At 45.5% G+C, this 119,272-nt stretch overlaps 4 protein-coding genes across 7 annotated transcripts; 3 read left to right on the forward strand and 1 right to left on the reverse strand.

Moving 5' to 3' along the window:
* Positions 1-9,352: 9,352 nt before the first annotated feature.
* On the reverse strand, positions 9,353-30,699 carry NELFB (negative elongation factor complex member B). 2 transcript variants are annotated; one of them, XM_075015558.1, is made up of 14 exons: positions 30,586-30,693; positions 29,721-29,846; positions 28,027-28,190; positions 27,729-27,828; positions 26,741-26,971; positions 24,643-24,828; positions 21,302-21,414; positions 20,629-20,731; positions 19,253-19,348; positions 16,816-16,958; positions 14,727-14,833; positions 13,423-13,564; positions 12,771-12,879; positions 9,353-12,511 (listed from the first exon to the last, which is right to left on the reverse strand). In XM_075015558.1, the coding sequence occupies exons 1-14, from the start codon at positions 30,685-30,687 to the stop codon at positions 12,374-12,376; spliced, it is 1,860 nt and encodes a 619-aa protein (XP_074871659.1). In that variant the 5' UTR covers positions 30,688-30,693; the 3' UTR covers positions 9,353-12,373. The 2 variants fall into 2 exon arrangements, with proteins under 2 accessions (XP_074871659.1, XP_074871660.1); XM_075015559.1 differs by lacking the exon at positions 29,721-29,846 and having other exon boundaries at positions 9,356-12,511; positions 30,586-30,699.
* A 981-nt stretch (positions 30,700-31,680) lies between these two features.
* On the forward strand, positions 31,681-58,804 carry LOC142023927 (ectonucleoside triphosphate diphosphohydrolase 2-like). Of its 2 annotated transcripts, none has more exons than XM_075015376.1 (11): positions 31,681-31,763; positions 32,366-32,568; positions 32,832-32,964; positions 34,590-34,707; positions 43,906-44,056; positions 45,127-45,286; positions 48,196-48,417; positions 51,683-51,955; positions 54,650-54,745; positions 55,425-55,559; positions 57,318-58,804. In XM_075015376.1, exons 3-11 carry the CDS (start codon positions 32,854-32,856, stop codon positions 57,534-57,536), a joined length of 1,485 nt encoding a protein of 494 aa, XP_074871477.1. In that variant the 5' UTR covers positions 31,681-31,763; positions 32,366-32,568; positions 32,832-32,853; the 3' UTR covers positions 57,537-58,804. The 2 variants fall into 2 exon arrangements, with proteins under 2 accessions (XP_074871477.1, XP_074871480.1); XM_075015379.1 differs by having other exon boundaries at positions 32,835-32,964.
* Positions 58,805-61,953: 3,149 nt separating this feature from the next.
* Positions 61,954-76,745, forward strand: LOC142023860 (ficolin-2-like). Of its 2 annotated transcripts, XM_075015256.1 has the most exons (10): positions 61,956-62,205; positions 65,822-65,935; positions 66,214-66,267; positions 66,893-66,928; positions 67,408-67,443; positions 68,086-68,121; positions 68,634-68,761; positions 70,092-70,221; positions 74,609-74,743; positions 76,162-76,745. In XM_075015256.1, the coding sequence occupies exons 1-10, from the start codon at positions 62,124-62,126 to the stop codon at positions 76,407-76,409; spliced, it is 999 nt and encodes a 332-aa protein (XP_074871357.1). In that variant the 5' UTR covers positions 61,956-62,123; the 3' UTR covers positions 76,410-76,745. The 2 variants fall into 2 exon arrangements, with proteins under 2 accessions (XP_074871358.1, XP_074871357.1); XM_075015257.1 differs by lacking the exon at positions 67,408-67,443 and having other exon boundaries at positions 61,954-62,205.
* Positions 76,746-102,144: 25,399 nt separating this feature from the next.
* Positions 102,145-117,172, forward strand: LOC142024129 (ficolin-2-like). The gene is made up of 11 exons (XM_075015863.1): positions 102,145-102,283; positions 102,608-102,664; positions 105,620-105,646; positions 106,307-106,342; positions 109,380-109,424; positions 110,754-110,789; positions 112,783-112,818; positions 113,376-113,503; positions 114,728-114,857; positions 115,759-115,893; positions 116,824-117,172. The coding sequence occupies exons 1-11, from the start codon at positions 102,199-102,201 to the stop codon at positions 117,072-117,074; spliced, it is 966 nt and encodes a 321-aa protein (XP_074871964.1). The 5' UTR covers positions 102,145-102,198; the 3' UTR covers positions 117,075-117,172.
* Positions 117,173-119,272: the final 2,100 nt, after the last annotated feature.

A 119,272-nucleotide genomic window follows, 5' to 3' on the forward strand; every position in this document is an offset into this window, starting at 1 on the left:
CATTTTTCAATCTCTGGCCCATTCTTTTGAAAGACCAGGGGCTGTGTGGACACTCTCTTTTGAAAGAACAGATCACTCTTTTGATCTGGTGTTTTGTGTGTGGACGCACTTTTGCAAAAGAAGTCCTTTCAGAAGAGATCTTCTGGAAGGGCTTCTTTCGAAAGATCTCTGTAGTGTAGACATAGCCATGCTCTCTGGCTATGTCTACACTTGCATTCCTCTTTCAAAAGAGGAATGCAAATGAGGGAAATTGAAAATGTAAATGAGGCACCAATTTACATATCTTGTGCTTCATTTGTGTAATTTCTTTTTGGAAGAGATTCTTCCGAAAGAAAGAAAGCAACATAGACAGGGCTTTTTTGAAAATAAACCCCATCTTTGAAAGAATCCTTCTTCCTGAAACAAAATATGAAGAAGGGTTCTTTCGAAGATGGGATTTATATTCAGAAGAGCCCCATGTACACTGCTTTCTTTCTTTTGAAAGAATCTCTTCCAAAAAGAGATTTTGCAAATGAAGTGCAAGATTTGTAAATCAGTGCCTAATTTACATTTTTGATTCCCTCATTTGCATTCCTCTTTTGAAAGCAGAATGCAAGTGTAGAGGTAGCATCTATGACCTGATTAGCACAAGAAGTGTAGCATGGGTAAAAGGAGTTCATAGGCAGGTCTGCTTAGCTGCTTTTCTCACCCCTGGACATGAGAATAGGTGAACACTGATACTTTCCCTGTCTTGTTTGCTGGGTAAAGGCTGACCCCTGAAGAGCTGGAGAAGAAGCGATATGAAACCATTGCAGAATACCAGTTTATGACTCCAGGTAAGATGCCTATATCCAATGTCTTACAACAAAAGGAAGCTGAGTCTTATGCACTATGTAATTTTCTCTTTCCACATCAGACAAGCTGCTCTCAGCAGCACAGCAGGCTGTAGTCAGTCTTAAAAATGCTGCACCTAAATGACATTTCAACAATATTCTCTTTGTTTCCTATATGGAACATCATTGTATTATCATGGTGAGTAAAGCTGGAAAGTTTAACTGAGACACTGCAGGAGCACTGTGTTATGATACCTGATTGCATTAATTTAGAAGGAAGCACGCACTTTAGAAATCAGTGTCCTGTCTCCAGGTATCCCAAAAAGGGGATCAATTGTGAAGGCGGGGATTTCCTGCTATGGCCATCATCAGTCTATCACCCTGCTGATTTTCCATAGACACCAAGCAGGTGATAAGAATTCATGACAATAGAAATCCAAGAGCCTGAGCCACTTTCAGTAGAATTTATTGGATACTCTAGCATATAAGTTTTCATTAGAACATGTATGTACAGCATCCTTGTCTAGACTCCTTCATCTTCTGTGGAGTTACGTCACAAAGGCTGGGTCTACACGTGCCCCCAACTTCGAAGTTTGACACTTGGAAGTTGCCATGTGGGAGAATTAGCTTAATGAAGTGCTGCATAATCACTGCAGCACTTCATTAGTAATCTCTCGTTGCCCTGATTTAACATGCCCAAAATGGAGCTGAGGCGCCTTTCAAGATGGCCTCTGGAATATGAATCACTGCACCACACATGTGACTCGGCTGACACATTGAAACAATAGCATGAAGGTCCTGTCTCCACACAGGGAAATGGTGCTAGCCTGGTTTCTAGACATGGTTTCTTTTAAGAAAGGAGCAAACATATTAGCACTGGTTTCTCCAGCCTGTGTTATCTGTGTTTAAGAGTTGCTTTACAAACCTAGCCTCGGAAGTAAGATGCACAGATGAGTTTGTAGCACAGAGGTACTAAGCTAGGAATGTACGTAGCTGTTGACAACAGGTGTCTACAAAATTCTTTAAGCTCTTCCCAATCTCAGTCTGACATGGTTTGCTCACTACTGTAGATGGACTTACTATGCTCTTTGGCCATGGCAGGCAGGCTAACTCAGCATAACAGAGCTAGGAGCTGGCCACACTGCATAATGAGTGCTGGTCAGGCTTTGGCGCACCTTACGTCACATTAGCACCCAGATCGTACCCAGCTGTATGCCAGAAAGGAACAGAATAAAAGTTTGGTGATCACTCTGCCCATGATGGCTGTGTCTACATGGGCACAAATCTTCGAAATAGCTGTATTTCAAAGATTACTAATGAGGTGCTGAACTGAATATTCAGCGCCTCATTAGCATTAGGACGCTTCCGGCTGCGGCACTTCAAAAGTGCCACTTTTGAAAGCGCACGGCTCTGTGTGGCTACACAGGGTCCTTTTCGAAAGGATGCCGCACCTTTCGAAATCGCCTTATCCCAATCACTGATCGGAATTAGGGGATTTCGAAAGGTGCAGGGTCTTTTCAAAAAGGAGCCCGTGTAGCCGCGCTGAGCTGCATGCTTTCGAAAGCAGTGCTTTCAAAGTGCCATGGCTGGAAGCGTCCTAATGCTAATGAGGCGCGGAATTGAATATTCAGCGCCTCATTAGTAATCTTCGAAATACAGCTATTTCGAAGATTTGTGCCAGTGTAGACACAGCCGATATCTCCTTACTCTGGTACAGACACCAGCACAGGCTTGGGCTGTCTGGGGAAGCAGAGCTGAAAGTGTACTGGTACCTTTGGGGGGGAAGAGTCATATGTAACATCTCTAGCCAACATAGTGTCTCCGTGTTATAGAGAGTGTGGGAGAGCAATATAAATCTCCCATGCTTGTGATATCGACTCTAGAGGCTAACGAGTCTCTTTCAGGGGTCGGCAACCAAAATAGCAAGAAGACCCTTTTTCCCAATTCAGTAAAAAAATCAATAGTTCAAGAGCAGCAATGCATGTGAATACAAGATGGTCCTTAATAAATAATGTCCAGCTATACTTTTTTGTAACACCTATTTTAAGAATGGTGCACACACAAAGGTTTGTAATGTGATACATGTTTATTGCAGGACAGTCACAAACTTTTTACATATTCTATTTCTTCACACTTCCTGACTTTCACTCCTGAATCTTCTCTCTTTCTGGACGACACTAGGGGGCGTTATCCAACATGAGATCACATGTTGTTTACTATTTAGATATGAGTTGTTCAGATTTGGGCTTTTAGACAGTCACTATTTGTTGAAAATAATGAGGAAGGGTTTTTTTTTGTTTTTTTTTTTACTTTGCAATTATAGAGCCAGGAGCCATAAAAGTGTCCTTAAAGAGCCATGTGTGGCTCTGGGGCTGCCAGTTGCAGACCCCTGGTCCTAATGTTCCTGTTATCAGATATGATTGGATTCCACAACTGTGTGGAGAGGCTGGCTGAATCCTCTTTGCTCTGCTCATCCATTCATTGCGAAGTGTTCTTCGTTTAGCCAATATAAATAAGGCTGTGAGACTGGAATACATGCACATTCTATCAGATGCTCTTACATGACTCATATTAAGGATACAAGTTTAGGGGCTATGGGCATTCACACGGTCACCCCCTTTATATGTTGTATGCCAGCGTGCAGTTCGCAGGACTCAGGAAATGGTTTTGATGCACCTTGGTTCTGTGGTTGAAACATGGGGGACTCCCACATTCCTGTAAGTACTGCATGACACATTTGGGCTCTTAGTGATATCTGGTGCTAGAACCCCAGCACAGGAGGAAGTGAAATGGGAAATAAGGCAGAGAACTCTGCAGCTATGAATGTGATCTTGAAAGTACAATGCAACAAATTGCAAGCATTTGCTTGCTTGCTTAAGATGGCTTTATCGAAGGCTCTCTGGCAGTGATGCTCATATTGATTATTGTATTTTTATTCCAGGGAAGACTTTTTACTATTGTACACGGGAGAATGTGAAACAGCATTTGCGCTCCATTTACCTAGCTCGTCAGCCAGGTCAGAAGCCACCTAAATCAGTCTGCCAAACAAACTGGCCCCCTGTTTTCTCCCAGGACAGACAAAGGCGTCTCAGGTATGAGCTGTCACAGAGCCTTTTCTCTGCGTTTTAGAACAGTGCTGTAAACACAGATCCAGCCACAAGGGTTTCCACACATCGGGTCCAGTCACATCTTGTACACAGAAACTAGGACCCAATAAGCCCCCACCAAGTGCAGGCTGTAGAGCAAACAGGACTCAGATGTTTTTACCAGCAGGGTATTTCTATCCCAGGCATTTTTAAAAACCATCCTCCTAGGAGGTGATAAAACTGCCTGACCTTGTCAACACAACAGTTCCAGAGTCAGTATCACAGGTGTGGATTTTCAGATCCTAATTTTCTGTGTGTCGATAAGACCCCAGCACAGACAGGTCTTAATTATGGTACGAAACAACTTTCGCTGGAATCCTGTTTAAAGCAGAACCAAATTGTATGCCCCTCTTACACTGCAACAACTTGAGTTAAATAACAAGCTACAAGACAAGCAAGTTCACCAGCGCCTCACACCTCTACATTATCAGAACTAGATCCAATGCCACCAAAGCTAAAGGCAGTCTACTGATAGGGAGGTGTCTTTTGTACAAGGGAGAGTACGTATTAACTCTCCTGGTACGTATTGCACACTGGAAATGATTGTTAGTTGACTGAAAAGCAATTGTTTCAGCAAATTGCCCTAGTGCAATGGTCCAGGTGATAATCCAGTGTTTCCTTCCCCACAGCTCTGATGCACAACTCCTCCCTCTTTCTGGCAACTGGCTTTACACATAAGTGTATAATTTGCCTCCAGCCATCTGCATACAATACAGCAGATCTGCCCACAACAGCTATACTTTTCAGAAGGGTGGTTTGTCCACCTGAGCAAGGGTGAATGCAGTGTTTGTCCAACAATCAAATGTTTTCTAAGGATCACACTTGCAGAGCTGCATCCTAATACCCTCAAACTGCTGGTCCTCTTCCTCTGTCCATCCTTTGCAGCACAGCCTGCAGCAATTGTTAATTTGTAGTAGTCCCAGGGGTTATTTTGAGGGATAACACAATGAGTTTTGGTCTCAGTCTGAGAGCTGTAGGTGCTTGCTGTCTCTCAGAATCAAGTCCCTTATTGTAAATAGTAACAGAGAGAAAGCCGTGCTAGTCTATATACTATCAAAACAAAAAAGCAGTGAAGTAGCACTTTAAAGACTAACAAAATAATTTATTAGGTGAGCTTTCGTGGGACGGACCCAGGTCTGAAGAAGTGGGTCTGTCCCACGAAAGCTCACCTAATAAATTATTTTGGTAGTCTTTAAAGTGCTACTTTACTGCTTTTTTGTTTTTATTGTAAATAGTTCATCTGGTGGAGGCATTGACACACCTGGCAGCATTTCTCACTGTACTGTCAATGACCCTCACTCTGAGCAGTGGAATTACAAATTAAGGCCAGGAGTGCCAGAAAGGCTCAGCGCTCAGCCAGGGGCCCAGAGTAGGTGCTGAAAACTTTGAAAACTGGGCACTCATTCCATCATGTGATCCTCATTGCCCAAAGGGGAGCAGAGGCTGTTGAAAATCTGGCCTCAGTTGTGGGTGCAGAGCCCTTGAGCTCAACTCTGCTCAGGCTGGGTTTTTTTATACAGGTTTCATTGAATATATTTTTAAAGCCTTTTGTTCATGCTTAAAAATGTCAGGAGCATTAAGTCCAAGGGTGAAAGAAAGCTGAAGGAGAGGATCTGTAACACAGTTCAGCGTACCAGCTGGCTTCTCATTGCCCGAGGGACTACATTTCCTCGTGACAGCATTCTCCAACTCTTTGCTAAATGAAAAGTGGTACGGCATATTCTGACACATTATGTCATAGCGTGGTAAACTTGGTATCACCTGTCATTATGCAGTACGGCTGCTAACATGTCAGGAAACAGTGGAAACATAAAAGTAATATATAAATATAAAAACCATAACCACTGTCAAACCAAAACTTGAGTTTTGAAATTAAATTCCTAAGTTTTTCTGTAATAGAATGTTAGAAAGTCCCTTTACCAAGAAACAAAAACTGGTTTTCATTCCATTTCAGACTAAAAGCTGATTTTGAAATATTGACAAATTGAAATATTCCTGCAAAATGGAAATGCCAAGATTCCTTCTGACAAAGCTCCCCCTCGACTTGCAGATTGGGTCCCAGCTGGGAAAGGTTCTTACAATGAAATCAGTCTGATTGGCTATTACAAATTCAGTGTGCTTGCAGGAAAGAATCCACTCACAGGTTCCCATCTGAACCTCAAGTGGCCACATGTTTCCCAGGGAAGTTGTGCTAACTGCTGTCCCACTGTGTTTTCCTTTACAACTAGGAAAAATCCATTTGCTGGTGCCCCTTGTCTGGCTCCTGGGAAGTTTCTGGGAAATGGCTCCAGCTTGTGCACACCCTCCATGCCACATGGCATGATGGAGCTAGCGCACAAGATCAGTAAGCTAGCACTTGTCAGTGAGAGAAGGCCTGTTCCTCAGGGGAACTCCCCCAAGAGGACAGCAGTGAATGGAAGCCACATGCAGCAACAGCAGCAGCTGCCACCAACCACTGAAAAGCTCATCCCCGCAGCCAATGAGCTCCAAGTAAGCAGTGCAATGGAAGGAAAGGAAGGCCAGACATTGGAGCAGGGATTCAGTGTGAAAACGGTGCCACGAGGTTCTGGTATAAAGACGCTCCAGGCTTTAGAAGCTGTTCAAGGGATAATCAACAATGGAAGAGGGGCATCACATACCATTTGCACTCTGAAAAAGAAACCGGGCGCTGGAAGTGGCCAGGCTCTAATGAACACTGCAAGGCTCAATTTCAGTAAGGACTCAGCCGACAGAAAAGATGTAGCTCTAGACTTACAGAACCTCCCACAAAGCAGGAACTCTCAAGACAGCAAGGACAGTGCCATTATCATCCCCATGCTTGATCGTCTGCTCACTCCTGAGGAGAGCACAGACATGGAATTACTTCCTAATGTGCATTCAAGCAGTGCTGAGCTTGCTGTATCTCCAGCAGTGGGGAAGGATCAGGCATTTCACCCCTCAGCAGTAAGACCCAGTGACCTGTCTTTTGCCTCACAATGGGAAAAAACTTCCAGTGTTCCCAAGCACTGCATCTCCATGGAGAAAGGCCACAAGAGCTTCATCTGCTCCTCAGAAACCCTGCAAGGGCTCTGGGACCCAGAGAATGAAAAGGAGGTCGGGGGTTGTATAGACAATCTTTCTGTCCCCTTCCAAAGGAAGGGCCTGGGAACAGAAGTCCTTTTTTCATTGTCTGATGAGGATGATGACTAACTAGAAGAAGAAAGATGGGTCCCAGTGACAAATACTTCATCTGGGCCCCATGAGCTGCTGATAATGACGGAGGGGGATGTGCAAAGATTGCTGTGAACACAATGCAAGTCTTAGAAGTTAACTATCTTTGAGAATAGAAACATCATCACTTATTAACTTCTTACCAAGGCTTGTGCTAATGTATTTCTAAACTTGTTCCCTGGGGTTTGACTCTTACAGAATTTCAGATGAGCCATGTTTGGGAAGTCCAGTAGGAGAGGCAGACCCCACAGAGTATGGGTAGATGATTTAGTAGGTTGGTGCGGAGCTGGTCTGCAGAAAGTCTGCCACTCCACACTGGACAGGGAAAGATGGGAGGAAATAGTGAGGAAGGCATCGGACACCCATGGGCATTAAGCTTATGGTTGTTGATGATGATGATGATTGAGAAGGAGCAGAAAGCATCTGGTTTCAGAACCCAACCATCTGAAGTCCCTGTCACTTGCTTTTATAGTTGTATGTGTGACAAAAATAAAGGGTATGGTTCTCAGTGACAGCACTTAAGGCAGAGAAGGTGGGAAGAGGTGGCTTTAAAGTATCTTACATTTCTAATATTCACCCTTTGGTGCAAAGTACTGCACCCTCAGAGCCAGAGGTGACATGTGAGGATGAATGAGGAGTCTTGTGGATCTCAAATGGGTCAAGTGCCCCCCTAGAGTTTAATTGCTGAAGCTGGATCCCCCTCACTCCCTGCCACTGATACAGATTGCCTGTGCTCAGAGCAGCTCTAACACAAGCTCTGTTCCCCCCACCACCATATGATCTCAGAAGGATGGCTGTAGTGCAGTGTGCTTTGGCGTGTCACTTGTATCATGGTGCGATTTTGGTTTGCTTGTTCTTGGTCCTCCACGGTTACCAGTGTGGACTCTTGTGCATTGCAGGGGAGCTTAATAAATTAGGGGCATCCCAGTCACAGAGACATGAGCAGGATTAGTGGAGAGTTCATATAGAGGGTCTGCAACAGATTGGTATTCTCTGATAAGGGGTAGTCTCAGAGGGTCATTCTGCCCATGTTAAGTCTTCTTTATTCTGCCAGAGAAACACAGGAGGACTGTAGTGCAACTGAGAATTGAGTCCAGAATTCTTCAACCAACATTCGTCTCAGTTACTCCAAGGGTCAATTTGTGCAATGCCATTGTGCATGCATGAAACATGCCTCCAAAGGCCTCATTGGCCATGTCTAAACTAGAGGGTTTTAATCAGCAAAACAGCCATTTTGCCAACAAAACCTATACAGCATCCAAATTTCCAAGGCGTTGTCAACAGAATGCAGCACTTTTGTCAACCACTGTACCCTGCTCCCCATGAGGAATAATGCCTCTGTTGACTGATGTGTCAACAGAAAGTTGGTCTGGACATTCCGGTGGGAGGGCCCTCTGTGGATAGACAGGGCTTCCGGGACAATAGGCAACCCTGTCTGCTGTGATCAGGTCTCTGTTGACAGAGTGACTTGCTCTTGAGATCCACTGGGTAGTTTGGCCGGGATCTGTTGACAAGTTTTGTCAGCAGTTACTTTCCAACAAACTTCTGTCAACAAATCCCTGTAATCTACCCCTAGCCCGTCGCATATAGTAGGCATTTTTGCCAGACAGAATTGACAAGTGCTTTAAGACAACATGATTAAGTAGGGAATTGTTTTCTCTCCTCTGTGCATGTTAATTAGTGTTTAAAAACCCAAACTCGGGGAGTTGCGTTGCTTGAGCAGCAGTTTTCATTATTATTTTTGACACAAAAAATTTCTTGTCTCCCGCTCCTTATCATCCAGACTGGATTTCAGTCTGACTGGATGGCAACTGCTTATACAGCAAACCTCAACAGGGCCCCATCTCACCGGCTCAAATCCAAAACCAAGCAGTACCCACAGAAAGGTTGATGGCTATCTGAAAGGAGGTAGAATTTGCTCTGATAAGGTAAAGCCAGAATCCTGACAGCTGCACCATCATGTATCAGTAAAGCAGCACCACTCTACTGGAAGGTTCCTAGATTCCAAGGTCAGAAGGGGACCATTGTGAGCAAGTCAGATTTCCTGCATAAGACAGGTCAGAAAACTGCCCCAACGTAGTTCCGGTTTGAACTAAGCTGCTCTTTTAGAAAAACAGACACTTTTGATTTAAGGCTGGACTGTGCTGGAGCATTCTCCCCCATCCCCAGACTTGGTACTTTGTTTCAATGATTAATGACGCTTAAAAAATGTCCTATTTCCCCTCTGAAATTTCTAACGTCCAGATCTTGGAAGTTATTTCTTTGCTGCTAGATTGCAGTGCCCATTGCTTAAACCGTTCCCCACATATGTACTTACAGACTGGTCATCACCTCTTGAACTTCTCTTTGCTAATGCTTTTGTTTTAATCCAAATGTGATCAAATGTAACACTTGGAAAAGTTTCCTGTTTGCTGCTGACAGGGACAAAGTTAGGCAGCACCCTATAACCAAAGAGCTCCCAGCAGATCAGAAGTGCCCCTAGGATGATGTGTCTGGTAATTCTGATTCCATATCTTCTTGTGTCCTGTCAGAGCAGCTCCATTTGCCTTCTTTGCCCCACAGGGAGCTGCGTGCATGAACCAGTTTGAATTTTGGCTGTATTGTGGAATGGAACTGAACATGTGAGTCAGACAGACATGAACTGTAAATCCAGTGCCTCTTTCACAATCTCATACAGCAATAATATTTTACTGGGCTCTAAATTTTACATGTTTTGGACCCAATACTGAGGTAGTTTAAATTACAACATTATTCTGATTGACACTGCTTGAGACTCTGGCTTTATTATAGAAGCAGAGATACTCATACTGCCCATAGTTAAGGTGGTCTAAAACTTTGTTGTACAACCCTCTTTTTTAGTATCTTTAATCCCTTTGCCAAACTCTAACCCATTCAGGCTGACATTTTTTGGTCTCTGGTGGGTGCCTCAGGCTCAAGAGTTTTTAGAAAGTTTCAGCTAGAATGGCTCATGAATAAGATTAGGGTAAAGTGTTTTTGCAAGTATTAAAAAAAAAAAAAAGTAGTTGTTTCATTGGGAAGTTTTGGCATCTCTGTGTTTTGAACAAGGACTTGAAATTTGGCAGGGGGTTACTGCCATGCTGTCAAGGATACAACTTTTGCTTTCCCCTTTGAAAACCTGTCCATATTTGGCCAATCTGTAAGCTTCAAAAGAAAAAAAAATTGTAATTCACACATGCTCAGTAAACACTTGTCAGTTTGGCAGTTAAATTTTCTGAGGATTCTGTCTGCACTGGAGAGAGAGAGAGAATATGAATAGAAGGCACTGGACTGGAACCCAGGAGAGCTGGGTCCTAGGCACAGGTCTATCACGGACCTCCTAGGCGACCTTAGCTAAATCACTTCAATGCTCTGCTCCTCAGATTTCCCCCATCTGTGAAATGGGGATGCTGCCAGTGACCTCCTTTAAAACCTATTGATGAAAAATGCTTGAGAACAACTAAGTGTTTTTATTATAGAGATGTTTTTATTATTGAGCCTGGGGCGCCAGGAAAACCCATTCTGACGTACTCACATTTCTCTTATGCCACCCCTCAAACATCTACAAGCTCACCTCACTGTCCTCCTTCAGCCTCTTCTTCTGCCATGATGTCTACAAAAAGACCTGACAGTGATTAGGAAGCTGCCATGCTATAGCTGCTACTCCCCATGCTAACCCGTTTCCTCATGCATCCATGTCTGTCTGGTATATCCCTCCATTGTCTCATGTCTTAGGTTGCAAGCTGCTCAGGGCAAGGACAGTCTCATCATGAGCCAAAGGTTTACCTGGTGACATACTGGCTCTGGCAAACCATCTCCAAGTAACTAACTACTACATGAAAGAGTGAGTTGACTTGGGTGGCCCATTGCTTCTCTACTGCTCTACTTCTGTGGTGGGCAGCCAGAGCCTCACAACCAATGGTGCAAGATGTGGCAACTGGCAGGCAGGCCAGTAAAGATCCTTAAGGGGCCCACAGTTGTCCATGGTCTGGATTGGACTAGAAGACATTTTGATGTCCCTTTCAGTCCTGTGATTGGTCCAGAGGGGGTATCAGGTGCTGACTGCTTTACAACAGGGAGCTGAATTATTGGTTGACAGCAATTCAGTGAAAACAGAGCAAGCCTGTTGAATGTCCTCAGTTTCCAGGTCCCAGTGATGGCCCTGGTAGATTCTGCCATGGCATCAGGGCAACATCATGTGGGGACAAAGAGGTGTGTGTGACTGTGCACAGGCTCTTCAGTGCAAAGAGAATCAACAAGCCTGAGCTACACAGATAGGTATAAATACTGGGGGGACATCTGAGGGGGACTGGCAATATAGCCTGTCTGTGACGGATTTCTGCGAAGCCCGCCTGGGACCAGACTATGTCGTCAGAAATCCTGAGGCTCCACAACAAGCATGCCTTTAAATATAAACTACTAAGCTTTTTGGCCTCTCTCTTCTCCTTCCTACCTGGGCTGCTGCCCAAGGTTTGGGATGGCTGCTTGAACTGGTTGTCATGAGACAAGCTAGGGCTCTAGTTGGTGAACAGCCAACTCTTGACATTAGAAGTAGGTGCCTAATGTGCCAGGTGCAATGCACGTTTGTCAGCCCCTATGTCTGAGAGTGGAGCCAAACCCAGAGAGGGAGCTGGAACTAGGCCCTTCTCTGGCGGCCCTGCTCCGTGGAGAGTGGCTGACAGGTGTGCACAGCACTGCTCATATAAGATTGCAAGGAAGCACCAATTCTGAGCAATGGATAAAATCTGAATCCTTGTTCCCTTTTGTTGAGGCTCATCTCTCAGCTTTAAAAACCCAAACAAGCAAGTGGAGGCAGAGAGAGAAACTGCTCAGAGTTCAAGGGTGCACTCCCTCTGCCCAATCGCACAGTCAGAGTTGTACTACTGTAAAAAAAAGTGTATGTCAAAAAATAAAAGCAGATACAAAGTTTAAAAAGCCACACAAGCTGAGTAGATCCACAAGAAGCCACCTAGCTATCCTCAAGCAATGTAGACCTATGCAATACCCTGCATACTGAGCCTTCTTGCCAACAAGAGACAGTACCCAAGGACAAACTGCAGTGTCTGACAGGGTCCTGCTTCCATAAAAGGTTCAGTGGCATAAGGTACGTTGCCACCACGGGAACCAGTGACACTTCACAATCCACTGAAAGTCTTTCACTCTCCAGGGAATGAAGGTTAGTTTTTCTCAGAGCCTTGCTCATGTGGGTCAGAGTGGGGTTGGGGTGGGCACAGTGGGCAGAGTCAGTTCCATTGATGGAGTCTCAGCCACCTGTGCTGGACTGGGTTTGCGAAGCTCCAGTTTCTCGCTGAGCTGGTTATAAAGCTCCTTCACAGCTTCACTGGTCTGTGGAATGAACATTGGAAAAAACAGAGTCACACTTCATTGTAGCTGTGACTAAATGAAACACTTAGTATTAGGATGACTCAGGAGTTTTCAACACAGAGGAGAGTGAAAAGAGGAGGTTACAGCGTAATTAAATCAAGATTTCTTATGCTTTTTGAAAGCTGCCGCCATCTAAACAGAACACAGACGCAGGTAAGCAACTTCAGGGAATGCAGTTGCCTTCATCAGCAATTACTTTTCCTTTTCTGAAACTTCTTACCTGCTTGGTAGGTTCCAAAGCCTTCTGGAGTGACTCTAATTTTGTAGGTGCCACTTTGTGATGAAGGTGAAGTAGCAATCTCAGTACGTGTCTATGCACATTCTCTTTTCTGTATAAAAGCAATTGTAAAGTGGTGGAATCAATATACATTTACAACGCAACCACACTTCAGAGAGAAAGTTACGTCAGAGCAGCATCTGGGCATCCCAACAGCAGGAGCTTGGTTTTCAATCATCAAAAATACTGAAACTGTAAGGGAATTCCTTCATGCCACTGGATTGGATACTTCCAGGAAATTAACACAATCATTTAGAAATAGTAACAGGTTCTCTAGGTGCATTTACAAATTAGGGAGCTGATGGTAAAGCTAACTTTTAAAACATACTTGTTGTGTTGTAAGGAGGACAGTGGCCCACTGCACCTCTGAATAATAATGTAGGGTTTCTGTAATCATCAACATAATGTGTTTTCTGTAATTTTATTGAAAAAATCTAAACATTGGGAAACAAAAAGCACCACAACACCTAATGTCGCTTTTCCAGCGTGAGCTAAGTGAAGAGTCTGCCGACAGGCAAAACAATAGCTCAGAGAGGCATGAACTGTCCCATTCATGTTGTAAATGTTGTGCTTTCTGAAGAAGGCTGTCAGTTACCTTGAGCAGGCTGTGAGGAAGAAGCCATCAAACAGACTGGTACAAAAGTCCTCCAGCGCAAATTCATCAGCCAGCAATGTAAGGTTACCGGTGAGCAGGTGCAAGAAAATGTCACTGAAGGCGAGGTCGCTGAAGGTCTCAACTGTACAACACGAAGAACATGACTAGCAGGCTGGCAAGCATATGCCTGAAAGCTTTACCATATTAGTAGATGAGCCTGCTGAAAACGTTATGTGAGCTTTGCTGACTGACCACTGCAGGCAGCTCACTACCTAAATTCCCTCTAACCTGTAGGGCTATATACACAGCAGCCTATTAAGTGCCATGCATGCGTCAGGGAACCCAGGCCTGGCAGACTTGCCATGTCCAGGGGAAAGGAAGTTAGCCTGGTTCCTGACCTGCTGCTGCCAGGGGACAGGTGCTTCTTCTCTTCCCCGCCCAACACCCCAATCTATTCCAGTCCCCAACCAGCCATGCCCAGGGAACAGGTGCCTCTCCCAACTCCTGCAGCTCTTCTCCCAGCTCAGGTGCTGCTGCAGGCAGAGAGTTCCATCTTCCCATTGTAGCCTGCGCCCCAAACACCTCATCCCCAGCCCCACCCCAGAGTCTGCACACCCAGTCAGAACCCTCATGTACCCCAACCCTCTACCCCAGCCCCGCTCCCTCTCCCATAATCCTAAACCTTTGGCCCCACCTCACGAATTTGTTATGTACATCAGTATGGAAATGGTGTGCCACACATCACCTTAAATAGTGGTAAACATAAAATTAATTCTGTACACATGTGGGGAAAAATGAGTGGGAACACTGCTCACTACTCCACCCAGATATAAAGGGAGGTGGGGAAAAAACCCAAGATGTTGGGCTGAGCAGTCAGTGAGGGAGAACTCTGGGAGCAGCTAAGCCTCGGCTGGCTTCTGGGTCATTTCCTTGCGAGCTCCTTTTGTATATAAGATGCAAAGTTCTGATCCACTGCAACTTCTGGGGGTTGTTTAGAGCAGGATGATACCTGCTCAGAAAAACACTTATCTTCCACACAGTTCCGACCACTCCCAGCTACTCGCATTGCTGGTACAGTGTCTTTCATCTGAGAAATTACAAACACCCAAGGAACCTCACTAAACTTCTGGCCAGCAGGAAAACGTCACCATTGAACAGGTAGGTAAACTTACTGGACTTACACAGGCTCACACAGTGAATGACTAGCAGAACAGAAACTAGAAACCAAGAGTTGTCAACACAAACCACACAACGCCATGCACGTGACAAGTGGGTACAAAACAGAAGAGGAAAACAAGACTCACCTAGTGCTGGAAGGAGCCTGAGAAAGGCATTCTTGTTCCTCTGTTTAGTGATGTGAAGTATGTAGTATAGGCCAACCTCACAGGCTATTCTGTGCTCCTGGAGGAATCTGTTAGGGCACAAACAAAGCTTCTGAATAGAACAAGAACCCAGTTATTGAAGAGGACTTAGAAAAGACCAGACCACAACCTGGAACTCATGTAGCGTAGGAGGCAGGGAAATGTCTCAATATCTAATCCCATCGCATGTGAAGTGGAAGCTAAGAGCAAGTGTTCAGATCTTGGAGAGCTGTCTGCTGCCATCATCCAAGGAAATAATTATTCACCAGATACTTTTTCTGTCCAGTAATCATCTCTAACTGAGCAGTCAAGAAGGAAAAAAAGGAACGTTCAGGACCAAGCTAAACACAACAGAAAATTCTGATTCTGCTCCAATAAGCGTACGGTCTGAGCACATGCTCTGAAAAGAGATTCCCAAGAGAAGGTTCTTTTTCAACCTCCAAGCCTTTAGGATTTTAAAGCAGAACTGAAGTCCTCACATCACACAAGATCTCTTACGTCTACAGGTTAAGCCATAGACCTTGCATGACTGGAGAGTTCCCTGGCTGGCAGGAGGGGCTAGACACACCAGCAGCAGAAGCCTAACACAGGGCAGCCACAGCTGGTTTGGCAGCAAAGGCAGGAGGCCAGCAGCAGCCATGGAGTCCAGGCCAGGAGAAGCAGCAGGGAGCAGTGGCCTGGGTTGGTAAGCTGGCAGCCCAGGCTCATGGCAGCTCATCACAGGGGCCTGGCAGGAAGCTGTTTCCTGTGGAAGCCTCCACCAGGGCTGCATGCAAGGTCTCTGCTTTGGAGAGGTGGCTTACAGCAGCTCATTCCTAGGGCCAGGCAGGAAACCGCCCAGGAACAGGGGCTGAGGCTAAGGCAGAATTGACCACCCTGGTCCAGCAAAATCCATCATCCAGGACCACTTAGGTCTCGGGGGTGTCGGACAAGGGAGTTGTACTTCCAGATGCATGTCTGAAGGTACTCATTCTCTTGCTAATGATTACTGTTTGCTTTACCGCAGCATGAATTGAAATGTCAGATCAAGAAACATTAACGTGAGGGTTCACCTCCATGGGCCTGGCCTATATAAAAATCAACAGTCAGAAATATTGTGCCACACACATTGCGTCAGTGTTTTCAAACAGAGGAGACGGTGAGAAGCGGAGGAGAGAATGAAACGGGCTCTGCCTCCTTGAAAATGGGGCCAAAGCAATTGGATGTGGCTAGCTTAAGAAGTTTTGATGACCAGTCACTCACATTCCCTAAGTACGCTACTGCTGAGCAGCAGCCCTGTTTGTCAGTTAAAGAACCATTTTCTTTCCAACTCCCATTCCACAGGCCATCCCCAGCTGGAGTGGTTGCGCAATCCAGACCAGGACTCCAGGCAGGCGAGGGCGGGAGGCCTGTGTGCTACTGGCCTGCAAGCCCCATCCCTTCTTGGGCAATTGCTTTTACCCCGAATCTGGAGAAAAATGCCACAGTATTTGAGCTCTCCAGCTGGAACCTTCTGAACTGGACAGCACCCTCCCTGGCTGCAAAGCAGCGCTGCCTCTCTCCTACTTCCGCCAGAGACCCCTTTGGTTCTCTCCAGTGACCTATTCAAGACCTGTAGTTTTACTTCTGTCATTTTATGCACCCGTTCCATTGAGAGAGCTAGGTGAATGGAATTGAAGCCTTGAATTAGTGTTAATTTTTTTCTCTTAATCGTGCCAGTATGCACATAATGGACTTCCTCTATGCTATAGCTTAGCTAAGACTACAGCTGCACTAGAAATTATCTTCCTATACCTTACATCATTCATGGGTATGAATAACCCACATGTCTGAGTACCTAAGTTACACCAACCTATGGGCTATGCTGGCAAGACAACTTCCCCCACTGACACAGAGGTCGGAGTTACTGAGTTGATAGGAGAGTCCTCTCCCATTGGCTAAGAAGTATTTTACCAGAAGTACTGCAGCTACTTCACTGCAAATCATGTAGTGCAGACCCAGCCTAATGTTCTGCTTTGTAACAGGATCTAATGCATGTAGGTTGATGTCATACTTGGTGAAAGCTTCAGGAATGGTGCTGGGGTAGGGAATCGGTCCTTTCTCTTCTGATGGCAGTTTCTGATCTACGTTGAAAGTGTAGTCATCCACCACAAAAGACATCAGCATTGGCAAGAACTTGGTGATCAACTCATGTTCCTTGGGGGGGAGAAAACATTGCAATAGGAAACAAACATTCAGTATTTATGTAATTCTTCATCCAAGAAACTCAAAGGCTGTTTCTATACATGCCACTTTCCTCTGAAAGTGGCATGCTAATGAACAGCCCAAAATATGCTAATGAGGTGCAGATGCAAATTCCCAATGCCTCATTAGCATAAGGTCATGTGATTTGGAGTCCGGAAGACATCCCCTCCGGAGGGGAGGGGGAGGGAGAGTGGTGGTCTTCCAGAAGGAAGTCCTCCTTCTGGAGGCCCCTTCTTCCCAAAAATTTTTGGAAGACCCCCCCCCTCCCCCCGGGGCCACGCTTCCACACGGTGTCTTCTGGAATGTCTTCTGGACTCCAAATCACATGACCTTATGCTAAAGAGGTGCAGGGAATTTGCATCTGCACCTCTTTAGCATATTTCAGGCTGTTCATTAGCATGCCACTTTCGGAGGAAAATGGCACGTGTAAAAATAGCCAACGTGTTTAAGTAACCAGGCAATATTCCCATCACACAGCTAGAAAACCCCATTTTCCTATGGCCACACAGCAAACCAATGGTATACAGGAACATAAAACATGGTATGCAGACAAGTTCCTTCTCTAACCACTGACTGCTATTTTCAACTATGTCTATAAAGGTGAGATTTTTTTTTTAAATACTTTGCACAATTTGCCCTGCGCAAATTGCATGAATCATTTCAAAATACCTTATTTCAAACAGTACCGAATTTCAGAATAAGGGGCTATTCTGAAAGTTTCATTTATCCTCACATGACAAGGGTACTGGAACCAGCAATAGCATGCCCAAAATAGCAGCACTATTTTGGGTGCTGTGAAGAGCCGAGGCGTTGCTATTTTTGTATCCTGAAACTGCACCTGCCATGTAGACGTAGCCTTCATCTCCTCCAGTAGAATATAAGCACTTAATTAAAAAACTATCTTTCAATTTGTAAACAAAAATAGTATTGCATAAACTTTTTGATCTAGATGATCAGGTAATTTTATTTGCAGATCCTGTATAGACACCTTATTGTATATTGCTTCAAGTGCTGCAAACAGAAGGTCTTGGTTAGGACAGAGGAGTATGCAAATGAGTACAAATCATTTTGTCAAATCCCTGAACCACTGTGAACTTTTGCACTCTGAGTAATGCACCCATGTGGAGTGCCAGGGGAAGTTCACAGTCATTTCCTCTCCTCCCACAGCAGTGGAAAATTATTTATTCTGTATCAAATTGAAACAATGGGAAGCAGCAGTGCTGGAACCACAAAGTTAATTAAAAATGAAGCAGATTGTAGAGCTTTCTCCCTACAGAACCAGTAAGTGAAGAAAGAACCTTTCAACAAAGGTAAGCCACTGCTCTGTTGAGGGCAATCACTCAGCACCTGACTATTAATGCAAAAGTACTTTGGGTGCTGGAACAATTTGGATAACGGGAGGTGCTGAGAGCCACTGAACCAGGCTATAACCCCTGTATATGATGTAAACCATTTCAAGACAGGTGGTGCAGGAGCACCCTTAATTTCAGCACCTATGCAAACACCTATAGAAACTGTACACTTGCAGTCGGCTAGCAGTTTATATATGCAGCGCCTTAATCAACCACCTGGGGAAGTACTGTACCACTGTGCAGCACAGAAGAGAAACAGATGGAATTTCTGAGATTCTGCTTACACTCCCTCATACCACCCTAGTATTGCGGTTCCCCTCTCTTCTACAGATAGTGGAATACAACTTCTTCCAAAGCTACCACACCCATACAGAGTGTAGGTCAGAGGGAATGTGATAGGAGGATAATTTGAGGAATCCAAAATACACTTTCCAGAATGTGATATCCCTGCAGCAATCCTATCACAACATTATGGAAGCAGATGTCATAGTCCGTGAATGACAATGCAATGAGCTATTAGAGTTCAGGGCTAGCCCCTTCAATATTATTTTCACATTCATTCTGATCCAGTCTCACCATTTGGGTGGAGATCCCATGGGTAACGAGCCATTGGTGCTGAATTTGATAGGGGAAGATTTCAGATTTGAAGAAGTTACAGCCTAGATATTCAAGACTACAAAAAGAAAGTGGGCAGGCACAGTTTACCAGAGCACCCACTTGTGTACACTCTCACCCTACTGGTGCATGCAAGTGCAAGATCCCATCTGTACAAACAGGATGTTTAGCCATTTTCCACGGGCTTATTGGAGGCATTTGAAAAAGCTGCCACCAAGGATTTTTTAGAAGAGAGAAAGATGAGGAAATCAAGGAGGAAATACTCTTCAAGAAGCTTACCATTTTAGGCTCTCTGAAGACTTGGCTGTCAATCATGTCCCAGGCTCCCTGTCCTAGCGACAGCATCCTAAGCAGCAGCAAGAGGTCTGGGCTCTCCTGGAAATTCAAATTAAAGTTATGTTCTTCCTCAATTCCCTACATGTTGGAGATTGATTTGGAGGTAGTTTATATTCAATGGATTCTTGGATTCAGAAGCATTATCGAGAGACATTAGCTCATAGAAGAGGGCTAGGGGCTATCAATTTCTATGATTTAAATAATGAATACCTCAGAGGAACCTCAAACAGCTGTAAATGGTACAGACCATACCTCAGTGTAACCTTTTATAGTGTGTTTCGAGACATTCGGGCAATCTGCTCATGTGATTGGCTAGACACCTTTTAAAACAATTCAACATAATAAAGTACAATATTTGTAAGTAAATATCCAGCATCAAGTATGAAAATGATAATGGCCCTACAGCTATATAGTACCACGCAGCTTAAAATGATAAAGAAAATATTTGACAAAGAAACAAAGCAGCTCAAGGGATGAAACACAGGAAGTGTTTCTATAGGTCCTTTTATTGTTCCCTATCACAGTGTCTGGAGTCCTGAGCCACTGGGGTCAAAATGTCACATTCTTGTTGCCAAGACTTTGAGTACCCAGTTCATACCAGAGAAACTGAGGATCCAACCAGCAGATTGAATTCTATGTCCTTTCGAAGGCTGAACCTTGGTCACATGCCAACCAATGTTCCTGATGTAATTCTGCCCCTCCACCCTCTAAGGACAGTTGGCAGCCAAATGCAGCATTAGAGAGAGCAGTGCCTCCTAAAATTTTATTAGGTGCACAATCATCTTCTTGGTGTGGCTGATGTACATGTAGAGAAACAACTAATTTTACATTTGGATAGTTAATAAAGTGCACAATAAACATAACGGTCTTCCCAGTTACACCATTTAACAGGAATTTTCTTTATTATATCCCCCTAAACTCACTTCACTGTAAAGCCAGACACTAAAATAAATTTACCATAGGCAACAGAGGAAGTAACTGTAGCAGGAATTTAAGTAAGCAGAAAGCAGTTTCCTGCAATTATGTGTAAGTAGAAGAGTGTGTATCTAATAAAGAGACAAGTTAAGAGGGTACTGTTCTTAAGAAAATCATATTTGTCTGAAAATTTACCTACCATAACTACAGGTAATACCTAAAATTACTACAACTGAAAGAAATTAGACAAAATGTATGTTTTTTCTCTTTTTCAGTTTACTTGTGCATTTGATAGTACACAGTCTCATTGTTTCTCCTGTAAAGTTTCTTCTGTGCTGAAAAAAGGAGTTTCATTATAACCAGGTCAGGGTTCATTTGTAATCTGTACAGGTTTCTCGACTCACCCTGGGTAAGGTGTCTTGCCCAATCAGCTCTTGCAAATGACGTATGGTACTCAGAGCTAAGGTGTTAATGGCAAAGGGATCACACAAGATCATTGATAAATCCCTAAAGGGAAACAGAACCAGAAATGCATTTTATACATATACTAAACAAACCCCACACTCCAACATCACACCCAGCCATATCTGCTTCTCAAGTAAGTATTTGCACTGGAACAAAAACTCTGATCCTGACCATGTTTCGTTGCTCAACCTGTCAAATCTGAGGTACTATATATAGCCTCAATATTCACTTAAAGAACAGTGCCAAGTTAAAAACTTATCAGGGAAGGAAGGCAGGCAGCAAAAATTTGATAAAATCTTATTATATCAACTTGAATATAATTCTGTCTTAGATCAGTAATTAAATGCTTAAAATGTGCCCTGAGTCCTGCCTGGTTAAAAACAAATCTCTTTGACTTTTATTATACAGGATACTGACTGGAGTTACTGTTTGGATAGAATACTGAGAATGATCTGTAATCTTGCTGAAAGGGCTAACAAGGATAGTGTCCGTATTGACTGTGTTTGTTACTAGACACTTGTGGGGAATTAACAACTGAAGTAACTCTCGTCCATTTTGGATAATGGGAACATTCCTATCAATGCTGCAGTTTCATGAGCCTGAACAACTCACCCCAATACTTGTTCTTGTCCTTTCTTCACTCCATCCAGAAATCCTTGTAGTTCCCGTGCCCTTTTGTTATCCACAAACTTCTCCCGAATGCAGGCATCTAGGCACCAAGTGAACTGCAAAGAAAGGAAACTTTAACACATCCACGGCAACTCCTTTTAACAAGCATTACAATATCTGACTCACCTCAAGGTTTCAGTGTAAAATTGTTTGCTTGATATTTAATACACTTGCATAAGCCTTTCCTCCATCACCAAAAGTTGCACAGGAGGACATTAGATACAATATACATAAGCTTTAAGACTACTGCTGACTTTTCAAGGCTTCAGAAGACCTAGTGACAAAACAGGTCATCAGTTGGTGAGTCTTTTGCATATAGCTCTTAGTATTATATTTGAAGCTCTCCATCACTGAAACCCAACATGGGTCCATGTAGCAGCATATGAAGAGGGAAGACAAAATTTCCAATCCATACAAACAGTATTAACCTCTGACCAGCAGTATCTGCTGCTTGCACAGTCCTGACAGGAAGTTCCAGAGGGAGTCTGACACGAGGAGCAGAGGAAGGGAATCTTGAGAGTTGATCAAGTCCACTCCCCCGCCCGCATGGTAGGACCAAGCACCATCTAGAGTCTCTAGATCATCCCTAACGGAGGTCTATCTGACCTGCTCTTAAATATCTCCAGTGATGGAGATTCTACAATCTCCCTAGGCAATCTATTCCAGTGTTTAACTTCCCTGGCAGTTTTCCCTAACCTCCCCTGCTTCTTGTCCTATCCTCAGGGGCCAAGGAGAACAATTTCTCTCTCTTCTCCTTGTAACTCACTTTTAAGTACTTGTGAACCACCATCATGTCCCTTCTCAGTCTTATCTTTTCTAAAGTGAAAAAGCCCAATTATTTCAGTCTTCCTTCATAGCTCATGTTCTCTAGACCTTTAATCATTCTTGTTGCTCCTCTCTGCACCTTCTCCAATTTCTCCGCATCTTTCTTGAAATGTGGTATCCAGAACTTGACACAATACTCCACCTGAGGCCTAATCAGCGCAGAGTAGAGCAGAAGAATGACTTTTTATGTTTTGCTCACAACATTCCTATCAATGCATCCCTGAATCATGTTTGCATTTTAGCAACAGCATCACACTGTTGACAAATATCTGGCTTGTGGTCCACTACAACCCCTAGATCCCTTTCTGCAGTGCTCCTTCCTAGACAGTTGCTTCCCATTCTGAATGTGTGAAACTGATTGTTCCTTCTTAAGTGGAGTAATTTACATTTGTTCTTATTAAACTTCTTCCAATTTTCCTTAGACCTTTTATCCAGTTTGTCCAGACTGTTATGAATTATGACGCTATCCTCCAAAGCATATCCAAGAGGCATTCAAAACACCCAGGACTGCTCCATGAACCTGTTGTATAGCAGTGTGGGAGCACGAGCACCTGGTGGCCGGGCCTCACTCACAAGGCAGAATGACCATACACTCCATCTTGGAACGCTATCATACAACGGCGGGAAGGTCTGAAGCCAGGCCAGGAGAAAAATCAGAAAGTTGACAAGTAGTTGGAGAGCCCCTAAAGAGAACATCTTGGCTGTGCAACATCAGAGGGTCCTGGGGGGCGGGGTTCAGAAAATGACCAAGGACAGAGGAAATCTTGTAACATGTTCTGACAGGCCGGGAGGATAGAAAGCCCAAATTAGGTAACAAATGCTTTAATTGGCCAGATATTGAACCCCCAAGTAAGAAACAGTATAAAAGGTGATTTAGCAGGGACAAGGGTATGGGCTCCTGGACACGAGGCAGAGGCTAGCAACTTCCAGTCCAGACAGCAGACCCCAGCCTGATCACCCGGACGTCACCACCACAAAAGGCCCAACCAAGCCGTATCTCTAACTTGAAGGGTCGCTGTAACGTAGTTGTTGGTGAGATGTGGGAGCACTGGATATTATTGGTAAGTCACATGTAATTATATATAGCTATACGTAACCTAGTGTTTAGCCTATGCCAAATAAATATATATATAGGTTAAGTAATTTTAGTTACGAATAAATGAATCAATCACTATTGGTAAATACCACTAGCTGGACTAGCTGGGGCTGTATAGAGAATTATTGGGACTTAGAACAGCCACAGGGCATTGTGGTGTTCACAATCGGAGTGTTATTGTTCCTGGTACTCATAATACTGTGGAAACCTAGGTTTTAAAGTATATACACTGAATCACATATTGCTGCTACACTATATAAGGCTGCTATAAAGGTGGGGAGGTCGGTCCCGGGCCACCTGACTCCCCCCACTGTATCAAACCCCACGCACACCCACGGGACCCAGAGTAGGTCAGCACATCGTCAAGCAGGTTCACTTGGAGTTTTTCCTTCCTCTCAACAAGCATTCCATAAAAATTTATCAGGTAGCATATACCACATAAGATGTGAGTACATCTCATTTATGCACCATCAATATGGAATTACACAAACATTGCAGCACTTGCTAACCGAGGGGGCAGCTTTACCCAGTGGTAAGATATTGGACTGGAAGTTAGATGTTCCAAACTTTACTCCTGGCTTTGTTGGTGACTTACTTCAACATTTCAACTAGCTACAACCACAAACACATCAGTTTACCTATCTGTATTAAAATCACATTTCTCACACAGGTGTGAGTGTTAACTTCATGTTTGTGAGGTGCTTAGAGGCAGCTGTACAGAAGGTACTAAAATATTTCTCACAATTGCTATCTTTTCTCTAGAAACAATTTGTACATAATATAACTAGGACATAAGTTTAGAGAATAGTATGCAACTGCATTTACAGAAGATGTGTGACAACTTGCATTGCAAATTGCAACCTACCACTAAACATGACAGAAAAGCTTCCTACATTTTAATAATTTTATGATTTTATATTTCAAGATCCACAGCACTTCACAAACTAGTGAAATGCAACCACTTCTAGGCAAAGAGCATCAGTTTGTACACTGTCCTATGCGCAATAGGGAGTGGAAAGAAATGGGCAAGAACACTGGGGCAAACCAGTGGCACAAACTTTGTTTTTTGGTAGCATCCATGTAGGTCAGACAGCAAGCTATTTTTAAGACTTCATACCAAGCACTACGAACAGCATGGTGAACAATTTATCTACTATGTGAAGACAAAGGACTTAGTGAATGCTGCTGGAAATTGAACTTGTAATTCCAGGAAACATAGGAATTTGAGACTTGAGGTTTGAATCCAGAGATGTCTCCATATGTAGACTGTGGTTATTAACCTTCAATGCAGCAGGTACAAATGAGAACTGCTCAGTCTGAAAATCCCAAAGTACTACTTACGCCTGGTCAACCTATTCATTACCTTGTGACAGGGGTCAACAGTACAGATCTCACTGATGTCTAGGTCATGCAGCGACATCAGGAGCTCTGCCCGTAGTGTGCAGTAATGAACATTCCTGGTTCGAAGAAACAACGTTCTTAGAAACTGTAGCACCATGTCATATAACTTCACATTCTTCCCAATCATCTGGGTCAGCTTCTGAACCACCTAAAGCCCAAATGGAAACACACCCTTAGTACCGAAACATATTCCACGTGAGAGCTTTCTAACTATTTTATTATTTACCCCTTTGGTTGCAGAGTGCCTGAACCAAAGCATACAGCTTTTAAGGAACATTTCACTCCAGAATTTTTCTTCATTTTCAACTCCACTCTTCTGTTCCCTTTGCTAAACAATATAACCTATAACAATATACCAGTAAAAATTGCTTTTGTTGAAAATGTGATCTCAGGGTTTTCTACTATCATCTACCACTATAGTTTCAGAGCACCCACCACATAAAACCAAAAGTAGTGGGGAAGTCCCCCAAGGGGACCTCAAGTCTCTGGCATTTCTCAATTTTCAGGTTAAAAACAGTGCTTGGAGCACAGATTTTGGATTTTAAAATCATCTTACTCAAGTGTGTATGGTGAGAGTGTCTAAAAGTCTCACTGCAACAGACGCTATATAATTACAGAGGAAAGCACAATCCTTGCTCTGAATAATTTACAATCTAATTTAAGACAAATTAATGAGTGTATATACACAACAGGAGGAAAGAGTGGCTGTGCAAGAGTAACATTAATAAGATCACATTGCTCTATAGACAAGATGTTGATGCTTGGATCTCAATTTTTTTGTTGAACTATTACAAGTTCATTTCCTGTAAAAACAAAATAAAGTGTAAAAACTTGGAGCCCTGATTTAACCAGGAAAGCCATTAATATTCTATAGCGATGGACATGGTATTAAATCCCAACTTATAGACAGAAACAGGAAAAAAATACTATTGGTTAAACATTTATTTAACAATTTAAGTATTACTTTTTAAAATCTGCTTAAACAAAAGATTTACCTATTACTTTGTCACAAGGTGCTATTCTAATACAAATATAAAAGCAAGCTTTATGTTTCACTATTTGATTAAGATTTGTTTAATGAAGATAAAATCAACATTAAATAACTAGCTACAATATTTGCTACCACCTGGAAAAAGCTGTAATCATAGAATCATAGAACACTAGGACCGGAAGGGGCCTCGAGAGGCCATCGAGTCCAGTCCCCTGCCCCGACGGCAGGACCGACCACTATCTACACCATCCCTGATAGACATCTATCTAATCTGTTCTTAAATATCTCCAGCGAGGGAGATTCCACAACCTCCCTTGGCAACTTATTCCAGTACTTGACCACCCTGACAGTTAGGAACTTTTTCCTAATGTCCAACCTAAACTTCCCTTGCTGCAGCTTAAGTCCATTGCCTCTTGTTCTCTCCTCAGAGGCCAAGAAGAACAAGTTTTCTCCCTCCTCCTTATGACACCCTTTAAGATATCTGAAAACCGCTATCATGTCCCCCCTCAATCTTCTTTTTTCCAAGCTAAACAAGCCCAATTCTTTCAGCCTTTCTTCATTAGTCATGTTCTCCAGACCTTTTATCATTCTAGTTGCTCTTCTCTGGACCTTCTCTAATTTCTCCACATCTTTCTTGAATTGGGGTGCCCAGAACTGGACACAATATTCCAGCTGAGGCCTAACCAGCGCAGAGTAGAGCGGTAGAATGATTTCTCGTGTCTTGTTCACAACACACCTGCTAATGCATCCCAGAATCATGTTTGCTTTTTTTGCAACAGCATCACACTGTTGACTCATATTTAACTTGTGATCTACTAGAACCCCTAGATCCCTTTCTGCTGTACTGCTTCCTAGACAGTCTTTTCCCATTCTGTATGTGTGAAACAGATTATTCCTTCCTAAGTGCAGCACCTTACATTTATCTTTATTAAACTTCATCCTTATCAAACTTAATGTCAGTTGGCACTCAATTATCTGGTGATGCTGGCAGGATAGGAACCTAATATGCTCCCTTTTCAAGACAGAGATTAGAGAATTCCATTCCAAACTTCATTGCAAGAGCTCTTACCTCTCCCTGACGTCTTGTTTTCGGAGAGGGACTAAAGAAGTTGTGCAAGACAGAGAGGTCACTACTAAACAGAGTGTTTTCTTTCTCCAGGATATACTGTTTCAGCAATGGGGACACCTCATCACCAAAAAGAGCTTGGTTATCCTGCCAGATCTGGCGTTTCACCTCCACAGCACATGCTTTGTATAAATCCTTATCCGCCATCACTAACTTCAATTTCTTTTCAGGGACCTATGGAAAAACAAGTGCAGAGTCAGTAGAGATTAGTTATGGATTCACCTGTCTCACTGTTAAAATTGACTAGAGGGCAGATCTAAATGACAGCCTTGAACTGGCCAGTAACTTCTACAACCAGTGCAATTAGAACCCAAGGCAAGAACAGAGACCCTTCTTTCATGATCCTGTTTCTTTAACACAGCCTTGCTTTTAAACTATTTAACTTCTTAAATAAAGAATTACATTTTTAGTTTGAAAACAAACATCTTCCCCTATTAAATAAGAGAACAGCATTCTACAATCATAGTTCAAAACTCTACAACATACAATAGCAGTAGGACAAGTTTTGAAGCTATTACATTAAAGATACTGTAGTGCCTTATACATGCCCTTTTCCAGAAACAGACCTTTTAAAAATCTAGCTTAAATTACATATCTTAAATTTTAACTAGTTCATCCTTAAAATGTCCCAATTGCCATTTAAATCAGTTATGGAAAAGGTTCCTGCCACTGGGAAGGATAAGGGAAGACAGGTGCATTTCAAAAATAGAAAAACAAAACAAAAACACCCTTCTCTCTCTAATTAGAGGGTGCTTTATGAAATAGTTTTTGAACTACATTAAATCAACTGATATACGAATCAAACAAAAGCATAAGCCAAATTCTCTACCAATGAATGACAGATAACTGAAGAGTTTGCAAATGTGTCCTACAGCTGATCTAAGAGCAGAAAGTGAAAAGGGATGTAATCAGGCAATGCAAAAGATTCTACCTTGGGAAGGTGTTTCATGACACACATCACCACAGGCTGTATAGATGGCATCTTGACCAAGGAAAAGCTTTTCTCCAGCAGGTCCTCCAGCTTTTTGTATCTGGAAACATGTAAACAAGAAAAGTTGCAAGGCAAAGTTTTCAAAATTCCTGAGTGACTTAAGGTCCTAAGTCACTTTTGAAAATGGGGCTTAAGCACCTCACTTGCTTAAGTTTTTTGAAAACTTTACCTGCCATGATTCATTTTACAATTATTTTCTAATGATGATTAATATGCAGCAGCAAGATCAGTAACATACCTTTCCTCAACTTTTCCTTCTGAGGCAATGGTGGAAACTCTCTCTAGCAATTTCTCTCTCAGCTCATCAAATACAGACTGATGAAATTCCAGCCTAGGAGTACCATGTAGGTCCAAGAATGGCAAAGCAGACTGCAGAGAGGGCAGAAGGACTCCATTTTCTGTCTAACAAAACAACCACCATACACCAGATCATAAGTTTCGAATTATATGCAAATTCCTTGCTATCAATAAACAAGAGAATACTAAAATGACTTACGCTAAGAAAAAAGTAAGAACTCAGCTAAATTTAAATGGTCATTATTAAGTAACACACAATGTAACATTTTAAAAAAAATTCTTAGTTCTATTACTAGCACCACTGTAACAGTATTAATGCCAAAAGAACTTTAAAAATCCAGTGCCTTGCATGCTGTTAGAGGTTTCAGGGAAAAAACAACCAACCAACCAGTCCAGCGGCACCTTAAAGACTAACAATTATATTATGGCATAAACTTTTGTGAGTTACAGCATGTGATGAAGTGAGATGCAACTCACAAAAGCTTACGCCATAATAAAATTGTTAGTTTTTAAGGTGCTACTGGACTCCTTGTTTTTGTTAAAATCTAGTTCAGCTTTCATCATTGGTGCCAATAGTTTACTTTTTGCTCAACAGGGGCAATGGAAAAAAGACTACAGTAAACTCTTTCATATTCAGCAGCCCTGGGAGTGAGAGGTTGCTGGACATTCAAATATTCTGGATAATAGAGAGGTATACCTAGCAATGCATAACACTAAAGAAAAAAAAGAATTAGCTATTAACAAACGAAATGGATGCAGAGTACTTTATCAACAACAGTAGCACTGTAAACTTATACTGTATTTGCTGTACATATTTGTATTTACTGTACTTATGGAAAAGGTAACTACAATTTGCTTACAGTTAAAATGCCAGTTATTTCAGAGCTCTGGATGACAGAATGCCACATATGAAAGTATTTACTGTAGTAAGTTTCCTTTTCTAATTCTCATGCATTAGTGCAGGGATGTGCAAAGCGGGGGTGGGTGGGCACGCAGCAAAGTCCTGCTACCTGCAGCTGCAATTTCATTAACTGGGGACAAATCTGGCTCTGCAGTATGGAGTCCAAGGCAGGGGAAGGTGGTACCCCAGCCATTCTCACTCACAATGGGACACTCCCCCTGTGCACCTGGGGACACATGCACCAGGCCACCTTCCTCCAGCCCAGCACCCAACCCCCCTCCTGCTTTATGTGCCAACAAAGCCTGGCATGCAGCCCACCCCTGCAAGTCCTCCAGCTGTCTTTACACTGCCATTTGCTGGACAGTGGGACCACCTCCTCCCCTGCACCTCCGGATGCACCAGAACTGCTCCTGGCCCTGCTCATGCTGCTGCTACTATTCTAAGGCACATCTCACAATGGCACGGAGCCGGGTGGGGGAAGGGTGCGGGCATGGGCACAATGGGGAGGGAAGAAGCCCCTTTAATCTGGCTCCCCAGCATTCGGCTTGTGTGTTTGGGAGACTTTTAAAAACTCACCCTCGACTAATGTTCCCTCTAATATTTTCCATCCCGTCTCCCTCCCCTCCCACGGCCTCCGCCACCAAGTAAATGAAGTGAGTCACTTCCAGGGCCATCTGAGGGGCCCTGCTAATTGCAGGGATGAAAACATGGCCCACTCTAAAAAGTTTGCTCACCCCTGTGTCAGTGCAACGCTGGAGTGTAGATGCTCTAACACAACAGAATCTTGGCCCATGCTTCTGACACTTAGATACAGGCAGGAAACAATACATATGACAATCTGAGGCAGAACAGTTAAGTTCCTGACAAAGAAACAGGAAACATAACATGCAAGAAGAGTCCAGATCAGAAGCAACTAGAGAGAGTTTCAGAAATTTAAGACCTGCAGCCATCAGGAACCACCTGCCCACAATGTATGTCATGGCACCTGGAACCCTTTTTACTGGGTGGCTATCAGCAGATAGATGTGTTTGGGAGAAGAGGGGACGGATTTCTGTAAAAGGTGGGGATGGTTCAACACGTGTAAACACCAGAGTCGAGGGTCCCAGACGCAACAGAAATAAATGCTCAATTCCAGCAGCAGCAGCTTCAGCATGTTTCCCCCCACCCCCGCAAGGCGAATGTGAGCGCATCACGGCGGGAGGGTCTCGCTGACGATCCCAAACATCTCTCAAGTTCCCTGTGCCGAGCCAAGAAGTTGAGGCAGGTCTGCCCTGCACCGTAATCCGGGGGAGCCGAGCTCCTGGACTCGGTGGCTCTTGGCCTGGGTTAGAGCCTCCGCACCGGCTTATAACCCTGGGTCTCAGGCTCTCGGCGGACTTGGCCGCCGGCTGCGCCTAGAGCGGGAGTCGCAGCGGGACGCGAGACCTGCTCCCCCGCCCCGCAAAGGCCCTGGACCTCGACTCTGTTCTGACCCGGCTGTGGACGGAACGCAGCTCGGTGCGCGGCCCAGGTGGACCGCAGGGACCACTGGGATGGGAGGCGGCCAGCCCCACCCCCGGGCCCAGCTCCGGCCCGGCCCGGCCCGGCCCCGCTTCGCACCTGGAACTGCTCGATGGCCTTGAGCGGCTCGGTGCAGTTGGTCAGCGTCTCCTTCAGGTCCTCCCCGTTGGCCACCCCCAGCTCCTGCAGCCCGGCGAACATGGCGGCCGGCCGCGTCTGCCGCCGGCCCCGACCCCCCGGAAACTGCTCCTCGGCGCGCAGGTTCCAGGCTGAGGAGGAGGGGACGCGTCCGCCCCCCGCGCGGCGCAGAAGGGCTGCGGGCGGCAGAGCACCACCCCGGTCTCGTGGCTCCGCCGCGGAGCCTCCGGGTGCTGCCTCCTGCTCCCCTATACGTTCCACCCGGGTGCTACCAGCTCCCCTATGGAGCCCCGATAGAAGCTGGAATGGGCGCGTAGCCTGGTCCCCTACAGAAGCTCTGCCTGGGAGCGGGGGTCTCCCGCCTCTCTTCATCCGGGGCCACGCGGCAATTGGTTCCATGTTGCAGGGGCCGAACGCGAAATACCTCCGAGCCCGACATACCCCCGCCCCAAGCTTTACCACCCCCCCAGGTTTAACCTCCCCCCCGCAGCCCCTAGGCCTCACCCCCCCGCAGCCCCAAACTGCCACCCCGCCCCCAGGTTTAACCTCCCCGCGGCCCCAAACTGCCACCCTGTCCCCAAGATTAACCCCCCGCAGCCCCAAACTGCTGCCCCCGCCCCCCAGGACTAACCCCCCCACAGCCCCAAACCGCCTTCCCCCAGCCCAAGCTAAACCTCCTGCAGCCCCAAACCACTGTCCCCCACCCCAGGCTTAAACCACCTCCTCTGTGCCCTCAAACTGCTGCTCCCCCAGTCCCAAACTGCAGCCCCAAACCACTGCACCCCCCACCCCCAGACTTAAACCCCTTGCAACTCCAAACTGCCTCCAGACTTAACCCCTCCTGCAGCCCAAAGTTGCCCCCAGGCTTAACCCTCCCCCCACAGCCCCAAACCACTGCTCCCTACACCAGGCTTAACCCCCCTTTGTAGCCCCAGACTTAACCCCCCCCAGCTGCCCCCAGACTTAAACGCCCCCACAGCTAGGCATGCCTACACCACAACCCCAGGGACTCAGTGGAGTTGCTGCCAGAGCCACACTGTGCCGAGCCACAAGGCTGCCTTTTAAAAATGGCATCGCTGTCAGCTCCGCAGGCCAAATTTTGGCCTGCAGGCCGCGTGTTGGACCACCCCTGCCTATAAGTATGCAATCTCCTCCCTTGCACCAAGGTTGAACTGCTTACCATCTTCTTTCATGCAATCCATACATCACTTACCCATTTAGATTTTCCTGGTCCTGCCTTTGTTCAGGGATCTGGACTTATTTCTCATGGTCCTGTGTGGCCCTACACTTCTGTGTTTTACAAGTGGTTTTGTAACACTGCCCTTCCTCATGTTGTGTCTAATTTTTGCCATGCTATAGCTCTTTTTGCAAGCCAGATGTGGGTCATTGAAAAGCTCAACATACAGGACATTTAGGGCCCACTTTTTGGCCTTCTTCACTGCTCACACAGCCTGCTTTGCGTTCAGTTTCACTCTTAACTCAATGGATACTTTTTCTTTATGACCATTTCCTTTTTCTCTTCACAGTTCCTCCCCCCGCCACACACATTTTCCCTTGGTTTTCCCCATTTCATCATCTAAAAACCTATGTCCCCACAGCAATCCATGGTCATTGGACACAGTTCTGCTCCTCTTGAGCTGCTGCCTGATCTGTTTCAAGAAACTTATCCTGTGCTGCATACATATGCTTCTCTTGCTGAACTTCCCCTTCACTTTCTGTACTTTAAATTTGTTTCTTGTAGGCAAAATTGCACGGGACATAGAAAATACTAGAAAGCCCAGAAATGCACCTGGTCTCCTGACCATGCTATAATCTGCGCATAAGGGAGGACGTGATGGCAATTTAAAGAAGAATGCATGGATTCTTTGCCTTGAGGATTTCTATTAAGAGTGTTATAAAATAAGCTCTTCCTACTGTCACATAGGAAAAGAACAGCCTACAGAGGTAGAGATCCACGTATAGACTGGGGTTAATACTAACCCAGAACTCTGTTAATGTCTTTGAGCATTAGAGACCCAAAATAAGCACAAAGTCATATTTTTATTTACTGTGCTGGTAAGAAAGAGGAAACCACTTTACACACATCAAGCCCCACTTTTTGTCTTGTGGCTGGAGCTGTGTTGAAAGCTGGCATCTGGCTCCACCTTTGTGAATAAGTTTCAGACAGTCTCTGTGCTTGTTGCCTCACAGCTTCCTCTTATGCTCAGCAGAAGCAGGAGAAGGACCCTGATGTCTTGGCGTGAGCTTCTTCCCCCTTCGCTGGTGATTTTAGCTGGGCTGATTGGGATCCTGTTGCTTTGTGTCACCACTAAAGATGTGCAGGACCCTCCCAGGTGCAAGGTAAGGAGTGACTCTCATAGAAGTGGGTTTAGGTTGGTGGATGGCTTGCAAGATATGCCAAGGTGAATGTTGACCTGAGTGAGCACAGACAATCTAATCTGGGCGCTCTGTTAAAGGGAGCCTGCCATTTTACTTTGCGTTTTACTTCCACCAGTTGCAGCATTGCCTCTAAATCATTAAATGCCTTGCAATGCTCTGTGAAACACGTTGTATTGCTAAGTAAATTAACTCAGTAGCAAAATTCAAGGAGTGCTTGCCCTCTGCAAAGGGCCAGAAGCATAAAGCTCACTCTCTGTAAAGCGCTCTGGCTTAAAGCACCTTGCAGCTGCAGCAAGGACTAGGATCAGCAAACTTACTTTTTGTACTGGGGTGCCTCACAATTCTATGCTGCTGTGTCTCTCAGCGTGGGCTTCTCAGAAACGGGATGCAGCTCACACCTCTCATGTCTGTGTAAAAGGCTGAACAGCAGCAGTCTGTCAGCAAACGCTGGTCTAGCTTCCAAAAGCCTTGATTGCCAATGGCAGGGTGACTGCTATAGCTATGATCTGAGGAAGTGGGTCTGTCACACAAAAGCTCATCACCTAATAAATTATTTTATTTTGTTAATCTTTAAAGTGCTACATGACTGCTTTTCTTTTCTTTTTCTTTAAACTCCCAGTGTGTGTCCTTTACAGTCCAGCCCTCTCCTGGATAGTTCAGGCATATTAAATCCATTGCCCCTCTCAGGGGATCAGTACACAATAGTTTGCAACCCTAACTGGAGTTATCCCCACAGTTCGGAACACTGGACTAATTTTGATAAATTGATAAAACGAGACTATTTAATGACAAGGAGATGGGGGTTTAATGAGCATGAGTATAAGGCCTTCAAGTCAGAAACAACTACAAGAGAAATGAAGCTAAAATGCTGTCTAATAGTTAACTTAGTAAACTAGACTTGGTTCAAGGTGAAATCTCTTATGGCATTTTTCTAGTAACATTGCTAGTGAAATGCTCAGACCAGGATCCTCTCCCAGAGGCCAAAGGCTGTTTGTCATCTTAGCTGAAAAGGAGAGAGATGGATGAGGAAAGAGAACTTGGAATGTTTTTGGTACTCACTTTTCTAGTCCAGCCCTCCTTTGAAATGCACATTCCTGAGGGTTACCCCGAGAAAAAGTGCATTCCTGCTGTGAGATTCCGGTCAAGGAGTCTGGTGGCAAAAGGATTCAGTGCTGTTGTTTGCTAAGAGGCAGATCTGTTTGTTTCAGCCCCTCTTCCTTGCCAATAACGTCTTTGAGAAAAAGGTTTATCCAGACTTGTTTGCTAAACATATTTCAGACCTAATTTCAGCTAATGATTATAACTTTACAGTTTCAAATTATATCTTATAAGGCATGGTTTGTACAAAGATTATTACTCTCACAACAAAAGGGCCCCCGGAGCATCTACACAGCTTTTTTTTGTCAACAGTTTCTGTGAACAAAATGCATTTTGTGTGTAGATGCTCTGCAAGTTTTGTCTACACAAATCTCTAGTATAGACATAGTCTGTAGAGTTTGTGCAGCCTGGCAACCCCACGATAACAAATCGAGGAAAAATGTGTCTACAGAGGCATTGCTATTTATGACTCTGGTTTCGCTTTTCAGTATGGCATCGTGCTGGATGCAGGGCCATCCCACACTACCCTGTTCATATACCAGTGGTCAGCCAGCAAAGAGAACAATACTGGCATTATCAGTGAATACAGCTCCTGTGCTGTGCAAGGTAAGATGCCTGTTTTGCTGCTGACGTATGAACACTTGTACTGGGTGGTGTTTCATTGCACAGTCCTTTCCCCTGACATACTCTTTTGCTTTTGATGATTACATGTTCTGTTCACTCCCTCTGGGATATCTGACATTGGGCCATGATTGGAAGACAGGATACTAGGCTAGATGGACCTTTGGACTGACCTAGCATGTCCGTTCTTATGTTTTCACTCTTCACAGAGGAATTATGAGATGTAAATAAATCTCCTACATATTAAAGACCCCGGCAGCTATTTCTGTTCTGTCTCATGACCGAAGCACCTGGTGGGAAATTAAGCAGAACTACCTGTTCCACTAGAACTATCTGAAGCATCTGAGAGGCCCATGTGTCTTGTGGGGAGTGGTACTGACTATGTTCATGGCATTGCCTCTTCACTGGTAACATGATCTCGTGTCAGTGGTGTGTGTTGGCTGTTTACAGGTAGAATAGATTTTTGGCTTGATAACAATTCAGTAGCTCATGCTGGGCTACAACAACTCCAAGGGCTCTGTACCAGTGGGAATAAGATTGCAGGATCAGTGCCTGATATTTGCAAGCCCCTCAGGCAAGTACCAGCTATCTAAGCTAAACATTGTGATGCTAATGATAAAGAAGCCCGTGCTGTCCGATCTTTCTGAATGGCTTCATAGATATATAGATCACTTTTCAGCTGGGAATCGCAAAACACTGCAAAAATAGGTGAACAATTTTGGCTTCCACTTTACAGCAGCGGAAACTAAGGCACAAAGTGCAGAAGGGACCTGCTGAAGGTGCCACAGTGAGTCAGTGGCACAGCCCGAGGTAGTAAATCTCCAGCCTGATGCATGTTCCATTAGCGCACTCTGACAATAGTGGCTATTGTCGGATTCACAAATCTACTGAAAATTATAAGTTCTTGTATCCACTTGTGGCAAGAGCACGTCTGTCTTGTATAGCAAAATTAGGTTTCTAGCCTTTTTTACTGCATAGAAGACTTCTTGGTGTCATCTTATCAGAGTCCTGCTGAAAACTGCCTCTAGCTAGACCACAGCAGCAACCAAGGTGTGAAATTCCACTTCCTTCGTGATTTGGCAAAGAAGGTGCGATCTTTCCCACCCAACCTCTCATATTCTTCAAGTGTGAAACTTGTCCAAATCACAATTATACCTATGTTTTTGTAAGTACTGTGTGACAGTTATCTGGCCCACTTACACGCAGTGCAGCTGAAATGCATCCAGGTAGTTGCTTATTTCCTCCACACAGCCATGTGCCAGTCACTGTGTTTGACCTGTTGCATCTGTTGTGCTGCTGAGCCATATTTACTTCAGTGCTTGTTGGGAAAACCTGAACAGCTATCCCACAGTGCCACAGCAGAGGCAGGAATGCTGGGCAGACACCCTGAAGCAGTACCATCAGCATATGGAGCAATGCATACTGGGAGGCCTTACTGCATGAGGCAGCTGGGAAGGAGGAAAGCTGGATGCAACAGACGTAGGCCCTATCTACACATGAACAAGTTACATGCAAATATCCATGTGTCAGTGAGTGGGAGAAACATGGTTATCTGAGTGTGAAGGCGAGGCCTGCTCTACAGACTTCTGCATGCATAGTTAGGCCTGTCAGAGGTATAATTGTTGGAAGACAGCTGTCTTGACAGAAGTACCTTGTGCCCTGGTTATACTAGGAAAAATAGCTTTTACCAATAGAGCTAGTCTTGCTCTGGGTGTGCGTAGTTTTACTGGGCTAGATGCATCCATACTAGGAGTACTTTGCTAGTCTAGTACACAGGAATGCTTATATCAGAAAAGCACTGCTATAGCAGATGCAGTCTGTGAATATAAAGGATAGAAGTTAGAGAGAGGTAGGTTAGTCTGGTAGGCAGGACATTAGCCCAGGGAATGGGAAACTCAGATTGAAATCTCTGCTCTGCCATGAGACTGTGGCCGTGAGCTAATCACTTTGTCTGTGCCTTAGTTCCCTCCCCCTACAATGGAGAGGATAGCCCTGGCCTGCCATACAGGCTGCTGTAAAGATAAATACTTAAGTCTGGGAGGTGTTGCTCAGATGCTGTGGTAATAGGGTAGGTACTTAAGGTGCTAGATGATCTGTAAACACAAACTGTGTTCAGATACAACAAGAAGTCCTGTGGCACCTTGGAGACTAACAGATATTTTGGAGCATAAGCTTTCGCGGGCAGAGACCTGCTTCATCAGATGCTGGAGTGGGACCAAAGGAGGGTCTAAATATAAATATATGGGCTCGTGAAAAGGAGGGAGTCCCAGTCAAGAGGAGAGCCAAAGCTGACAAGGTCAGATCAGTCACAGAGGATGTGGCCCATTACCTGCAACTTATGTGGAGCTGATAATGGGCCGCATCATCCGTGATTGAACTGACCTTGTCAACTCTGGCCCCTAGACTAATTAAAAATACTCTCTCTGAGTGACATACTTATACCCTGATACAAGCAAGTTAGGTACTGTCATCCTGACCTTAACTTATAGTGAGCATCTGTTACTGTTACCCCTTGGGGAATGTTTTTGTACCATTGGGATGTATCTGTGTGTTGTGACTAGCACTTCCTAGGAATGTATATTTCTGCAGCATCAGCCCTGTTCTTGCCATATTTTGTGAGCAGGTCCTGCCTCATACTCAGCTTCTTATACAAGGGCTTATGTCTCAGGTGCTTTTCCTACTACAGCCATATTATTTTATGGAGCAGCAGTAGCCACTCCATATTTGCAGTGAGTTTTCATTATAAGACCAATGATTTATTGGATTTAAAAAATTAAGTAGACTATGCTTTAGGACTAGATAAATCATTTCTCCCAAATGTGAAGAGGTACCAGAATTATGGTATCTTAGCAATGGAGATGATTAACAGAATCCAGAAAAATTGAATGTTTTTGTATGATGCTTTGTAGAAAAGAAAAATTGGAAAGAAGCAAGACTGCAGTTTACTGGAGGCATCTTCTCATAGGATTTAAGATTAGCTGATTCAGTTTTTACTGTGATCTGCCCCAGACTGCATGATGTGGTTCCAAGTAGCTTTTACTCAAGTTCTTTTTTCTGGTCCCAAATTCAACAAGTGTATTATGAGAGGATGGGAGCTACGAAGCAGTTCATGACAGTGCTGTGAATGCTTGGACTTGTTGATGACACCACTGGATTCCTTGGGGACCTGACTTCTGGGACACACCCATCTGCTGAAAGCTTCAAAAAGAATTTATTAACTACCTTTAATTTTTGAGTTTGCTGAATATACTGAGGAAGCTACTAACTAGGGCGACTGTATTTCCCTGTGTGAAATACGGGACTCCTGATAAAATTGGTTGGAGTTAAGTGAGTTCAATGGCAATCCATTACAACTATGCGGTACAAACATTCAGTATAATATTAAATTGATTGAGCACCCATTTGAATCATATACTGCATTACTGTACCAAAAATAGGTAAAAATTAAAAAATATACACCTATAATTAAGTGGTTATTGCTCTGTAGAAGTGCCTGCCTTGTCCTCATCTTACTGTCCTTCAGTGTGTGAGCTGGTAGTGTGTGAGAGAGACAGGTGCAGGAGCCAGAGTAGTGGACTGGGATATGTGGGTGAGCTGCTGGAAATCAGGGCTGTCTGTGCGTGCAGGAGGGCAGGAGTCAGAGATAGGGGTCAGGAGTGTGGACAGGAGTCTGGGAGTAGGGAGGGTGCCCTGGGGTTGGGTTCTGGAACAATGTAAACCTTTTCATAGGTTTTTAGCCATATAAAAAGAGAATGAATCCTACTAGGCCAATTTAACACCCCCTCCACATTTAAATTTCACTGGAGTTAGTGGATTTACCATAGATAAATTATGGTGTCTCTTTGTTTCCTAGTTACTGCCTTTGGGCCACCCCTTCGACCCCTGCTCTGCAGTCCTGGCCTAGCTAGCTCCTGTATTCTCCAGGGCAGGACCAGAATAAGATAAGGGCTGCAGCCTAATGGTTCGAATGCCCTTTCCCAAACAAATGTGAAAACTTGATGGAAATCACTTATCTGGAAATCCAACTCTAACTGAAAAGTCAAACAAACAAACAGGATCTATGATAAAGTTTGTCCAGTTTTTAATTTACTGTGCATCAATTAGTAAAGTAACACAGGATGTTTTGTAAAAATATATTGATCAGTTTTCAGATAGTTACAAAACTCCAGAAGAATTATGTTGTAGAAAGAATTGCTTCCCTTCTAAACCGTTAACGCCTAAGCAAAGTAGGGCAGCCACACTCACTACCCACACCCTATTTCTCCCATCACCTCACCTTTTCCTCCTGCTCTGGAAGGGCAGGGCGCTGAGGTTCTGCCTTTGAGAGAAGGTACAGGCAGAAAGAATGGAGCAGGGGTCAGCCTCCCCAAAAGTGGGGGTGGGGTTGGTCCTAGTAGGCATCCTTCAGTCTGCATAGACTATGGATCGCGCCCTTTAAAGTTTCAACTGAGGACTTCATTCACAGCGTCTATTGTGACTATGAAGACCCACACGAGAGTGACAGTCCTTGCTGCATCTCTTGCAGATGTAGTGGGTGTCTGGCAAGTCCTTAGTGTGCTTTCTGTGCGCTCGCTTCTCCTCTGCTAGCTGTCTGATCTTCATCTCGCCCTTCTGAAGGCCCTTGTGTAACCCCTGCCTCCATCTGCTGCGGTCGTCTGCTAGTTCTTCCCAGTTGTCCAGCTCAATGTCTACCTCTTTGAGGTCTCTCTTGCAGACATTTTTGTAATGCAACTGGGGGCGTCCGGGAGGTCTTTTGCCAGAGGCTAGCTCACCATACAGGATGTCTTTTGGAATCCTTCCATCATTCATCCTGTGGACGTGGCCAAGCCAGTGGAGTCGACGCTGCCTGAGGCGGGTGTGCATGGTTGGGATTCCAGCTTGCTCGAGGACGGCGGTGTTGGTCACTCTGTCCTTCCATGATATTCCAAGGATGCGCCTGAGGCAGCGCAAGTGGAAGACGTTCAGCCTCTTTTCCTGGCGGGCATACAGTGTCCAAGTCTCGCTGCCATAAAGGAGGGTGCTGAGGATGCAGGCTCTGTAGACTTGCATTTTGGTGTGAGTGTACAGCTTGTTGTTATTCCACACTCTCTTGCTGAGTCTGGACAGAGTTGTGGCCGCTTTTCCGATCCTCCTGTTTAGCTCAGTGTCCAACGACAGGGTGTCAGTGATGGTGGACCCGAGGTAAACGAACTCGTGGATGACCTCTAACGTATAGTTGTCAATGCTGATTGATGGGGATTCAGCAACATCCTGACCGAGTACGTTTGTCTTCTTTAGGCCGATGGTAAGCCCAAAGTCCTTGCACGCTTTGGAGAACTGATCCAGCAGTTTTTGAAGCTGGTCTTCTGTGTGAGACACTACAGCAGCATTGTCTGCAAACAGCATGTCTCTGATGAGGACTTCTCGCACCTTAGACTTAGCTTTCAGCCTTACAAGGTTAAACAGTTTCCCATCAGATCTTGTGTGCAGCAAGATGCCCTCTGTTGAAGATCCAAAGGCATGCTTCAGGAGGAGTGCGAAGAAGATCCCGAACAATGTCGGAGCAATCACGCACCCTTGTTTGACGCCGCTCCTGATTCTGAAAGCATCCGATAAAGTGCTACTGTGCCTGTGCTGGAAAGAGGGTGAGGTTCCACAGGATATGCACGATGCTAACATTGTAACGTTGTACAAGAACAAAGGAGACAGAAGCGACTGCAACAACTACCGTGGAATCTCCCTCCTAAGCGTCACTGGTAAACTGTTCACTCGCGTCATCCTTGGCAGACTCCAGAAGATTGCTGAGAGGGTGTACCCTGAATCGCAGTGCGGATTCCGCACAGAGAGGTCTACCGTTGACATGGTCTTCTCTCTAAGGCACCTGCAGGAGAAGTTCAGGGAGCAGAGAAAGCTACTCTACATAGCCTTCATCGACCTGACAAAGGTCTTTGACTTGGTCAGCAGGGATGGTCTGTTCAAACTGCTCCACAAGATAGGCTGTCCTCCACGGTTACTCAAGATGATCCAGTCGTTCCACGAAGACATGAGAGGAGCCATCCAATATGACGGGTTGGTCCAACTGCCACAGTTGCCTGAGCAATTTAAAAGGATCTGGGGCTCCTAGACCCATTCAAATTGCCTGGGTTCTTAGGCACTTTCCCTCTTTGCTCCCCATCCATCTGCAGGCCAAGTTGAGCCCTCTCCTGCTGCACCACAAATTCTTCATCCCGGGCTGTACCTCAGCGCATGCACTCCTTGCTGGAGCACCTTCACCCCATCTCACACCGCAGCCTCCTGTCCCAGTCTGGAGCCCCCCCATATTCTGAACCCATTATTTTTGTGCTCACCCCAGATCCTAGGGGACACCACAAAATCTAGTAGCCTTGGGCTGCAGACAAGTTAATCCAGCCCTACCAGCCCTCCTCCATGATCCACCTTCTTCGTGCCCTTCTTCCTGTCTCTGCTCCCTTCTGAGTCCTATCCCCCACCCTCCATGGGACTCTTCCAAACCTAGGATCACCCAGTTAACCCCTGGCCTGGGTCAAGCTGCCCTTTACTCCAGAGACTTGCCTGTTTGCTCTGCCTATGGGCTACCAAGCTAAGTGCAACCCTCCAGCAGCTGTCCCTACTTTCCCCTGAGTGGCTGCCCCCTGTTCCCACCATAGGGCTATGCCCTCCCTACCCCAATTCTATTACCTGCCAGCGGTCTTTGTGGCGGGGAGGGGAGGTATCTGAGGCATAGCCTCCTTTGTCTTTCTCAGGCAGTGTGAGCAAAGAGTGCGCAGCAGCTTGACCCCCTTGCCCCTCCTCCATGCCCCTCTCATCCCTTTGGGGGCTGCTGGCAACAGCATGTTTAAACAGTCTGTTTAAAGAGCCTGCCTGCCTCCTCCAGCCTCTCCAGCTACTCTTTAAACAGCCAGCCCCTGCTGCATAAGGAGCACTCTTTAAAATTCAGGTCCCTGCTTTGCAACATACAGGGCATTCAGCCTGTTTTTTAAAAAAGTTGGGATGCTTTCCAGGGAGCCAACAAAGGGACAGTCCTGGCTAAAATGGGATGGACGGTCACCGTACTATGAACCAGCTACCAGACTGGTGCTCATCTAGGCCCTGATTCAGGAAAGCACTTCAGTTCATACACAGCAACTAATAGCTTTCAGCAGCCCTGTGAGTTAATCTTGTCTCAGCCGTTGTCAAAATGTGGTAATGGAAAATGCTTCAGGCTGGAGATTTGGAGTCCCTGGCCCTGCCACTGACTTGCCGTGACAAGTTGTATAACCCAGTTGCAACCAGTGCAGGTGAATTGCATCCATACAACTTTTTCCTCCACACAGCCATGTGCTGTCACTGACTTTGAGCTTTTGCATCTGCTCTGCTGCTGAGCTATATTTATCCTGGTGCATGCTGGGAAAAGCTGAACAGCTTCACTTCAAGCATATGCATTTCCTGAACTGGGGCCATAGTCAGATTGATTTCAGCAGGCTCACCAACAGGGGACACCGAGGCAGTGGGTAGGGTGGTGGGGAAACTGCACAGAGGCCTGGTGTTTCAAAGGGGTGTGGAGTGGGGCCTCCACAGACCTTGCCCCCAGACCCACAGTGTCTGGACTTCAGTAGGCACATGCCAGTTCATATAACTATTCTGTAACAGTTCTAGATCGCCACTGTAACTGTAAACAATGTATACCTTATTAACCTTAGCGTTGGGGTTAGGTTACTCAGTTTAGACCTGTGTGGCATTGGCTAGTTATGTTAAATTAAAGTGGGATATTTGCAGTTCTGGCCATTTCATTCTAAGATAATGTACCTAAAAATATTATAATGAAAAGAATATAAGAAGTAGTTTGACAGCAACCGTGACTAATCATGGTTATTTCAGCCTTGCCAGCCCTACCCAGTCAAAAATCATGAGTCATGGCCCAAAGCCCTTGCAGTTTTAAACAATAATTTCTGAGTTCTTTTTATGTAACTCCTGCCATTTTAGCCTTTGGGGTCACATTTTCAAGCTTTTCCCCACAAGGATGTTGGCGAAAAATGTTGGCATTTTTACAGTAAAACCTGATATGATCACATAGTTGCATGCCTCCAGGAGCTGGGCTTTGCAATCAGGAGAGTTGCAAATGCTAAGCATAGATAGGGCCTGAGAGGAAGAAACACTGAGTGAGGAGCTTGTCTTCTAGCTGTTGTATAAAATGCTGTGAGTGCTAAGGGTGCTCTACACACCACAGTTATTTCAGAATGGGTGCTGAGTTTTGAACCATAAATTGAGCCCAGCAGGAGGAGAAGCAGTTTCTTATGAGCTGCTAGAACACAAAAAGCAGTGTGAGTGTTTAACGAGAAACTGTGCACATGACCCCAGTGCAGAAAGCAGGCAGCTTGTTTGGCTGTTCTGAAAAGACTCCCGTTGAAGAGCTCCATGAATTTTGCTTTAGCATGTCATTGTGCATGCACAGGAGACTGCACCAACCACTTCCTCCTGCCTCTTAGACAAGCTTCCTGTGCTACTGCTGATAGCAGCCACAGTGATCGTGTAGAAACCTCTCTTTGAACATGAGGAAGTGACTTCAGAAGAAAGCGGAAAACTTCAGCTCAGTCTTTTGCCTCCCTTCTGACTTCTCTCTCTCAGATCACTGGTGCAGGCTGTTATGCTAATAAATGTAGGTTGGTTGGTACCCTAGACTTGCTTCTGTGTAATTATTTGCTGTGGGTTGCATTTATCTGCATCCACTTTTTATCTCCGTCCATCATGTGTTGGCCATCCTTAGCAGCAGGTTTCTGGACTGATCTTATCAGAATCCATGGGAGCAGGGAGGGGCCGGTCAGACCTCCTGGTCAAGTCATTGGACCTAAGAGGCAGAGGTCAAAGCAAGGCTGGCTTGGGAGGAAGACTGGAATAGAATTAGGACCAGATTGGGCAGTCTGTTGCCATTATCAAGCAAGAGAGAGTTCCAAGCCCAGAAATGATAGTAAGCAGACCCAGATGCTGTTCTGCTGGTGAGGCTTACAGACCAACTGTGAGTACTACCAGACCAGTCCCTGGCTTGTGCATTGGCTGAAGCCTAACACAGGTGATTCATCACCTTGTAGATCTGCTGTAGGAAATCCTAAACTCTGCACAGAACTGCCTATACCTCAGAAGGTGCATGTATCTTGGTTGCTAATGGCTCCTCTACCCCACCCTGTTCTTATATTTCTTTTGGGTCCTTAGGTCTGGGAATCTCCAACTACTCAGGATCTCTGGAGGAAGCCGGGAAGAGCTTAAAGCCATGCCTCAGCCAGGCAGTGAGAGAAATCCCTGAGGAGCAGCATGGTCAAACCCCTGTCTATTTCGGAGCCACTGCTGGCATGAGGCTGCTGAAGTGAGTCAAGGACTCAGTTACCCATGAACGACCATTTTACCAACTAGCCTCCCCATCATAGATGGTGGGTGAAGCTTCTCCTGGGGGACACTGGGCCCCCTACCCTGTCTCCTCCAGATGAGGCCGCACCCTATTTGTTGCTCTCAGCCTCCTGGTGGTCCTCAGCTGGAGCCTGGCAACGAATGAGGGGAAGGGCTGAGAGCTCAATCAGAGCCCTGAGAGGGGAAGCGGGGAGGGGCTGGTTGAACTTTCAGCCCAAGCCAAGACCACAAGGAAGCTCTTGGCTTTGACTGGAGCTTTGAGCATGGAGCCCCAACCATGTCTTCCTGTGACCCCACCCATGGCCCCACCCTATTCTGTTCCTTCCTGCGTGGCTTCACCTTGATTTTGCCCACAGCTCCAGCCTCGTTTTGCCCTGCAGCACTACCCATGTCCCTCACTGACTCTGCCTTTCTCCCCAGAGGCCCTGACCCTGTTTGCTCCCCCTTGCCACTGTGGCACTGAGTTCAGAAAAGCGAGATCTCTTCTGGACTAGGGCCACGGTGGGGGTAGATATTCCCTGGGGCCCCGAATCCACCCATGTCCTTCCCCCTGGCAATGCAAGGTTTGCAGCAGCTCACTGTGCCTTATCCAGTGCCCAGGCTCCCTGTTCATTCCTGACTGCACTGGCCAGGTAAACCATCTTATGTACTTAGGTGGACCCCATAATCCAAGCGCATCCCCCAGCGTCACTGAGAGGGAGAAGGCACAGACCCTCATTTTGATGTGTAAGTCCCAGGGACTTACTAGCTCATGACCAGACAAGCAGTCTGTGCGAGAGCGGGGACTTGGATCTGGATCTCCCGGTTTCCAGCCATGTGTCCTTTCTAAGACTTTATGCTCGGCTTCCCAAGGGTGGAGTCTGCATGCTGCTCTCCAGCCACGTGAACAAGCTGGTGATTGGTGTAATTGATTAGTGCCAGCTATAGATGTTACACTCTTAGTCCACACCAGAAGCATTAAGGCTATTGCTGCTCAGGATTGTTCTTGGGCCCTTCATCAGCTAATGTGCTTCTTCCCTCTTTCCCCAGCCTCACCAGTCCTACTCTGTCAGATGCTCTGCTGGCTGCTGTAACCTCCACGCTGAAGTTGTACCCCTTTGACTTTCAGGGAGCAGAAATTCTGTCTAGTCAAAATGAGGGAGTGTTTAGCTGGGTCACTGTTAACTATCTCCTGGAGAACTTCATCAAGGTAAAGGCGGTAGGGTTGGCTCAGGACGCTTCTGTGGTGGCACATCAGGAGAACAGGGAGAACTGGGCTAAAGGAGTACATAGTAAGCAAGTGGAAATAAAGAAGGACCATTAGGGTTCTTCCTGTAGCGGGCTTCCTACGGAGTTTTTGAAATAGTTCTGAAACAATGCTTAAACTCTGTTACAGCTACTGTCTGCCTGGCCAGGGTGGAAGGCATCACTGTTACTAATGGATTAAAATAATGGCTGCCCTAGCATAGGGTTCTGCAGATGTGCAGTTGCTGCCATTTGCACATAGCTCCCCAAGGCTTAAAGGAAAATGTGCCCGGGTTTTAAAGACGTGTATGATTCTTACTAAACCTGGCCCAAAATTTCGGGGCTGTTTAAAACAAAAAACCCAAGATGGCTCCTCAGCCTGGCAGGTCTCGTTTAGACTGTGACCACCACCAGCTGCTTTCACTTTTGTTCCAGGTTGGTAAGTTGGTTTTCTCTGTTCAGTCTCATCTCTCGACTTGGCCAAGATAGCAAACAGAATTCATAGGCTTTTGCTCCAATATCACAGCCCTTTCGGCTCAGGTAAAATCTTTAGTTGTGGCAGTAGTGGGGCTGTGAGCAGCTCTGCCTTTGGCCAGTAGCGAGCAGTATTCCACCGAAATAATAAGAGGCATTTTTTCAAACTCAGTTACACAATCAGTATTTCAAGAGCCGCAACACATGTGAATACGAGATGGTCCTTAATAAATAATGTCCAATCTTACTTTTTATCACCTCTGTTTTAAGAACAGCGCACACACAATGATTTGTGCCAGTTAGAAAGCTGTTATCCCCATCTACAGGCTTTACCTGCTTCAGCTCCCAAATCCACCCCCGCATCCCCAAGCTTTACCTCCCATCCCTAAATCTGCCCCCCATCCCCAGACTTAAACCCTGGGAGACCCACACCCACCACATCCTGAATTAACTTGCCTTAGCTCACGCAGGTCCTCCATGGCTGCCAGTGCTTTCTTCTCCTTCTCACCGCAGGAGCACGGCTCCAGCAGGGCAGGCTCAGCTGCTCCTTTCCCCAGCTGCCCTGCCAGCTTAGATGCCCCCTGTGTGGGGCAGCTCTCCTACTGGCTTTCTCTTCCAGGCTGACTGCTCGGTGGCTCTGGAGGCTGTCGCCACTTAAACAAGAAGCTAATATCAGTTGGTTTAATGCAGGGCAACTGAATTTAGTATTTTTTGTTTGTGGTAGCCTCCAGAGCTGCAAGAGGAGTCAGCAGCAGCAGCGCTCAGAGCCACAAGTGGCTCCAGCGCCACAGGTTTTTGACCCCTGCTCTAGCCAGTGCATTGGTTTCCTTTCCTCTGTTCTCAGGCCTTGGATTTGAACAGAACTCTTTGCTACCATCTGGCAGTGCTGTACAAAGGAAGGCCTCATTTTTCCATGTTTTTACTGTCTGCAGTTCATAAAGCCATTGTTGTTTTATTGTGGAAAGCCGTTTTGTAAAAGTCACAGGTGGAGTCTGGTCACACTGACCCCAAATCAGTTGTCATTGTCCTACATGACAGACTAATACCCCAACGAGTCCTCCACAAAGAGCTTCTTAGATCATGCTGTAGAATGCAGTAAGAAAGCCCAAATCCAGGCACCATAATTAACCAGGTTCTTACAGCCATTCAGAACAGCAGCTACTACATTGACTCCACACGTCCTTGCTTTTTCTTGTGGCACTTTGATATAATGAATGCCAACACCAGCCAAATCTGCCTGTGCAAGGACAGGGGTGAAGGTGTAGGGAGAGCCACACAGAGGGGCATGTAGGAGCACCCACAGGGACCATAATGGGGCAGTACACCTCCCATGAGTCACTGATGTGTGCAGGAAGAATTGGACTGCAAAATGCTCCTGATGGGAGCATGGAATTAAGGTACTGGACTTTCGGTGGGGCCAGGAGAGAATTCTGTACAGTCTCTGTCAGGAGAAGTAGCGTGTCAAATCTTTACTTCTTTTGTTTATCTTGTTGACCCAGGAAGTAACATAGGTGAGATTATTCTGATCTCAGTGTTCATGTCTGCAGTGATTGTTAGGAAGTGATTGGAGGTAGTCCGATGCTATAAGTGGATTAACCTATTCAGCAACAATGCAGTGCTTAAATGAATATGCTGTTCAGTGAATCACAGTGATTTGTTAAAAGTGTTGGAATAATGCAGTAACTATAATGTACATTATTCCAGGGATTATTTTATCCAGTATTTGCTCAGCTCCAAAAATGATCCAGTCTTTAAGAACTCAACGTCAGCTGTAACTCAGTGTCCTCCTGCATGGGGTTGCGAGAGGCTGTACATACACAGCATGTGCCTTTCTCTTATTCTGTATTTACCATCCATCCCATAAACAAAACTACTTTAAGAACCTACCTGATGTTAACCAGTTTGTACTCCTCTGGCTACAAGTTTACCCCACAGAATGGCTGTGCTCCATAAATCACATTTCAGTGCAAAAACATCAGGTTCCTAGAGGTCTTGCTTAGGGGTTAAAAGTTGTGCCCATGTTCCAGTGGAAAGTTAACTTTGCTAGGTGCACAGGAAGGCTTTGGAAAACTCCATGGGTGACTGCGTATCATGTTAATGCAGGTACTGCCTATTACTGTCATTATTCAAACAGCTACCTCTGCTCCGTCTCCAGTACAGAAATAGCAGCCAGGGAACTAATCAGTAATTTGTGGCTGAGATGTGGACGGCAGGCAAATTGATGTTGGGGAAAAGGGGCATGGGCTGAATTAGCAGTGGCTGGTGCCCTGGGTGGTGGCAGGTATAGCAGTGCATTTCCCATTCCTCCCCATTCATAGCTCCAGAGCATCTGAGCGCACATCCTTGAAATGTGTGTGAGGCTGTAGTTTTTATCTACTTCTCTCCTTGCCTTTTGTCTAGTATGGGTGGAATGGACAGTGGAGTCGCTCCAGGAAGGGAACAGTCAGCGTCATGATCATAGGAGGAGCCTCAACGCAGGTCACTTTCGAAAAAAGGAGCATCGGTCCTGAGAACGAGGTGACACTGTGGCTGTATGGGCAAGCACACCAGGTCTGCACCCACACTGCCAGGTGTTACGGCAGGGATCAGCTACGCAAGAGCCTGCTGTTGAAAGCCATACAAGTGAGTGCAGCATGCTTGTATGTTTCATGGCTGCTTCAGTCCTATAACATTAGATGGCTATCACTCAAAGCAGTATGTGTGCATAGGCAGATAAACCTCAGAGGTGTGCGTAAAGAACTGTTTCAAGGGGAGTGCCCTAAAGATCGGCTCTAGGTGTGGTATTGTTCAACATCTTATTAATTACCTGGATAAGCAAATTTGCAGCAAATTTGCACCCTCAGCAAAGTTGCAGATGTCACTAAGCTAGAGGGTCAGGTAAATACATTGGAGGGTAGGGATAGATCCAGAGCGACCTGGGCAAATTGGAGGACTCAGCCGAAAGAGATCTGTTGAGGTTCAACAAGAACAAGTGCAGAGACCTGCACTTAGGACAGAAGAATCTCAAGCATTGTTACAGGCTGGAGACTGACTGGTTAAGTAGCCCTGCAGTAGAAAAGGACCTGGGGATTACAGTGGATGAAAGGGTGGATATGAGTGTAATGGCATATTGGGGTGCATTAGGAGGAGCGTTTCCAGCTGATATATAGCAGTTATTATTCCCCTCTATTCGACACTTGTAAAGCCATATCTGGAGTACTGCATCCAGTTCTGGGCCCCCCAGTATAGAAAGTTTTGTGGATGCATTGGAGAAGGTCCAGTGGAAGGCAACAGAAATGATTAGGCCTGCTGGAGCTGAGCCTGCCCTGCTGGAGCACGTGACCTACGAGGAGAGGGTGAGGGATTTGGGCTTACTGAGTTTGCAGAACAGAAGACTGAAGGGTGATTTCATCGCAGCCTTCTACTTCCTGAAGGGGGGCTCTAAAGAAGATGGAGAGAGGCTTTTCTCAGTAGTGACAGGTGGCAGAACAAGCAATGGTCTCAAGTTACAGAGGGGGAAGTGTCAGCTGGATATTAGGAGAAACTGTGTCACTAGGAGGTTGGTGAAGCATTGGAATGCATTACCTAGAGAAATGATAGAATCTCCAACCTTAGACATTTTTAAGTCCCAGCTTGACAAAATTTGGGTTGGAATGATATAGGTAGGGTTGTTCCTGATTTGGGCAGTAGGCTGGACTTGATGACCTCCTGTGGTTCCTTCCAACCCTGGAATTCTATGATTCTATGTTTCTGGTATGCATAGAATGCCTCTGGATGACCACAGGCATATGCTTAGGGTCAGAAGGAGTAGATTTTTATCTTTAAATATTGATGTCATTGTATCCACACAAATTGACAAAAATATTTCCATCAATGATCATTGAAATTTACGGATAGTGAAGATAAGAAAAATGCTGCTTAGGAACTCACTAGAGTTTGATTGAAGGAAGATATTTATTTTGTATATTTGGATGTGATGTTGGCAGTTCTTACTTTTAACAGCTATAAAGTTTTAACTTTTTTGTGTCTCATCATCTGTTATCACTAAATAAATAATTATTGTCTCTCCCCCCTAATTTCCCGCAATTGTGAAAACTGAAATAAATAAAAATAGGAAACATGCTTAAATAAACGGTCACGTTCTCTATAAAAATGATATATAGACATTTAGTTCTGCCAATGTAAGCTACTGGGTGTGGTTCACTGTCCCTTGTAGACTAACAGATATTTTGGAGCATAAGCTTTTGTGGGCAAAGAACTGCTTCATCAGATACATGAGTGGGGGATCCAGAGGAGGGTTTAAATACATGGGCTTATGAAAAGGAGGGAGTCTCAGTCAAGGGGAGGGCCAGAGTTGACAAGGTCTGTTCAGTCATGGAGGATGTGGCCCATTGTCATGCATTAATGTGGAGTTGTGAACATCAAGAGAGGAGAAATCGGGTCAATTCAGTCAGGGAGGATGTGGTCCGGTGTTAGCCGGTGGCCAGGTAATGTGCGGTGAGGTACTCCCCTGGGTCCTAAGCAACCCAGTTTTTTACTGTTAGAGCAGGCAGCTCCTAGCACACTCACCCACGGCCAGGCTGTAGTAACCAAACGGTTAAAGTTCTTTTGTTGTGCCAGCTGTGTTGCAGTGACAAAAGGGTTAACAAAATAGTTAGGCTCAGAGCTTAACTAGTTACAAGTTTATTTAAGCTACAGTTATAAGCGTGCGGTTACAAAAGGCTATTGTTTACTTCTTATATGCTAGCAAAGTACAGGTGTTAACAAGTTACGTTACAATCCAATACAAAGATATCTGTTACCATCTAACACAATGATATCTTGGCACAATGACATCTAGTTACAGAGCTCTAATTCTTTAGCTGTGCACAAAAAAAAGTCAGAGACCTAGCATGGGTGTATCTTACCCTCTCTGCGTCTCTCGATACCAGCGTAGCCAAGCCGGATCGGTCACTCAATTCCGCGGAAAGACGAATACGAGGTTGGGCGTCCCCAGTAGTGGACCTCGGGAGGCAATCACCTGACCCAACCAGCAGGTAGTTGGTTGAAATGCACTCAAAGTTAGAGTTCTGCTGGACCCATCTTTTATACCCCTTTTGGGTGGTTATGTATTCTCTTTCTTATCTATGGTGCCAGATCATACTGGTCTGTCTTTGTGACTCCAGTTTGTTACAAGGGCATTTCTACTTAGTTTGCACTTGTAAGACAAGAGATAAACAATTTAGGAGTACAGGACATTCTTTTGTGCGGGTGGGGCACGTCCCCTTCTGGGTGATTGTGTGTGTGCATCATATTGATCAATGCCAGCTGGGGTGATTTCTGAGGGTCCCCCCCCCCCATGTTGACAGTCTGGCCTGTTAGCCTTCTAGCTGTACTTTCTGCTTCTCAGGGTCACGATAAGCCAGCATATCTGGGCCTCAATGAGGGCATCAAAGACTGTGCTGTCAGCAGCCATTTCCATGCCCTGTGTGCTCCTCAGGTGGCGGGTGGGGGCAACGAGCAAGCTGGCTTGTAAGGGGGAGACTCTGTCTGGCTACACCCGGTTTCAGTAGCTAATGTGAAGGTGTCAACATCAAGAGCAGAGAAACTGCTTTTGTAATTGGCCAGCCACTCCCAGTCTCTGTTCAATCCTTGGTTGCTGGTATAAAATTTGCAAATGAATTGCAGCTCTGCAGTTCTCTTTCGAGTCTGTTTTTGAAGTTTTTTTGTTGCTGGATGGCTACTTTTAAATGTTAGAGTGTCCAGGGAGATTGAAGTGTTTTCCTACAGGTTTTTGTGTTACCATTACTGATGTCTGAGCTGCATCTCTCTTTAGTTTCATTGTATTTTGTCTTCATTTGAAAAGTCCTGGTCAGACCCCAGCACCGTCTTATGCTCTATGTTCTCCTGTTTTATCCTCTGCCTCTAGGACCATGGCTGTGTGAGAAATGTGTCCAATCCTTGCTGGCCTCTCTCATATTCCCAGGAAGTTCAGTTCAGTTCGTTGCATAGTGGGCCCTGCACTGCAAGTAATGCCTCTTTAAGAACACCTACCTCTGAAGATGTGTTTCATGTTACTGGCTCCAGCAACTCTTCTGCCTGCAGAAAACTCATGGGAAGTTTGTTCAACTCCTGCTTGCTTTGTGGCTTCTCACAGTGTTCCCCAAATCAACTTTTCCAAGCCAATATAACTAGATTTCAGGTAAATTGTCGATTACATTAAGGTGCGCTTTATGCTTTATACACGATCATCCTAAGAGACATACCAAGGTCAACAGCTAATAAATATTGTAAGATTAACTGGTAATAGTATTCTGCTCTGTGCTGGGTGGGACTAGATTTGTGTTGGGTAGTGTGTGAATGAGTCCCTTTCAACTGTGTATCATAGGGTGTACACTTATAACAGCAACAGATTCTTTTGTAGCTCAAGTGGTAAGGGTTTGCAGGCAAGCCAAGAGACTGAGGTTCCAAATAGTGATAGCTTTCTGGTTAGAGACAACTCTCAAGTGTCTAAGTTGGCATGGGTTTAATGAACCAGATAGCCATCCTAGGTGTCAGCGTGGGTTACTTATGAGACCTCTAGTTAGAAGGCTTTGGCTTCAAACACCAGAGCCTTGTGGTGTCTGACTCTGCAGTGATATACCAGAGTGTGGATGCTATGGCTCCTCTGGCACTTTCTAAATATAATGTAGGCAATAAGTTTAATTTCTGCCCACCATCCCCTCTCTGAACCACAGGTCTAGTATCCAGAATCATGTGGCAGCCAGGGCAGAACTTACATCTGCTGCAGCTATGTACTGCTGGTACCTCACTCCTCTGTCTGCAGAAAGCTTTTAGAAAGTTGGGGCATGAAAGATGCTGGTCTGTGACTAGGAGCTACCGTCACATATTTAACACACAAGCTACAAAGGAAAGTCATTCAGCTTAAGAGCTGGAGGATCAGATTAACAACTTGTGACAGTCTCCTCCAATCTTTATGAAGATTAGCTTATGAATATAAATATGCAAAACTCAGAGATGCATTAGACAGAATACCTCATGTAACCTATCAATTTTAATGTTTCAACTTGCTGGGTTCATATATTTTATTTTGGTGCATGCATTATTCTTCTATGTGTGGTCAGAAATATGAAATATAAGTCTGTTTATAGTTCTAAATGTGCTGATGGGAGCCATTACTCCTGCCCTGAGCTGTAATGACTGGGTGATCAACTCAACAATTTGTAAAAGTCTCGTTTGTCTTGTAAGTTGAGAAGGCGGTTGGTGCTAGAAAGACACATGAACATACCACCTAGTACCAAAAGCCATTTTGATCCAATGTTTTACCATGGGAAGGGGTGTTTTCAAACAAAGGTTTCCTGCCCATTGGAAAGTCTGGTTAAGCAAAAGGAAGCTACCAGTTTTGGTTTTTAGCCTGCCTTGGAATTTGCCTGATACATCCTAAGAAAAAACAAAGAACTATGAAAGGCTATTGACCCAAATCAGAGGAAAATAACAGCTCTGATTTGAAGATTTTACCTGACATGAGAACAGCTCCTTAGGCTAAGAATCTTAGGCCGTGTCTGCACTAGCCCTCTTCTTCAAAGGGGGCACGGAAATGACACAGACCGGGGAATATTAATGGGGTGCTGCCATGCATATGCCGTGCTTCATAAGCGTAATGGCAGCCACAAGAATTTTGAAGGGGCTAACTCCAAAGTGCTGACAGGCAGTCTAGCCACGGGCGCTTCAAAATACGTGCCCAACTTTGAAATTCCCTTACTCCCAAAACAAATTTGGAATAGGGGAATTTCAAAGTTGGGAGCACATTTTGAAGTGCCTGCGGCTAGACTGCCTGTCAGCACTTTGAAGTTAGCAGCTTTGAAATTTGCCTTGCTGCCATTTTGCTAATGAGGCACTGCATATGCAAGGCAGCACCTCATTAATATTCTCTGGTCCCTGTCATTTCCATGCCCCCTTCAAAGAAGGGGGCTAGTGTAGACACAGCCTTAGTGAAGTTAGAACTAGCTGGGTGCTTTCATTACAATTTAGTAACTTGTTTTGATCTATCTGTTTTCACTTATAACCACTTGAATTCTACTGGTTAGGCTTAATAAAAACTTTTTGTTTATGATCAAGCTCAGTATAAGTATTTACTACCAGGGGAGCACCACTGTGCATATCTCCATTTCATTGATAAAGGGGGCTTACCTGATGAGCCTTCTCTGTGTAGATTTATTTGGGGTTTTGTTCCCTTTTGGGGTTTGGTTTCCTGAATGCTGTGCCCTAGAACTGCATCATCCTAGAGCTGAAACAGGTCAGTGTCTGCATTGCTCTACACGGGGGTAGTAACCCAAACTTTCTGGGTGAGGCAAGAGGATCTGGCCCACCAGGTGGTGGGGAGCCTTAGATAGCAAGAAACAGGTATCAGTGGCATGATCAGCACACTGGAAACAATCCCAAGGGGTTGTCTGTGACCACACCCTGCCACACCAGTTACCTAACTCCTGGCTCAGGGAGCTCCACCGGACCCTTGGTGCAAAGGGTGTATTGGAGGCATTTCAAGGCAAGAAGTGTGTCCAGGATGATTTTGCGTCTCAGTGATTCCCTGCAGCTGCAAGCCCCAGTGGGGGTTGGGTGCTCAGGAGCACAAAGGATGTACTAGTCTGTGCTAAAGGCCAGAAAAGCAGCTTCCCAGAGACATTTCTATGACTTGCCCCTTTGGGCAGTAATTGGGATCAGGTGTAAAGAGTTCTGCTTGATCTTCTGGTGCATGTCATGGGGACAGTTCTCAAATACAGATGTGTTGGGAGAGAATCCTGGGAATGTGCCAGGTGAGCTCTTACGCTGCTGTCTTCATTTATTTCTTCTACAAACAGGCCGAATTTTCTCATGGTTATTTTTGCTGTTGTTCTAGGTGACTTCTGAGGCTCTGGACCTTGTGAAGAAGATGATGCCTTCTGGTGACCTTGGCCAGGCAGCTGACTTACTCTGTGGCATGTCTATGGAAGAGGTGAGCATAACAAGTCCTGCTTGGTCCTGCTGGGCCAGATGTCCCAGGGCTGTGCACCCACCACCAGGGCTGGGCTTCCTAAGAGTGTCCAGGATTTGTGCCAAAACCAGGATCAGCAGAAGAGCTAGATCATCTGAGGGAGCTGAGATCCAAGTCCCTCTCCCTGTGCATCTCACTTAATCTAGTGCTCCTTCCTCTGTATTAAGGAGTGGAATGGGGGATGCCCACTGGCCCTCCTGTAGTTTACATACTTATGTGGTGTCTCCTGTTACTCTCCTTTCCAACCAAAACAATCCTCATCCTCTTGCTCTTTTCCACATAGAATGCCCCATGGCCTGGGATCCCTCAACACAAAGGGGACACACAGAGATCCTTCCAGGGGAAACATATGGGGCTTTTCTTTGAAAGACAAACACAAATGAAGTGTAAAGTGATTTAGATGAAGGAGGATCTCTCCATTCCCTCAGGGTGAAATAAAAGCCTCCAGCTTAGCAGGCTGAAAGATGCATTAATTTCATAGACATAAATAAGACTGGAGCATAAGCATTCCTAAGCATTGCTGCCATTCAGCAACCTGCAGCACAGAGCAGCAAAGGCTGGATTTAACCACACTAGGAGAATTCAGAAATGCAGTTAGTGACTATTTACTTGTCTGGCTCCTTTTGCAAATGCTGTTAAGCTGAGCAAGATATCCCGGATGAGACCAGACAGACTTGCTGATCACTGTTCCATATCTACCTTCATCTATGATCTCAGTACGCGGGGATTCCAGTTCAACTTGGACAGCTCAGGCCAGGTTACATTCCAGGAAAAGGTCAGTAATACAGCATGTAATGCTTTAGATGATGGAAGGATCTGCGGGGAGTTGCTAACAAAGTCCTCTCCCATGGCTGCGATACAGGTTGTACCCTCCTGGTCCAGCACCCTCAGGACCTGACCTGTCCTGAACCCAGGAATTAGGTGGACCTGGGAGGTCAGTGCTGGCTCTGCTCCTGCCCCTGGCTGCCAGGCTCCTCTCCAGCAGCAGCAGAGGGGCCAGCATTCACTGAGCAGAGACTGTGTGCGGGCGCTCAGTGGGAGAGGTGCCTCAGGCATTGAGGAGGCACTCAGGGCTGTGGAGGAGTTCAACACTAGGAGAACTCCGAACCCTGCAGCAGCTGGGCTCTGTGCTCAGACCCTACCTGTCCTATGCCCACAGCCACCCTGCCTGTGCTCCTTGAGCAGTACTCCAGTTACCGCTCGGTCAGTGCCAGCTTCTCTGCTGCCATGGGCTGTGAAGGTCCGCATTGGCCACAGCAGAAGAGCCGACATTAACTGAGCAGAGGTGGGAGGACACTTGGAGGAAGAGGTAGGGTGGATGTGGTGCCCCAGGAGTACACTCCCATGGGCACGCACCAAGCCCAGTGGTATCAGGCTGCACACCTGCCCCCCACCAGCAACTGCTGGACTGCACTCCTAGCCTCCAGCTGTGGGACTCCACAACCACCCTGCCTTGTCTCTGAAGCATCCCCATCCCTGCTGCTCCCAGTTCCTCTCTCCGTGCTCCCTGAGGTTGCAGCTCACTGGAAGTTCTGGGGGAGCAGAGGAGGAACTGCTGAGTGGGTGGCTGGCTTTTCCCAAAGAGTGCTCCAGCCCAGCCCAGTATCACCCACGGGGGTTCTGGATCACAGATGGAGCTGGACAGTAGTAGTCTGGACCATAGAGGTTGAACCTGTATCTTACACAGATGCCGTCATTTCTGGCTGGCAGCAGTTCCTCCCAGGCAAAGGCAGTGGGGAAATATAATTCAGATAAAATAAGAAATGAGTCCAAACATTCAGAACCTGAACTGTGCAGCTGTACTTCAGTGAAATACTTTTATAAGATAAAGTCTCTCGTATGATAAACAGGACTGTCAACTATACCACAGATAGATGATAATCTCCATCAGTCCCTGTTGCAAAACTTGACAGACACCGCAAAAGAATGAGTCAAAATTCCAACCCTAACGTTGAGGAACTAGCCACCTATTAGAATGCAATGTCTTGGGGGCAGGGGGACAGGACACCACTCCAAGTGGTAGGTCAGGGCAGGTGGCCTGGACACCATTGAATACTAAGGGCAAAAGGACATCTTCATGGGGTTTCTGAGGTAAGAGATGAGCCTGAGCCAAAACATCCCAATCTGTTTCTGATTTCTGAACGCCTTGCAAAGCTGGGGAGTGTTCACATCTGGAGAGTGAGTGTAGTTGGTTACCAAGCCTGGGGCCAGCTGTGAAATTTGATTTGATTCTGACTCCTCTGAGGGCCAGAGGTGATTGGTTAGATGCATCTTTAAAAAAAAAAGTCTCACTTCTGCCCTGCCTGCCTTTGGCCAGGACTGGAGGCAAAAGTGCCCTTCAGGAATTGGTAGCCTCTTGAGAAAGCCTGGTCTTTTGCGCCTTGCAAAACTTGGAGACCAAAGAAACTTGGAAACAATTCATTAGGTTTTGAGTCTAGGTGTTCTGATATCTGTCTGAGCCTCCAGCCACGGGCTTCAGCTGTCTCTTGACCCCTGCCACACTTCTTCATCATTTGTTGTTTTGTTTCACTAGGTTGGTAACGCATCAGCTGGCTGGGCTCTTGGATACATGCTGAATCTGACCAATGCCATCCCAGAGGAGAAGCCAAGCTCCCTGAAAGGGATTGAGTATGGAGTCTGGCCCTTACTCTTCATCCTCTTTGTATTGATGCTCACTGGCTCTTTCGCACGCATCGCATACCGTGTCATGACCAAGGACGATGGGCAGGACGCCATCTTGGAAGAAGTCTGATTATTGTCAGCTCTCAGCAAGGGCAGTCATAGGATAGAGAGTGAGAGTGCTCAAAGGAGTGTCTGCCTTGAAGAGACAAAGGAGTCTCTTGTGAAATTCCTGAGACTTGGTGGGCTGCTACGAAACGGCAGTGTTTTAAATAGAGATCCTGGAATTTGTTCTGCTGAAAATGTGGGGTGGCTGTTATCTGGCATGGTGCATGCTGTCCTGGAGCAGGGAATGAGAGATGCTGTACAGCTATTGCAGGAGTGGCAGAAAAAGCTCCTTCTTGGTTCATTTTTTGCATCAAACCACTTCTCAAGAGGCAAACAGCCATTGTCTGGGACAGTACTCAATCAGCTGGGCCTCCCCCCGCCAAGCCAAACAGACTGAAAGCATTTAGTTTACACTGATGCCCTAGAAAGTACTGGGTAACTAGCCCTGAAATCTGGGTACATGCTGGTAGGTTGTTCGTTGTAGTTCTGACAAGACATATCCCAGTGGAAGAGATTTGGATTTCAGTCACTCGCAGAGATACTATGGGGTATCTCCTTGGACGCCAGTTATTCAGATTTTGCACCTTGGTGGCTGAAGCAGAACCAATTGGAAATCTGGCCTTGTGCTCTTTTGAAAGTCTGACCAAGCAGAACCAGTAGCAGTTACAGGCAAAGTAGCTTTCTGAACATGCCTCAAAGTGAAGCTACGTGGGACACTAACAGGTTGTTAGCACAACAGTTCTAGAAGGACAGAATGAAAATGTGTTCAGAGTGAGAAAAATTTGCTGTGGAAAGTGCTGTCCATGCCCGGAGAAAAGACCCTCTATTCACTGATGGAGAACTGAATGTCCTTAAAATTCAGCTGTAATATATCTGCTAATTCACTTTCAGCTTCTGCTTATATCAGTCCTGGTAGTAATTGTCTGTTTATTTCAGCATCTTAGTTTTAACAAAGAAAATGTCCTTGTTCGTTTTCCCACCAGCCTCATTCTTCCTTGTTAATAGGAATCTTCAAAACAAATGATCTCATTTTCCAGCTTTGATGGTGTTTTGTGTATTGGGGTAGCACCTTGAGGTTCCAGTCAACACCAGACCTCACTGTGAAAACACATAGGGTATGTCTACACGGGCACAAATCTTCGACATAGCCATGCTAATGGCCCTTTCGAAGATTACTAATGAGGCGCTGAACTGAATATTCAGCACCTCATTAGCATTAGGATGCTTCTGGCCACGGTGCTTCGAAAGCGTGTTTAGACTGCAAGAACTTTGGGATGAACTGACTCTATGGCTGTGTCTACACGGGCACAAATCTTCGAAATAGCCATATTTTAAAGATTACTAATGAGGTGCTGAACTGAATATTCAGCGCCTCATTAGCAATAGGATGCTTCCGGCCGTGGTGCTTTAAAAGCGCACAGCTCGGCGCAGCTACACGGGGTTCCTTTTTGAAAGGATCCCTCACCTTTCAAAATCCCCTTATCCCCCTCACTGAATGGAATAAGGGGATTTCAAAAGGTGCGGGTCCTTTCGAAAAGGACCCCGTGTAGCTGCACTGAGCTGTGCTCTTTTAAAGCATCGCGGCCGGAAGCATCCTATTGCTAATGAGGCGCTGAATATTCAATTCAGCACCTCATTAGTAATCTTCGAAATATGGCTATTTCGAAGATTTGTGCCTGTGTAGACACAGCCATAGAGTCAGTTCATCCCAAAGTTCTTGCAGTCTAAACACACAAGAGAGACAAAAGATGGGAGGGGACACCGGGGCACAGAAGGTGAAGTGGCATGCCCAAGATCCCACACCTGGTCAGTGGCAGAGCCAGGAATAGACGTCAGATCTGCTGATTTCCACTCCAGTGACCTATCTGGTATTCCAGGAGTAAAGTGAAAAAGTTTATTTATATTCCAATGGTGTTTTGGAAGGCTGCAGTGATACCTGAGTGCTTCTAGTGTGGTCTGTTATTCCTGGAATGTGGTACTTCTGGGAATGATGACACCTTAAAGGCAATCATTGTCTCTGCTGCTTTGCCATAATCTTAACTGGGCTCAGTCTGCCTGGCTAAAAATGGCAATGTACACGTACTCAGGCTGAAGTCTGGGCTCAGTGTCCCCCTCTTCACCCCCACAGGGTTTCAGAGCCAGACACCAGTGCAAGCCTTAATGTTTACAGTGCAATTTTTAGCCTCACACCCTAAGCCCCGAGAGCCCAACTCAGCTGATCTAGGCCAGCTGCAGCCATGCTGGAGGTCTCTTACTGAAGAGCAGATGTACCCTTTGGGCAACATTTTTTTTAAAAGTGCTGGGTGACATAGGACCCAAAGGACCCTAAGACCCAGTTTCCAAAGGATTTAGACACACAGGAGCCTAGATTCCAATTCACATTCCTTTTTGAAAATGAGCCTTATACTCCTCAGTCACTTAGCTTCTGAAATTCCTGCCCATGATGTTGTTCATAAACATTCATTACAGCAAGAAGTGCAAACATTTCCGAGGCACTTGTATTGGTCTCAAACCACCAAGTGCAGTAGGGGCAGCAGGGGGCAGGGAGGGGACAAAATAAAAGCTGAGGTAGGAACCTTCCATTTTCTTTTTTGGCTGCATGTCTGTTTTTTTAAGGTTAACTTTAATAGAGTTGTCGTAATGAGCAAGCTGTGCTAGTCTCAACCAGGCCACATGTACAAGAGCTCAGAAGCTTCTCCCTTTCACTAACAGAAATCAAGAAAAGATATTCCCTCACCTGCCTTGTGCTTCTCATATTGTTGAACCAATACAGCTACAACAACACTGCAAAGAATGTTTGTAAAAATCCTTGAACTTTAAGACACTGTTTGTCTGATGCTTCCTCCATTTGAGTTCCACAATGTTTCATTGTTCTATAAAATCCTGGGAATAAACACTGCAATCACATTTCAGCAGGGGTCATGTACTTTCATATGCTATCTCCAGCACTTGTGAATTAAGAGATTTCCTTTTGTTAATTAGGCAGATTATTATTTATATGGGTCCCTCTGTGTGTCCCTCCTTTCCAGTCCTATTGAATCTATTTTTGTTTTTTAGCATTAACTGGAAAGAAAGGAACTTGGATAGTAGCCAGTGCTCTTACTGCCATGATAAGACTCAAACATCTCTGAAAACTCAGTCCAGGCCAGTAACATGACTGTGATCATCCCTGTGGGCCCAGAGCCAGGAAAGTTTAGAAGACTGAAGGGATGGGTGTCATGCCATCTTGCTACAGGAGAGACCTGGATTCCAAAAAAGACCCGGAACACCTGTTCTTGGACCAATGAAGACTGAGCATGTGGCAGAAGCAATGCACTGGGTCTCAGGAATAAGTAGGTACAGTTTGGAGGAGAAGGTATAAACTGCCCTATTTTGGAAGTTCTCTGCCCTGGAATTGGTCTGAGAAGATGAAGGACCAGAGCCTGTAGCAGGTAGACAGAGAGGAGTTAGTAGAATGAGACAGTTCTGATAGCAGAAAGATGCACAGTGGGTTGTGCATAGGTCCCAGGGAAGAGAGCTCCACTCTGCAGGGAACCAGTGGGAGAATGGAAAAAATGGAAAAAGAGACCCCTTGGCAGGCACCTTTATGGGTGTCCATCTGAAGCACGGCTCTGGTCACTTAAGTGACTAGTCCTTTTAATTTCAGTAAGGCTAGTCAGATGAAAAAGAGTTCCCAAGATGGGTTTCTAAATGCTTATCTATCCTGATAAGCCAGTGCAATACACAGCGCTATTAAAAAAAGGACAAAACCTGCTTGCCTTGGTGCCCTGTGTGTCTGGATATTCCCAAGATGATGTTTTTTGAAAGCCTTTTGCAAGGCCTTTCTTTTCCCTTGAGAAGCTGTGAAGTTGAGGTGTTGTATTAAGATACCTGCCACAAGAAGAGGCTTTTTGTTTTGTTGGGAGGCATATATTCAGGGCCTGATCCAAAGTCTATTGGACTCATTGGGAGGATCACCACTAATTTCAGTTTTATTTGGCTGCGACCCTAGAAAAAAATGGGACAGACCATTGAGAAGAATATGAACACCATGGGGCTTAATGCCACTGTGGAACATGGTCACAGACCAGGGTGAGGGCCTGATACAAGAAAGTGAACAGAGCAGAATGCAAATGTGTATGTGTATCACTGAAATTAGGCAAATGTCCAGCACATGGAGGTTACTCCTTCTTTATATAGGGTAAGAGATTTGAATGTGGTAACCTGCTGCATGAAAGTGGCTTGTCAGAGGTTTATTTAGTTCCTCTGCTGTGGATCAGTTCCTTACAATTTTGGAATTAAGCTCCTAATAACTCTCCCCACAGCAGCTCTGCATTTAAGATAACGTCCCCACCCGGGTCACCACAGGGAAGCCAGAACAATGGAGCCAGTGGGCCACAGGAGGTTTTGTGTTAAAAGCATCAACTCTTTCAAGGATTTCCCTGAATCCAGCTAGCGATGCTTCCTGTACAATGATCTCAACAGGGAAGAGAGGAGATTGAGAGGTCAGAGGTGGAGTTTAATATTATAATTGGTATAGCTTAGAAGAATCTCTGCACTCTGAAATGCTAAAGTGGAGGACAGCATGGTGTGAAGACAAGTGGAGCTGCCGTTGCAGAGATCAGCACTAGCCATGGGAAGCACTACCGAGCACCCCCTCATTGCCTTACTCTTTCTAGGAGCTGTGGTTTGTCAGGCTCAACAAACCTGCCCAGGTGAGTAAGGAACAAATCTGTTACCTTTTAACAGCATGGGTTTGACTAGCTACTTTGCAGCAGTTACCGTCCAGTTTTGATGTGTAAGTGCCTCTGTAGACCAGCTTGCAGTGAAGGCACAAGAAGGAGACAATGGACGAAGGATTCTGGCACAGTTCCTGTCATGGGGTTTCCAAGAAATATCCCCCTGGGAGAGAGGAGTTTGGGAATGAAGGGGTCAGGGTCACAGCCCCCAAACCACAGACAGCTGTGAGGACAGAAAGCTCCTCTACAATGCAGCACAACCTCCCCCAAGATCCTCAGCAGTGTGTCTCTCTGAATGGCCAGTCTGCCATTCGCCACCCATCTTGCCAATGCCTTATTGTTCTGCTGTGTGAAGGGGACACTGCAACAGGAGTTAGTGCTGATAAAAATTCACTGGCTCCCAAACAGAGCATATTGCAGGCAACGTCTGTCTCCCTAGTTCCATTTTCTCATTATCCCATAGTGTGGGGCCTAACTCCATGGAGCATGTAGAGAGGAATTTCCACTGATTTCGGAGAGGGATTGAGGAGCACATGATAGGACAAAGAACAACTAGCCCTGAATGGGGAAAAACTGGGCACATCACATGGACTTAATACCTTCCAGCTTCTCTGTGTTAGTGTTGGACTCTGGGTGGCAGCAGACCTGGGCAGATGGGGGTATGGGAAACAAGACTGTAAAATTTCTGGTTATGAAAAGGGTACCTGGAAAAATGAGACCATTTCCAAATCATCCCACGCCACTCTGATTCTGGCTGATTAATTATCCTCATGAAATCAAACTCTTTCTTACACGCCAGGCCCCACAAAGCCAAGCTATGGGCTAACCAACACTTTCCTCACTCCTTTGCCTGTGGGAGACATTGTCCAGAGCTTGGCAATTCGTATGGAATACAGAATAGAGGGAGAAATGCAACTGTACTAATGCACATTCAAAACACAGTCACCTTTTATAATAATGTTCCATTTTAAACTATTAGTAAATAATTCACATTTTAATACATCGCTTGTCTATGGTTATAGATTGTTTAAAAGTCCATTAAATCCATGGGGTGTTTACCACAGCTTGTAATAATCAATCATATGGATGATTATTTCCTGTAAGAAACCTTTGATTAAAATAATCTATAACATCTTCTAGTGATGTGTTTAGACACATAGCACTAGAGTTTGTAATGTGCTTAGGAAGTCTTTTCAATATTTATAAATGCCACTTTAGTGCAACGTATGCACCAAAAGATACTACCCCTGAACTTCTTTAATCTGGCAACCTTGGGAAAAGGCTATACTAGAGTACTGAATTTTCCTGGCAGGAATGTTTGCCATAATGAAGGCTAAACCAAATCTTTTGTATGTGAAAGTCATTACAGAGTACTGTGCCTGCATAACATGTCATAAGATAAATCCTTAGTGCCCTGTATTTAAACTGTTACGTTGTTTTTATAATCATATGTCGGTTATTAAGCAAAAAAAAACAAACAAAAAATAGCACTAATTGTATAGTACAATGCCAAGCGGGGGCCTGAAACACAGGTTTTGGGATTACAGATACCCAGATTAATGAGAATCAAGTGTATTTGGTTACAGGCTCAGTTTCCCTGTGGACTTGAATACAGCTAGCTGGGAAAGCTGAATTTTTTTCTTCTTCCATGCAAACTTGGAGTTATTAAGCTATTTGGTGGTGAGTTGTGTTTATTGCACATTCAGGCTGCTATAAACCAACAGAACCCATGAATTTCAGAGGTGGAGATGTTAATCTTCAATCCAATCTATTGTTCTACAGATTTTCAGTTGAGAAAATACTTCCAAGTGTTTCAGACTTGGAATTTCTCACTTATGTATATTTAAATCATCACTCTTAATAAACATTCTTGTATAAACCAACTTCCTAGATCAGTGGTTCTCAACCAGGGGTACACATATTCCTGGTGCTATATAGAGTCTTTGAGGGGGTACATCAACTCATCTAAACATCTGCCTAGTTTTACAACAGGCTACATAAAAAGTATTAGCAAAGTAAGTACAAACAATAGTTTCATATCGATCATGATGTATTCATACTGTTCCATATATTATACACTGAAATGTGAGTACAATATTTATATTCCCATTGATTTATTTTATAATTTTACAGTAAAAATGAGAAAATCAGCAATTTTTCAAAACTCATGTTCTGTGACATATTTGTATTTTCATGTCTGAGTTTGTAAGCAAGTAATTTCTAAATTAAGTGAAACTTGGGGATACAAAGGACTAACCGAACCCCTGAAAGTGGGTTTTGGTGTGTAAAAAGAGAAAAACTATCTATATATGTTATATCACCTACACAGACTTTGAAAAGAGGGAAATGAACAGGAAAGCCATCAGCAAATAACTTCCAAGCAGAACCCCAGATGCAAAGCAAGCTGTCACATGTGATATTACATATATGTTGTAGAGTTAACATGTCTGCTTGGAGGAGGTTTATTTCTTTAATGTTCATTTCTCTGCTTTCAGTTTTTGCATAAGTGATGTCTTGTATGGGTTAGTAACTGTTGCTTTCTCACAATGTGGTTTTAGAAGTTCCTAGTTCTTTTCCCACATCTGCCTCTGCAGTTAGATGAACCTACAGTTGTGTTCATGGCACATACACAGAGTTAGAACCACATTGAACTGAAAGCGACAGCTTGTAATTTTAACATAGTTGTCAATACATCGCAACAGTCTTCAATGTTTCAGCTAGGTGGACTGGTGTAAATTATCAAAACTCTACTGAGGTCGGTTTGCCAGTTTACACCGTCTGATCCTTTGCCCCTTATCTGCAGCTTTGTTTTGAAACCTACTATTAACCTCATAAAAGTGTCATGATCGTGCAGAGCACTATGTTAAAATGTGGTATGTTTGAATACATCCCTGAAATTATGGTTGAAATGTTGACTTCATTCAGATGTGCTAAATATACTGTTCTTAGTCCACTTCATTCTTTTTGCTAAAGGCAGCTAAAGGGGTTGGTTTGTAACTATTTTTCTCCGGGCCTGGTTTTAAATAATTATAACCGAAACTGCTGGACCTTTCAGAAGCTCCATTCTGTGCTCAGAGTTAGCGGTGTGACTTTGGGGCTGATGAATTACGTGACACATACACGAGAAAGAGGCTTAATTCCTGCTTTAAATACAAATCTCAATGCAGTAGGGGCTATGGAAGCTCTTGAACCATCAGTTTGCCAGCAGGATGACATATGGACTGAAAAGACAGGCAAGTTTGAACCAAAAAGGGACAGGCCAGAAACCCAACAGCTTGCAGTGAAGTTTGGGCAGAGGTTTCATTTGCTGACTCTGGTTTCCCCAAAGACCCAAAGAAAATTCTTCTGCTGTCCTCCACAGAGGGAGTCAAAGAGACTCTGGGATTGGGCTCAGAAGATCGAGGGGCATGTTTCTGCTAGCCTCTCTTGAGTAGGTTAGATGGAACCTAAATTGTTTGTTCATGTTTGCATTTCTAGCCAAGAAAGGGGCTCTGTGAGATCTCATGTGTGGATCATGCTTCCATTTGGAAGTCCCAGTTTGCAGAACATCCCAGATATTGCGTCTCTGACAAAGATTATTTTCTACCTGCAGATGTGAAAGTGGTGGGTCTTGGTGAAAACGAGAAGCTCACTGTTCTGCAAGGGTGCCCTGGAGTTCCTGGTGCCACAGGACCCAAAGGAGAACCTGGAGCTGCAGGAATGATAGGTACCTTCCTCAGTACTGAGTGAGAATCGACTTTGGATGGTGTAGGCACAAACGTTGATTACTCAATAAATAATCACAGTGTTGCCGATTAAAATCATGCATGCACTTGACATGTTCTTTTATAGATAATGTCCACAGATGAAAACTGCCTTGGCTTTGTTGGCTTTGATGTCCTTTTACCTTAGCTGAGGATTTGGTCAACAAAGAGCCCAGGTCATTTCTAATTTTTTCTGTTAAAATATTTCTAAAATATTTAAATTAATTGCCTGTGTTTGTAGGAGAAAAGGGATTACAAGGGAACCCTGGGAAGATTGGACCAGCTGGGGTGAAAGGTAAAGTAATAAAAAGACTAATTAACTTTGTTTAAATAACATCAATAATTTTTAACATTTCAATTTTCCTTTTATGAAACATCTAATTCCTCCTTCCCCCATCTCCCTCTAAATGTAGAGCATGAACTGGATCAAATATAGGCCTCCCTTTGCTTTATGAACTTTATGAACTCTCTTATGAACTGTTCCTGATTTGCTAAGACTGTGTCTGTTGTTTCCGGGGTACACCAAAGTATTCCCAGCCACTGTCTGTTTTGTGAAATGCTTGCTACAAGCATTGGCAATGTAGCATGTGAAGTCAAGTAATAAAGTTTCCACCCCCTGCATAGCTGACCGAAACCTTTTAATATGAGAGTGATGACAGAAGAAATGCTGGTGTGAAATCACTCGGTCTGCAGACGTAGAAAGTAGTTTCATTAATACTAAGAGTGATCTATATATTCACGAATAGCAAATGGTCAGATGCCACAGAGTGAACACGAATTATATTTTGGGTCATTTTTCATGAACAAATTCAAGCTCTTCTGATTTCAGTATTTACCAAGTTCTTATCTCTATGGAACCCAACTTACAAGCTCTCACAGAAATTGCTACATCTTTGTTCACTTCTCCCCATTTTTCACAGGAGAGAAGGGTGACTCTGGTGTTCCTGGTGAGAGAGGTAAGAGATCTCGTCATTTTTACTTGCATAGTGGTAGAGACTAAGCCTGTAGGGAATGCAGTTGTGGCATAGCATGGCAAGAGATTTTCCAAAAAGCTCTGCAGCTAATGGGTCTCAGAGTCAATGGGTGTTGGGCATTTAACTTTTTTGGTCACCTTTGGAAATTCCAACCTTTACCTTAAAAAAAGAATCCAATTCCAGCACACACAGTTGCCCAAATTACCCTTTCATTTGTACCCATTCAAACAAGAGGAGGTCAGTGATGTGGCACCAGTGGGAAAAAGAATTTGCTCACTCTCTTCTGTGTCATGCTTATCAAACTCTGGAAGGGCTAATGCTTTTTCCGTTGGATGATGCAGGGAAACTGGGATCTTATAGCACCACAGAAATTAGTAACAAATGCTGACGAGCCCTCAGATCAGGGTGCAGTCTCTTGGCTATGTAATGATTTGTTCCTATGTGGTTTTGTGCGTTTTCAGGAGATAAAGGAGACAAGGGAGTGCCTGGAACTATGAGTAAGAACCTCTGCAATTTCTTTTATGGCAAGAGTATAATATGATTTCGTTTTAAAAGCACCACATTCTAACCTCAGGAATTCCGCAGAGTGCAATTTGTACACGATATTGAACTCCCTAATGTAGCTGATGAGTTATCCAAGAGTGTAAAAAACTTGACTTCAGTAATTAGAGATGAGCATGGGCTGTTATATTTGCATCTGCATTTGAATCCAGAACTGATCTCACCTGAAAGTTTGAGGAGTCTCGGATCACAGCCAGTTTGTGTGATGTTGTCTTTCTTTGGTTACATCTTACTTATTGGTGCAGGAGGAATTAAAGGGATAACATATATTTCACATTCTGCAATTGTCTTAATGCTTCCCAGCTTGTGAAGAACATTAGGCAAGATGTGAGTGAATATGATTTCATGGATGGGGTAGTGGAAGTAAAACCTATGGTTGGACAGAATTTAGGACACTAATTTTTGTCTAGGGAAGGACTTGTCTTGATACACTGGTAGCTGGGGTCTGAGATGCATTAAACTGCTTTACTGTCTTAACTCGTGATGCATACATGCCTTGTGGCTAGAGCGGGAGTTTAGGAAAATATCATTTTTCCCTGGTTTCAATCCCTCTCCTTCATGTTTTCCTTTGTGAACAGCTGAGAAGGACCTCGAGGATGTACGCTGTAAGAAAGGTGAGTGTTTTCTAGAATCACATTATGTGAGCTGTCAACACATCCCATTCTAGGGTCAGGGAATTCAGCTTACAATGTAGAGAGACAGTCGAAGGTGCTTGTAATTCATTTTGATTTCTGTAGCGCCTACTGTAATTGACACCAGTTTCTGCTCTGTTAACATTGTTGACTTACATGAGGTTTAGTTGAACCAGCAACTCTATTGACTATAATACAGAAGGTAATCCTGTAAGACGGGCTGTTTTACTAAAAGCCCCTGCATATCCTTTTGCCTACTGCCATATGGAATCTGAAGGAGTCACTTTCACCAGGAATGTACATTCTTGCTGCTCTCATCACAAATAGAAGCCAGGATTTAGGATAGCTGGTTCAAAAGAAATCCTATACTCTAAAGTTCAGAAACTCAAGAGAAAACGACCTGAAATTCCTAGCTCATTGAAAAGGGATCAGTGCTGCTTCTGTAGTGATCCATTGCAGCAAAATTTACTGATAACAATTACCATTCTATCCAGGGGCAAAGAACTGCAAAGAGCTGTTAGCCAGAGGGAACTTCATGAGCGGCTGGTACACCATCTACCCCCATGACTGTAACGCCCTGACTGTGCTGTGTGACATGGACACGGATGGAGGTGGATGGATAGTAAGTGAGAACAAAGAATGGAACACCCATGCTTGGTGCCATCAATGCTAATGTAAACCACTGATGGTTTTCATAGGGGGTAAGATGGGGTGAAGCATTTGCTCAAACAAGTCAGACCCTGGAAAGGCTGTCAGTCATATACTTGTTGAAAATGATATCTTTCTATTACTTTTTGCTGTCCCAGTGACACATGTTCACTAGGAGCAGGGCTTGAAATAGAAACTTCCCAACTTGTCCATGAGTTTGAGATAATACTGAAGCTGAACCGAGAGCTGGTTTAGATCTGTTCCATTTGAACCTGGGAGGGTTTGGTGGGGGAAGGAGGTTCCTAAGTTGAGGGAAAAGGTGAAGGGCTGATAGAGTTGAGGGGATGAGAGCTTATGGCTTCTGGTTACGTTTGTATCCATTACCTATAGTACTGTAAAACAAACCCTCCTTAGCCCATCGAGTTAAATGGGTTGAAACCAAAACAGGAGGGGAAATATTACGTGCAGTTCAGAGAAATTCTGTTTCCCAAGGATTTCATGATTTCTGCATTTGGGTTACTTCCAGATCAGACTGCAGCCTGCACAGTTGAAAATTCTTCAAAGGAACATTTGAATTTTTAACATTTCGACTTAATCAAAAATCTTCATTTCAATAATATCAGCACAAATATCTAATACCTGAAAATTTTGACTTTTGTTTATACTATAACATTTAGAGGAATCCAATGCAATTTTATGAAGCATTTCAGTTTCAATGAAACTGCATTTTCTGACCAGCTCTTAATATCATTTTAATATTTTAACTTCTAGTTTCTGCGTTAAGCCCATAAACACAACAGTGGAAGGATTTCCCTTTTTGCTGTTAAAGCACCAGCAGCTCAGAAAGCTTCACTTGCCCAGCTGGAACATGGCTGGGAATAAACTCCTTATTTACCATTTTTGGTTGATATCTCATGTCACTTACTGTTTTCTTATGGAGAAGTAATTCCTTAGCTTTCCTGCACATAAGAGGGGAAGTTTTATTTGTTCATTGCTTTGGACTTCTATTAATAGGGTCAAGGTAGAAAATACTGAGTGAGATTTTGTGGGCTGTGTATGGAAGACACCTTCTTGGCCTTATAATCTACGCATTTATTACAGCATCTATCCACTTTGTCAGTTCTCAAAAAAAATGAAAATAATTACCAGTAATTAAATGCCAATTTGTGCTTTCAGACATCTCCTCCAAGACAGAGTACAATTTGACTAGGTTAATAGCGATTCTCTGTGCTTTAAAATTCTGCTTTGTACCCTTGTTTTGTTCAGGACAAAAACTGAACAGCAACACTTTCATTTCTCTGCAGGTTTTCCAGAGGCGGGTAGATGGTTCAGTGGACTTTTACCGTGATTGGAATTCTTATAAGAGAGGTTTTGGCAGCTACCTCACCGAATTCTGGCTGGGGAATGACAATATTCACCTATTAACGTCTTTTGGTAACTATATAACATGCATTGTGTGCACTTTTCCCCACCAAGTTCCTCTATATACTTGACTGTAGAGTGTTCTCTTTGTAACTTTAACTAGGCTCTTGGATAAGGAAAAGAATAGTCCAGCAATAGGTCAGATACCAGCTTCCTTAGTTGTTTGTTTTCCTAGACAGAGACAGATCTAAAATGTGTCAGGCTGTGATGGATTTCCCATCCCCCCACATCCCTATCCCTGGATGCCACCAGGAACTGGAGGATATATGGAACTGAGCCCCCTGACCCACCAGCCTGGTCTTCCTCTCAGCACTGTGCTGCTGTGCCAGGCAATACACCATTCCCAGTCCTACACATTCCCACCAGTATTTACACGGGCAGGGACATACCCAGCTGCATTTGCGTGCAGCTATTGGCCAGCCACAGCATGAACCAATTATAGAGAGGCGACAGTCAGAATTAACCCCCACTTCCCAGCCTAGGACCCCAGAGCTGTACTGTCCTGCTCTGGTCAAAACCTCAACCAATAAGAATGTATTTCTTGGCTCTCCCTGAAAGTACAGAGAAATATGCATTCGTGTGGTAACCAAGGTAAGATTTTTCCCAAGATGCTTCACTTAAAGGAACACTGGTTTGAGTTAAAGTACAAAACATGTTTATTAACTGCAAATAGATTGTAAGTCATAGAAAACGGATCAAAGCAGATTAAGTAAGTATTAAATAAACAAAAATGCAAACTAAACTTAGCATACAAGAGAGAGAGTTTTGGTAATGACACTCTCTTGCTGTGAATGATGATAGAATCATAGGATACTAGAACTGGAGATCTCAAGAGGTCATCAAGTCCAGTTCCCTGCCCTCTCAGCAGGACCAAACACCATCTAGACCATCCCCGATAGCTGTCTTTATAACCTGCTCTGAAATTTCTCTAGCGACGGAGATTCCACAACCTCAGCATCACACTGTTGTCTCATATTTAGCTTGTGGTCCACTATGACTCCTAAATCCCTTTCCACAGTATTCCTTCTTAGACAGTCGCTTCCCATTCTATATGTGTGAAGCTGATTGTTTCTTCTTAAGAGGAGCACTTTGCATTTGTCCTTATTAAACTTCATCCTGTTTACCTCAGACCATTTCTCCAGTTTGTCCTGATCATTTTGATTTATGAGCCTATCCTTCAGAGCTGGTGCAACCCCTCCCAGCTTGGTATCATCTGCAAACTTAATAAGCATACTCTCTATGCCAATATCGAAATTGTTGATAAAGATATTGAATATAACCAGTGCCAAAGCAGACCCCTGTGCCAAAGCAGACCCCCATAGACCCACTTGTCTATGCCCTTCCAGCATGACTGCAAACCATTAATAACTACTCTCAAAGAATGGTTGATGATACAAGCAGGCTTGCAGATTCTCAAAGGTCAAACTGAATTTGCTTTGCAGCTTGGGACCCCCACTGCCTTTCAAATCCTTTTTCTTTCAGAACTTCTCTCACATGTTCAGTTATGGAGGAGTGAAGAACAAACAATGATGTAATTCCCTGTCTTATATAGACTTAGCATATAGCAGGATCCTTTATTCCAAAACTAGCTCCTAGCCCAGTTTGTAGAAGAACGCAAGTACCTAGAATGGAATCCAGTCATTTGGTTTGATCACATAATTTTGCAGAGTCATTTCAACCATTACTTACAGGCTGTTGAAAGTCCTTCACAAGTAGCTGTATAATTGGAAGCATTTTGCCTCGTGGGTATCACTCGTGTAATTACATTTGAAATATAGATACATAGTTAATATTCATAACTTTGCATACAAAGATGATACATGCATACAAATTGGATAATCCTATTTAGCAAACCATAACTTTTCCCATGACAACTTACATGAGCTATCTAATATAAATTGTATCATAATTATGCCATAATCATAACATAATAATATTACTATGGTTATTGTGGGGCACAATGTCACGGTGGCTGCCATGCCATAATTGTTACAGTACGCTATTAATTCTGTGCTAGGCCACAAGATGTTATATTCTGGTAGTAGTGGGCATGCATGTTACAAAAAGAGTCTCTTTGTGAGATTTCATTGGACCAGTGAACACTGTAGGTCGTGTGGTTCCAGTTAAGGCCTGGGAAATAGAGCAATGAATCACTTGGCAAATACTCATTACCAGAAATTCATATCTTCTCCTATGTATGAGAGACAGAGCGGTCTGGCTGACCAGACTCCAGAACACAGAACATAAGAGGCACAGGAGCTCTTCTGTTTATGCCCCTGGTTTGCGTGTTGAATATTGGTCTCAGGTTATGGAAGGGTAGGTACCCAAGACGGTTGGTTTTTCTGCCTTTGGCAAACAAGCATTCTAAAAATAATGCAGGAAATGTGGACAAGGGTGTGTTTTGCATACTCTGGGGTTCCTGAGCTGTGTTCCCACTAAGCTGGATACATGCAGGGCTGCTCAGGAAAGGGTCACATGTTGCCCAGCTAATTAGCAGAGCATGCACAGCTGTGTTCCAGTCCCGAGCTCCCCACCATTTTCCCTCTTGCAGCTGCTTCTGGGAGGGACCCTCCCGCTAGCTGTGCAGTGTGTGTGGGGGGGGGGTGCTGAAGTTAGGGGGTCCCTCTGCCCCTATATTCCATCTCTGCAGAGCAGTGGAGAATGGGGGCACGGCACACAGAGCCTGGCTCAGGGAGAACTTGGAACTGGTGCAGTCTGAGCAGTGAGGGACTGCCTTAAAGAGGCAGTGAACTGTTTCTGAATTTTCCCCAGCAGCCAGCTCACAGTCTGTATCCCAAACTCTCTCTATCCCTGCCCCTATGTGTCATCTCCCCAGAGTGGATAGGGGACAGAACCTGACTGCAAAAGACTCTTGCTGCCCTCTGAGGCCTGTTGTGAAAGGTGAGTCCCTTTCTTAAGGAGGCAGTGCACTGTTAAATCAGATTGCTCCTGCAGCCAGCATACGCACACATACACTCCCTCTCCCCATTGCCTCCATCCGTATTCCCCATCCTGACAGACCGGGAGAGGGGAGACCTCAGGGCTCAGGAACAGAGCAGGCCAGACACAGCCAGCATACAGAGGTGATTGGTGAGGGACACACGGGAGACCACCAGCCACATAACTCCCCCAGCCCAAGGAAGGGCCAGGCCACCCCTTCCACTGCCCCAAGCCCTGCCTATCCCCACCACTGCTCCATCCCATCCCACCCTTGCTCCATCCCCACCGCTCCTCTTCCCCCAAGCATTGTGGCCTGGACAACTAGGAGGTTGGGGGACTGGCCTCCCCACTCTCACAGGCAGCAGTGGGGGGAAGTGGAGTAACAAGGCCCCATCTCACCTGCTTCCTCAGATGCATCAGTCTGCTTCCTGCTGGTGAGTGTGGGGGTGGTCCCTCCCCCTTGAGATGTGACTGAAGGAACAGAGTGAGGTGAGGCTGCTTTGCTCTGATTTCCTTGGAGCTGTGGGCACCAGCCCCTTGTCCCTTCTCCCCCTGGTGCCCCCTCATGCCTCCCCATATGTCACCTCTGCTTTCTGTCTCTTACACACACTGTCTCTTGCACACTCAGCCTCTCAACACATACTTGTTATCATTGTCATTGTTACTGCTTGGCGCTTCCTGCAGTGCACATACATTCTCTGTGACTTTATTCTTTCACATGTGTTATTGTAGTGTTTTGACTGGTCAATGCATTTCATAATTTTTATTTCTCCAGCCCTTAAGTTTAATTCTTTGAGTAATGAGTTCTAAAATTCCTACCCTGTCCTCGTTGGAGTAATATTAAATCTAAGCTTTTCATTTCTACTGATGGTACATGTAACATTGGTGCATGTAACAGCATGTGGTCCATACACAGATGGAAAAACTTGGAGGAAACATGGTTCTTCAGGACTTTCTTTCCAGCTGCTCAAACCCTTTCTCTGTCTCTCCCCTCACCAGTTGAGCAATCAATTTTTCAGTGCATTAGCCACATCCCTCAAAAAGTCATTATGGATCTGCAAGTATGGGCTAATGAAAGAGGGTTCAAATCTCTTCTTGCATAGCGCCCAGTATTCGGTCATGCTTACCCAGGGAATGTTTCAAGGGTTTCTTAATTGGTACTGCTAGTTTTTCTTGAACTGATGCTTTTAAGGTGCAGATGCGGCAAAGACCAGAGGTGCAGCCTACCAGTTCAGGTTGGCTGGGTTATTTCTCCAGTAGAAAGGAGGAGGTTTTGGTGTCAGAGCTGAAGGGAAGGAGCCTGCTGGTTTGCCTTGATTAGAGGTGGGGAACTGAAAAGCCACGCTGGGTGACTAGGCTCAAATTCTTGGGTTCTGCCGTACAAAACCCCTCCTAAAGACACACAATATGTATGGAACCCAACTAACTACTTTCTTTCTTCCCAATTTGCTTCCATTAGGAGTTAATGAACTTCGTATCGACCTGACAGACTTCGATAACAACCATGTGTTTGCCAAGTACACATCATTCAAAATTTTAGGAGAGACTGAAAATTACAAGCTGATTTTTGACCGTTTTCTTGAGGGTACTGCAGGTAGGTGTCAGATGTGGTTTCCACATTCCATAGCACAGAGCAATGCTACAATGCCACCAGGACTGTAGAAAATCCCACAACAGAAGTATATTACACTTCTGATCCACAGTAACGCAGCCATTTCCTAAGGCCGAATCTGGACATTATTACCCAGTATTACTCAGTCCTTATTCAAGCAAACTTCCATTAAAGTCACTGGGGCTACAGCTCCATTGCAGGAGCTCCATTGCTCCTATTTTGAAATAAGATATTTTGAAGCAGTTATTTTGAAATAACACAATTACACACATTTACACACAATTACACACATTTCCAAAGGGGCATGTTAGTGAGGCACCAGCTGGGGAGCCAGGCAGTGGACAACCTGCCCGTCAGGGCCTGAGGATATGTTTTGCTGTCTATACTAGTCTTCATCCTAAGGTTTGATATGAGTACATTTTGAAGGTTCCTGTGTATCAATCTCTGGTTCTAAATATATTCTCAACTCATCCCATCTTTCCTCAAAAGATTTTGGCTATGGTCCTGCTGGATTTGTGACAATTAACAGTCACGATCTTTGAAGTTTTGTACTGTTATTGTTTGTTTATAGCCTGGCAATACCGAGAGGACCTAACTGAGATCAGGTACTATTGTACTAGCCTGTAGAAGGAGCTGTACATGGTAAAAGTAGCAGCAGTCTAAACAGGCAAGACAGGGGGAACGAATAAGCCCTCATTGTATAATTAAGGCACTGAAGTTCAGAAATATTATGACTGCCACTTTCCAAGAGGCTTCCAGTACCCAACTCCTGGGCTACGTCCAGACTGGAGCCATAATGCGAAATAATTTACACAATGCAAATTGCATAAATTATTTCAAATTAACTTATTTCGAACTTGGTGCCATCCAGATGCCACCAAAGTTCGAAATAAGCAGCTATTTTGAGGGTTCCGCTACCTCTCTCATGACCGGGGTAGTGGAAACAGAATCCCATGCTCAAAATAGCTGTGCTATTTCCAGTGTGGTGAGTAGCTGTGCAGTTGCTATTTTGGGGTACATTTGTATCCTGAAATAGCAGCGATAGTCTTGTCATAGCCCTGCGGACTTGTGCAAGGTCATCCAGGAGGTTTGTGACAAACCTGGGTAGAAAACCCAGAAATTCTGAGTGCTAGCCAGGTGACTTAGCCACAGATGTTCTGTGGAATACTGGCCCCTCAAGAGTGCTAGACATACTAAGTCACCCAGAACCTGCTGTATCAGGAACTGATATGAAAGTGGCTAAATTGAGATTCAGACTCCTTCCTATAGAACAAGGGATTCAGAGTGCCTCATGAAATGAGGAAATGGACAGCAGAGTCCCAGGAATGTTAGACTTGGCGACCGAGGAACTAAACTTCCTGTGAGCTGCCATAAAGAGTGATTTCATTTCCTTCACACAGGTGATTCGCTGTCTGGCCACAACAACATGCTGTTCTCAACTAAAGACCGAGAGCAAGATCCTGGTTCAAGCAAATGTGCAACAACCTACAAGGGAGCCTGGTGGTATAATAACTGCCACAATTCCAATCTGAATGGGATGTACTGGCTGGGAGCCCACAGCAGCTTTGCAGATGGTGTGAATTGGCAGACAAGCAAAGGGTACAACTACTCCTTCAAACGGTCGGAAATGAAATTCAGGCCCGTTTAGCCCAGCAGAAAGGCAGGTTTATATGGTCATGGGGAAGCGAGACTGTCACAGGAATAATCTTCTCTTCCATGCCGCTACTTTATGTCGATAATTCTGGGCTTCTTCCCCCTGTGGTTAAGTTTGCTTCTTTCTGCTGGCATCTCAATGTCTATTGTATGCTAGCTCACATTACCTGCCAGCAGAGGTTTTCCAAGGTTCATCTAATGGTGATGCAAGGTGGGGAGAGATGGAGGTATGGGCCATCGGGTTTAAGAACAACTGGAATCCTTCACAATCTGTCTGCTCCACGTTGCTGATCCTTCTGAGACCTAAATAAAATATTTTCTGTTAATGCAAGGCTGCACATCTCTGTTTCCCCATAATAAGGCTCAGCATAGGAATAGCCTTCTAGGCAGGTTTCTGTTGTGCAGGTAATGTGTAGCCCCATGCTGCAATCCTATGAAATAGTCATGTGGAGGACCTTCTGTGGGGATGGGAAAAAGGGGGTGGGGCATGCTATTTTGTTGTCTGGGTCCCTAAAGGTATTTAGGTGCCTTACTGCCTTTAGCCTGGCTTGCTGATGGGGAAGGGGGGCAATGTATATGGAGATACACATCTCATAGAGCTGGAAGGGACCTTGGGAGGTCATTGAGTCCAGTCCCCTGCCCTCTTGGTAGGGCCCAAGCAACATCCCTTTTTAATCTATGTGCTCCAGATCCCTGGATGGCCCCCTCAAGGAGTGAACTCACACAAGTGGGTTTAAGAGGCCAATGCTAAAACCACCGAGCTATTCCTCCCACTAGAGTTGTTTCGTGGCCTGATAGTTCAACAGCTGGAGAGGCTGGAGCCTCAGGTCATGTAAATTACTGCTGGAGTGCCACACTCGGTGCTCCTGATGAGTCTGGGAGTGGAGCTGGGGGCTGGCATGGTGCTCTCTAGGTGTCACTGAGGGCTGGCTGCCCGCCCCAGCTCTGCCCCCTCCACCCAAGGTCCCAATCCTTCTGGGACCATGGAGCCAGCCTGTCCATACCTTGCCCTGGGGCCCAGCAAGGTTGTTGATTTACTTATAAACGCTTGGAAAATTCATTCTGCCCTTAGAGTAGTTGCTGCATGTGTGTGGAGGATATGCCATTTTTTCATATGTGACAAAAAGTTTGATTACGTTCTCTAAATGCAGAAGGGAATTCAACTTTAGGTGTTGTCATGACTGATGCCTTCCTAGTACTTTCAGATTTCACCTGTGGAATACATCACAAACTCCTTTTTGTAAGGCCACACAGAAAAAGCTTCATTTTTGTTTGTTTATAGGTGTCTTTATGGCACTACTTGTTGTCAAACCTGAACGTCTTTTCTTGCACTGTTGCAAATTGCTGGAAGATGACAAGCTTTCTACTTTCTCTGCTAAGTAAGCAAATGAGTGGTAGAAATCTGACAGGTGATTGCCTAATCTGACATTAAAAATGTCCAGTAATGGGGCATCCATAACTTCCCTAAGGTATTTGTGCCACTACTGAATTACTGTGATGGGTACGTTTTCCTAATGTCTAAACTAACTATACTTTTGTGGAATTTAAAATAATTCCTCCTTGTCCTATTGTCATCGGATAAGTAGAAAAATGTATCACTCTGCTCATTTTATAGCAAACTTTTGTGACACAAGAGACACAAGGCGAGTGAGAGATTTTTTATTGACCTCTGATAGTGAAAGGGTCTCTTCTCCCTGAAGGAGAGCTCTGTGTAGCTCAAGAGATTGTCTCTTCCACAAGCAGAAGTTAGTCTAATAGAAGATATTACCTCACCCACTTTGTCTCTCTCAATTTTAAAAAATGGCAGCCTAATCTGGATGACACTGAACAACATTGAACTTCTGCTGAGCAGAGTCAGACCCTTGACAGTGAAACAAAACCTGACATGTGCACAATAAAAAACAAAGCAAAAGCACCATGTGGCTTGGTTGGAATTAGCACAGGCCTCCTGTAGAACAATGTTTCAGTAGTCACCCTGTGTGTCATGTTTGGCAACTTCGAGAACACCCAACCCAGGCAAAGGGGCACTTTGCCACAAGGGGTAATACATACAGTGCACACTAAACAATGAATGTGAAAGTTGAAAAGTAACCCATTTAAAACTGATCAATGACCCTGTGAAACTCCCTGCCAGAAGATATCAATGATAGAAGTTTAGTGAGATGGTTCCCTCCCATATCTACATATTAAGGGTCAGTCCCTATTTTCTGAGGGCATCCAGTGACAAGAATTAGACAGTACCTCCAGAAGTTGAAAGTGGTGTGGGCCTCAAGCCAGCATGAACATTGACAGCAAGCAAAAGGGGCATCTGAGCTGGTTATACCCGACAGGCACAAAAAATGACAGGCTGTCCGAACTGTGAAGAGACAGGGAGGACCCATACTCCAAGGGCACCCAGACAGGCCATTCCAATTGTTACTTAGTGCTGCGATAAATCGAGGGACTGCAGGGATCCAATGTGAAACCCAAGACCCATTTTTTTCAGGTGTGGAAAAATGGGGCACATTGAAAGGGGTGACCCTATTAAAGGACAGGGCTTGCAAAGGATGGGCTGTGGCTTTGGGAAAATGTGCATTTGAAAGACAAAGGTGTATAAGTTACTGAGGTGACCATGCCCAGTTTCCAGGGCAGGAGAGTTCTGCAGTGGGGGATGGTGAGGTCCTAGGAATCAGGAGAAACCCAGATATTACTGGAATGACAATACTAGCAAATAGCTTTCCATGCTGCAAGCTCAGATGGAGGCTTTCTACCAGGAACTGAGGACCTGGATAAAGTGGCTTGAAGCACAAACCTACAAAGTAAAGTGGAACTTTCTCATCAGAGGAGCTGACTGCACTGCAAGAGCAAACAAGACAGACGTGGGCAGTGATTGGTCTAAGCCAGTGGTCACCAACCAGTACCTTATCTTTGAGTAGGGTGTTCTAAATTGCCTAGCCTGCCATGGCTGGAGTAATTATCCCTGCAGTATTTTTAACATATATATCTAGGTTCCTGGTTTCTGCTGGTGGCGCACAGCCACACATTACCTTGATAACAAAATTCGTTCCCCACATGGATGGAAAAATTAGGCGAAACACCAGCAGGGAGACTTCTAGAACTGGGCTCAATCTTGTTGAAGCTCCTGCAGCCAACTGGGGAGCTAGCTGCAGTCCCCACTTCCTGGACTGTTAATGGCCAATGGGAGCTGCAGAGGTGGTGCCTATCAATGGCAGGGGTAGAGCACAGAGCCACCTGCTCCTCTACCCTGAGAGCTGGAGCTGGACATGCTGGCTTCTCTTGGGAGTCAGCCTGTCTTAGCCCTGCTGCACCACTGCAGTCAGCTGGGAGAAACGGTGCCCAGCCACAGACAGCATTCTGAACCCCATCCCCAGTCCTGAACCTCCTCCTGCACCCCGCCCCCTTCCCCAGCCTTGAGCCCTGCTGCAGCAAACACCCTCTCAGAGCCAGCATCCTAAGTCTCCTGCCCCAAGCTCAGTCCTGAGGACCTCCCACATTCCAAACCCCTTGGTCCCCCTGCCCCAGCCTAGTGAAAATGAATAAGGATGAGGGAGAGAGGAAAGGATGATAGGGTGAGCAGGAGGTGAGGTGCAGAGGTGGGGCCTTGGACTAGAGTTGGGGAAGGAGGTGAGTCAAGGGTGTTTCAATTTAAGTTTGCCTCTGGATTGCCTTTAAATCCAAAGTGATCTTGTGCTTAAAAGGTTGGAGACACCTCCTCTAAGCAGGGCTGTGATGTTAAGACACAGTAGGGAGCATAGCTTTCGCACTGGCAAACAAGTGGCAGGCTAATGAGTTGCAATAGTGGCTTAGCAAGGCTGGAGCAAGTGGGTCAGAACTTTGTCACACCAGCTGACACAGGAGCAGACTTGTGAGCTCACCCCCAGACAACCCAAGGGGCTGCTGCAGGAAGAGCTGCATTGGATACTGACTCCCAGTGACTGAATGGAGGTGGTGAGGCTGAAAAAAGCCTCCTTGAAAAGCAGGGGCTAAAGAAGCTGAGTGGAACAAAGGCCTGGGGGTGGGGGTGGGGGTGGGGGGAGCTTCTGCCTGCCTGGAAGGCAGAGAGAAGGGGGTAGAATACTTCCTTGTTTGAGACGAAATCTCCCCCTTGGCAGAAAAAGTCATGTTGTGGGGAAAGCAACTTCAGAGCTACATGGAAGAGTGCAACTGGAGCATGGAAGCCCATGGGGACATGCAACAAAGTGAGCACAGAGGCAGTGTCGTGAGAGCCTGGTGTTAACACAAGTGAGCTTATTAATACTGTAGGTCTCCAGAAAGTCTGTTCTGCTGGGTGAGGCAGCGATACACCAACAAGCTACATATATATCCTGGGGTCTCACCACTGGGACAGGATTCCAGTCAGATCCTGCAGTACTGGCCATGGCGTCTATGTCTACACAGCAGACCCACACAGTGTCTGACTGTGGTCAATCAGAGAAGAAGCACCTCTGTGGGCGGTCTCCTAGCTGAGAACCTCATGCTGCAAACCCAGCTCAGTGCATGCCAACAGGACTTGGAGGAGTCATGTCAAAAGACCCCAGTGCCAGCCAGGTGGTGAAATCAGGAGCAGACATAGGTGACAGTGGAGATGGTGCCAGGGGAACAGCTGTTTTCTTTGCTAAGGAAGGAGCAACTAATCTAAAAATCATGAACAATTCAGTCTAAGGTGAAGAGCAAGCCAGAGATCAACAAAAAAACTCAAAAGACTAGAAACTGATGTGACAGCCCCAGGGAATCAACAGAAGTGTGCTGGGAAGAGGGACATGGCTATGTGAGAAGAAGAACTGGCAAAGTACCAAGGTAATTATTATCTGGCACTGAATAAGGCTCTGAATATGGGCAGGTGACCGTGGTCGAAAAAACAGAGTCACCAAGAATAGGAAGGTAGAAAAGGGAGGGTAACAGAAAAGCCCTCACTGGCTGAAGGCTGGGAGACAAAGTGCAATGGAGTTGAAGAGATCTACCCCAAAGCAACAGGGAGACAGGAGAGGCCCCACGGGCCTGAGCATTAGTCACTAACTTCTGTAGATGCAAAAGGAACAAAAACAGGCATTGTGGAGAGAGCGACTAACAGCCATAGGCAATACAGCTCAGGCGTTAATCTCTGGGGACTCAGAAAGGAACACGAACATAAATAACAATATCCTTAACTCAGAGGGGCACTCTGCGTGTGTGTGTGCGCACATGCCAGAGAGCTCCTCCTCCAAAGATCAGCCACTACCTTAAAGTTTAAGCCAGGTGAAGCCCTAATTTTGTCAACTACCTTGGAAGTGTTTTATAAAGTCGCATGGCCTAAGCACGCTGCATATTATAAATTAAGATTACGCCAAGGACAATAGAGCACGATGCTCACGGATTATTTCCTTGCAACAGAAAGGAGTCCAAGGCTGGGTTTCCTCATTTTTGTGAAGACAAAGGCGATACTAAGGACCTCATGGACTTTCTGGCAGCACCAGGACAGGAAGTAGTGCCTTGGCTAGAGGCCATGACCCCATGTTAACTTTGCTCGAGCCCACTTTAGCGGCATGTACACAAGCATGGCCTTTGGGAAGGAAAATCGAAAACCGGAGGCATTTTCAAAAGAGGGCATGGAGCATCTACACACAAAGCACACCCTTTTGAAAGGAAACTGAAAGAACGTGGCACCCCTTCCAAAACGCTCCTCTGACCCTGGAACAGGAAGAGTGACCCCTTTTGAAAGAATCTTTCAAAAAACAAGCAGGTGTACACACGCCATGGGCCGCTCTTTTGAAAGAGGAGTCCACCATGGCACTGGCCAGCTGGTGCATGGAGATGCCCTGGCCGGCGGCAGCAGAGGTCTATGCTCACTGCATCCGGCCATGTTTAAAACCGCAGGGACCCAGAAACCCTGTGGCAGGAAGATGGGAACGTGTTAGCTGGAGGCCAACAGGAGGCATGCACAGCATGCCCTTCCAGCCCTCACCACAGGCCAGACACCCCACATGGCCAGCAGCCAGCCTCACTGGGCTCGCAGGTGGCCAGGCAACCCCTCAAGTGACGGGCCCCCCTCCTGGACAGAATCTGAGTTATAGGAGGTGCTGGGCAACAAGTGCTGCAACACAGCTACCTTCTCCTGGCTCACCACTGGCCCAGCCACCCGAGAACAACTTGCCTGCAACCGTGACCAGGTGCAGAACAAGGTGCAGGAGCTGTGGCAGGGCTATGCTCAGGCCTGGGACACCGCCGGCCATGCCGGGGCAGGACCCATATCCTGCCCCTACTACTCAGAGCTCCGCAGCCTCCTGAGGCCCAGGGACAGCGCCCCACTGCCTGCCGTCCTGGACACCACGGCGGACAAGCCACACCCTGGGGAGGAGCAGGAGCTGAGGACCGCCCCAGGCACCCAAAGCAAGATCAGGCCACTGAGGCCTCCAGTAAGAAGGGGGACCTTGCGATTGACTTGCCGTCCCGTTCCTTGAGACAGGTGATGGACAGCAGGATGTCGTCGGACCTCACTAAGGGACACCTCAGATCGCAGGGTGTGGGCACCACAGCTGCCAGTGGGCCTCCCCCCACTCCTGGCAGACACAGGGCCACGCATGGCCTAGCCAGCCGTGGCTCCCAGCACACCACCACAGCTGCTGGCAACACCCAGCACTCACCCCATGGAGAGTGCCACGAGCCACATGTGTGGGGAGGGGGTGGGCGGGGCCAGACCGCACCCGGGGACTGCCTCACAGGGGTGAGGAGCCCAGCAGCATGTGCGACACCCCATGGCCACCTGCCACTGGATAGGGCCAGGTGTTGGTAGGGGGTGGCAGGCTCATCCCCATACTGGTAACATGGGACTGACTGTCCCTGCCTCCCCTTTCCTGTTGCCGCACCGCAGGAGGGCCAGAAGAGCCCCACCGCTTCCTTTATCTTGGGCAGCCAGGCGGAGGAGGATGACCAGTCACCACCCCAACAAGGGGACCGGAGCAGGAGGGTGCAGCAGCAGCCCACAGAGGACGACACTTCCTGTCGCGCGGCAAAGGTTGCGGAGTAGTGCCTCCACACGGACGAGGCCAACCGCCTGTGGTGGAGGGCCACTTGGGACACCTGATGGGCCACCTGCGTGACATCACGGTGGTCCTGTGGAAGCACATGGGGTTCCTGACCCACCTGCTCCACCCCACCACTCCTGCTCCTGCCAGAAGGCCTCCCTGATGCCACATCAGCCGGGGCTTCAGGGGACATGTAGCATCCACCACCATGCAAAGGGGCATGGTCAGGTCCCCATCTAGCAGCTCCCGCAGGGGCACATGTGTTCCAGCCTCCATATGGCAGCAGAGGCCGGAGTGCCAGAACACGTGGGCGTTGTGGGTCCAGCCCGCCAAGCCCATGTAGATGACCTGGAAGCACCCCGCCAGGTCGACAAGCACCTGGAACACCACTGAGTGGTAATGAAGATGAGCCACTGGTTTAAAATGAGTCTGGGTCTCTGCGTAACTATTCACCATGTTGCTTTCAGTCTCTTCCATTCCCTCACTGGTTCCCTACAGATTGTAACCTCCTCCATGGGACTTATGCACAGCCTATTGTCCATCTCTCTGCTATCATAACTGCCTCCTTCCACAAACTCCACTGCTTCCACCTTCTCCAACCCACTCCAGGGAGCAGAAGAACAGGGCAGTTTATACCTATTCATCCACAACAGTCCAGCCTCACTCCTGGAGACCCAGAGCAATGCTTGTTTTCTTCCACTACGTTCTCAATCTTCATTGGTCCAAGAAAGGGTGTTGTGAGGTTTCTTTGGAACCCAGGTCTCTCCTGTTGCAGGATGTTGTGACAGCATTCTCTGTGTTTCTTAACTCTGCTCCCTGAGGGATGGTTGTAATAACGTTATTGGCATGGATTGAGTTTTCAGGGATGTTTGTGTTCTTGTTAATAGGTGTAATAGCCTTATTATGCCAGTAACAGCACTGGTGACTCCACGTGTGCTGTTCTTTCCATTTAGTTATAGGAGACAATAGATTTAGTAGAACAGAAAGAGAGAGAGGACACATTAATCTGTCCAGTTTACAAAAGGAAACCTGTCTTCAAAATGTATGGAGATAACATATGAATAATGGACGTGATCCTGGCTGGAATGTGATTGCACAATTTTCCCCAGAGTGATATGGAACAATAAAACATTGTGGGCCCTGAGTGAGAGAAGTGTCAGACAAAGGGTTACAAGTAGTTTTGTTGTTGTTGTAGCTGTAATGGTCCCAGAAGACAAGAGACATCTTTTATGTACTTGATATTTGTTACCACATCCTCCCTCAGTCTTGTCTTCTTTAGACTGAAGAAACCCATTTTTTTCAGTCTTTCCTCACAGGGACTCTTTTCTAGCCACTTAATAATTTTTGTTGCTCTCCTCCAGGCTTTCTCCAATGTCTCCTCATCTATTCTGAACTGCAGTTCCCAGAGCTGGACACAATAACTTAATAATACAGTAAAAGCCATGTTATCCAGCATTCAGATAACCAGCACACTCTGTTAACTGGCATCAGTTGGAGCCAGCTGTTGACTGCCTGACTGGGGCTGGCCGGCGACAGCTGTCCAGCCTGGGCCAGCAGGATGGGGCAGGCTGCTGGCAGATCAGGAACCCAGCAGCCCCACTCTAATAACTGGCACATTTGATTGTCTGGCAACTCCATTGTGCACAGCTGCCAGATACTAAAGCTGTAGTAACTATGCATGCCTCTGCCTCATTGTAGTGAACTCAGTGAGATCATGATTGGATCCACTTCAGCTCTGACCACAAATTGCCAGCAAGATTTCCATTCCTTACATCTATCTGTATTCAGATTATTTAGCAGGTTAAATTAGGTCAACAAATGTTCTGCAGTTAGAAAAAAGACAATAACTTACGTTCACATAAAATGATGGTGGAGACTCACTGTTAGTTCACTAAACAAGAAGAGCTGCTGCTCCCTTTTTCCTTGTCCTCAATTCACACTTCCATCCCTGCTATAGAGAACTGGAAAAAATGCAATCTTTGCATTGTGTCTTACCGTGGGGCAGGTTGGAGACTTTTTGCCATGCAGAAATTGAGGCCTTTACTTTAGGTGGACAGTGTTTGTAGTGGGAGGGGTCTGCTGATCTCTATCCAAGTGCAGAACTATTTTAATGATCCCCTTTGTGGCTATGGCTACACTAGCCCCAGAACTTCGAAAGGGGCATTATAATGAACCGAATTGAAAGATGCTAATGAGGCGCTGCTTTGAATATGCAGTGCCTCATTAGCATAATGGCAGCTGCAGCACTTTGAAGGTGCTGCTTTCGATCGTGTGTGGTTTGTCTACACAGAGTCCTTTTCAAAAGGACCCTGCACACGTCAAAATCCCCTTATTCCTATTTGAGGAGCACAGTAAGCCAATAATCTAAAAGTATCAGATAGGTAGCCGTGTTAGTCTGTGTCTTCAAGAACAACAAGAAGTCCTTTGGAACCTTATAGACTAACAGATATTTTGGAGCATAAGCTTTTGTGGGCAAAGACCTGCTTCATCAGATGCATGAGTGGGGGGGCGTGGTTTCAGAGGGGTATTTAATCAGTGGGGTCCCAGTAAAAGGGAGTGGCTCGCACCTTACAAAAAAAGCTTCTCTGCCCTAGGTGGTAATATCTCCACATTAGACTGAAAATGGGCCATATCCCTGCTGTTTTATCTGACTTGTTTTTTCCTCTCTTCATACATACTACTGATAATGGGCCTTTTCCACCCAGACTGAATAGACCTACACTGAATAGAACACTCCCTACACAAGCACAAGAACAGGTTTATACCAACACACCTCTAGAGCCCTGTGTGGGGCAATTCTACCTTCTACCCAAGATCCACAAACCTGGAAATCCTGGACGCCCCATCATCTCAGGCATTGGCACGCTCACTGAAGGACTGTCTGGTTATGTGGACTCTATCCTCAGACCCTATGCCACCAGCACTCCCAGCTATCTCCGAGACACCACTGACTTCCTGTGAAAACTGCAATACATTGATGACCTACCAGAAAACACTATCCTCGCCACCGTGGATGTAGAGGCTCTCTGTACCAACATCCCACACAAAGATGGAATAAATGCTGTCCAGAACAGTATCCCTGATGATGCTACAGCACATCTGATGGCTGAGCTCTGTAACTTTATCCTCACACACAACTATTTCAGATTTGGTGATGATATATACCTTCAAATCAGCGGCACAGCTATGGGTACCCACATGGCCCCTCAATATGCCAATATTTTCATGGCTGACCTGGAACAGCATTTCCTTAGCTCTCGTCCACTAACACCCCATCTCTGCTTACGCTACATTGATGACATCTTCATCATCTGGACCCATGGGAAGGAGACTCTGGAGGAATTCCACCGGGACTTCAACAACTTTCACCCCAACATCAACCTCAGCCTGGAACACTCCACACAGGAGATCCACTTCCTGGACACCACGGTGCTAATACACAATGGCCACATCAATACCACCCTGTACCGTAAACCCACTGACCACTACACCTACCTTCATGCCTCCAGCTTCCATCCCAGACACACCACACGATCCATTGTCTACAGCCAAGCACTAAGATATAACCGCATTTGCTCCAACCCCTCCGACAGAGACAAACACCTACAGGATCTCCACCAAGCATTCTTGAAACTGCAATACTCACCTGAGGAAATGAACAAACAGATCAACAGAGCCAGACATGTGCCATGAAGCCTCTTACTACAGGACAAGCCCAAGAAAGAAACCAACAGAACACCACTAGCCATCACCTACTGTCCTCAGCTAAAACCTCTACAGCGCATCATCAGGGATTTACAACCCATCCTGGACAATGATCCCCAATTTCACAGGCCTTGGGAGGCAGACCAGTCCTTGCCCACAGACAACCTGCCAACCTGAAGCAAATCCTAACCAGCAACTATACACTGCACCACAGTCACTCTAACTCAGGGACCCATCCATGCAACAAACCTCGTTGCCAGCGCTGCCCACATATCTACACAAGCAACACCATTACAAGACCTAACCAGATCAGCCACACCATCGTGGGTTCATTCAGCTGCACATCTACCAATATAATTTATGCCATCATGTGCCAGCAATGCTCCTCTGCTATATACATCGGACAAACTGGACAGTCTCTACGTAACAGAATAAACGCACACAAATCAGCTATCAGAAATGGCAATATACAAAAACCTGTAGGAGAGCACTTCAATCTCCCAGGCCACACAGTAGCAGACTTAAAAGTAGCTATACTACAGCAAAGAAATTTCAAGACCAGACTCCAAAGAGAAATTTCTGAGCTACAATTCATCTGCAAATTTGATGCCCTCAGCTCAGGCTTAAACAAAGACTGTGAATGGCTGGCTAAATACAAAAGCAGCTTCCCCTCCCTTGGTGTTCACACCTCCAGATCAACTGCTGGTAGTAAGCCTCACCCTTGCTGACTGAGCTAACCTTGTTATCCCCACCCTTGCTCTGGCTTATTTATACCTGGCCCTGCAGATTTCCAAGACCAGCATCTGATGAAGTGAGTCTGTGCTTACGAAAGCTCATGCTCAAAAGTTTTCTGTTATTCTATAAGGTGCCACAGGACCCTTCGTTGCTGTTACAGACCCAGGCTAACACAGCTACCCCACCGATACTTGAATAGACCTTGTCAGCTCTGGCCTTCCCTTTTACCGGGACCCCACTCTTTAAATACCCCTTTGAAACCACCCCCCCACTCATGCATCTGATGAAGCAGGTCTTTGCCCACGAAAGGTCATGCTCCAAAATATCTGTTAGTCTATAAAGTGCCACAGGACTTCTTGTTGTTCTTGAATAATCTAAAAGATCATATAATGACTCCGCCCATAATTTACATGCAACATTTTAGACAATACACCCAAGACCGCCCAACCACCCTCGCTCTGTGATATTGTTTAAGGCACCTTGTGTCAAAATTTACATTTGGTGTATTTACCTTTGTAAGGTCAGATTAGAGAACATTAAAACATAGCTTCCTGTGAAGAGGCAAGTTCCATTTTTAAAAACTTGATAAATACAAGAGTGTTCAGCTCTGTGGTTGAGTGCAGAGGACCATCTCTACAGCTAATTAAAACCAAACGACTTTATGTATTGGGGATGGAGAGTGATTTGCTCTTTGTTTCTAGTTTAGGGTCCTTTGACTAACAGCAGCTGATGAAAGAAGAATTTGGGTGCAAAAAGTTCTATCTGCAGCCACTTCCCTCTCAGCCCCCATGAAAGATGATCCATCAGGAGTTTACGAACAGTTTGACCTTTATGAGATTTCTATAAAATTTTGATTTTTTTTCAATCCTTGGGTGGTTTTTAAAAAGGTTTTTTGGATTTGGGCACTGTGCAAACCTGACCCCACCAATAATCCTCCAAAATGAGAAGCTCTACTTCGGAGAAAAGTCACTGAAACTACAGAAGAAAGTCAGGGATATTAACGAAGGGATTGACTATGAAAATATTACAACAGGGCCTAAGAGGAGCTAAATTAGAGAAATCACAGACCAATCTCGGCAGAAACATCAGGGAAGAAGTGGATGGGTGAGAGGAGTTGAGAGTTTAAGGAGTGAGGTTTGCTTTCATTTAGCCTATAAAAGGCACCAAGCGATGAGAGGCTAATTAGAGAAGAGGTGAAGTGGAGCTTGTTGGTGAAGAGACCAGCACCAGCCATGGGATGAGCTGTGCAGCAAACCTTTACTGCTTGACTCTGCATAGCAGTGGCAGTTGGCCTGGATGAACACAGCTGTCTGGGTGAGTAGGACAGAAACCCAATAACAGCTTTTCTGAAAAGATTTATTATCAAATCTTAACTGGCAGAACTAGTGGAACTGATCAGAGTGATCTGTGCTGAATTGGTTGCTGCCTTTCTTAAACTTATTTTGTTATTACTAACACTGAGTTGTAGAATTTAATCCTCCATCCTCGCTTACCTGATGTTGAACTCTTCTCTGGTACAGACCTATGGACACCAGGACTGCCAGTAACCCAACGATGCTTGTTCTTTAATTTCTATAATATCTTTATTGTGTTGCTGCTGTGTGTTTATTGCCAGGGACCCGTTCTCTCAGGCCATCACGAAATGACATTCATTCTGTGCTTCTTTGCTTTGCTGTCGTTCAGAGCATGTGAGTGAATGTACAGAGTGTGAGACTATGTAATGCTGATTAAAACTGATGACGACACAGGTATCTGCAGGCCTCTCACTGGGCTGAAGGCCAATAACGTAAATTATCTACTGTCTATTATGGAGACCTTGTCTGTTTTTCTGTTGGATCAAGAACACCTCCGAAGCAATAAGCTCTAGGACCATTCAATTAGTTACACAGCTTCCTTTTATCATAACTAAAAGCAGTGTAAGGGTTTGGTTGTGCCAGGAAAATGAGATGTGCCTGGAATGGGACTGCTTCCCATAAAACCAACAGAAGGGGGCCAGAATCACCAGTCCAAGTACAGTGCTCAGAACTGACACAAGGGAGTGCATGTTGAAAGAGGGTTCAGTGTGGGCTCAGGAAAAGCAGTGGCTCAGTATGGATGTGCAGATTCAGACCTATGCAACCTCACCCCGGGACATTCAGGCTCTTCTTTAAATGTCAGTCAACATCAGGCACCCAGGTGAGTTTCCTGCTCCCAAGTAACGTAGGGAGAAAAGAGGGGTTATGCCCATACCAGCTAAAAGCAGGGGTAATTTCTTTCATGAGATTTGCTGGGCTCTGATTGCTGTCTTTGTTCTGCTCATTTGCTCAATTAATAGATTGTCAAATATAAATAATAAAATACCCCATCCTTCCTTTTGGAGAAAAGAGAAATATGCTAGGTCAGACAATGCTGTTATGCCAGAAATAGGAACTTGTTCATTTTTCTCTGCAGCTGCTTCATGATATTCACACTTCCCCAAGCATCACTTTCACTTCCCTTGACCTTAATCACACTCCTCTTTATGCCAATGGCAGGTATCTGTGCCTATCAGGGGCCAGATTTACAAACTAGGCTGTCAAAGCAACTTACCATGGTGGCAAACTAAGTCACTTAAATATGAGATTCATGCAGTTTAGTGCGATTTGGGCAATTAGGGCTAAACTTGCAAATTATTTCAGGTAAAAAGCTGTAGCTAGATGCCTCGTGAGATTTTCAACAGCACCTACTTGCCTGTCTTTGTGGGAGTTAAATGCCTTGGCACTTTTGAAAATCCCACTACATGTTTATCTGCATCAATAATCTTGAAATTCTTGTCCCTAGATCCTAATTTAAATCCCACCTAGGGACTTCTGGCACTGAACCTTAGGCATATAGACTTGAAATTTTGACTCTTGACCACTAGTAATTTTATGTTTTGGAAAGTTCTCCAAATTTCACAATTTTGATTTCAGCAAAGTTTGGAAAGGAAACCTAATTTTTCTAATATTGCACAAAATGGGATTGTAGAATTTCCTTCCCTCTAGTGGCAGAGCCAATGATGCATTGGGCTGTGTAATTGCTGGGGACTTTTAATTGCACTTTAAATTGTTGTTCTCCATTAATGTGAAATATGTGACTTGTAAAAAAAACGTAATTTAAAATATCCAAAATAGCTGTTTTCCTTTCCCCAGGTTTCAGGTCAATGTCATTCTGTCAATGACATGCTCCCTTCCACAGGAATAAAGGACTGTTCTTTTATGGCTGTACTTTTTCCCAAGTTGTACAGCGTGTTTATGAGCCAGTAGCTGGACTTATCTCTTTGAAATATCCTGACCCATTACATTTAAGAATAGATATTTTGATCTAGGTTGCAAACACTCACAAAGGTAGGAGCTGTTTGAAACCATCATTGTCATCTTGACCAAACAGAAAGGGACATGAGAGCCTTGTATAGAGAGCAGTTCCTGGATCAAACTGTAACTTTGTCCTTGAGGTGGTCCGGCTCAATATTAGATGTTGTCCATCCCTAGCACTCTTACCACTCCACCAAACTTTTGGTACCCACCATTTGATGGCATTCCTTGGTACACACTTTGGGATTTTTCTGGTTTTCCATTCTAACAATATATCTATGGCTACGTCTACACGTGAAGCCTACATCGAAGTAGCTTATTTCGATGTAGCGACATCAAAATAGGCTATTTCGATGAATAACATCTACACGTCCTCCAGGGCTGGCAACGTCGACGTTCAACATCGATGTTGCGCAGCACCACATCGAAATAGGCGCTGCGAGGGAACGTCTACACGCCAAAGTAGCACACATCGAAATAAGGGTGCCAGGCACAGCTGCAGACAGGGTTACAGGGCGGACTCAACAGCAAGCCGCTCCCTTAAAGGGCCCCTCCCAGACACACTTGCACTAAACAGCACAAGATCCACAGAGCCGACAACTGGTTGCAGACCCTGTGCATGCAGCATGGATCCCCAGCTGCAGCAGCAGCAGCCAGAAGCCCTGGGCTAAGGGCTGCTGCACACGGTGACCATAGAGCCCCGCAGGGGCTGGAGAGAGAGCGTCTCTCAACCCCTCCGCTGATGGCCGCGATGGCGGACCCCGCTATTTTGATGTTGCGGGACGCGGATCGGCTACATGTGCCCTACTTCGATGTTCAACTTCGAAGTAGGGCGCTATTCCCATCCCCTCATGGGGTTAGCGACTTCGACGTCTCGCCACCTAACATCGATGTTAACATCGAAATAGCGCCCAACACGTGTAGCCATGACGGGCGTTATTTCGAAGTTAGTGCCGCTACTTCGAAGTAGCGTGCACGTGTAGACACAGCTTATATAAAAAAGCTGCTCAAACAGAACACGTGCTGGTGGAGACAGTTGCTGGAGTCAGATGGAATAGTCTCATTTTGGATTGTGTCCTGCCACTTGATATGGAGCAGCTGATGGAGATGATGAGGTTCAAAAACAGTAATCCAGTGTTTGTCAGTGCCCAGGTCTTATTTCCGTACAGTGGAGCTGGTATGAATCTTCATGTCTTGTTTGATGTCACAGCTTCCCCACGGATATTGCTGAAAAATGGCCTGAAAAGGGCCTGAAAAATGACTGCGGTTACCACTGTGCAAGTGTTCACATATTTGAGCATCCTTCAGCACTATCTGTGGTACTTTCCAAATATTTAACAGTTGCCACCTGCTCCATATCCTCTCCAGAGAAGTTAATACCATCTGGTTGTAATCTGGATCTTTGGATTGCCAGATGGTGGATGAACTAATTAATATACTTAGATTAATGACCAGATTTATGCATCCTACTTCTTGCCTAAACCAGACTGGACCATTAGCTGAGGTGGTTCACCATACTGGGCCAGCAAGATAAAGTAATTTCTCTTCCAGAGGAGAATGGTATTCATCTCAATGCTGCCAACAGCTGCTCCTCAAATGTAACCAGCAACCACTCAGTGCTTTGATGGTAACAAAGCACATGGTGACTGATGGCGACTGAACTTTGATGGTGACAAAACACAGTAGTAACAAACTCCAAGGAGATAGGAAACCAGGATGTGTATCTGCCATTGACTCAAATACGCTTTCCACTCCATTATAGAGATCCTCTATCAACGACCTCACCACACTCCAAAGTCAAGCCCATTCAGCCCTAGCTTTTGCTCTCAGAGAATGTGCTTTTGGAAACACAACTTGTACTTTCATCTTCTCAGCTCATCTGGAATCTTAAGCAAAACCATGTTTTGTATTTGATGTCTATTTTAGATGCCCTTGGCTAACAACTTCTTTCTACAGCAGTCATCAGACTCAAACAGTTTCTGAACCACTAGCTCAGACCACAGCATTGCTACAGCTTCTTTCTGCTGAATTCTTGGTCCCCAGGAGAAAATAAGGCGATTCCGGTGGCAAGCTGTTCTCCTCTAGTCACAGCTTTGGTTTCTCAGGCACCAGCTTTTCCCACTCCAGTTATAGCTTCTGCTACACCTAGTCCTGTCGATTCAAGGTTCATGATTTGGATGGGGCCTGGTCTCAGCTCTGGTCCCTGCATACATGCTTGTCATCATCCTCCATACCTTTCTCTGTGAATTTGTCCTCCACACAGCCTCTCTGCCCACCTGGTTCATCCTGGACACTGTCTCCTAGCTCGCCCATTTACCCTGAAAGAGAACGAAGACTAGTGCTCCCTGTAAGCTGAGCCCGGGAGAGAGTCAGGTGATGGAATCATAGAATCCTAGGGCTGGAAAAGATCTCAGGAGGTCATCGAGTCAAGCCCCCAGCCCAAAGCAGGATCACCCTTAACTAAATCATCCCTGCCAGGGCTTTGTCAAGCCGGGACTTAAAAACATCTAGGGATGGAGATTCTACCACCTGTCTAGGTAACTCATTCCAGTGTTTCACTGTAACTGCAGACCACTGCTTCTTTCTTTGCCATCCATCAAACTGAGAACAGCCTCTTTCCATCTTCTTTGGAGTCCCTCTTCAGGAAGTTGAAGGCTGCTATCAAATCGCCCCTCGCTCTTAGAACATAAGAACATAAGAACATAAGAATGGCCATACTGGGTCAGACCAAAGGTCCATCGAGCCCAGCATCCCATCTGCCGACGGTGGCCAATGCCAGGTGCCCCAGAGAAGGAGAACAGAAGACAATGATCAAGTGATTTATCTCCTGCCATCCATCTCCTGCCCTTGTTCTGAAGGCTAGGGCACCATACTTTATCCCTGGCTAATAGCCATTTATGGACCTAACCTGCAAAAATTTATCAAGCTCTTTTTTAAACCCTAATAGAGTCCTGGCCTTCACAGCCTCCTCGGGCAAGGATTTCCACAGGTTGACTGTGCGCTGTGTGAAGAAAAATTTCCTTTTATTAGTTTTGAACCTACTACCCATCAATTTCATTTGGTGTCTCCTAGTTCTTGTATTATGGGAAAAGGTAAATAATTTTTCTATATTCACTTTCTCCACACCATTCATGATTTTATATACCTCTATCATATCGCCCCTCAATCGCCTCTTTTCCAAACTGAAAAGTCCCAGTCTCTCTAGCCTCTCCCCATATGGGACCCTTTCCAAGCCCCTAATCATCTTAGTCGCCCTTTTCTGAACCTTTTCTAATGCCAATATATCTTTTTTGAGGTGAGGAGACCACATCTGCACGCAGTACTCAAGATGTGGGCGTACCATAGTTTTATATAGGGGAAGTATGATATCTTTTGTCTTATTATCGATCCCTTTTTTAATAATTCCTAACATCCTATTTGCCTTACTAACTGCCGCTGCACACTGCGTGGATGTCTTCAGAGAACTATCCACTATAACTCCAAGATCCCTTTCCTGATCTGTCGTAGCTAAATTTGACCCCATCATGTAGTACGTGCAATTTGGGTTATTTTTTCCAACATGCATTACCTTACACTTACCCACATTAAATTTCATTTGCCATTTTGCTGCCCAATCAGTCAGTTTGCTGAGATCTTTTTGTAGTTCTTCACAATCCCTTTTGCTTTTGACTGTCCTGAACAACTTGGTGTCATCTGCAAACTTTGCCACCTCACTGCTTACCTCATTTTCTAGATCATTGATGAACAAGTTGAACAGGATCGGTCCCAGGACTGACCCCTGGGGAACACCACTAGTTACCCCCCTCCATTGTGAAAATTTACCATTTATTCCAACCCTTTGTTTTCTGTCTTTTAACCAATTCCCGATCCATGAAAGGACCTTTCCTCCTATCCCATGACCACCTAATTTACATAAAAGCCTTTGGTGTGGGACCGTGTCAAAGGCTTTCTGGAAATCTAGGTATATTATGTCCACTGGGTGCCCCTTGTCCGCATGTTTATTAACCCCTTCAAAGAATTCTAACAGATTAGTTAGACACGACTTCCCTCTGCAGAAACCATGCTGACTTTTGCCCAACAATTCGTGCTCTTCTATGTGCCTTGCAATTTTACTCTTTACTAGTGTTTCTACTAATTTGCCTGGTACTGATGTTAAACTTATCGGTCTATAATTGCCAGGATCTCCTCTAGAGCCTTTTTTAAATATTGGTGTTATATTGGCCGTCTTCCAGTCATTTGGTACCAAAGTGGATTTAAAGGATAGGTTACAAACCACTGTTAATAACTCCGCAATTTCACATTTGAGTTCTTTCAGAACCCTTGGGTGAATGCCGTCTGGTCCTGGAGACTTGTTACTATTCAGCTTATCAATTAATTCCAAAACCTCCTCTAATGTCACTTCAATCTGAGTGAGTTCCTCAGATTTGTCACCAAAAAAGGCTGGCTCAGATTTAGGAACCTCTGTAACATCCTCAGCCGTGAAGACTGAAGCAAAGAAATCATTTAATCGCTCCGCAATGGCACTGTCTTCCTTGATCGCTCCTTTTATATCTTTATCATCCAAGGGCCCCACTGCTTTTTTAGCAGGCTTCCTGCTTCTAATGTATTTAAAAAACATTTTACTATCGTTTTTTGAATTTTTGGCTAGCTGTTCCTCAAAATCTTTTTTGGCTTTTCTTACTACATTATGACACTTAATTTGGGAGTGTTTATGTTCCTTTCTATTTTCCTCACTAGGATTTGACTTCCACTTTTTAAAAGCTGCCCTTTTCTCTCTCACTGCCTTTTTAACATGGCTGTTTAGCCATGGTGGTTCTTTGTTAGGTCTCTTACTGTGTTTTTTTATTTGGGGTATACATTTAAGTTGGGCCTCTAGTATGGTGTCTTTAAACAGTTTCCATGCAGCTTCCAGGGATTTTATTTTAATTACTCTACCTTTTAGTTTCTGTTTAACTAGCTTCCTCATTTTAGTGTAATTCCCCTTTTTGAAATTAAATGCCAGAGTGTTTGACCGCTGCGGTGTTCTTCCCAACACAGGAATATTAAAAGTTATTATATTGTGGTCACTATTTCCAAGCGGTCCAGTAACAGTTACCTCTTGGACCAGATCCTGCGTTCCAGTCAAGACTAGATCGAGAATCGACTCTCCCCTTGTGGGTTCCTGTACTAGCTGCTCCAAGAAGCAGTCATTTAAGGCATCAAGAAATTTAATCTCTGAATCCCGTCCTGAGGTGACATGCACCCAATCAATATGGGGATAATTGAAATCTCCTATTATTACTGTGTTTTTTATTTTGATAGCCTCTCTAATCTCCCTTATCATTTCAGCATCACTATCACTGTCCTGGTTAGGTGGTCGGTAATATATTCCTAATGCCATATTCATATTAGAGGAATGAATTGTTATCCATAATGATTCTATGGAACATTTTGATTCCTTTAGGATTTTTACTTCATTTGATTCTATATTATCCTTCACATATAGTACCACTCCGCCACCCGCACGACCTGTTCTGTCTTTCCGATATAATTTATATCCCGGTATGATAGTGTCCCACTGATTGTCCTCATTCCACCATGTTTCTGAGATGCCTATTATGTCAACTTCCTCCTTTGATATGAGGTACTCCAGTTCACCCATCTTATTAGACAGACTCCTAGCATTAGTGTAAAAGCATGTTAGAAAACTACCACTATTTATATGTCCGCCTTTCACAGACGCGTTGGATTTTTTTATATGCGATTGTTTCACATCTGATCTTGCCCATATATTATTTCCCACGTTCCCTATCTGACTAACTTCTAGGGAATCCCTATCTATGGAGCCTCGTGTAAGAGAAGTCTCCGTCCGATCCAGGTGCTCCCCCGCACCAATCGGCTTTCCCCCACCTCTTAGTTTAAAAACTGCTCTACGACCTTTTTAATGTTTAATGCCAGCAGTCTGGATCCACCTTGATTTAGGTGGAGCCCATCATTCCTGTATAGGCTCCCCCTACCCCAAAAGTATCCCCAGTTCCTAATAAATCTAAACCCCTCTTCCCTACACCATCGTCTCATCCACGCATTGAGACTCTGAAGTTCTGCCTGTCTATCTGGCCCTGCGCGTGGAACTGGAAGCATTTCAGAGAATGCCACCAAAGATGTTCTGGATTTCAGTCTCTTTCCTAGTAACCTAAATTTGGCCTCCAGAACATCTCTTCTACCCTTCCCTATGTCATTGGTACCAACATGTACCACGACGACCGGCTCCTCCCCAGCACTGCCCATAAGTCTGTCTAGATGCCTCGAGAGATCCGCAACCTTCGCACCAGGCAGGCAAGTCACCATACGGTTCTCCCGGTCATCACAAACCCAACTATCTATATTTCTAATGATCGAATCCCCCACTACTAAAACCTGCTTCTTCTCTTCTGCAAACTGAATTCCTCAGCCTCTCCTCGTAGGTCATGTGCTCCAGCCCCCCAGCTGATTAGCAGAGTGCCTGCAGCTGCCCACCGCTGCCAGCATATGCTTTTATTGGCGGTGCACATCTGCACATACCTTGGTGCACATAACAGAATTTATTCCACCCATGGATGGAAAAAATCAGAGGGAAACCTGAACAAGGCTCTCCTTTAAGTCCTGATTTAGGGGTGATGACCCATTTTGCTACTTGTCATCTTCTTACAGCACAGACATCACTTGTCTTTCTATGGCCAGTTATCAGCAGATGTCTCTGGGAGCACAAACCCATAAGCTGATCTTCCTGAAGCACTTTGTAACTCATGCTCCTGTCTGTCTTTCCCTAACATGCTAGAAGCTCAAGGCTCCACATTCTTTTTAAGACTGTGGTGTAGTTCTTTGCAAAAGCATCCTCTTAAAAAAGTCATCTTTTCCCACCAGCGTGTTTGTTTTTCCTCAATCTAAACTGCCAATATTTGGGGCCTTGTCAGGTTTTTTCCATTAGGAGGAGAAATTTATGCATATTGGGTATATTCTTTGATGTAATCTTGTTTATTTACAAAGAAGTCTTGTCTTTACTATGGGGTCAGGGCACCTCATCTCCTCCTGCTCAGCAAAGGCTGCAGCTGTGTCTTGGTTAGGAAGTGCCAGCTCTCAGTCTCCAGGCTCCTGTCTTCCCTCACGATTGCTTATATCTTCAGCACCTAGCTATTGATACCCAGGCAATGACCCATGACCATACAAGCCCAGCCCTGCTCCAGCTTTGCCCATTGTCCCCAGCCTTCCTTCCCTACTTGCTTCCTGACTCCTGGCTCCAGCTCCTGACTCAGACTCCTACTCTACCCAGTAGGCCTGGCTCCCACACCCACCACTAAATTAGTATTTCAGTGCTACACAGATCCAGGCAATCTTTAAGACAAAGTAAATTACACTTCAATCTACGACTCACTGGAAAGCTGGAAACTTAGGTCCTGATTCCTGACATGTCTTGCCACACTGGCCAGGGCCTTGTGTCATACCTTCCTTTGTGGCAGAGTTCACTACACAAAGGGTCATGTTATAGTTCCTTCATTTCACCTGAATAAAGGATTTTTTGAACACCCAGATCTCTAATTGTTTGATTGGAGCCGTTAATACTTTCAGCGTAAGTAACTGTCTCAGTTTTGCACTCTGGTGGACACCAGTTGTTGTGATGGGAGCCAAATGTTGAATCCTGTGTATATTTCAGCCCCCAGAGTTTGGGTAGGGCTTCACTTAGGAAAGAAAAATCAAATGCACAATTGTAAAATGGGGACTAACTGGGCAGGTGACAGGACTGCTGAAAAGGGATTATTTATAAGGGAGGACAAACTGCATATTTGCAACAATGAGATGCAGCTGTGAAAAAGGCTAGTAATGTTTTGGTTTGTATTACCGGGAATATTATAGGTTAGACAAGTGAGAGTATTGTTTTACTTTGCTTCTGGACACTGAGCTTTAGGTCAGGTATGCACAAGTTGAAGAGAGTTCAGAGGTGAGGAACAAAAATGACAATAAGGCTTAGCACACCTGACCTATGAGGAAAGGTTAAAAGTCGTGGGCCTCTTTAGTCTCGAGTGAAAAGAAGACCGAGAGGGGACTGGTAACCATATGTTACAAACAGGATTGTGATCAGTTGCTCTCCGTGCCCACTGAAGGTAGGAGAAGAAGTAAGGGAGCAGCAAGGGAGATATAGGATAGATATTAGGAACAGCTTTCTCACTATGACGATAATCAAGCTCTGGAATAGGATTCCAAAGGAGGTTATGGAACTCCCATCATGGGACGATTTTCACAACAGGTGGACAAATCTGGTCCTAGCTGGTCTTGGATTACTTGGTCCTGCCTCAGTGACTGGTTTGGATCCCTCCTGCTCTGCTGCTGGTTGGGTCCTGAGCTGGGATGTTGTAGAGCGGGTCGGACAGCGTCCCCTCTGCCTCCCACCTAATCTGTGAGTGGCAGTCTCCCCACTTGCTGTTCTAGGCACAGTCCCGGGTTTGTTGGCCCTCTGCCTTGCCAGAAGGCCTGGCCATTTGCTGCCCCACCCTGCACTAGGGTCTGGGCTTGAACTGTGAACTCCTTTGCTGTCCCATCCTGAGCCAGGGCCTGGGCACACACTGTGGGAAATGGGCCCTTCTGACTGTCTGCTTGTCCTGACCATGGGTCTGAGCCCTGGGACTGGCATGGTTAAAACTGATTCCCATACGCAGTTGTGTAGTGAGGCGGTTTGGCCCTTTACCAATCTGGAAGGGAAGAAGTCCTCCCCAAGCCTGATCAGGCTACAGGCACGATACCAATATAGCTACATAACCTCATAGTGTAGACATGGCTTATAGTGACAAGGGGTTTCTCTGGCAGTGCAGGAACACCATCTCCTCAAACAATGGTAGCTAGGCCACAGTTGGGAAGGTGCAGCACATAGTACAGTGCAGAGTACACGAAGCAGTTACATGCACCAGCCTGGCAATTTGTTCTCAAGTTACTAATAAAAATGAAGCTTTACTGTGAAGTCTGAGTTGATGGCCTGAGATGATAAAGCTGAAGGCATCTGTCAAGAAAGATGTTTATCATGTGCACCTACTTCATTTGCATTTGAGATTCACCTTCTGTAGGGATCTTTTGCTAGACATCATAACACAAATCAAAAGCAATGGAATCATTTTGCCTTCCAGTCATTTCATGACATCAGATTTTATTGTGTGTCTTGTTCCATTGCTGAATGTTTTCTATTTGTCACAACAGGTCAACAGATTCTTAATTTCTTACTCTTTCTACCTCTGGCCACACCAACTTTCAGGTAAAATCTTTCATTGCTTTTCACACTGTTGTGCCATATGCTGTTCCCCAATGTCCTGTCCCTCCCACCACAGCTTCTGGATTATAGCTTTTCTAACTGTGTTATTCTCCTGCATTGCTGCTGCCTCACTCTCTTAGTGCCTGGATGTGAATGCTGTGGAGCAGGATTTGGCTAGTAAGAGTCTCAGTTGAAATTATAATAGCAATGTTTTCCCTTTCTGGCAAGATTCTCCCGACTCCGATTTTGCCTTAATTCTGATAAATCAATATACATTGTGTATATTTATTAATATACATTAATAAATGTCACATATATCTCTGACATTTCTGCAGCAAAACAAGAATAACTTTAAGATGATAAACAAATAACATGCTAAGTCAGCTAATGCCATTACTTTTGAAATGTCAGCTTATTTTTGATCTCCAGATGGCTTTATACTATTCATACTTCCCTATACACAACTTTCACTTCTCTTTACACAATTTCTAGCTCCATTTAATCTGATCCACACTTTCCTTTAAACCAGTTGTAGATATGTGTGCACATCACAGGACAACATTTAAGCCAAAATTTCAAATTGGCTGTTTAATGTTAGTCATCTAAGTCCTTGTTTTAACCAGTTTTGTAGGATTTATTTTCTAATTTAAATGACTACATAGAAATTATAGGTTCTAAAATATAGACACCTTAGTTTGACTGGTGGGACCTGGTTGTTAATTGCTTTTGCATGGACTCTGGTCCAAGAGTTACCATTTTTACTTCTGCAGAACTAGAGGAAAATCATTCATTTTTCTAAATTGCCAATAATAGGTTTGTAGAATTTCTTACTTTCTAGTGGGTGAAGCAGTAATGAGTTGTGACATATCCATACTGGGAAATTACACTTTGCAGCCTATATTAAAAATCAAAGTTTACCAATAGTGTAGAATACATAATGTGAAAAAAATACAAAGGCAGTTAAAAAAAAAACCCTTCAGAAAGTAGCCTCTTGGGTTTCAAATCGTTGTCATTCTGTCAATGACTTGGCATTCCCATGAAGAGGAAGAAAGGACCATTCATTATAGCTAATCCTCTACACAGGTTGGATGGAGAGCTCATAATAAGGTCTCTGGATTCATCTCTTTGAAATACTGGCATGAGAGATGTCAGCGACTGTACTTTGGGGAAAAGAAAAGAAGGTGGTTGAGACTGTCTGGAGCTGTCCAGTACCATTTTCTAGAAAACAAATAAGACAAACACCTTCAGCCACTTGCTTTTGAGATTGGGGGTTGCGGTACAAGATAACAAGGTCATTTCAAGTGGTTTTGTTTTTAAATTCCCTTGGACCTGTTGACTAGGGAGCATGAACTGCCTGAAAAGCAGATTTGTTACTAAGCTGTGTTTTGGGGGCTTTTAGTGCAGAGGTCTGTGCTCTTTAGTTCAATTTTTACTGGACATAATGTAGCTGATAATCCTCCATCTGAAATGCTCTGCTATGGGGGGCAAATCAGTGACACTTCTTAAAGAGGCAAGCCAGGGATGTAAAGAAGGGAGTGACTGTCCTTTGACGCTGTAGAAGTACAAGATAAGATCTTGTGAAGGGAGTTGGTGGGGAAGCCAAGCAGAGAGCAGACTCAGCAAAAACAGCTGGGAGGTGCAGACTGGTGGGAGGAGTTGAAAGATGAGAAGGGGGAGTTCATGGTTTTCTTTTTCTCTATAAAAAGGCTCCTAGTGGCGAAAGGCAGTTGCAGAGGAGAAGAGAAAACTTTTGACGCTTCCATTGCAGAGACCAGCATCATGGGGACAGTTGCACAGCTCGCCCTCCTTGCTGCGTTCTGCCTAGCAGCAGTGGTTTGCCTGGCTGAGGATGAGCCAAAACCAGGTGAACAAATGATGGCATTTATTTTTCAGCCTGCTCTAATGTACAGGCAGTGAGACCCATGTGTAGGTTCTGAGGGCCTATCATCACGAGGCAAATTCTCACCAGTGTAAAAGGGCTCAGTGTGGTAGCAGAGTGGAAGCTTCTAATGCAGAACAGTCTTGTACTGCTACACCATAGAGTTTGCACCAGTGTCTGCACAGCAGTACAGCTGCCTTTGTGTTAATTGGCCCTGATATTCTGAGCTTATTTGCCACTGGAATTTTCAACATATTTGGGCTCCTGGGACTCCAAAAAAGTCACGTATTGATTTATTTCTTTCCTCAGAGGGGAATTCAAAGTGCTGCGGAATTCGTGGACCCCCTGGATTTCCTGGAGCACGAGGTATGTTCTCCAGAGTTAAGTGCAATTCAGCTTTGGATGGTGATGACTGAAACACTCTGGTCATCCTATAGATCTCTTCCCCTGTGGTGAGAAGTTGAGCTTCATCATATTTCTGTTCTGAAATAATGTCCATTTCCTTTTCTCTGTCCTGATGGTTCTCTGGGTGTAACCCACACATGGGCCTGTTCCTAGGAGCTGGACTTGCCAGCCACTGACTGGGAACTGCCTGGCTGGAGCTCACACCCCCATCCATACCCCAGCCACCTGCTCCAAGTTGGAACCTCCTCCTGCACCCTAAATCTCTCCTAGATCCCTCACTCCCCGCTGCCCCGCAAGCCTGTCATCTCTGGGTCCACACCCCTTCCTACACTGTAAACCCCTGCCCCAGCCCAGACCCCCTTTGGCACCCCAAACTCATCATTCCAAGCCCCACACCAGAGTCCATACCCCTAGCTTAAGTCCTCACGAAACCCTTACCCCACCACAGCCCTGAGCCCCCTCCTTCAGCCCAGGCCCATCATCTCTAGCCCCATGGTAGCCGATGGTCAGGTGAGATACCAACTATGCCCTTGTTTTCATCCCAGATTTCAACTGCTAGGGCAGAGCCCCACCGGTGACCAGGCTTAGAGCTGCTGAAAAGCAGCTGGGTTCTTTGTTTTGTGTTCGGTTTGCACAGTAACAGGAGGAGTCAGGTTACCACTTTATCAATTACTTTGTTTATTTAACTTATGAGTTGAGCTCTTGTGGTTACAATGTTACTTTGTTTAACTAATGAGTTAAGCTCTTATGGCTACAATGTTACAAGGTTTATACTTTGATTACAAATAGCTAGCATACACTTTATTTCATAGATCTATACTTGTTAAATGCGCGCAAAAGCAAAAGATAAAATACCTAGCAGGTCTTATTCTCACCCCTGCGTTACCAACGTGGCTTGGCCAGTCTTCTCTCAGGCCCTTGGGAAGAAGTCTTTTTTTTTCCTTTTTTTTCTCGAGGAAATGGACGTCCCCTGGGACCTCAGGAGACCATAACCCTCCTGTCTGGCAGGAAAGATGATTGGAGCTCAAATAGGGGGTCTGCCAGACCCCTCTTTTATTGCCATTGGGTAACGTACGCTTCTTCCTTGTTTTAAAAAATGCCAATTGAATTAAACTGTCTGATGCTGGTTCTCACAGGGAGTTCAAGGGCTTAGTTCACACCTGCGAGGTAGAGACAATTGAGGGCATTTGTTTCTTAATGGGCCGGGGATTTTCCTCCGTCTGGGACCAAGTGTGCAGGCGGATCAACCGATGGTAATTAGCCAAGGGCAGTCTGAGGCCCGGCTGTTTATTAGCCCATTGTTCTTATCAGCTTTGCTCCAGAGCATCAAAGACTGTGGCTAAGACAAGCACATCTGCGCTCTCGGGCATTCCAGGGCTGGGCTCTTCCTTTTAACCCTTTTGTGCTCTGAAGCACCTAGGGAAGGCAAGATGGAATAGAGCAAAAGGGGGAGTTCTGTCTGGCTACACCCCATTCCAGTGCCCATATCCCTGGATGGATCCCTCACCCCCTCCCATGGCCCAAAGTCCTGCTCTAGCCTTGACCCTGCTCCTGCACCTAAAGTCCCTCATCCCCAGCCCAAGCCCTCCTGCCCTCCCTCACCCCAGCCCCTGGCCCAGCTGAGAGCACCCTCCTGCATTCTGAACCTCTGTATGGGAGTGGGGAAAGGGTGTTGAGTTTTGTGCAGTTAGAAAGTCACAGGCCTGACCCCACTCCCTCTGCCAGCCTCATCTCTTTGGCTCCCCTCTCCTATGCCAAGTACCAGCCCTCAGTTGCCTCCCAATACTTCCTCTTCTAGCCCAGTTCTCATGGCATTAAGCATCTCTGGCAGAAGCTCTGTGACCATCTGAATTCCTTCACTGAAAATTCACTCATTATTCCTTCAGTTCTCTCTTCTTTGTAGCCACATAGTTTGAGTTCCCTCCTCTTATCCAACTCCACACCAGCAGCCCCTGCCACCTTTCCACCATCTTTGCCACCCTCTTTAAACTTCCCCACGCTCCTGCCAACCTCCTCTGTCTCCACTCTTCCTGTACTCTCTTGCCCCCATCATCAACACTGAGATGACCTGCTGGCTCTGCTCCTCCACACCTCTGGGCATGGCAGGAGTCCAGCTGCTGCCCTCTGAAGGAGGGGTCAGGACCTGAAATTAGGGGCACCATATTTTCCCAAAGGGAACATGGGACACCCCTGGGCTGGCCCAAGCCCTCCCTGAATCCCGTCCTCCTGGAGGCACAGCTGCAGTCCTCTCCCCACTGCACATGGGGTTGGCCCCAGTATCCCCTTTGCCCTTCTGTGCGGGGCCTGGCTGAGGTCTCCTTCCACAATGGTTTCTGGGGCTGACCTGCTACCCTGCCAACCCAGCTCCCCCTCTACCCACAGGCCTGGTACCCTCACCCTCAACCTTCCTCGGTGTCCTGCTAGAGATGCCTCCCCACTTTTTTGACAAAATTGGGCATTTGTCCCATGTGCTCTTGTCAGCTGATGTTCTAATGGCACAGCCAGGACAAAGCCTATACAAGGGACTGTCTGTGAGAAAGTGGGACATGTGGTCAGCTCCCTGAAATGGCTCCTTTTCTGTGGTAGGGATGGTGACAGCAGATGCTCTGGGGCCAGTTGAAGGCATCTGTTTGCAAACCATTTACCATCCAGTACTGAAAACATTTATCACTGGCCTTCTGTTTGGCCAGCTATGCAAGACCTGAGAGCAGGGGCTTTATCCTGACTCAGAGGAAATGCCCGTTGTGGTCAGTGATGGACCCGAGGACCAGGGCAGAAAAGAAATTTAATTCTAATTTTGCAAACTGCCTTTGGAGCAGGAATGTTGGAATTGGCCCATCCCCCTGGTTTCACGCTAACAAATAGTTCCCTATTGTCATAAGCAGGATAATCACTTGGAGTTTTTTTGTCCTCCAGGGCTCCCTGGGCTACCAGGACCAGAAGGTAAAACAAACCATTAATTCAGACTCTTTTTTGCTTTTAGGCTAGGTTGCAATGACAGGAGACCCTGGGCCAAGAGGGAAAGGGTAGGTGGGAACAATGTGACTTAACTGCCCGAGGGAGGGTTTCAGGCTGCAGGGGTTTTTCCCAAATCTGCATGCACAAAGGCTGGTTCTCTTCTCACTTACACTGATGAACACTCCAGCTGGAACGGATCAGGCACTGGTGTAACTGGGAGTGTGCATCCCTCTCTGCAGCAGGTCAGCTCCACTCGCTGCTGGGGAGCGGTGGTGAAGGCACAGCTTTGCCTCACACTCTGCACATGATTCAGAACCTTCAGTGGCTCTACTAGCCCTAGGTCTGAGCACTGCTAGATCATGTTCTGGGCCAGTCTCAGAAAAGGGTGATTCCTGGGTCCCTTTAAAGTAGCACTGTGGCTGTGCCCCCAAGGTCTCCAGCTGGCACTGTGCCTCCTGGAACTCCTGCTAAGATGGGGTGTCTGTGCTGTCTCCTGTGCACTCCTGGGGCCTGGATTCTTTCTCACACCCAAGAAAGTTAATTGACTCTGCTTGGCTCTGGGGTTAGAGATCAGAATCAGGCCCGACATGTCTAAGACACAAATCAGTCATCATTGTTCATTCTTTTCATTTCATTCTCACACAGGACCAAGAGGAGTTCCCGGCTTCCCCGGAGTGAGAGGTGAGAGCCTGGAGGCGTGTCTCCTCCCTGAAGAGCTGTACATCTCCTTTGCAGCAGCATCCCAACGGGTGGGCAGGGCCTTGATTCTGTAGCTTTTACTCTCATCAGCACTCACATTGATGTCTGTGCACAGACCCACAAATATGGGTGGCAGGGTCAGGGCCTACTTTTATGCAGCTCTTCATGCCAAGTGACTGAGGTGTGTGTCAGGGGATTGCTAGAGGCTGGATAATTAGAGGATAAAAGTGGGTATTCCCAGATCGGGTAGCCCAGTCTGGTGTGGATTCAGAGATTGCATTCTCTGAGCTGACACAGTCTTCACGTATGTGTGGGGAGAGCGGGGGTCATGACTCACAGTCAGTGATGTCAGGAGAAACTTCTCCTCTGTTATACCCTGGCGTGTGGGCACCAATGATGGCAAAGTGCAAGCAGGAAAGAGCTCAACATCGTATTCGCTTTCATCATACACGGCAAGAGAATTTACGCCAATCACAGCCTGGAACTCTGGTAGTAGATGCAATACGTGAGGTGGAGGTATAGGTGAAGCAAGGCCTGGGTCAGCTGTAGTGAGAGCATCCCCAAGCAGCCCTTGCTGCCCACCAGCAAATTAAGTGCAAATCATGGGGGAAGGTCGTCCGCCGAATTAACCGTGTGGCTCTTTTGTGGTTCCTCTTCAAAGCTCTGCTACTGACTTACGCAGTGAATTTGATCCTCTCACCTAATTTCTTTAAGCCTCAGAGAAGACAGTAACATTATTACAAAGTAGCAGAGAGGTAGCCGAGTTAATCTGTGTCTTCGAGAACAACAAGAAGTCCTGTGGCACCTTATAGATTAACAGATATTTTGGAGCATAAGCTTTTGTGGGCAGAGACCCGCTTTGGTATTTTTGCCCCAAGGTAACTAAAAATGTAGTTTCAAAGAGAAGTTTTAAATGGAAAATGATGAAATTAACTGAGCATTTATTTTTTTACTTGACTTTTTTATTTCATTTTATTTTCAGAAGCTGTAAAAAGATCGAAATGTCAGATTTTTGTTGTTTACTGCTTTCTTTCCCTTTATTGACATGAAATACAAGAGTGTTTACAGAGCTATTGTTTTGTTGGGCAGGGGTGTCTTTTTCCAGCATTGTAGCTTTTCAAAGCTTTCTCTGCATCAGAAAAGTTAGCGAATGGTCAAAGGAAAAATGAAACTCTGCAACATTTTCAAAATCGGAGAATTTAGAGTGGAAAGAGGAAAAAAGACCCAAAACTATGGGTGAGTCTACACTAGCCGGCTACTTCGAAGTAGCTGGCACGATGTCAAAATAGTACACGTCGCATCTGCACACACCGTGCGCTATTTCGACATTGAAATCAATGTTAGGTGGTGAGACATCGAAATCGCTATTCCTATCCGAAGATGGGAATAGCGCCCTACTTCGACATTCAACGTTGAAGTAGGGCATGTGTAGACGATCCGCGTCCTGCTACGTCGAAATAACGGGGTCCTCCATGGTGGCCATCAGCTCAGGGGTTGAGAGACACTCTGTCCAGCCCCTGCAGGGCTCTATGGTCACCGCGTGCAGCAGCCTTTAGCCCAGGGCTTCTGGCTGCTGCTGCTGCTGCTGCTGCTGCTGCAGCTGGGGGTCCATGCTGCGTGCACAGGGTCTGCAACCAGTTGTTGGCTCTGTGGATCTTGTGCTGTGCAGGCTGAGTGTGTCTGGGAGGGGCCCTTTAAGGGAGTGGCTTGGGGCTTTGCTGGCCCCTTATTTCGACGGGGAGTACTTGTGTGTGTGGACGCTCCGCATTTCCTTTCGGGGCAGCTCCTTTCAACGTTCTCCGTCACTACTTCGACATTGAGCATTGATGGCACCAGCCCTGGAGGACGTGTAGACGATATGTGTTGAAGTAGCCTATTTTGATGTTCTTACGTCGAAAATAGGCTACTTCGATGTAGTGTGCTAGTGTAGACATAGCCTATATGTTATTTATTTCACTGCCTTCAATGTCCGCAAGGCAGAGGGAGGGAGAAAAAGGGAGAAAAATGAATATATGAAATATATAGGCTATGTCTACACTGGCCCCTCCCTTTCAAAAGGGACATGCAAATGTGGAGGATTGAAAATGCAAATGAGATAATAATTTGCATGGTTAGTGCCTCATTTGCATAATGGAGGCCAGAAGAGCTGTTTTTGAAATGCAAAACAGCCATGTAGAGGGGGTTGCTTTGAAAGGAAGCCCGCTTTTGAAAGTACCCTGCTTCCTGAAAAAAATTTGGGACCAGCTCTGTAAGAACTGACTTCCTGAGATGGATTCAGCATCTGCTAGTGAAGGTAAATTACTCTGGTAATGTCTTAGTGCCTGTATCAATTTTAGAGGGGCTGCTCTGGGATAGATCCTTCTCCAGAGATGGGAACAAAGGATAAAGTAACTAGCCAGGATTCTGTTCACTTGTGATGAGATTGAAAAATGCAAATACTGTCTTACACAGAAGAGACAATTTTAACCAGTTGCATTGCAGAGAACTCACAGAGCTGGGAGGTCTTGTGGTTTAGCACTGCATTGGATTGTGAGGTTCAAGTTCACCTTACAAGCTTCAAAAATAACAAGTGGTCCTGTAGCTTGTTAGAAACTAATAAATGTATTGTCATGAGCTTCCATGGCTAGGGCTGCTTGTTATTTGTTAAGCTACAGTCTTACATGGCTACCCCCTGAGACTATTTACCTTAGGAGCTTGTTTGCTAGTTTTGGCTTCAGGGACAGCCAGCTCTGAAAATTGAAGCCCACAGCCTTCTTTGTGGTTAGTGGTACCTCATCCTCTGCATCAGCTGAGGTGAGGGGTCTGACCCCGCATTGCTGTCCCAGGCCCTCTTAGCTTGAGAGCGGTTTGCCACAGTGAAGAACTGCAGGGTCAGGTCCAAGAAAAATCTAACCCTAATTTTCAAGTTTGGGTTGGCATGCTATTTTTGCCCTCTTCCCCATCTGCCAAGTTTAACCATGACAACAGTCTTTTTCTGACTCCTTACAAAATATTTATTCTCAGTCTTTTGTGCTTGTAGGTCCACCAGGACTCCAAGGAATTCCAGGAGAGCCAGGGAGAATAGGTATTGTACTATTGCACTCCCTATTGTACCACAGGGAGTAACCTCTTCATTCAGCCTGTGACTGACAAGTGTTTCAAAAACATCTCAGCATTGTCTCTTCCCATGATGCTGCATTTCACAAACATCTATTCACCAAGAGGCAGAATCGTCTCCCAGGTTACACTTATCACTAGAGAACCTTTGTCCTGAGCACAACCCCCACTCCCCCAGCACCCTGGGGATTATGGGCTTGGCTCAGAAATGAGTCTAAGGCTACCTCTGTTGGTATAACTACATCAATCAGGGCATAGTAGATTCTTCATTGAAGCGGTACAGCAGCACATTTCCACTCTACGTCTACATTAACGTGATTCACTCAACTTCCAGCTGCCTTTACACCAGTTTGTACTCTCACTTGTAGTACCTTCCTGAAGAGGGCATCATAATCTGGGAACACCCAGCCCTGAAGTTTTCTTCTGGGATGTCTCCATTTGGGATGGTGATGATGTATTAGTGAGGCTCCTCTGTTTCAAGCTGTGTTGGCTGGAAATCCTGAGGCCTGTTTACACTAAGGTTTGCACTGGTGGACCTGTCCCATTGCTGGTAACAGATATAAACGGGTGTGGTGTACAGAAGGAGTCAGTCTTACTCCCTTACAACCACTTTCACCTACTTACATAACTATAGCTAAATCTTCTTACAGATCATGTTCAATTTGGTCCTATGTATCCTCTTACCTCCAGTGTGCCAGTCATTGTGCCTGGCTGCTGAGGCTATATCTACACTTACCTGACCTGTTCCAGAGTTTGATTTTGCCACATGCATGAAGATGCGGCAAAATTGATCTTTCTGGGCTCGGCTGTTGATGCTGGTACTCCGAGCTATTATGTGGAGTGAGGGACATAGGCACAAGCCTAAAGAGCCCCAATTTACACTAGATGAGAAACTCGATCTGATACGTCAATTCTTTGCTAATGCTGTATCAGAAATCGACTTTGTAACCTAGTGTAGATCTAGCCAAAGTGTATAACTCGTTTCTCCTGCCTTCCAGACCCCATGAAGAGGTCTAGGGCATCCATGGGACTGTAGGCTTCACAGTGGTTAGTAAAACCAGCCAGTGACAGAAGGCAGTGTGTGCTCTGACCTCTTAGCGGATGGTGGTGCAAGGAGGGCTCCGGAGATCTCCAGCTATCACTGGACCTCCCTGTTCCACTCTGCCTGCTGGAGTTCCCATGAGCACAGGGCCTGCTTTGTGCTGCCCCCAAGGCAGGGCAGGGGCTAAAAGGGACAACTGAGCTCAGAGAACCAAAGCAGCAAAGTAACCTCTGTCCGTATGTTTATTTCACACAGGAGAAAGAGGTGAACCTGGCCTCCCTGGACTGAAAGGTGAGAGAATGTGGCAAACAGTGTGTGAACCTGGGACACACAACCTTTTCACGGATACGTGTTGTTATGCCATAGCAATGTGCAGTCAATCCAATAAGAATAACACTCAAGGCAAAGTCTGTCATGAGCTTCATTGTTTATCCAGGTCTCTTACTGTACTGGGTGCTTTGAACTTCCTGTGGTTTCTCTACCATTTGAACAGGTAGCACTCATTGGCTACGTCTACACGTGAAGCCAACATCGAAATAGGCTATTTCGATGAGTAACGTCTACACGTCCTCCAGGGCTGGCAACGTCGATGTTCAACTTCGACGTTGCACGGCACCACATCGAAATAGGCGCTGCGAGGGTACGTCTACACACCAAAGTAGCACACATCGAAATAAGGGTGCAAGGCACAGCTGCAGACAGGGTCACAGGGCGGACTCAACAGCAAGCTGTTCCCTTAAAGGGCCCCTCCCAGACACAGTTGCACTAAACAACACAAGATCCACAGAGCCGACAACTGGTTGCAGCCCCTGTGCCTGCAGCATGGATCCCCAGCTGCCGCAGCAGCAGCCAGAAGCCCTGGGCTAAGGGCTGCTGCACATGGTGACCATAGAGCCCCGCAGGGGCTGGAGAGAGAGCATCTCTCAACCCCCCAGCTGATGGCCGCCATGGAGGACCCGGCAATTTCGACGTTGCGGGATGTGGATCGTCTACACGGTCCCTACTTCGACGTTGAACGTCGAAGTAGGGCGCTATTCCGATCCCCTCATGAGATTAGCGACTTCGACGTCTTGCCGCCTAACGTCGAAGTTAACTTCGAAATAGCGCCTGACGCGTGTAGCCGCGACGGGCGCTATTTTGAAGTTAGTGCCGCTACTTCGAAGTAGCGTGCACGTGTAGACACAGCAATTCTGTGCGTAGTTTGTGCAACTGGTTTTTGTGACACCTTTTAGACGTAGCACATTGTTTTGCATTCTTAAACAGGTCTGAGAACTTGGCTGTTCATTGCTTGACCTCTGGGGCAGTTAGCTGCTATCAGTTCCTGTACTTTCCATAAGTAACTCCATGGGAACACTGGGCCCCACATCAGTGACCTCAGTTCTTGTGTCTGGATGGGGAGCTCTCAGGTTGGAAGTTACAGGTGTGAAATAAGCTGCAAACAGTGGGACACAGAGGTTTGGGTGAATGTTAAAGAAACATGATGCTGGTTTCTGTTGGTGACACCTTGGCAAGCAATGTATTAGCATTTGATTGAGTCTATTTTTCCTTTTAATTTGTTTTCATTCAGGTACTGGAATCAGTCCAGGGAGGTGGGAGAAAGCACATTGCTGGCCAAATCTGTCCTTTACGTAGTTGTATCCATATGGCACTGAGTGAGATGGGTATGATTAGTTATTTGAAATGGGCCAGCTGAAAAAGATATACAAGTTGAACCTCTCTAGTCCAGTGCTTTCTTGTCTGGCAACATCCATGGCATGACACTATTTTAGTTAGCTGGTTGTCCACTTGTGGCTACGTCCAAGCTTCCTGTGGTCCCATGAAGTTGGTAGAAGAACAGAAGAATGTCCATATTGGGTCAGACCAAAGATCCGTCAAGCCCAGTGTCCTTTATTCCAACAGTGGCCAGTACCAGATACCCCAGAGGAAGTGAACAGGACCGGCAATCATTGAGCGATCCCTCTCCTGTCGTCCTTTTCCAGCCCTCTGACAGAGGCTAGAGACACCATTCCTACCCATCCTGGCCAATAAGTATTGATAGACCTAACCTCCATGAGTTCCCTCATGCATGTGAATGTCCAGTTTAACACAGTGCTATTGTTGCTGCTTTCTGCAGCTGCAGCACTGAACTGCTCCTTTCATGCCTGGACGTTCTTACTCCTGTGAAATGTTTTGGCTCCCGTGTGTAGACACACTGGCTAGATTGCAGGAGTGACTAGGTGCTTAGGAGGAAAGCACACTTGTTCTGCTCTCAGTTCACTGCCATTGCGTTTCTTTCTCCGCACAGATGAGGAGGCACTGAATGATGTATTGTGTAAGAAAGGTGAGTGTCTGCAATATTTATTAGCTGTTCTCTCATCCCTGACCCGACCTCCCAGGGCGGAAACTGAAAGGAAAGCACAACACGACGCTTTGTAGAGGAAGTTCTAATCCTGCCCGTCTCTTATGAGCAGGATTGGATAACAGGGGATCTGTTGCATACAAGCACTACAGAGGAACATGGCTGAATCCAACTTGCCTTACAACCACAGGAAGAGTGCTGCCTTCCTCACGTGTGTGACTAAGGCTGTCACAGCCGGCTCAGCAAGTCCCAGGTTACCTCTGCCACAGCAGCTGTTTTCAGTCTTATGTTAAAGAACTTTAATTTCACCAAGGCTGTGACATGTTGGATACTGTTGTTTTAAATGGAAAAGGGGACTTATGCTGTAGTTAATAATCTCCTTGCGTTAGCTCACCACGCACAAATGCATTTCGTATGTTCTAATTCAGTACTTTTAAAACACTCATCTCAACCCAGTAATTTCACAATCAAATGGGTTTGACTCATTCTACCATCCGTCTCTTGGATAATCAGGAGTTTTAAATGCCTGTTCTGTGCAGGAGCAAAGAACTGCAAGGAGCTGCTAGCCAGGGGACACGTTTTGAGCGGTTGGTACACCATCTACTCCAAAGGCTGTGTTGCCATAACTGTGCTGTGTGACATGGACACTGATGGTGGGGGATGGATTGTAAGTAGAAACTGTTATTAGTAAAGCTTACTCACTCGTGTTTAAACATCCGTCTCCTATGAGCTCTCCCATAGTCAGTGTTTAGTATGCGCATTAACTATAGATCTGCAGACTGAAAATTAATTGCAAAGCAAATTCTTATGAGAGAATTCCCCACTAAAGACATTGGCTGTGCGAATTACAAGGCAGGGTTTCAGTGTTGCATTTACAACTCCTTGTTAGTGTATATATACATACAAATCTATTCCCTCTGCTCATTTTTAGAAAGAATTTTTCAGTTTAGAGTATAGATAAAAATGTAATACTTGACTCCGAATGTCTTCAGTACTGGAATGAAGACTGCAGTGACTCTGAACACAGCCAGACACTTTTGTTTAGAAAGTAAAGTAGCTAATGGCAGTCAGGCCTCTGTTAACAGTAGACTTGTTCTCCTTAGTTTGTGTATCTTATAGATATGCATAGCCAAGGTGTTAGTGGCCAGGACTGTAACCACGTCTTTGGGTTGTATTGTCATCATTCAGCCGAGTCCAATAAGAATGCCCAGAAGTTTATCTTCCCTTCTTTTTTGCTTTCCCACCATAATTACTGATTGCTTCAGTTTGGGGAGTAAAAACGTGGAAGATATTACAGAACCACCAGCCTGCAATGCTGTCCGTCTATAATGACATTGTGAAAACTACTGAACTTCACAGTCTGGTCATTTCTAGTTGTTCTGCTCACAGCAGTGTGCAGAAGTACAGAGGATTCCAGCAAATCTGTTCCTCTCCATCAATCTTCTCTCATTTTTTTAAAATTAAAAAGAAAAATCCCCCATTATAAAAGCAACGAGCAACTCTGTCTTACATAGAACTTTTGTAACTGGGAATGGAAACTGTAGATATTTTGTCACAAATTTAGATTGGCCTAGATCACAAGGGTGCTATTGAGTTTCTGCATAGGCCAGTCCTGGTACTCAGCAGTGGGAATTTGCTTTGTTTATTTTTTGCTTGAGCCTTACAAACACCAACTGAAGGGAATGGACATAAGGTCAACCTAGGAGTGAGTAAACCATGAATGAAGATCTCTAGGTTCATCTCATTGAAAAGATTTTCAGCCTATAGGAAAGGGGGGTAAAAAAGCTGATGAAATGTAAATAAATACCACCCAAAGCAACATCCCATGAGGAACTGAGCCACTAATCACTGTGCCCAGCTTCCCACCTGAGTCTTTTGTGTTTCCCTGCAGGTTTTCCAGAGGCGGGTGGATGGGTCAGTGGATTTTCATCGCAACTGGGATGCATACAAGAAAGGTTTTGGGAGCCAACTGACAGAATTTTGGTTGGGAAATGACAACATCCATCTGCTGACATCACTTGGTAAAGCAATCACGGGCACAGGTTTTCTCTAATATTTCCTCCATCCTGCTGCTCCCCTCTTTGCAATATGGCTTAGTGTGACATCACACCTGCAATAGCTCTTACATAGTGATCTTCACCAGCAAATCTCAGTCCTTTGCCAAGGAGTGTAAGTATCAATGTACTTAAGCCAGGGCCTGGAGACATGAATTATCTTGCTCAAGGTCACACAGCAAGTCAGTGGCAGACCTGGAAATGGAGCCCATGGTGGATTCTCAGTCCAGTGCCCTACCCACTTGACCATACTGGTGCATGCCAGCAGTGGAGAAGTTCCTACCAGAATCCACACTAGATGTTCCCAGTGGGAAACCATCAAACAGATAACACTATTGTGCTCATGGCAGCAGACAATGGTTAGCTCCTTTTAAAGAGTGGTGCCGCCATGGCAAAGCTCCAAACCTTGAGTTTCTACAAACACTATCCCTGCTCTACCAGTGGCTAATACTGGCCTGTGCAAGGTCATATCCCTCAGGGCTGTATGGTCACCACAAAGTGAGATAAACACTATGGCTGCACAATGCCCTTCAATCGGTTACAGCCACACTGGCTCCTCAGTCCCTGAAATCACTATCCCTTTTCACAGGGAATGATGGAAAAGCTTGTCAGTCCCTTGCTACTATAGATTCTGATTTTCACTCTTGGGGAAAGGTCTTGACTGGGGTGTGTGAGGGAGTGTCTCTTTACCAATGGAAAAGTGAGATTGAGAGAATGAAGTTGCATTGGTAAAGGCAGCCCCTGGCTGTACATGCGAGTTAGAGGCTGATCTTTCATGCCCGGATGAGTGACAGTCAACCAACATGAAGCATGTACAAAATGTTCTTGTAACCTGCTGGGTATTTCACATTGCCTTTGCATTCAACAGGAAAAAATGAACTGCGAATTGACCTTAGCAACTTTGAAAATAAGAAATATTTTGCCAAGTATAAAACATTCCAAATTTCCAGTGAGTCCGAGCAGTACACACTGATTCTTGGGGACATGGTGGAGGGTGATGCAGGTAAGTACTAGCTGTGTTCATAGCAAAAAAAAAAAAAAAAGCCACACCCATTCAGTGCAATGTAAGAGAACTTGCAGGAGAAGCAAAACAAACCCTCCCAGTGCAAGGTTGGCTTCCTTGCCACCCCAGGTTTATGTTTAATTATTATCACCTTGTTCCTCCCCTCACTGCTGAGACCTCATCTGGAGTATTGTGTCTAGTTCTGGCCTCCCAGTATAGAAAGGATGTGGATGCACTGAAGAGGGTCCAGAGGAGGGCAATGAAAATAATTAGGAGGTTGGAACACCTGACCTATGAGGAAAAGAGGGATTTACGTTTATTTAGTTTGCAGAAGAGAAGAGTGAGGAGGGGTGGATTATATAGCTGCCTTCAACTTCCTGCAGGGGCGCTCTAGAGAGGATGGAGAGAGGCTGTTCTCAGTAGTACCAGATGGCAGAATGAGGAGCAATGGTCTCAAGTTGCAGAGGAGGAGGTGTAGGTTGGATATTAGGAAAAACTATTTCCGCGAGGGTAGAGAGGTGGTGGAATCTCCATCTCTAGCGGTTTTTAAATCCTGGATTGACAAAGTCCTGGCTAGGATGATTTAGTTGGGGTTGATCCTGCTGTGGACAGGGGGCTGGACTTGATGACCTCCTGATGTCCCTTGCAGCGCTACAGTTCTATGATTCTATGAGTCACCAGATCTATGGCCAAACCCTAAGGCTCTCACTTAGGTCACAATGAAGTCAGCAGCAATTTAGCCAAGTGAAGACTGAGAACAGAACCCAATTTTGACTTGAAATTGACCCAAAAATACCCAGCAGCCAAAGAGCCCAAACTCTGGAGACAGGGATGTGGGCAATACTTAACTCCTCATAAATAACTGTCCTTACGTTAAGGCAAAGGAAATTAACATTTGAGATCAAACACCATTTGCTTGGTTTTTCACAGGGGATTCATTAGCCTACCACAAGGACATGAAGTTTTCAACTGCAGACCATGACAATGATCTGGACCAGGATAATTGTGCAAGCACCTTTCAAGGAGCCTGGTGGTTCAAGAACTGCCACGAGGCCCACCTGAATGGGGCGTACTTGCCAGGAGCCCACAGTAATGCTGGTCATGGTGTGCTCTGGAAGCATGGCCTGGGGGACAAGTATTCCTATAAGCTCTCTGAAATGAAATTCAGGCCTGGCTCATAGCATGGGGGGAGCAGCTGTGTGCCTGCCCCCTTTGCATTTCACAGTGAGCCCCAGCTGCCTTCGGAGGCTTTGTCTGAAGTAAACGTGTTTTTCTGCTAGTACAACCTTGTCTGAGCGGAAGTTTGATTTGTAGCCCCACTGTTACCCTGCACTTTTCACACCTGTCACAGGCCCCTGCTTCCCCTCCTGCCATCCCCTCACGCCAGCCAGCCATCCCCCAGCTCGGGAGGAGGCATAGGGCTACTGCTGACACCTTCACTGTCCACTGCAACTGGTTGGGGGGCAGTGCTTTGGAGGCTACTCCTGGTTTTTGTGACCTCCCTCATCACGCAGCCTGTTTGGTGGGGCACTCCTGGTTCTGGCCAGCCTCCAGTGTCCCCCACCCAACAGCCTACAGGCTGTCTGGGGGGGCAGGTTCTGGCCCTCCCCAGCTTCCCCTGACCAACATCCTGTCTTGGAGCTGCCCCCTCCAACTCCCCCTGCAGCTGCAGGCTCTCTGCATGAGGGGGAAGGCTCTGGATTTGAATCAGAGGAGCTCCTTATGCAGTCTTTGTGGGAGGCAAGATGGCAGAGCCCCAGCCCTGATGACCTCTCTCTTGGTGCTGCAGCTGCCCAAGCGGCCACTCTCAGTATCACAGCTCTCCCCTTTCCATGTCCTGGAAAAGAGCCCCATTCCCAGCATTTCCAGACACAACCAAACCCTGAGCTTGGTTTAAGTGAGGGGAAGAGGAAGCTGCACACCACGTTTGGTAGTGCTAGCGCTTATGGCTTAGGTGTAACTCTTGAGCCAGGGCACTGCTGGTGCCTACCTGGGAGGGAAGCAGGGCCCTCCAAGGTGCATTCCAAGTTGCCGGAGGCCATGCTGGATATGTCTAGGGACATGGATTGCTTTAATCTGGCCAGTATCAGATGCAAAGCTGTGTTAGTCTGAGAAGTCCTGTGGCGTGTTATAGACTAAGAGATTTTTTGGAGCATAAGCTTTCCTGGCAAATGCCCACTGAGGAAGTGGGTTTTTGCCCATGAAAGCTCATGCTCCAAAAAATCTGTTAGTTTATAAGGTGCCACATGACTTCTTGTTGTTTAATCTAGCCCTGAGGGCAGGTTTAAGGATTAGAGCATGGTCACCTAACATGCAGGTTTTTTTAAACCTAAATCACACACCTCTGCATGCCTCAGCAAGAAGGACCTATGGAAATGGACCATCCCTTCAGCACTGGAGCCTGCTCCCTGGCTACAGTACCTGCCGAACAGGGAAGGAAATGTCATAGAATCCTAGGGCTGGAAGGGACTTCAGGAGTTCATCGAGTCCAGCCCCAGGCCTAAAGCAGGACCAAACCCAACTAAATCATCCCAGCCAGGACTTTGTCAAGCTGGGACTTAAAAACCTTGAGGGATGGAGAATCCACCACCTCTCTGGGTAATGCATTTCAGTGCTTCACCACCCTCCTGGTGAAATGGTTTTCCTAATTCTAACCTACACCTCTCCCTCTGTAACTTGAGACCATTGGTCCTTGTTCTGCCATCTGTCATACAGAGAACAGCCTCTCTCCATCCTCTTTACAGCCCCCCTTCAGGAAGTTGAAGGCTGTTATCAAATCACCTCTCACTCTTCTCTTCTGCAAACTAAATAAACCCAAATCTCTCAGCCTCTCCTTGTGGGTCATGTCCTCCAACCCCCTAATCATTTTTGTTGCCCTCTGCTGGGCCCTTTCCAATGCATCCACATCCTTTCTATACTGGGAGGGCCCAGAACTGGACGCAGTACTCCACATGTGACCTCACCAGTGCCAAATAGAGGGGAATACTAACTTCTCTAGATCTGCTGGAAATAATCCTCCCAGTGCACTCCAATGTGCCATTAAGGGCACACTGTTGACTCATATCCAGCCTCTCATCCACTGTAATTCCCATGTCATTCTCTGCGGCACTGCTACTTATCCACTCAGTTCCCAGCCTGTAACAATGCTTGGAATTCTTCCTTCCTAAGTGCAGGACTCTGCACTTGTCCTTGTTGAACCTCATCAGATTTCTTTTGGCCCAATTCCCAATTTATCTAGATCACTCTGGACCCTATCCCTACCCTCCAGCATATCTACCTCTCCCGCTAGCTAGGCATCATCTGCAAATTTGCTGGGGGTGCAATCCATCCCCTCATGCAGATGGATATAGATCTTAAACAATACCAGCCCTAGAACTGA

The sequence above is a fragment of the Carettochelys insculpta genome, chromosome 21 (genome assembly GCF_033958435.1).
Source record: "Carettochelys insculpta isolate YL-2023 chromosome 21, ASM3395843v1, whole genome shotgun sequence".
NCBI classification, from domain to species: Eukaryota; Metazoa; Chordata; order Testudines; family Carettochelyidae; genus Carettochelys; species Carettochelys insculpta.

Bases quoted from the DNA above. Each gene is read 5' to 3' on its own strand.
- NELFB (XM_075015558.1), bottom strand. From the start codon at position 30,687: ATGTTCGCCGGGCTGCAGGAGCTGGGGGTGGCCAACGGGGAGGACCTG. The intron at 13,565-14,726 runs GTGAGTCTTGTT...CGTGTTGTACAG, and splicing joins CAGGCTCCTTCCAGCACTAG to TTGAGACCTTCAGCGACCTC. The intron at 12,880-13,422 runs GTAACTGACAGC...GCTTTTATACAG, and splicing joins TTCCTCACAGCCTGCTCAAG to AAAAGAGAATGTGCATAGAC.
- LOC142023927 (XM_075015376.1), top strand. From the start codon at position 32,854: ATGTCTTGGCGTGAGCTTCTTCCCCCTTCGCTGGTGATTTTAGCTGGG. The intron at 44,057-45,126 runs GTGAGTCAAGGA...CTCTTTCCCCAG, and splicing joins GCTGGCATGAGGCTGCTGAA to CCTCACCAGTCCTACTCTGT. The intron at 55,560-57,317 runs GTCAGTAATACA...TTGTTTCACTAG, and splicing joins AGGTTACATTCCAGGAAAAG to GTTGGTAACGCATCAGCTGG.
- LOC142023860 (XM_075015256.1), top strand. From the start codon at position 62,124: ATGGGAAGCACTACCGAGCACCCCCTCATTGCCTTACTCTTTCTAGGA. The intron at 68,762-70,091 runs GTAAGTGAGAAC...ATTTCTCTGCAG, and splicing joins CGGATGGAGGTGGATGGATA to GTTTTCCAGAGGCGGGTAGA. The intron at 70,222-74,608 runs GTAACTATATAA...TGCTTCCATTAG, and splicing joins TCACCTATTAACGTCTTTTG to GAGTTAATGAACTTCGTATC.
- LOC142024129 (XM_075015863.1), top strand. From the start codon at position 102,199: ATGGGGACAGTTGCACAGCTCGCCCTCCTTGCTGCGTTCTGCCTAGCA. The intron at 109,425-110,753 runs GTATTGTACTAT...TATTTCACACAG, and splicing joins AGGAGAGCCAGGGAGAATAG to GAGAAAGAGGTGAACCTGGC. The intron at 110,790-112,782 runs GTGAGAGAATGT...TTCTCCGCACAG, and splicing joins TGGCCTCCCTGGACTGAAAG to ATGAGGAGGCACTGAATGAT.